This window comes from Perca fluviatilis, chromosome 12 (assembly GCF_010015445.1).
Source record: "Perca fluviatilis chromosome 12, GENO_Pfluv_1.0, whole genome shotgun sequence".
NCBI classification, from domain to species: domain Eukaryota; kingdom Metazoa; phylum Chordata; class Actinopteri; order Perciformes; family Percidae; genus Perca; species Perca fluviatilis.
In genome coordinates this window covers 10133863-10278041 of record NC_053123.1, presented here as the reverse complement: position 1 = coordinate 10278041, position 144179 = coordinate 10133863, and the positions used below count along the sequence as shown (strand labels likewise).

General features: G+C 41.5%; 2 protein-coding genes and 2 long non-coding RNA genes across 9 annotated transcripts in view; 1 reads left to right on the top strand and 3 right to left on the bottom strand.

Moving 5' to 3' along the window:
* Nucleotides 1-27866, bottom strand: part of LOC120570334 — a 71621-nt gene extending 43755 nt beyond the window's left edge. The window contains exon 1 of the long non-coding RNA XR_005641044.1: nucleotides 27696-27866. This is a non-coding gene — a long non-coding RNA (uncharacterized LOC120570334). The remainder of the gene's footprint in view (nucleotides 1-27695) is intronic.
* A 32525-nt stretch (nucleotides 27867-60391) lies between these two features.
* On the bottom strand, nucleotides 60392-66932 carry LOC120569327 (basic leucine zipper and W2 domain-containing protein 1-A-like). The gene is made up of 8 exons (XM_039817192.1): nucleotides 66852-66932; nucleotides 65342-65477; nucleotides 64263-64372; nucleotides 63829-63999; nucleotides 63356-63502; nucleotides 62628-62766; nucleotides 62212-62334; nucleotides 60392-61070 (listed from the first exon to the last, which is right to left on the bottom strand). Exons 2-8 carry the CDS (start codon nucleotides 65424-65426, stop codon nucleotides 61039-61041), a joined length of 807 nt encoding a protein of 268 aa, XP_039673126.1. The 5' UTR covers nucleotides 65427-65477; nucleotides 66852-66932; the 3' UTR covers nucleotides 60392-61038.
* A 612-nt stretch (nucleotides 66933-67544) lies between these two features.
* Nucleotides 67545-68731, bottom strand: LOC120569328. Its single transcript, XR_005640863.1, has 2 exons — nucleotides 68588-68731; nucleotides 67545-67622 (listed from the first exon to the last, which is right to left on the bottom strand). It is a non-coding gene; the product is annotated as an uncharacterized LOC120569328 (long non-coding RNA).
* Nucleotides 68732-69879: 1148 nt separating this feature from the next.
* Nucleotides 69880-134759, top strand: myo1b (myosin IB). Of its 6 annotated transcripts, XM_039817186.1 has the most exons (32): nucleotides 69880-70165; nucleotides 78803-78949; nucleotides 81687-81802; nucleotides 99970-100064; nucleotides 103000-103104; nucleotides 104599-104645; nucleotides 106943-107006; nucleotides 108873-108971; nucleotides 110187-110290; nucleotides 111924-112071; nucleotides 113061-113179; nucleotides 113648-113734; nucleotides 114013-114078; nucleotides 116509-116613; nucleotides 118692-118754; nucleotides 119207-119407; nucleotides 119697-119923; nucleotides 120504-120704; nucleotides 122800-122893; nucleotides 124288-124437; nucleotides 124584-124652; nucleotides 125271-125357; nucleotides 125804-125890; nucleotides 126989-127075; nucleotides 127767-127853; nucleotides 130972-131046; nucleotides 131150-131284; nucleotides 132037-132143; nucleotides 132808-132940; nucleotides 133377-133529; nucleotides 134055-134185; nucleotides 134312-134759. In XM_039817186.1, exons 2-32 carry the CDS (start codon nucleotides 78824-78826, stop codon nucleotides 134442-134444), a joined length of 3501 nt encoding a protein of 1166 aa, XP_039673120.1. In that variant the 5' UTR covers nucleotides 69880-70165; nucleotides 78803-78823; the 3' UTR covers nucleotides 134445-134759. The 6 variants fall into 6 exon arrangements, with proteins under 6 accessions (XP_039673120.1, XP_039673123.1, XP_039673124.1 ...); XM_039817189.1 differs by lacking the exons at nucleotides 69880-70165; nucleotides 126989-127075 and having other exon boundaries at nucleotides 78807-78949; XM_039817187.1 differs by lacking the exons at nucleotides 69880-70165; nucleotides 127767-127853 and having other exon boundaries at nucleotides 78824-78949.
* Nucleotides 134760-144179: the final 9420 nt, after the last annotated feature.

The following is a 144179-nucleotide window of genomic DNA, read 5'->3' as shown; positions in this document are numbered from 1 at the left end:
TGTGCCTGAATCAACTATCGTCAGGGAGTAGTGATGTGCGATACCACTTAATTCCTATTCGATCCAATACCAAGTAATACCCAGGCTGGTATTGCCGATACCAATACAAATACTTTTTATCTAGAGGAAATTCAAGTATCCAGTAGCATATGAAACATACATAGATTAAACCTATATTAAAAATCAAATTAACTTATAACACAGTAGTCACAGTAAGCAGTGCAAATGGAGTGTAGATGGAAGTAAAGAGTACAGATGGAGGTAGAAATTGTTCTTTGGTCTATTGTCCTCCTTGCCATGACTAGGAGTTGTTGTACAGTATGATGTCCAGGGGGACAAAAAAGATCCCTCTAAATTCTATTAGTTTTAACTATGGGCTATATGCAGCCTCTCTCAATACACTCTTAGCACTGATCTCGGGAAAGCTACTCATCGTTGCATATATTTCATTAGGATAGCTTACTTCATGTTTCACTAGTATTTTCTATTTGAACAAACTGCTTTCTGTTAGCTTGTTGTAAGACTGCTGGGATTCCGGGGAACTCTTGAACAGTCACAGAGCCGCAGTGCACACACAACTGACCGGCGGAAGGAGAAGTTCCTTCCCCTAACCGGATATAATTAGACTTTTCTGGTGACAACAAGTTACTTATGATAATGTAGCGACCAGCTGCCAATCACCTACGTATGACTCCCTGCAAGCTGAGGTTGGCAGCCTGGTGAGAGGGGGGCGGTTCCCGTGGGGTATATAGCCAACGGGTAGAGGAAGTTCGGCCTCTTTGGAGTTCCGGCCAAGTCTCGGCCCTCTCTGTGTGTTCCAATGCCTGTAGCTTTTGTTGGTAGCTAATAAATGAGTAAACTAGACTCTGACCCGTGTATGAATCATTACATTGGTGTCAGAAGTAAAGCAACGGAAAGGTTAGGGATGCCTGAGGAGTGCGCCCTGCACTGTTAGCTAGTTAGTGACCAGTTTAGTTAGCTTAGGTTAGCCTTAGCTGGACCGCGCAGCCACGAGCGTGGGGAGAAATGTTCTCATCTGTTAAGAAAGCGGGGGAGACTAGCAACGGGGACGTAGCCACCGGATGGACATTTGGTGGCCTGAGTGAGGAGCTACGTTGGCTGGAGGACAGCAGAGCCCACCTTCGGGGCACTGTGGGAGCGATGGCTTCCGAGGCTGGCTTTGCTGCTTGCAAGCTAAAGTCGGAGGGGGACACGGAAGCCTACGTCACCCCCAGCGCGGGAAGCTCGGACCCCGACCGCCCCGACCGCACTACCAGACTGTGCTGGGGCTGCGGGAAACCCGGACACCTGGTACGCTCATGCCCGAAAACACCCAGACACCAGGGAAACGACTCGGGGTTCGCGTAGAGGGGACTACGCGGACCACGACCCAAAGTTTTCCACGTCGCACCCTCAAAACGCGGCCCGGCCAGAGTAGTGTTGCGGTGGTGGGCCGGACTTCGATTGGGGACCTCTGCCACATCCCAGTCATTGTTGAGGGAGTGGAGTGTGTGGCACTGGTTGACACCGGCTCTACAGTGACATTAGTAAGGCCAGATGTCCTCCCTGTTCAAACCGTCTTGGAACCAACAGCAGTCCACCTGTGGACGGTGACTGGGGAATTGTCACCCATGAAAGGCAAAGGGACTCTGACATTTGTGGTTGGCGGTAAAACGGTGCACCACCCGGTCTGGGTGTCATCTGTCCAGGACCCCTGCATTCTAGGACTGGACTTTTTGAAGAACACGGGCTGTCGGCTGGACCTGGTGGAGGCCACCCTGTGCTTTCCAGGGGAGCGGCCTGTCAACATGACCCCACCCTCCCTGGGCTTCAACTGTACGGCACCCCAGATAACCACTTCATTGGCAGACGCCGCCGAGGGTTCCAGCAACCCCGTTGGGAGGACCAAGAGACCCACCTACCGAGACCCCCATAGCCCCCTGCCCCCCTCACCCCACCTAGTGGCCCCACCTGCTCCACAGCCAACACACGATGTACAGACCTCTGAGAGCCGGGCCTCGGACCCGTTGGCAGCCCAGCTTCCCCCAGATGGAGAGGAGGGAGGCGTCGTGTCGGCAGTGCGGAGCATATGGCGACGGAACTGTTCTCATCTGGACCCCCAGCAGGGTGAGAAGCTGTGGCAACTGTTGCTACACTTCAAGGACATTTTTGCATTCGAAGATGGTGACATGGGGTGCACACACCTAATACAGCATGACATAGATACAGGGGACAGCCCGCCTATCAAATCACGCCCACGTCGCCTCCCGCTGGCACGCCATGAAGCAACAGATAAGGTGTTGTGGGAGATGCAGCAGGCGGGTATTGTGGAGCCGTCTGACAGCCCGTGGGCCGCACCCGTTGTCATGGTCCCAAAGAAGAACGGCCAGTGGAGATTCTGTGTTGACTACAGGCGTCTCAATGGGGTGACAAGGAAGGACTCCTACCCCCTACCACGGGTTGACGAAACCCTGGACCAGGTGGCAGGGTCAGCCTGGTTCACGTCGCTGGACCTGAGGTCTGGATACTGGCAGGTGCCTCTCTCTCCCTCTGCCAAACCAAAGACTGCATTCTGCACAAGCCGTGGCCACTGGCAGTTCAAAGTCCTTCCATTTGGCCTTTGCAATGCACCAGCCTCATTTGAAAGACTTATGGACAAAGTGCTGTCAGGAGTCCCTCAGAGTGAGTGCGTGGTGTACTTGGACGACATTCTCACCCACGGCCCCTCCTTTCAGGCAGCTCTCCAGTCTCTGCGGCATGTTTTGGAGCGCATAGAAGCTGCGGGTCTCAAGCTACATCCGGAAAAGTGCCACTTCATGCAGAGAGAGGTGTCATTCCTGAGGCACAGGCTGGGCAGAGATGGCAATGGCACAGTGGACGACAAGATACAAGCGGTCAGAGACTGGCCCACTCCAACTGACCAGCAACAGCTGAAAAGTTTTCTGGGCTTAGCCTCTTATTACAGGAGGTTTGTGAGGGGGTTCTCATGCGTGGCTGCACCACTGTTCAAGCTACTGCACAAAGGCCAAGACTATGTGTGGACTGACGAGTGCCAAATAGCATTCACCTCGCTACAGAAGGCGCTGGGGGAGGCCCCCATGTTGGCTCCGGCTAACCCCTCCCTCCCGTTCATCTTGGACTGTGATGCGAGTGGCCAGGGAGTGGGCGGGGTACTGGCACAGCTAAGCCCGGAAGGGGAGAAAGTGGTGGCCTATTACAGAAGGGCTTTTAATAAGCATGAACGCCGCTACTGTGTCACACGCAGAGAACTCCTAGCTGTGTTATCATCTATTCGCCACTTCAAATACTACCTTTGCGGGCTGCCGTTCACCATCAGGACTGACCACTCTGCCCTCCAGTGGCTCATGTCCTTTAAAGAGCCAGAGGGTCAGGTGGCACGCTGGATGGAGGAACTACAGTCCTACGACTTTAAGGTGGTGCATAGGGCAGGAGCCCGCCACTCCAACACTGACGCCCTGTCCCGCCGACCCTGCGTGGAGGACGGATGCCGCCACTGTGATCACAAGGAGACACGAGACAGGGAGCTACAGGAACAGGAGGCAGCCCCGGTCAGCCGGGCCGCGGTGGCGGTGGGCTGCGAGCTGACTGAAATGTCACCGGCGGAGTGGATACGGCAGCAGGAGGCCGATATGGACATACAGCCACTGCTCCAGTGGGTGGAAAGGCAGACACGGCCACCTTGGGAAGAGGTGGCGCCGTGCTCCACGACAACAAAAGGGCTGTGGGCAAAGTTCCAGGCCCTTCGGCTGACTGAAGGGGTGCTACAGCGGGCCTGGAAAGATCCAGCGACGGGAGAGCTGAGGTGGCAGTTGGTGGTCCCCAGGGCAGAGAGGCTGGCCGTGCTGAAGGCAGTGCACTTCGGAGTCACCAAAACTCTCCGTTGCCTACGTCAGAGCTTCTACTGGGGGCAGTTCAGGAGGGACGTAGAAGATTTCTGCAGGCAGTGTGACAGCTGCACAGCAAAGAAAGGCCCACCTGAACAGTCCCATGCCCAACTCCAACAGTTTCCAGTCGGCACACCCATGGAAAGAATTGGGGTGGACATAGTCGGCCCACTCCCGGTCACGGACAGCGGAAACAAGTACGTGATGTCAGTCATGGACTACTTTACCAAATGGCCAGAGGCTTACGCCCTCCCTGACCAGGAGGCAGAAACAGTAGCCGAAGCCCTACTGGAGGGCATGGTCTGCCGATTTGGGACGCCCCAGACCATTCACAGCGACCAGGGGCGGCACTTTGAGTCGCGGGTGTTCGCTGACCTGTGTCACAGACTGGGCATAAACAAAACTCGTGCCACCCCTCTACACCCACAGAGTGATGGTTTGGTGGAGCGCTTCAACAGGACCCTGGTCCAACAACTGGCCATCATCACCTCTAAACACCAGCGGGACTGGGACAAGCGCCTCCCACTCGTGCTGATGGCCTGTCGGTCCGCCGTCCCAGAGTCGACCGCCTGCACACCAGCTCTGCTAATGCTGGGTAGAGAGCTCCACACCCCACCAGCATTAGCCTTTGGCCTCCCCCCTGACACCCCAGTTGCGCCACCAGGACGTGAGTATGCCCGGAGACTGCAGGACCGCCTGGAGACAGCCCGCGACTTTGCCCGTGTGCAGCTGCAGAACGCAGGGGCAAGACAACGCAGAAACTACGACCTGCATCACAAGGGCCACCACCTGGACTCAGGAGAGCTGGTTTGGGTCTACAGCCCGCAGAGGAAAAAGGGTTGTTGCCCTAAGCTGGACAGTGACTGCGTAGGCCCCTGTAGGGTGTTGGAACAGCTAGGGGAGGTAGTATACAGAGTACAGCTACCCCCCCGCGGCAGATGGGTGGCCGTACACAGATATAGATTGGTCCCCTATCATGGAGACGCTACCCCCCAACTTCCACACGGTTCCACGGTTTCACACGTTTTTGACTGTTTAGCTGTTTAACTGTGGGCCCGTAGTTGTTGTTCCCTCAGGGTCGAGGGACTTTGACGGGGGGTAATGTAGCGACCAGCTGCCAATCACCTACGTATGACCCCCTGCAAGCTGAGGTTGGCAGCCTGGTGAGAGTGGGGCGGTTCCCGTGGGGTATATAGCCAACGGGTAGAGGAAGTTCGGCCTCTTTGGAGTTCCGGCCAAGTCTCGGCCCTCTCTGTGTGTTCTAATGCCTGTAGCTTTTGTTGGTAGCTAATAAATGAGTTAACTAGACTCTGACCCGTGTATGAATCATTACATAAACACTCACTCCAAATTACTGAGTTTAAATATTGATCTTTTTATATGAGAATCGATACTAGAGCAGGAAACGTTGGGATCGTAAATATTGATACTTTAGTATTGATCCGCATATCACTATCAGGGAGTTATATGCAGCAAAATGGTGAGTCACTCCTTAACACTAGAGTTTGCTAGCATCCATGCTAATAGCGCTAAGCTAACGGTTTAGCTAAGGTGCTGTATTCATATGCTAATAGGGTAATTAGCCACAAAAGGCTAGCAGACTAGCTAGCTACTGCATATTGCCTGTGAAAAGGCTAATGATTCTATCTATTGGTTATGGAAAGTAATGTTGCTTTTCAACACTATTGCTAGCTGTGGTTTTTTTTTGTTGAATTAGTTAGTACAAATTGTTGAATTAGTTAGTACAAATTGTGAGTTTAATTGTTTAACTGGAGATAATGGTGAAGTAGTTAATTTAAAGAGGATAATTTATAGTGCATAATTTCTACGGTTACCGGTGCAGGGAGGGATAAATAAGCACGCATGTCTTAATGCCTCTAAATTACAACACTGTAGCTTAAGTTATGGGAAAATAATACAGTTTGAGAGATGTTTACATGCAATTTATGCAATTATATTTAGGATAGTATTAATGGTACTAAGGTTCCATAAAACTTGAATTAGAAATGTGTTGTTTGTATAAAGGTTGCCTATTAATATAAATGTGCTTTTGGTACCTGAAAGGGATTTATATACTTTTGAAGATATTTAAGACCGTTTGTACAAACTGAATAGAGGTTTAGACATTTCAATAGGGGTTAACTGAAATATGACCTCATTTTATTTTCATTGTAGCCTAAGCAATTGATTTTATTACTGAATAGTAATTGAGAGAAAATATTTGGCCTTATGGTGGAGGAGATAAAAAGGCTACGCAGGGGAGGTCCAGTCCACAGAGGGATATTGAATCACATCGACTCTTCAGATCCCAGAGTCTTCCAGGGTTTAGAGATTCCCAGATCAGTTGGCTGGGTGGCGGGCTACAGGATTGAGACTCTGAACTTAGACAGATTTCCCTGGATTCCTTCTTCATGGTGGAAGGACAAATGGAAACCAAACTCATATGGGCCCCAATGTTGAACATCTCTGAACTCTTGTCATCAAAGAACAATTGAGCTCATAGAACTGAAAAGGGTTTCTTTTATGTGCGCACTTTATTTTTTCAGTTAGTTTATCTGTATGTATGGCATATTTCTGTGTATATTAATACCACTTTACTTGAGGTCAAAGAATGTATTTGTTACACTGTCATAATGTTGTTATGACATCTAGTCTTATCCTTCCTAATATCTAAATGACAAATCAAAATGGTACCACTTTACTTGAGGTCAAAGAATGTATTTGTTACACTGTCATAATGTTGTCATGACAGCAAGTCTTATCCATGATATCTTAATGACAAATACAATTGGTACCACTTTACTTGATGTCAAAATATGTATTAGTTACACTGTCATAATAGTATCATGACAGCCAGTTTTGTGAAATAATCACACATCTATCTGACCATGTTAGAATTGGTCTCTAACCTTGCACATCTAATTATAATAATCATTAGGTCAACATGTCATGAATACAAAGAGGTGTATTTTCTGTTTATGTCAAGTTGTCATGACAAAGACATCCTCTGGTATGTCATCCTGGTTAATGTCAAGTTGTCATTACAAAGACATCCCAAACAAATTTAATGTCAACTTGTCATGACCAAGACAACTTCTGGTAATGTCCCTTTGATTAATGTCAACTTGTCATAATCAAGACAACCCAAACAATGTCAACTTGTCATGACAAAAACTGAATGACACTTAATGACAGAAGTCATAAACGTTTATGACTTGTTTATAAGGTTTATGACACATCCATGACAGTGTCATGTCATAGTTATGACAGTGTCATGTTACGATTATGTCGGTACTGTCAAGTAAAGTGTTACCGAAACGTGACCAATCAGAGTAGACTGATTAGGCTTTTCCGGGAGGGGGACTTAAAGAGACAGCTGCTAAAACAAAGCGTTTCAATCAGAGGGAGACTACTGGTGTATTCACAAATGTGGCACAGAAGAAAGGGCAGACACCACCTACCTCTATACCTGAGGCTACTATTCTACTTCTTTGTGTGCTTTGGTACTTCTGAGGCGGTACTTTGCATCACATTGACATGTATAGTGGAGCATGAAGACATCGAATAGAGTAGGTCAGACAGGCAGTGACTATGGCTGTAACAGACAAATATAAAGACAGGAAAAAAACAATTTTATTATTAATAAGAAATAGCCCATCAAACCAAGGACTTTTGTTTGGTCAGGTTCTAACCACCAACACCTAATCATCTGCTGTGATTGTTTATGCTGCCTGAACAACTTCCGGCACTCTCAGCTCTCAGCAACTCTTATTCTTTTTATCCATTGAGGTTTATGGTGTGTGCAATTAGAGGGTCTGCAACTCAAGGCTAGTTCAGTTAAGTTTGGATTTTTCATTTGATCTACCTCTGACAAGGGCTACAAAAATAAATTTGAAAAAATTAAACCTGGTGTAGCATTGCTTATACGGTTTTAAAGGAGCACTAAATGCTGAAATGCCTTGGAATACCGTTTCCTTGCTTATTTTACACATGTGGGCTAGGAGCATTCACTACATGAAAAATAAGCATAGTGGGTCAAAGCAAAAACTATGTGAAACCTGAAATGCAATGGCAAATGGAGGCCAAGTTTCTCAGCAGTGCAATTCTTCTGAATGTGCTAATACCCTGCTGCCCTGTAGGAGCTGCCAATATCGTTACACTGTGTAAAAGGGATTTCAAACTATTCCCACTGCTAATTATGTTACTGGATGTTTATCCACCAAAATTTAATTATTTTAGAAGTGTGTTGCCTAACATCAAATTATTAATTCTCACCTAGAATTGTTTCTATGTTTTGATCCAGGTTCCCACCTAATTAGGGGAGAATAATTACTTTGAAAAATTATTTACTAAGTGTTGACGCTGAATCTATCTCCTCTGCTCAGGCTTCATTAAGAGCTTTGTCTGTTTGAGCGAAGAGACAATGATAGCATGCTGTCATCAAAACAAAGCAGGTCTGTCAACATTTTAACTTTATAACACTTTCAAAACTTATGTCTTGGTTGAGTTGTAAGTCAAGACAGCCTTTTCTGTAATGTGCAATTGTAATTGCCAGGTCAATGCTATCAGTCATGCGGTTTGCCACTGACATACCAGTCTGGTCTGGAAATACTGTGCAGAATACTGCATTTTATTTTAACTTTCCATCTTCATTACATAGTAAGGGCCCTATTTTAACGATCTAAGCACACGGTGTGAAGCGCATGGCGCAGGTGCGTTTAGGGCGTGTCCAAATCCACTTTTGCTAGTTTGACGGCAGGAAAAAAAAGGGTCCCTGCACCAGGCGCATGGTTCAAAAGGGTTGTACTTAGTGTCTTCATTAATTCATAGGTGTGTTTTGGGCATAACCTGCAATAAACCAATCAGAGTGTCATCTCCAATTTCCTTTAAAAGCCAGGCGCGTTTGCTATTATGATGGAGGATTTGCAAATGCTGCGCTATTGACTTTACAACAGGTTTTTGTTGGTCAATGGCGCGATAACTTACCGCCACCTCAAGATAGCAATACACCAAGAATTCAACTGAACACACCTTCCTGTAAGACCAGCACGCCCATGGGCGCAAAGATGGGCGCAGGTGCATTTGCCATTTAAACGACGCGGGCGCTGGACGGGAAATTGACAACTGCGTCTGGTCTTAAACTAGCAAAGACACTTCGTCCGGGCTTTAGCCTGCTCGCCAGCGGTGCAAGATTTTTGTCGATTGTCACCACCAGCCTCATGGCCTAATTAAAGCTGCATTTATCAATGTTTTTGTATTAACAGTGAATTTAAATGACTACTGTGTGTAATGTGAAAGGTGTCGCATGTAGCGATGAACCCACAGATAAGACTCCATTCTACAGAGTGGTTTAGCACTTTTCTGTTCATTATTTTGGATTTTTGTTTCTGCTGTTGTTATGAAACTATCCGATCATGATGCTCTGTTCAGAGTTTTTCACAGAATGGAATGTAACATATTCACAGTGATACAATGAATAGTTAGTCCATTACCACTTTTTCAATGTGTGTTGTGGGGAAAATGAGTCCCTTCGATTCCTCCATGATTCAAATTCATAAAGTTATCAGGCCCGTTAATCCAAAAATAATTAAATTCATAATAATTTACAATAAGTTTTATAATTAAAAACAAATTCACAATTGTTCTGAAAAGAAAGCAAACCAATGTTAACTGTGCATTTTCCTTGGGGAAGATTCAATCCATTTAAGCAACAAGGCTAGTGTATTGTCTACAATATATTCAGTTTTAAATGTTTTGAACTTTTCCTTTCAAGTGAAATATCTTTCCATTCTGTCTTTAATTGTCTCTGAAGGACAGGATGAGCAGTGTGGATGACGTGCAGCTGAAGATGGAGAGATAGGGCAAAGGCTACCGTTCCATAAATCATTTTTTGCAATTAAGTTTACCAGAAATGTAATAGCATCAATGTGCGACCTTGCAACTTTGAAGTTCAAGATTTTATTTAGAAGTGAAATCTGATTGTATTTACTTCATGTATGCCGTGCGGTCGCTTTAATCCAAACCCAAATGTAATTTCTTATCATGTAAGCATATGAGATTTGTGTCTCACAAGAAAGACGTTGAGTTCGCCAACAGTTTCATGTCGACACAGTTGCTTGCCATTGGGAAATAAGGTTAGTACGTGTTTAGATCGAAAATGGAAAAGCATTAAAAGAAAATGCAAGGCGCATCAACACAGTGGTCTTATTGAAATGAATGAGGGTGCAGCTTTTTTTCCCATGCGGCGCTAATGAAGGTTTGAACACAGCCACAGAAAAATACTTACTACTGCCAACATATCTTTTGCACACATTCTTTTGTTCAGCGCAGTTCAGAGAGAAACACACTGCACTATATTTGAATGCAGCAAGAACCACCGTCTCCAAGCACACCTGCTGTTTTTGTTGCCATAGGTGCAACAAAAACAGCAGGGCTGATTGAATAGAAATATAATGCATGTCAAGAATAAAAACATGAAACTCCAATTTTACTAGAAAAACTGAATAGAAGGCCATGACACACCGGATTAATGAGCCCCGGTAATCTATCATATCCCTCATAAATAACAGACAAGGATCACATGTGCAGTGTGTAGAATTATTTTGACCTTGTGTTATTTCCTATCGATTTAATTAAGGTCTACACACAGTGGACAGCCTTGTGTAACAGCAGTACAGCAATTCTCAACCTGGAGGCTGGATGTCTAACCGTCCTTCTGCTTTTAAATACAACAGGAATTGAATTACTGAGTGTTAAACGTTCAACATTAGTGTTTCAAAGCATTTTCTCTAAGTGTTTGTTTGCCCTTGTTGACAGAATTACCAGTGAAGGGATTTGCAGCACAGACAGACAGCTTTGCACTGCTCCATTTGAACGGCTAGTGCATAAAGAGATGCAACATGGACTACTATAATTCAAAACATCAACTATATCATTTTATGAATCAAGCAATTTCATTCAAGGTAATTTCAAAAAGTTTTCAAAACAGAGGCCAGATTAATGATGGGTCCTATTCCATTTCAATTTCTCAGTAAGCCATGAATGCACTTATTGTAAGGCGCTTTGGATAAAAGTGTCAGCTAAATAAATGTAATTTATATATATATTTTTTAAATCACAGACAGCAACTGGTTCGGCTCTGCCCTGAAATTAGTCAGACCATCCAAGACACTACCTCAAAGACAACTTGTTGCATATCTAGTAAGAACATGTCCAAGACAGAGAAAGTTATAGTAAATAGTGCATTGATGTGCTGTCATATACAGTAGTAGGTACAGTAAATGGAATGACATCCCTAATTGAAAATTAGTTGAATGTATTGTCATTGCATATTCAATGCAATTAGCTGAAATTTAAAGCATCATAATAAGTTCGCCTTTCAGGTTTTGCAAATTGAAGGTTGATTGTTGACTTATTTGTGGAAGTGAAAGGGAATTAAACCCTGCAGCAATGACTTGCTAGTTTATATTCACCAAACTCCATGATTCCTTTTTAATCCATTTAATAACAAATAATAATAATAATAAAAAAAAGAGTCTTAGTTTATTGTTAGAGCAGCAAGAGCACAGCTGTCTGTTAAGACTAGAATAAACTTTGCTGAAAAGTTTAAGTTTTGTAGATTATAACTTATTTATATATGGCATATAATGATAAACTAACATTTGAACTCAGTGCCTCCCTTTTACACTATTGCACATACATTCCTCACTATGGCAACTGCATTGTCTTCCTAAAGTCTGCAAGAAATGGAGACAAAGTCAGAAAGGTTGGCTTTTTTACTCAGGAAATACAGTTTTTCTACTCTCCACTGTTTTCATTAAAAGAATGTATATATTCTTAGTTTGTGTGAGAAATTTTCTGCTCGCCTTATATATATAAAAAAAAAAATCCATTCACATTCAGGTGTGACTGCTGATTGCACTAATATCCATTACTAATGACAACTTCTAAGGCTGTCCCCTGTATACCGCAGTGCACAGTCAGCTCAAAACATGATTGATGGCACAATCATGCAAGAACAATCCACAATAATTACAGCTTTTACTATGTATTGATTGTAATCTGTTTGAAATATGTATACTGCATGCCCTATATTATGTCATATGTGTTGAACAAATGCAGTAGATAACTGTAGTTCAACAGCTTTAACAAGGAGCATCAATTGATGAATGCACTGCCTCTACACACAAACATTCACAAGAAGTGATCATCCCTTCAATATTTATCAGGTCCTATACACCGATGGTGAGAGTAATGCAATAAAATGACCCTGCAGCCAGTGTGTTTTTTTTTTTTTTTTTTTTTTGTTCTATATTAAAACTGTGAAAATTGCTCTGGTACCCTCAGAGGCCCCTCTGTGGTGTAATAAGAAATGAAATGCAAACTTCAATGTTCATGTATAATTTAATACGTAACGGTACATAAACGGGAGATGAAATTCAGGTCTTTTAAGATGGCCGGATATGCTTTTTGGAGATCCCACTTCATTTAAAATTGTATTCTACTGAATCATCTACAGGCTGACCAATGAAAAACTTCAATTTGAGGCACAATGATGCAGTGTCTTTAACCCCTAAACTGATTAAGCATCATAGCATCACTGCCTGCCAGCTCTTCACAGGTCTCTAAACCCAGCTGCATCGCATTGTGGTAAATCTGTGTTAACATGAACAAGATCTCTTTTCCCCTGGGGATCGTCAGCACATTGGGATCTCCAGGTCTACTTTAAATGTAAAGCTCCAATGAACTCTTTTATACCCCCTCTATGTGTAGAAATGTCATCCTGTGGTAGTTGTTATACTTGGGATTCAGGACACTTCTGTTTTCTCGTAAAAAATAAATGCCATATCTAGTCCCTGAAGACGAGGGCCGTGCCTTTAATGTGGAAGTATAACTCTTAATCCTGCTGCTAATCCAACTTAATTCCACATTATAAGCAATACTTTGCAACCAGTTGTTTCCAAATTCATTCCCATCCTATGATAATCTTTTAATACGGTTTAGAATCCCACCAGTGTACCTCCTTTGTTCCCTCCCATGTTGGTGAAGTGAGTCATAAACTTTTGAATTTGCACGTTAAAAATTGTAGCCGACACTGCATTTCATTTACGGATAGTCGAAAGCTTATTCTAATCACACCCTTTAAAAATGAAAACAGGACGCCTTAATCTTTCTGTATTGTTGTCAATTTTAAAACCTCAGGTACTTTGACTAAAATACACTTTACTGATGGTGGTAAATCCAGAGTAGCACTGCGATCAGTATGCTAAAACTGAAAGTCAGATCTAAAATGTAGGATTTATTTTTTTTAAACATTGTGATGGCATGATTTTGATATTATTGCAGATGTGTTGTTAGTGTTAGCCTTTTGCTGATTACTATAATTTCGGAGTTATGCATCACAATGACGGCTAGCTGACTTCAATAACTTTTTAAACCAAGTGCTGCATGTCATGTCACACACATTTTCCATTGTGTTGTGAGCTTTTCGCAGTGAATTTTCTGAATGTTGTGCATGTGGCGTCAAATTGATGTTTTCGTGTGTCGTCAGGTTGGTGAAGATGTTTTGTAGATGCTGTGCATGTGTCGTCAAATTGAGGTTTTCTTAGTTTGCAGTGCGGTGAGCTCTCAGGGCATATCCAAACCATACAGTAAACTGAAATTCAATCTAATTGCATGTCAATTATATGTAAGCATGTTCATCCTGCAAAAGAAATGACAGCAGCTGTCACATAAAATGACCTATGTTTATGTTTTTCTGCAAGCAACCTTTGTAAAGAAAATGTAACTGGCATTTAAGTGTAAGTGGCATGACATTAGTATTCTAACACAAAATGCCATACGGTAGGTTTACATTCAGGAGCACAATAGGAAGTGGGGTGAGATTATTATTGTTAACACAAAACGTCCTACAGCATGTCTCTACAGATTGTGATTCAACCATGTCGTCCATATGATAAAACAGATATGCTTCTATTTTAATCAATCCAGCGGTTTGCACAGCTTTCTTTTGTGATTGTGTGATGGACTCATGGGTGACCTACACTCCCTGTACTGTAGTAGGTCCTATATAGATGCAGATGGAGCACTGAAGCTGCTGCTCCGCTAATGTGTTGCTCACACCTATGTCACCTGTGTAGTCACGGTGTTACACACCGTCTTCACAGGTTACAAAGCCAAAGCAGCACCTCAGCAGCAGATTCAGTCCTCTGTCAGTGTCTATGCTTGATGCATTTAGTAGCAGAGCATTCAATTCACTATCACTGGACATGGTTGGGGTGTACAAAGTGTATGACTGAAGGCTATTTCTGTGGTCCATCTCGTACCATTAGTCAACATCGGTTTATTTTAACCATGACCACAATATTCCAATTATTTGGTTGCCCTTTTAACTATACCTTAAAGCTGCTAAAATCAATATGTATAGATTAACAAGATTAAATGACAATGGCATCTTACAGCTCGTTGTTTGGGTTTTTAATTTATTGTTTTGGTTCAGTCATACCACTCCCATCAGTGTAACTGTGTGTGCTACCAAACAGCAGATAGACAAGGTTAGCAACTAACCCCAAAAAAGGGCTAAAAGGAGCATGGATATACATTTGTCAGGTGGCCAGACAGACAATGTTATGTGCTGGATGTGTAAATAGGCAACTGTTTGCTAACAAGTTGGCCATATTAACTTAAAATGTAAGTCTTGAGTTTACAGCCTGTTTTAACTGCTCACAATTGGCTTGTTTAAGTTATGCAGATTTTGTTTTATTTATTTTTTTGACCATTATTTTTTATAATTGTCCATGTGCCAGTTATTGTTACAGTTATATTGCTGTATGAAGACTGCTGTTCATATTGTTGTGAGAAGTTTGGTGTATTACGGCAGTTTTTGAGATAATTAGAAAAGGCTGATAAAGTTTCCAAATGTGTTTTAAATGAAGTCAGTTACTAAGGGCAATATATAAAGTGCTGTACATGTGTTTCTATAGTGGACCAATGTACCTTACATTATTTTAGTTGTTTATTATTTTTTGTATTCTTTAACAATAAAGGATTCAATATATTGGCATTCTTAGCACACAATTTGTGTGCTAAACCTATCCTAATTGTACAATCCTCCTTAATTATAGTTTTAGTTCACTGAACCATAGTGTAGGCTACTGTACATTCATGTAACAACAGGGAGAGGACACCTCAATGTTTTTTGACCTTATATTTTGCTGGGGGTAAATAACTACTGTTCCTTTCATGTTTACAGTGTGCAATATATTTATCACTTAATTATCATTACAGTTTCTAGATTTTAGAGTCCAATTTCTTCAGTGTCTTTATTTTCTATGTCCATTTATACGAGAAAGCAAATCATATAATATGTAAAGAAGGAAACTCGTCCTAATAGCAGACCGACTGAATGATGTAAAATATAGCTACATTACGAACTATTGCTCTTAACTGAAACCATTCAATGAGTTTGCAAAAACAAAACAGCTGTACACTTTGCATTAAAAGTGATCAGTGGAAGTTAATATGACTTAGGAAATTTATATTTTAGCCCATGAGAGAGAAATATTTACGCATCATACTCTAGTGTTGTAGAATATTGATCTTCATGGTAAATCTCCTGAGTAACTATCTTCTGCTTACTTTTAAGGCAAATAGTACAACGGTTAAGTTGTGCAAATGATTAGTAGCCTAATCCTTGGATGGTATGATTATGACGGTTTCAATGCAGATCAGTGGTCTGTTAATGTACATATTAAGGCTGCTTACGCATTCAGTTGGTCCGCGATCGTCTGCCACGCTTTCTCTCGCTGTTTCATTACAGCGACCGTGTTTCTTTTTTACAAATGTGTTTCATGTTATCATACTTCCACAAGAAGCTGCCGCTCACTCTGTATATAAAGTATGAACAATGCGTATTCTCCATTTTAGCATCAGTAAATCTGTTATTGACCTCGCGGTCTGTTAAGGAAAGTCGTGAACGCGCATCTATCTGAATTACTTCCGCCTGGCTCAACCTAGTCGCTCATCCTAGCTTGGCCTTTGTGAAACCCACGAAGCCAGGCTATACGGATTAGACTAGGTCAAGCCTCGCTTCATCGGTTATCCTGGATTTATAAATTCTGCATTTGTGAAACAGCACCCTGGTCTCAGCTTGACAGAACATGAAAGATACAACAACTTTGCAATTTTTTGAGGGGGGTTAGAAGCCATTGTTTTTAGTACTGCCTTCACTGATAAATACTTAAATAGGAGTAGCCTAGGTGTATGCCATGCTATTGCTTACAAATGTTGTGTATGAGAACAAGTTTCACATCTGTCAATCATACATTGTCAGGCAGGTTCATGTTGGGATGAAGAATGGGCTTTTAAACTGAAGAGCTCGGACAACAAAACACATTTTGGCATTATGCAAATCCATTCAGACAGTAAGAGTTAAGTCAAGCATTATTCAATATGTGTTATATTGAAGACCTCGCATCAACACAGGGGCATGGAGTGTGGCTGTTGACACATGGTTTACGTGCATGAGTAGTGGGGACACTGGCAAAATTTAGCTGAGGGCCCCAGTGCATCTACAGTGGTCTCAACAGATATAAAAAAATAAAATAAAATAAAAAAACATTTTTATGCCCAAATGATGCACTTGTTCACACATCCTTTTATGCACTGTAATCCTTTAATCAAAAAACAAGGGTAACATTACAGCACAGCTCAGGAGTGAGCAGCATGCTAAAAGGAGCAACTACAGAGTGTAGTGACTCAGGTACCAGATAGCTTGTTCTATTCTGCGCTCTTCATTTGCATTCACAGTGGAGCACATTCCCTTGCCAAGCAGCTCACACAGCGAGGCCAAGGTCAGGTTTTGTCTTGCTCATACACATCAGACTTTCCAGGTCCAAACCCCCTCACACCTGACTGCCTCCACAGCTAAATGTCTTTGAACACCGCTGATGCATTGGCCATGACAGATCAACAAGTCTCGGGTGGGACGCACAAACGTTATCAGTGCAGGAGAAATGCCAGTCAAGTCACTGTGCGTAGGATGAGTGGAAATATGATTTCCAGTCTCATTTTCCGCAGCCACAACTTCTACATACAATGCCAGCAAATTTCAGAAGTGAATGTCTGCAAAATGGAAAGATAACTTGTCCACATAAATGACTATACATCCAGACTATTGTTCTGGCAGCTTAAAATAAGATGCTTCACAAATGAAGCCGTCAGCTGGCAGCGTATAGCGATCAGACTCCATCATGTCTTTGCGAGTAGCTGCTTAAATATTTAAATGTTTGTTGCCAGAAATGACACTGCAGTAGGCTGAGGACTGTTTTTTTTTTCTTTTTTCTGATGCCTTCTGTCAACACTTTAACAAAGTAATATCCCTAAAAGTTTCTAACGGTGCCGGAGAAACTTCCGAATGACCTTTGCACAAAGCTTTACAAGGCATATATTGTCAGGTAAGCTTTCCATGGCATATAAATGGCACATTTAGAGTGAATTAACGTCTTGAGCTGTTTTTAATGTCACACTTGCTTCGCTGTGACCTTGCATGAAACATTTCCTTCTCATCTCACTTTGATGATAGACTGCTGCATTTTGGTTTATGAGGATTTCATGGTCATCTCCTCTCTCGTATGTTATACCAGGAGGCAATCTGACAACTCGACGATTTTATCTCCATTCTTCAGACACGCCGTTGCGACAGCTTTTAGCGAACACTTGGCAAACTTTTCCCTACCTCCATAAAATGGCAATTGTTTTACTTTCCATTTCTCAGTCCTTCAACAATAACTTTGACCGGTGTGTGAAGTCAGACATTATGATGCAGTCGAATGCACAAATGTGTCAATGTATGAATATGTTGCAGTGGTATTTTGCATATATTACAACAGCTTTTGTGCTAGCATATGCCACCTCTTTTAAATGAAATGAGCAAGTGATCCAGATGACTTACAAAGTAAAACGGGAACAGAGGGATTGTCAGAGGCTGGGATGCATATAATTCTGAATGTAATATGCTTCTCACTCGCCTGTTATGCCATCTGGAATTGTTTGGGGAGAAGCTGCAAGGCATGTATTTTCTAAGCAGTAAGTGAAAATGAAAATGTAGTGTACCCTGATCTTTTGCACTTGTACTGTGACTAGCTCATGGAGCTAAGTACTGTTGGTGTTCTCTCGCTGTTAGCGGTTTCTGCAGAGGTGCAATGTTAAAGAAATTAATCTGATATGTACTAAACATCACATGCTTTATTTAAAATATACTTGCCATTAGAATCCCTACACATAGGATACATTTGAATGTTTTTTTAGGGTGGCACAGACAAACAAAACAATGTGCATACACTTTAAATCTGCACCTGACACACACTCGTCAGTAAAATACAACTTAAAAATTTATTTTTGATGAGATTATTCCATCATTATTTATCAGTTACAAAGCACAACAGCATGGGTGAGGCTTACTGATTACTAATTACATTGTAGTAACTTGCAATACAACGGTCATTGGCTGAAAAAAAAAAAAAGACACTCAATGATAGTTTCATATCAAGCATACACTTACACATATTGAAAAAAAAAGTACGTGGACAGTCCTGTCCATATATTTGTGAATTGGTCTGGGCCTATTTTAATTGTTTTGGTTAGACCCCATAGTTTTAATGAAGGACAATTTCACAGCTATATACAATGATATTTTAGACAAGATATTTACAACATGACAATGCAGAAAGAAACTCCCATAAAGAAATGTTTTTTCCAGTTTGGTGTGGAATAACTTGACTGACGTGCACATAGCCCTGATCTCAACCCCACCAACACCTTTGGGATGAACTGAAATGCTGACTGGGAGCCAGGCCTTATCACCCAACATCACTGTTGGGCCTCACTAATGCTCTCTGAATGGGATCAAATCCCTGCAGCCAGGTTCCACACAATGTTGTGGGAAACTATCTTGGAGAAGTGAAGGCTGTTAAAGCAGCATGGCCTTTGTTTTGGAATAAGATGTTCAGCAATCACACATAGGTGCAATATGTTCAGGTGTCCACATATTTGTGGGCCACATCGTGTAAAATCCAGTTGATATAGGTTGTGTGATTTAATTATGTATTACATTAATATTTTTTCCTGATTGGCTGGATGGGGCCAAAAAACAACATTGGAAACCCTCAAACATAGTTCTGTTAAACAATTGAACCAACAAATCAATGCATCAACACAAATGCTAAGCATGCATATTGATTGTTAACCTTGGGAACACATATCTGTAGTAAAATATTCTAAATCAAAGTTTCACTCACTAGCTGTTTCTACACATTATGACCCTGTTTCACAGCTTTAAACAGTAACACTAACTGTCAACATGTGATGGCACAGGAACAAGTTCCATTTGCTGAAGAAGATCGTGGGATACAGTTAAAGGGTCTGCAAAAGTGAACCTTGAGGTAAGAATATTTTACCACGAACAATACTTCTGCTTCAGGCAACGACAATCATGGGAGGCAACAAATGTTACCATGAATCTTTGGTCTTGTATTGACAAAAGATGGTGATTTTGGCATGATATACACGAATTAATACACGGCAAGCTTCAGGTTCACATTGTGGTACGCTTTGCCTCCATCTTCTTTGTCATTTATAATATCAGGGCACTTAGTGCTTACTTAACTTTGTACAGATACTGATATGCAATGCATGGACTACCGGTGCCATTCATGAACACCTCATTATACTGTATGAAATTCAAATCATCTGCAAGACCTTTAAAACACTCTATAACATCCACTTTATGTGATGACTGACCCACATCTTAATAACTTGAATAAAATTAAACTCCATTCTTCAACCTCAGGCTTAAAATATACTGTACTTTTGATATACCGATCCCATATTTGCAAGCTTGAATTGCCTTAAATTTATGACCGTCATAACACTGTTTGAATCCTACATGGTTGCACAGTTGGAAACGACTTTTGTGTTTTATAATGACGTGGCTTGCGGATTTTTCACTACACGCAATAATGCATTCACAATCACATTTGTAACTGTAACTCAGTAATCTTGCTTGGCTACATGTTGCTACATTATTCAGTTATGACCTTGGTCTGCAGTCTTTTAGAGCAGCAGAGAGCCACATTGTGGAGAGAATGGTGTTATCACTGTCACCATTGAAACGCAGACTACACATTCTGTATGGACATTACATGCCTATGTTGACAGTAAAAGGTTCAAAATTAACTTTTTTTGTCCACCAAATGGCTAGTGAATGTTACATTTTTTACCAGTCACTTAATAGATTACCATTGTTTTTTGGGCTGATGGGAAAGCAACTCTATCAGCCACTTGCATGGTGGTGCTAATTTTGAATCCTGTACACAAACATATGTCCTTGGAGTTGGGCTTGAGAATATGTGTCTTTGCCTTGGTGAGGGATAATTCAGATGTTTTGAAGTGTTTTCTTTCTTTTATTTTTTATTTATTTTTTTTAAATGGGGGTACTTATCCATAGTCAGTGTATTGTAGATGGTGATTTGGAGAAGCAGACAGGAGACCTGATACGGAAGCTAAACAATGTACTGCTGTGGACTGGGGAAGCAGCTAAACATAGTATCTATTTAGCAACTTAAGTGTTTTAAAGGGTTAGTTCAGTGAAAATATTCTAAATATAGCGTATACTTAAACTGATATTTTAGGTGTTTTTTTATTTTTTTTTATTTTATTTTTTTTATTAAATGGATGAAATACATTTAGCTTCTACCCCAGTCCACAGCAGTACATTGCTTAGCTTCCATGCCAGTACTCCTTTCTGCTTCTCCAAACTGGGGGCTAACGTCCGCCATCGTCTGTAGGCAATACACTGACTGTGGATAAGTGACTCATACAACCCCACTTCAAAAGATCCAATCTATCCCTTTAACAACTTAATTACATAGGCAAGTTCCTTAATACTGAGCACTGACATTAAGTTGGAACGGTTGACACGCTGGAACATGAATGACAGATTTGCACTCACAAGCCAAAAAGCAGATCTATCAGAAAGTGACTGAAAATCATGTCTCATGTGCAGAGGCTACTGGCACAACGAAGCCATGATAAAGGGGATGCAACTGACAATCAGTGGAACGTTATTACTTTTTAAAATCTAATGTCAGAAATATTGCTCAGCTGACCTTTTATTCAGCCTGTGTGGGACAATAAACCCTGTTTTGAATGAAGACATCAGCAAACCAAGGAATATCCTTGATTTGAGGGTAACAACAAGAACTGTTACGGTACACATTTGCTACCTCTGCAACTAACATTTACTGCCACAGGGACTGGACATGTGATGTGCAGCTTGCTTTAATTAAGAGCTAATTCCTGTTGGTCCCAAGGGTTTTTACATGTTCCCCTTTAAGAGCACCAGAAGAAAAAAAAAATGACTGCATGATAAAAGGTCAGCATGTCTGGAGCTTCTAAGTTTTGTTCGTGCGTGGCTTGAGGCCTTTATTAAAATGAGCACTCTCTGAGGAGCTCACTGCGATCAGCGGCTTGCACAAGGCAGTCTTGGTAATGGAGCGCTCAATGAGAAATCATCCATTTCCAGAGCTAAAAAATTCATGTTTGGATTAACAGACTGAGAAAATATGACATTGGACAGGATAAGGGGCCTGAACATGGCAGCTCATTCATTAGGATGAAGGCTGCTGCTCACCCAGGGCATTCACCAAGAGAGTCCCTACCACTTTAAATTTTTGTGCTCATGATAATTTTTTTTTATTTTTAATTCAGAGCTGAATTTAAATGTTTGTAATGCTCAGGAAATTTTCTTTACAGTATTCCCACCATTTATTTCGACATCAAGCACCACCATGGTACATCGATAAGAATGAACAGTATTAAAAAGGTGCACTATGAGTTTCTGCATGGCGTCACTTCTGTTGACGTTAATACCAAACAGAACAGAGCAAGCTCGCCCCTACCCCATGTTTCCGTAACTGTCATGACTAACTGACTAAATGTCACTAACCCCCATCCCCCAACCATCTTCTCAGTGATTGGCTGGAGTGGTTTGTTGTATTTTGGTGCACAGCCTGTGCCCCTAGTGTTTGTTTGACGTTTGTTGTCTCCCGAGACCGGGCTTTTTCCACAGTGTATTCAGGGGGCAGGCAGCTAGCGGATCAAGGAGAGATGCCTACGATTTGAGACAAAAATGAAATTGCGCTGAAACCATGCAGGAACTCATAGTTCACTGTTTAAGCCATTTATTGTAGCCTGACGTGGTCATACTCAGATTCTAGTCAGAATATGAACTTCCCGACCTCGAATTTTGTGGGCGGGGCTAAGTTCGGCTGGCATCCAGGCTACATTTATTGTCACTATGCACACAAATAGAACAATGGGAGATGATGAGGCTTGACTTTTTTTTTTTTTTTTTAAATCACGCACAGCCGTAGGTTTGTCCCTAAATCGAAGGGACAGAGGGCCCTCACATGCAGCTTCATGTTGCTGCCAGAACAAAGGAAATGGTCGGGGCTTATAAAGTAGACCACTGATTAGGAGTGAGTGGAGTCAGGTGAGAATAGACTTTTGATTAGGAGTAGGTGAAGTCAGGTGGATCAATGCCATGGAAGTAGGTGAGGGGTTAATGACTAGTATGGTTCTCTTCTACAAAAGTTGTATTCAGTCAAATAAAAAGGGAATGTGAAAATAATTATCCCTGATGTCATTTGTGTTTCTTAGCTTTGGACTCCACATTGCTCTTATTCAGGTTGTTGTAGCTATATCTTTTAAGCTACAGCATACTGTCTACTGTATATTCAAACATCAACATGAAATGAAAGAAAAGACATGCCAAAATGAAATGAGTATCTAGTCAAACTCTCACAGCAGAACTGTGCCTTTTTAACATGCTGTCAGCACTGCAGATGTCAGAGGAGCTCCAGTTTCATCTCCATAAATGAAACTGAACAACAATAACAACGATGCCAGCAGATCAAAACCTGAGATGAGCTCTAGGAAGTTTGCAGCATATTTCCCTGCAGTATCTCACCTTTGCTGTAGCTGTCTGACATCGCAGCCAGAAGGGAAAGTCATCACTAATTAACATGTCAGAGCTGGCTGCTGCCATATGAGCTCCACAACACTGATTGGCTCGTGGCCTCAGGCCTCTGGCACAGTAGGATGTTAGATTTTTAAGTGGCATTTGGCAGCCGGAAGTGGCATGACCTGGCATGTGCCACCCGAAATGGCATGTTATTCACCGTAAGATGTAAAATATAACTTAAAATGTTAAAATATGACTTAGAACGTAACATTTTGTTAAAAAAAATAAATACGTGGCGCTTTCTAAAGCCACGTGGTGTCTTATCGCGAGGCAATGGGCGTTTCTCAATATGTGTTCTTCTATTGACTTGTGTTCTTGTGTCCCTGCGAAACGTCATCTCGTGTTGCCAAAGTACTGTCCCAATACACAAGTTCGCATTTCACCAAGAACGGTTAAGATTCCCGGAAATGTTGTTGACACGCCCATTTTACCGAGGATGCATTGGTTGGTAACTTGTATGAACTTCGCAGCACTCGTATCCCAACATTCATTTCTGCATTCAATGATAGTCGGGTTGCCGGTACATAGACAGCCCAAAAACGGGACAATTTTAGCCATCTTATTCATCACTAAATTCACTTCTGAGAACATTTTAGGTGAGAAATGAACAGTTTAGATTTCGAATATGGGCAGTCTTGCGAAAATCTTTGCCGAATTGACAATTTGCTGCAAAGTTTTTGAAGCTCCATAAAGTGACGCGGCCGCAAGCTCGTCGCTCGGACAGTCACACTCAGAGACCCCGCTGTAAGCCGGAGGTCTTTTAGACCGGTCCCGTAAATAAGAGGCTTTTATTTCGCCATTGACAGATCGTTTGTTTAAATATCACTACAAATGTCCATCATAAGATTAACGGGAATCTGTCTTTTCGGAGTTAAACTCCGAACACACACACACAAGTTTCTTTTCGGGAGACTTGTTTAAATTATGCCATAGGCTATACGTGATATTTAGTTCATATTTTTGGTGTATTTGTTTTCTGATTTATTAGAAGTTGAGTTTCAGTCTGTCTGATAAATGAACAGTTGTACATAAAGTGGTAACATGCTATGCCATGTTATGGAGACTAAAGGGGAGACACACACCTTTATAATTTGAATTGCTAATTTCCATCTGTTGTCCCTGGGCATATACAGTGCACTACAATAATATAGAAATTATAATTTCCCATAACACTAACAGGAACACATAGGACACACCAGTGCATATTTATTTTTTAATTTAAACTGACTTAAACACTAATAATAGGGATCGCGTTCCACTCTTTCCAATAAGTTAGGGGTGTTTGAGCTAAACCATAAACAATGAAATTAAAGTTCAATTAGTTATATTTTTCAATATTATTGCAATAATTGTAGCATTATGAGGTTCTCTTGTCCGGAGATTGTTTTAATACAAAGTGGTTATATTGTTGTGGTTTTGATTTCTAGCTGGTATTTTTGGAGCCTTGTAGGTAGCCTCTGTGCTGGGGGTGTTGAGCAATAACAGGAAGAACACATCAAGTAGCAAGGTGATCCCAATGGAAATATGGCTCATGTGCATCCAATCCTTCACCTGCAGATTTGCTTGTACTGCTCATCCCCAGGTCATTTTCATTATAATGAGCAGAGTTTTTAGTGTGAACTTGACAGAAGACATGAGTGGATTAGCTCCACACATGGTTTCCTTGCTCTCACTGAAGTATGCTAATATGAAGGACACGTGTGATGACTCTCATCAATCTGCAACCCCCACATCACAGCACAATATAAGCAGACATTTAACACAGCCCTGATTAAACCCCCCTCTCCCCCCATGTAACAATTTACAGTTTTTTTTTTTTAGATTGCTTAAGCACTATTTTGAAAGCAGGGACCGGTTTTTCAAAACAATATACACAATTAGCACAACCAATTTTTTAAAAATAATAAAAAATACATACTTTGTTTCATATGACTTCATTCTGTTTGAACCAGTTACACACTGCTGTTGCTAACCTAAAACACTTAGCAATTCTACTTCTCAGTGATAAGAGTACTGCAAATTAAGTACACAGAGAAAGTGCAAATATACAATAAGTTCAAACACTACACAAGACCAATGCTGCAGACCGAGGAAAATATCTTTTATTTCTCTCCATATACCCAAATCAGTCAACATGGAAAAATCACAACAAAGCATGTCCCAGTTTTCATACAGCTACTACAGTAATGTGCATAACAGGGACAAATATAAAGTACTGTATCCAATACAGGTTACAATTACAGAAAACAAAACAAAAAAAAGATCTGAAAAAGTACAGAAAATGGACATTATCTCTTCACCTAGCTGGATCTGGCCAGAGAATTTCATCAACATCACCGGCGATATAGCCTCATTGGCAAGACAACGTGGGAAGAACCGTCTTGAATATCGAATCCATCCTTGCACAGCTGCACAGTCAACCTGTTCACAGGTGTCCTCCATGGCCTCAATGAGGGGTACCTCTTCTACCTCCTTCCCCTCCTCCTCTGTGGATTCCCCCCCTTTCACTTTCCCTCTTCTTCTGACTCCTTCCATTTCGGTTGAAGGCAGGTGAACTTACCTGCTGCATTTTTATAGTGAATGGTGGGTGTACAATTAAGCAACCATGTGTTTACGCACCTGATGGTTGCGTTTCACAGATTGGCTCATAGGTGTGGTCATTTGACAGTCAGTGCTTTGGAATTGCAAGGAAGTGACATCATGATATACTTCTGCGTCCAATATATACAAGTGTGTTTAGTGGTTTGCAAATCACTGTGTGTGTGGTTTTGCCAAAAGTGTGAGGCTGACAGTTTGCTTATAGTGGTGCACATCTGGGCCAATGTTTTGCTCCTTGAGTGTAAGGTTTTGATAATTGTGTAATACTTTTGATTCGGCAAAAACCGTAACACCATCACTGCTTGTGTATGCACGACACCACGGCTGTGTGAGCAAGCAAAGTCCTCGCACCGCCCTGAGCGCTAGCAAAGGGCAACTGCAAGATTCGATTAGGATATGAAGAACAGTAAAGCCATCACATAAACCCAATGAAAAGTATTGTAATGCTTGGCTGAGTATGGAGAAACGTGCTGCAAAAGGAGGTAAAGATGTGCAGCAATGTGAGGGAAAAGTGTTTGAGAAGATTTCTGAGCACACTGGCAACGTTCTCTGGCCATTCATGGTCTGTTTTTTCTTTTGTTGGGGGAAATTGTTGGGTCTTTGTAAATTGTAGAGTGTGGTCTAGACTTACCCTATCTAAAGTGTCCTGAGATAACTCCTGTTGTGATTTGACACTAAATAAAATGTAATTGAATTGTATTACATTTATAAATATGCACACATTTTTTCCCCCTCCTAGTCCTGTTATTCATGCACTTAAACCCTGCATGTACATTGTATGCAGGCTTCTGGTTTCAAGTACTGGCACCTTGTTATTCTAATTCAAGCACCGACTTCCTGAAGTTATCACAGTGGGTTTCCAATGGACCCAATATAAAAAAGGAAAAATATGAGAGCAAAAATTATCCATAATGCACAAATTACCCTCTGCAAGAGACCTTTTTTGCTGTGAGCTGGAAAGAAAAGCCTCTTACCAGCTCCAACAACAATGGTGGAAAATATGCCCATGACCATTTTATATTTCATTACTTTCGACATCTTGAAACATATTTTATACACAACCAACACATTTAGCTCATCAAAGTAATTTGCAATCAAGCATATGAATGCACATAAATCCAACACCATTACGTAGCAAATTTAGAAACCAGCAACAGTAGACGTTGCAGTATCCAGGACAGCGATAAAACCCCAACAATTCATGCTATAATAAATCAAACCTCAAGCGACAAGGAGAGCATAAAAATACTTAAATTGAGCAAACCAGCCAGCTGCAACTGCCTGAACGTGCTAAAGCAAAGACATCACTGACAATCCATTAAAGCACACCACATTGCCAATTTAAAAGATCATTTTACAAGTCACTGTTTGTCATAGGTTTGTCATAGGACGATTTCATTTTGTGTGAAAACGCTCAGTGAGCTTCACTCGTCTCGCACATTGCACGTAACCTTGCTTCCTAGCTAGGTAGACACAACACGGTCTCACCACAGTTCGTGAAATGGTCACGTTATTTTTAATCTATTGATTCGTGTTCACGTGGACGTTTTTGTCGTTTTTTTTCGTGGTGGCCAGCACAAAATGGTCTATAGGGAGATTAACGGGGAAAGCAAACGCCACACAAGAATGGGATGGCGGAGATTGGGTTTAGGAAAAAAACAAACGGGGAAAGGACGCCTCACACGCCGGGAGACGGCTGCAGGGAACGCGCGACAATAACGGGACGGTTATCGGGGGAAACAAAACGCCACACGCGGGACGCGATCCCCAGCCTCTGGGGTGAAAGTCCGGAATTGTTTGACCCATCCACCACCACAACCAACCTCCTTACGTGGATTTTCGGCATTTCATACTACTCGCTACCGTAGTCGTGCTATGATCACGACATATGCTTCCCATTCAAATACATGAGTTTACATTTTCGTGCTGGCCACCACGAAAAGAAAAACGTCCCCGTGAACACAAATCAATAGATTAAATAACATGACCATTTCACGTACTTCCACGGGACTGGGTTGCTAGGTAACTTAGCTACGTGACATTATCTTACCTGATTGCAAGGCTTGGACCCAAATTGCAGAGCTGAGGTATTTATTGAACAAAATACTTACAACAAAAGGTGTCCAGAGGTAGGCAGGCACAAACGAAGATAACCAGAAGACATGACAGGGGGAAAAAAAAACAACCAGGAAGGAACGACGCAGGGAAAACCAGGAAGGGAAGACAAAGAAGCAAGACAAGATGAGGAACTGATACAAGACAAAGACAATACAGAGACTAAATACACAAGCTAACAAGGTTGAAACAAGGGACAGTTGACACGAGGGCTCAGGAACAGGTGAAACACATCAGGGCGGGGCAGACAATCAGGACGGCAGGAAAACACAAGGCAGGACGTAAAACAAGACATAATAGACCTTTTTCAGGGCAGACAAGTTGACATGTCATGGTAGGAAAAGCACAGGTGTATTCAAAAGCATTAATTCCACTTAGGAGAGGCCCTGGTATTGTACATGCTGACTCACTGAAATAGCTTACTGGGACACTTGATGGAATTGAGTCATCGTTAAGGTTAACAATTTCAGCTGGGCTTTTCCTACTATGACAAGTCAAAAAATGTCTGCCGTGAAAAAGGTCCACAGGGGAGGGAGAGAGAGAGAGAGAGAGAGAGAGCACTACAAAATAAAACAGGAAAAAACCACAACAGAAACCCACAATCGTGACACATGTTTTATCCAGCGACTCCTGGTCATTTTATTGGCCTGGAAGCGTGGCACAATTCAAACGGGTTTAAAAAAGATTGATGTTAAGTTTATGCTTTTGTGGATTTTTCCATGATCTGCTATCACACTCATTGAGAGATTAGAAAATGCTTGTTTACTCCAAAGTGCTCACAGATGTTGATACTGCACATTTTAATGTTTTGTTATGATTTTACACAACACACAGTCCAGGTGAGATGTGTGATCTGCAGAATTCACAGCCTTGTTGTATGTATAGAATATAAATATCAAAGTGGCCCATACATATACACATACAGTACAGGCCAAAAGTTTGGACACACCTTCTCATTCAATGCATTTCCTTTATTTTCATGACTATTTACATTGTAGATTCTCACTGAAGGTATCAAAACTATGAATGAACACATATGGAATTATGTACAGTACAGGCCAAAAGTTTGGACACACCTTCTCATTCAATGTGTTTCTTTATTTTCATGACTATTTACATTGTAGATTCTCACTGAAGGCATCAAAACTATGAATGAACACATGTGGAATTATGTACTTAACAAAAAAGTGTGAAATAACTGAAAACATGTCTTATATTTTAGATTCTTCAAAGTAGCCACCCTTTGCTTTTTTTGATAACTCTGCAAACCCTTGGTGTTCTCTCAATGAGCTTCATGAGGTAGTCACCTGAAATGGTTTTCACTTCACAGGTGTTCTTTGTCAGGGTTAATTAGTGGAATTTTTTCCCTTATTAATAAAAAAGCAAAGGGTGGCTACTTTAAAGAATCTAAAATATAAGACATGTTTTCAGTTATTTCACACTTTTTTGTTAAGTACATAATTCCATATGTGTTCATTCATAGTTTTGATGCCTTCAGTGAGAATCTACAATGTAAATAGTCATGAAAATAAAAAGGAAACGCATTGAATGAGAAGGTGTGTCCAAACTTTTGGCCTGTACTGTACTTAACAAAAAAGTGTGAAATAACTGAAAACATGTCTTATATTTTAGATTCCTCAAAGTAGCCACCCTTTGCTTTTTAACCCTTGGTGTTGTCTCAATGAGCTTCATGACCTACTCACCTGAAATGGTTTTCACTTCACAGGTGTGCTTTGTTTTGGTTAATTATTGGAATTAATAATAAAAAAGCAAAGGGTGGCTACTTTGAAGAATCTAAAATATAATGTTACATAATGTTATACATGTTTTCAGTTATTTCACACTTTTTTGTTAAGTACATAATTCCATATGTGTTCATTCATAGTTTTGATGCCTTTAGTGAGAATCTACAATTTAAATAGTCATGAAAATAAATAAAAAAAATGCATTGAGTGAGAAGGTGTGTCCAAACTTTTGGCCTGTACTGTATGAACAGCTGAGACTATGCCACAGCCATATTTTGACACACGTCACCTAGTCCAGAGAGAACACAGGGTCAAGGACCCCTAGGGGGTCCTCAGAGTTGCTGCAGGGGGGCCACCAAATTATTTTAAATAGTTAGAAAAAAAAAAAAAAAAAAATATATATATATATATATATATATATATATATATATATATATATATATATATAAGTCTGAAAATATACATTAGCATTAATCACATTTACACAACATTGATGATAGGCTTACTGGCCTAAAGATACAGCAGGTAGCATTAAGGTAGCCATCCACAAAGCTTAAGGATTCACTATGCCTTATTTTAACATTAGAACATAATGCTTTAATATATGAATATGTCAACAATTATTATTTTAATAGCTTAGTATTGTATGCACCATAAAAATGTATGTAAAGGCTTGAGGCTGCCTTACACAGTATTGTAAGCCCAGTTTACAGTAACATACAACTGTTTTATACAATAAATATATAGTAAAGGGTCCCTGATCAGTCTCTTTTTCAGCTGAGGGTTCCTTGGCCTAAAAACATTGAAGACCCCTGACCTAGTCATTGGTAAAAAATTGTCTAGAGCTTAACCAACAAATGAGACCCAAGAGCTTAATTGAATCAGCTAAACAAAATAGAGAAAGAGTTGGGTCGCATGTTAAAGTTTGTTTATTAATTCTGATATTAGAAATTTAAATGTAAAGGTTATTTCACAGTCGTTTCAAGCCAATGGCATGTTTCGTTGTTAAATATTGTGCATCTCCAGGGTTTATTGTTCTGCCAATCTGTAACTACCTTCATTGACTAAAAAATCAGCAAGGGGCATTTAAAAAAAAAGCAAAGCTGAGTCATCCAATACTGTGATCTAACTCTATACATTTTAGACATGTCTTTTTTCTCAGTTACAATGTTACAGTTTAATGTCAGGACCTCATTAGGTGCGAATGGACTAATTGCATGTGCCCGTTGGCAAAGAAAGATCTTTCTCCTAGTTTTTTCTCCTAGTCCTGTTCAATTTGATGGAAGTGGCACAGCAGCACTGATTGTGAAGGTCATCCAGAGCCGCCGTATACATATTAATGAGCCACAGTTGTTGCTAATGGAGCTACCGTAAAAAATATTGACACTGTCGAATCATTACGATGAATCCCGGGTCTCACAGCGGCTGTGTACTTGGTCAAGTTCATTTTTCCTCATCTGTTACTTTTCATCTTCTCCACTTTCACACTCCATTACTGCATGTCTGTGTCTGGCACACAGGCGATTGCAGATCAATGTGGATACTGTGTCTGCACCTCCCCACTGTTGTACCTCATCCTTCACACCCCTGCAATTGATCAACCATGGATACTAATGATGTCATCCATCAATAAATATACCACAACTTTAAAGTTTAGAAGGCACTTACAGGGGAAACAACATGGAGAACAATACTTTCTCTTGCAGAACATTTAATTAGCATATGCACAGCAGCCAATCTTAGCATCATTTGACCATTTCAATAACGATTTCCCAATGAAATGTGTTGTGCTACAAACCCAATGCTTACCCAGTGTGGCTTTTTTCATCTAGGTAAATCTATACAACCTAATTACTTACAGCTTACTTACATTTAGATAATAAGCTTTCTAAAAAATCAAATAGTGTGTCTGCAATTAATTGATCAAATGCTTTATTTCAACAGCAGTCTCCATGTGGCTGACCCATATACTGCCGTAACATTTATAGCTCATAACATCAGTGGAGGAACTTCTTTGATTAAGCCTGGGTAATGGACAAGACAGAAATGCATTGTAAAGCACTATCGTGCTGGCTCCTAATTGCCTGATGGCTTTAATTAAACTTCAGGCTCCTTTTCTTGACTAATCACACAGCCTCACAGTTCCCAACCCTCCTTTAAACAGTACCCGCGTGACTTTTTGCTGAGGTCAGCGTTCCGTTAAAAGGGAGTTGCTTCAAAAAGTGGCACTTAACGGGACTCATGCACTGTACACAGATAAAGCCTGAGTGTAGTCAAGCGAGACAATCTGTCAGTGATGCCGTTGCAATTTGTCACCAAGCAGTTATCACGAAGCATGAATCAATATGCTCTCAAACAGCCACCGATTGCATTTAATATATCAAATTAAGTATCAATTTATTGCACATTATCGTCACTCCATAATTTCTCCGTAACATGTGCGGAAGCAATAAATGCCTGTTCTGTTCTGTGCGACTCCAACAATGTGCCAGCTACTAGGCTACCGTACACATTTTACCACATCTACCTACAAGACAATGTGTGCATGTTCTATATATATATTTTGCTTTTATGATTCAGATACAAACTGCTCCCTGCAGTAGCAGAGAAGGCACTCTGAGGAGAAGCTTTTATTTCTAAGGGTCCAGGAGTTAATGCCTTACTAATATATTTTCTAACCTTTAAAATGATGCCAGCTGTGTCACAATGCAGCACACAAATGCATTTGCTCTGCCTGTAACCTTTATAAAATTGCAGACTATGGGCTGAAATAATTCAAATTACTCATCAAGTACAGTGTGGATGTTATAATAAGTTTAGTACTGGACAAAAACACACAAGGTGCATTAGGGTTACTATTATTATTATTATTATATCGTTAGAGCATGTGGACAATGGACATGTGGGTTAATCAATGTTTTGCCACATGTAGGTGCTGTAAGTGTTGTACCATCTGGATTTAGTTACATACAGTAAATGGGAACAAACTGAAGAAATTGTACTTAAATGTTATTTTGACTTCCAGTTATAATGACACTAATGAGAATGTATGAATTTAAAAGTGAAATCTATTCAAATACACCAACAGTCACAAGCTTTTGTAAACTGAGAAGTGTACTGAATTGAAATCTGTAGGGTAGATGGTCTGCTCACTGCTGAACATCCATTTACAAGTCTTTAAAAAAAAAAAAAAAAAAAAAAAAAAGAGAGAGAGAGAAAAAAAAAAAAAAAAAAAAAAAAAAAAAAAAAAAAAAAAAAAAAAAGAGAGAGAGAGAGCTGGTGGATTTACATGTATACGGTATAAATAAGTGAATTAACCAACAAGGTTTGTAGGATGATCATGAGTTATGATATGTATGGTAATAACATAGATACTTCCCAAAAGAGGGAATACAGGATGCAATCCAACATTATCAGTGAATTGTAATTTGTTAGAAAGCAGTAAACATTGCTTTTCATTTGTAATTTCATTAGCAATCCAAGCAAATCAGCCTCGAAAAAGCTCCAGCGTGCATTTATGCGATCCCAAGTGCTTTGGCACCAATATGTGGTGGTAAGCTTGGACACCACTGCATCTGATTCAGAGAGAGATCAAGCTGAGATGAATAGCAACGCGTATTGTGAATCTAAACTACAAAGAAACAGACGCTTCTTCACAGGCACAGGCTTTAACAGTAAGGACAGGATCCACCTTTGGGAGTCTAGATGCTGGCCTGGGTGAAGAGAGATTTGGAAGAATAAGGATCTCCCAGCTGGACATATCCAGTAAAGATCAGTATGGTGAAAGGAAAAAATAGTGGTTTAGGCAATTCTTTGAAAGGCAAAATGACATACAGGTATGACATTTAAAGATCAATATATATACCAACTGTTCATTGAACACAGGAGGCTAACTGAATGTTACAGAATATGGATGAGGTTTTGTTCTTTGACGGCATGGGAAATTGGAAATTACGGAGATTCCAAATTTGTGAATGAAAACTGACAGTGGGGAGAGCTGGAGAGAAATAGTAGAAACTCGCCAACAGATAAGGTGTGGAACGTGAGAGAAATAATCTTTATTGATTTTTTTTTCTTCTTTTTTGCAAAAGCTACATGACAAACTCAAATTGTCCCAGTCTCCACAGAAATACCCTGGAATATCAAAAGAAAAGATCCGTGGTCTGTGAGTCTGCAACAGAGATATTTGAGATATTGAGCACAGGGCATCGCAGTGCCTAATCTTAACAGTAAGAGGTGGACTCCAACACTGAAAACGAATTGAAAGATTTATTTTGGTGCTGCTGCTTCGTCTCCATGTTTACAGGTCATGCAAAAGATTGTGTGCACCATAACAGAAGCCAGCACATCATAGCAGATACAGTACAGGCCAAAAGTTTGGACATACCTTCTCATTCAATGTGTTTATTTTCATGACTATTTACATTGTAGATTCTCACTGAAGGCATCAAAACTATGAATGAACACATATGGAATTATGTACTTAACAAAAAAGTGTGAAATAACTGAAAACATGTCTTATATTTTAGATTCCTCAAAGTAGCCACCCTTTGCTTTTTTTGATAACTCTGCAAACCCTTGGTGTTCTCTCAATGAGCTTCATGAGGTAGTCACCTGAAATGGTTTACACTTCACAGGTGTGCTTTGTCAGGGTTAATTATTGGAATTTTTCCCCTTATTAATAAAAAAAGCAAAGGGATCTACTTTGAAGAATCTAAATATAAGACCTGTTTTCAGTTATTTCACACTTTTTTGTTAAGTACATAATTCCATATGTGTTCATTCATAGTTTTGATGCCTTCAGTGAGAATCTACAATGTAAATAGTCATGAAAATAAATAAAGAAACGCATTGAGTGAGAAGGTGTGTCCAAACTTTTGGCCTGTACTGTATCTTCCTTTAACTGCAAGATTCACATGTAGGCTACTTATGACTTATGACTGTCCACCCCCTGTACAAGCAGCAATTATGACCCATATTTATTTTTTTACTTTTTATTTTTTTACTGTAAGGTGGGGCCTTTGGAGACCAGCGCTCAGGTCATATTTGAAATTCTTTACTTAACAAACATAACTACGGTGTAATGTCTGTAGATATCCTTTACAGGCATATAGTAATACTTAGAAGACAACCACACGCGAGTTCTCTCTGTGTTCAGTTTATTAGCTTACCAGCGTGAACAACATCATTCGGTCCCTCTCTAGAACAAAGGCACCTATAGGTCACTACCTGTCATTACATACGGTACGTCACGTGCGTAATTACGTCATGTATGTATACGATCTGTAATGTTAATGAAAGCCTAAAGCTCATAAGCTGACATTTAAATAGTTACTTTGTCAAGTCGTACTTATTATTTAAAAAATAGATCAAAATGGACAACTTCACTGCTTCAAGAGATGCCATATTTGCGAGTGCTGACCCTGTTGCGGCAGCGCGGGTAAAGTCTGGGTAAATTAGTTAATTTTATCCTACTTTATGAAAAGAAAATCGCCCTCTCGCAATTTTTACCTGCTCCCTTAGTCATTTTACCCTGGCTCTGGGCCTGGTATGTATGCACGTAAGTAAAGTAAGGTTACAAATGTACTGATTTGAAACCAAACCACGACATTTTTTTATTTTTTTTTTAACTTAACTAAGTAGCATTGTTGCCTACACATAACAAATTAGTTTATGTGACTAAAATTGAACTGCGACCATTTTACGTTAACGTTTTTTAAATCTTGACCGTTATGTTTAGATATAGAGTATATACTGTAATTCATGAAACGCTTCTATGGGTTGTATAAGAGGGTAGGACTAATCAACCTATATGGGCGTATAGTTTGGAGGACTTGTTGAGATTATACTGTACTACTGCTGTAGTCTGAGGAATAAATGAATGTGTTCTGCATGCATACACGGTGTCTGCGTATACTGTATGCGTTTGTAAATGTTTCATTTTAATTTCGGAACATTCTGTAACGACCTGGTAAAAATAAATAATGCTATGCTTTTTAATACAGGGGTATTTTTGATAAAAGCATTTTGAGAATAACATCATAACACTTTGAAACTGTTCTCCTTTACTATGTAGACAATGATTCAGGTGGCATTGAGTTTCTCTTTAAAAACCTGAACCTAATTTCTGGGAGACAGGTTAAAGGTTCAGTACTTGGAGGATTATTTTATGCCGTTCATGATATCGCTCCTTGATATAAGTTACCATGTGCTGTACTGTTAATGCACATTCTCCTGTGAACATCAGGTAATGTGTGTTATATAGGTGCAGGATGCCAATTCGTTCTCCAACACTGCTGTAGCACTTTTTTTTTTTTTTCTATTCTACTGTGGGCTCAGAAAAACAGACCATTTATATCAGAACTTTCTGGATTGCTTATAAGCTACTGCAGTTGAGGCACATGATTAATGAACTGCTGCTGTGTCTCACTCCTTATACGGCCATCAGTGGGAAGGTTGAAAGTCAGGTTGGAAATGATGTGAAGTAAAAACCTTTCAACTCGGCTCAGCAGAAGAGTGTGATTCCCTCAAGCTGTCGTCTCCCGGTTGCACACAGCAGCAAATCAGTATGGAAGGTAAAAATGAGCATCTTCCAAAGCCGGGGGATTATTCTTAGCTAGCCAGTCATTACTAAAAAAGCCTAAAGAAGAACAAAGCACATTCATTATTCGTGCCATTGCACAGCTCCAAACATCTTGGAGTGACATATCACACATAGGATATAGTATAGCCTACAGCTTGCATTGAACACTGCCAGACTGGGCTCACATTCAGTGTGAGAAGTCGTCAAGCATTCTGAATTTGACAGAAGCTTCAGGATATTGATGTTAGAAAGTAGGCTTGGTGGGAGATATCTACGGGTGCCATCAGAGACCAACGAAGCTCCCACTGCTTAACATTTATAGGTTCACTAACTCTCTGAAACTTCCTGTGGTTTTCCCCCTGTTCGGACTGTAGTGTACTGTATGAATAATCAGTGAAAGACTACGTGGAGGATTGTAAAACCTCTATCACGACTCAACGGTTTTGAACTCATGAACTTAATAAGCAATTTGACAAAGAATTGAGTTCTCGTTCATGGTGCTCATTGCGTAATTGGGACTACGCAGGGCTGCAGGCCAGAATGGAACCCGCAACTGCTGCGTCAAGGACTAGGCATCTGTCTATGGGCACACGCTCTACCAGGTGAGCTATCCAGGTGCCCTAATTGGGACTAATTTATTAGAAAATATCCAATATTGTTGCGCACCTCAGTAGACTAAGGTTATCATAATCATTCAAAGTTCCCGACATAGTTTAATTATATAATTCCTACCACGATTAAAAGCTTTACTTTCCAGTATTTAATAAATGTATTCTCAAAAAGGGCGATACCAGTATCACTGTCTCTGGTAGTTGCAGAGTTAACATGGCATTATTTGTAATGTATGTGTGGAAGAATCTTGCCTCAGGCTGCTTCAGTTCATCTAAATTAAGACCATAAATAAGTGCTCTCACGCTCCATAACGTTGATGCACGTCTATTTTCCTTTCAACTTCCAGGGGGAATTTGCAGGTGAAAAACTCATTCAAGAGTGCCTTTGAGCTGTATATGCATGCACACTGGACCCAGTATATCAGCTATATCGTCATATATTTCCACTCCCATATCTTTAAATCCTGTTCTCCATACAGTGTTGTACACTTGTATAATATGGCACTATACATTTTCAAAGCCCCTAAAATAATTCTGTTTAACATTAAAATGTATATCACATAATTTTGTTCTTCCTTTGGCAAACCAGTAATTCAGCCAACTGAATATATATATATATATATATATATATATATTCTATTATTTATTATATATAAAAAGCATCTCTAATAAACGTGATATATATATATATGAATATATATATATATATATATATATATATATATATATATATCACGTTTATTAGAGATGCTAGAAATATTAATAATTTAAGCATTTCAGAGTGCTAATAAAATGATGACAACTGAAGCTGACAACCAAACGGCTACCTCAAAATGTTTAATGAGCCTGCACTGCCAGTGATAGCTATTGTTGACATGGATATGTATAAATACACGCACGCACGCACGCACAAGACTGTTACAGGTAATTATTTGACAAGGCAGACATTTCTCATCTGTTGTCTTATTAACAATGAGCTGTAGCATAGTAGGTCTCACAAGCCTGCTATCAATCAAGGCAGAGGGATTACAGTGGACTTAGGTTAAGCTCTGATTTCCATACACCCATGGTGGATATACTCTGTGCTTCAATCTCTCTATGTCTTTACTACATACTAAAAAGAGATGGACTCCCAGAGGTTGGATTTAGATAAAAGTAGTGGTTTGGATTAGCCAGCTATGAAGTATTATTATTAGTAGTAGTGTTTTTGCTGTTTAACCATCTTGACCCCTACCAAATACTAAGAATGAGATGGTAATAAAACCAAAATGAAAGCAGTCAGTGCATTATAGTATAAAGTATAAGTTGCATAGTGCAGATTGAACACTAGAATTATAAAACTGAAAAATTCCAGATGAATGTTGATGCGTTTCATCTAAAGTCATCTATCACATCTATTTTTATACTTTCATTTTTTACTTTTTTACTGCCACCCTCATAGAAAAACATTGGCTAACTTGATGGCGGTCAGTTTGTGGGTTCAATGTCACTGGCTGCTGTTATAAACAATAAAATGTTTGGCTGCACACCATGGCTTCTTGGTTGAAATGCCAGAATGTGTCCTGAAATATAGTGAAAGAGTGGTAGTTGGAAAATATAAACAGGACTAAACAGACAGTCCGTGGAATTTATAAGCCAGAGTTTTTAGCATCATGGTGCTGGGAGATGCCACGCTGCATCTCCCAGCACTAAGAGGTTTAATATAGTATACAAATATAATATAATAAAATTAAACTATAATGCTGTCAGATAAAGGGGTGTGGACAAAATAATATAAACACTTAATGAAAAATGAATTTAAGTGTCCAATTAGTAGTATACATTAATCCTACTCATATTGTACTTTCAACATGTGGCCACTGCTTTTCCTGAAATGCTCTGTCAGTTGTCTCTAATATGTTGCACATATGCTAATAATCCAAGTTAAACCCAATTACTCACTGCTACTTTTAAAGCAGTTTTTGTAATTGGTATTTATTTACTTCACAGTTAAAGCTGCGCTGTAATTTATACTAAAGGAGAGCTTAAACACTGTAGTAGTGCCTGCCTGGAGCAGATGACCATATATAGAAACCCGGCTCAGTATGACATGATATAGTGTTAATTTTGTCACCTATTTTTAATTTAGTCTTAGTCTTGTGCCAAAAAATTTTGTTGGTCAAGTTTTAGTCGACTAAAAGTCTCATCATTTTAGTCTAGTTTTAGTCAAAAGAGAACTCAAGGTATCTTAGTCAAGTTTTAGTCGACTAAAAGTCTCGCCATTTTAGTCAAGTTTTAGTCAAAACATTTTAGTCTTTTTTTAAATAAATTATTTCTGATAACCATTTCAGACAAATAGTTATAAAAATAAATAAATGCTATATATATATATATATAAGTTATATAAATATTGAGCCTCTTCCCTAACGACAAAAACAACCATTGCATGAGGAAAGGATATTTTACAATAAAATAAATGCCGCACGAAACTGGCGAGGCGTATTTCAAGTGAACGCAACATGTGTTGTTTTTCAGACAACGGCAGCTGCAGACTGTCGTACGTCTCGTGTTGGAAATAGAGACAAACCTTTACACCGTTTAGCTGTCAGCATTTTAACTGTGTTAAATCCAACTGCTAGCTAACGGTATGCTAACATTACCTGCTGCCAAGTGTAGTGTTAACTAGCGCCCCGTGCAGCGATGTTTCGGTTGACTCTAACGTCCGATTAGGAGCATCAGAGAGAAGCGCAGGCTATTCGGTCCGGTAGATAACGGTCGTTAGGGCACCTGTCGGTGCCGTAGCACCGGGTCTCAGTAACAGCTGAATATTCTATCTCATGATGAAAAAGTAGAGACGATTGTAGACGAAAATGAAGAGAGATTTTATCTTAACATTTTATCTTAACATTTTAGTCTCGTCTTTTTTCGTCAACAATAATGCATGTTAATTTAGTCTTAGTCAGCGTTTTTGGACATTGGCGCAGTCTCGTCATCGTCTCGTCTTAGTCATGGAAAAAAAGGTCGTTGACGAACATATTTAGTCTCGTCTCGTCTGACGAAATTAACACTAACATGATACAGAGCCGAACGGAGAGTAGAAAAAATCTGTTGAAACCAGAGCGTTTAGAACAGTGTGAAATCTGAGGGGGTTTTTTCCACAAAAACGTTTACCTCATTATTTGAATCTTTGGCCACGTTTTACATGACAGCCGACATTGTAACATTATACATGACAGAAAATACAAAAAAGGACAATAGGTCTACTTTAACTGTCTGTCAAATGACTAAGAGTAATAGGCCTTTTTTTACAGCAGGTAATTGGTAGGATTGCTGGGCAACAGCATGCATTCTCGGTTTATTCTTAGTCTTCCTCGCTTTTTCTGCACATAACTACTCCACTCCAACACTTCAATTAAAAGTTTTTCAGGGTTCTTTTCAAATGAATGGACAGAATGTTCAATTTTCAGAGTCAGAGTGGGTTACATCACAGATTGGGGTTAAGCTGTTAAAGAGCAGCTTTCCGGCATGGGAGAAAAACGCGTCTGGTTTATTGGCATTTCTTTTAACCAATCACGATCGTCATGGGCGGTGCCAAGCACCGGACAGAGCCACGGTGCCGCTGCAAAATAGCCTCGGGGAGGAACTTGTTAAAAGTTGTTTTAGTCGTGCAACAGAAAACTCAGATTGGGCTGACAGTCTAGCTAGCTGTCTGGATTTACCCTGCAGAGATCTGAGGAGCAGTTAACCATAGTCCTCAGAAATCCACCGGAGTTTAAAATTACAACACAAAGAAAACAGAAGGTTTCTATTTTGCAGCGGCACCTTGGCTCCGCTGGACGCTTAGCGGCCCCCAAGACGATTGTGATTGGATTGGATTTAAAGAAATGCCAATAAACCAGAGCATGTTTTTCTCCCATCCCAGATTGCTATGTGGACTATAGCCATACCCTCCTTCGCAGCGCTGTGGAGGAAGGTCTGGTTACATGATGTACTTATTTCTTGGCAGAACAACAGCTGGATGAAGTAACTGCCCACAGCTTCCCAGAGAATTGTTGTCACAATACGTTTGCCATGTTTGGTCGCATGCTGCCTGTACCTATTGTGACCTGCACCAGAGACATAACCTGTGCTCACTGACCAAATCTGGCAACCCGAGCTATTATGCTGGAGACACTGCACAGAAGTTCTGCAGGACGGATGGATAAACTGGATAAACCATAACAGTTACAGCACGCTCCTAAAAACAGAAACTGTTGTTTTCACATTTCTGTTTTTGTATGGATTAAAAAAATGACACATAACATGTCACTTAGTATGGACCCAGACGAGCTGCTTCTAGTCTTTATGCTAAGCTAAGCTAACCGCAACCTGACTCCAGCATACTAATGCACAGAATTGATATGGATATTGATCTTTTCGTCTCACTCTCAGCAAGAAAGCGAAGAAACAAATTTCCAAAACTCTTGAGCTATTCTCCTTAGCCTTAAAAAACTAAATGGCTAAGCAGTATTATTCATTTATACACAGGCTCTCTACTACAGCATTTTGCAGTGTCCATGAAAACCTGTCTCGTTGGAATTACTCAATTTAAAATCAAGGCAAATTTCTTTCAGCTGAAGGTCTGCTGAAGCAACTTCAACTGCTGAAACATACAGCAGCTAAAGGTCAAGTGTCCAAGATTTTTATTTGAATTTGATATAGACTCTTATTCAACATAAAGGAATTTACACCAAGCACAAGGTCAGTATGTGTATTCACTCAATCCTGCCCCTTCTCTTGGTCCCATCATAAATTAATTGTTTCACCGAAAATATTTTTCCTTTCCTCCCACAGCAGAGTGCAGAGTGTATACATTGTAAAACCCTTGGGTCTGATACATTCATTGAAGCTGGTCCAAGCACACACTTTGGAAAGAGAATGTTTTATTCAAAGAGAAGAGAGTCTCACCTTTATAGTCTTGGAGGCTGGCTGACGAGGGCGTGCACTACATCTTTTATATCTCCATTTCATTCTTCATCTTAGGCATGATATTTTCTCTTCTATTCATATCATCCAGCTGCCAGGCTCCCGAGATGACATCATTACCCAGACCTTCGCGCTTTCATAACGGTCTCACAATTTTCTTGCCCTGGTTTCCCTGTACACAATCTTTGACATAATACAGAGTTTACTTCTTAATTTATTACATCTTCAAACTTGGTAATGTCAATGTGGTGAAACATACAGATATTTGAAAAGGTATTTCCATCTTAGCAGACAACACTATATTCCAAAAAAAAAAAAAATCTTGGATATGTATTCTTCAGAATTTAAAAGCAAATAAAAAACCTTACATTTCTGAAAGCATTTGAATGGAATGTTCATGTTTTTGGTGCAGCATAAATCTGAAAAATGTTTGCTTTATATTTCATGTTAAAATGACCACTGTTATGTTGATTATGCGAACAAATGACTTTGCTGTTGAGTGTGTGTGTGTGTGTGTGTGTGTGTGTGTGTGTGTGTGTGTGTGTGTGTGTGTGTGTGTGTGTGTGTTTGTGTGTGTGTTACAGTTCTACTGAGGCTTTTTGTGTGTTTTTTTTAAGTTAATACACACCGCCTGCATGACTTAGTCCCACTGTCTCCCATCATCCAGTGGAGATAAATCAGGGTTTGTTTGGCGCCTGCTGAGGCACTAACCGTGCCGGTTATTCTGATTCTCAAGACATTTACCCAGCTTACAAGCTGCAAGAGTTATTCTTATTCAAATCCATCATCCTATGGATGAAGAGACCATTTTTTTTGACATCTTTATTTGACTTGTCAGATTCTCAGTGGTGCAGCTGATATGGAAAAAAGGGCTGTGTACAGTATTTAGGTAGCGGAGTGAATGTCCCATGTTAATTAAAAAAAATAAAAATAAAAATAGTGACAACGAAAAGCAAATAATGCTGTCAGAAAGCAGAAATTCACAGCTTTACTGCTATTTTCTAATTTTAAATCCTCCTTTCCCATTTCATTATTTTCATGCTATCAGTGCACCTTATGTGCTTTTAAACACAATATACAACCAGTAATATTGTATTGTCTAATAATACATCAGCATGGGTTTGCAGTGGTGTTTTTAACCATGCCAGTCACCTTAGTGGCTGTTGAGATTTCAAACTTAAATAAGCAGTCTGATCGCCACTCCTTTGTTGGTCACAACCCTGAACCTAGGGCTGCACGATTATGGCCAAAATGATAATCACGATTATTTTGATCAATATTGAGATCACGATTAATTATCACGATTATTTGTTGATTTTAGCCAAAACAAATTTTATTGTCACATAATTATTTAATTATAACTGCTTTTACATCCATATTGTGCTACATTCCTACTAATACATCCATATTGTGCTACATTCCTCCTTTATTGAAGGATACTGTGAAGGAGTATGCCATTTCAGCTGTTGTCGCGACCGCTTTCACACATGCATGTTTGCCGTGAAGATAGAGGCAACGGCCGGTATCTGTTCCGCGTTAACGGCGCATGTGGTGCCTGGTGTCTACCTGACGAAATAGCTACGCAGATTTCTGTGGCTCATTACACTGCCACTTACATGTCTGCGTTACGCTCTGATGCTCCGAAACCCACGTTAGAGGCAACATAAACATCGCTGAATGTCACGCTAGTAAACACTAATAACACGTTACACAGCAGGTAACGTTAGCCTACCGTTAGCCACAGTAGTAACTGGATTAAACACGGCTAAAATGCTGACTGCTAAACAGTGTAGTGCGTCTGTATTTCACTGTAGGATTCCAACAGCGGGACGTCCAACAGTCTGCTGCTAAAGCTATGAGCTAAAGACACAAACTGCCTTGGTCACTGCTGTTGTCTGAAAAACAAAACGCCGGGACAAAACGTTGCGTTACCGGTAAACTGGTAAACATTGTGACCCGGCTTATGATGACCGACTGCTACCTGTTGTGGAAATTTTCCTCACGCGATACTCTGTCCTCTGTGACTGTCTACATCTAGAAACTAAGCTGCGCGGTGCAGGCAGGGAACAGCTCTGATTGGCTCATGGAGACATGTGATCAGACAGTGGTTTATGGAGCGCTAGATTGGCTTTGCAAAAACTGTTCTATGAAGGGAATGACGCATTTTAAATATCGCTCGATCACGCAAATTTGATCGTGGGAAGCCAAAATCGTGATCGTGATTAAAATTTGATTAATTGTGCAGCCCTACCTGAACCCAACGCATTTCAGAGCATGCCCAACTCATTTTGTAAATGTCAAAGCTTTTAAAAAAGCCTTTTGATCAGCAAACAGTGAATAGAGCAGATGAAGCATAGCTATTCATTTTTCATCCCACTGAGTGTTATGACATTGTGATTGTGTAACCTCAATCAACAAGCAATAATTCATTCTGTAAAAACATCAGTTAATAACTTGTTGTACTGTATGGTGTATTTCCACTACAATCATTTCACAACAGTATTAGTATAAAGTGGCTTTACTGGTGTGAGTGAGTAGGCAGTGCAGAGTGTAGAGTCAGCTCGGCCTCGCCTCTGCTGTGATTGTCTCAGGAACACACCTGCCTCCACGCTGAGACACTCTTAACTTCTGAGGTAACGGCATATTGGGGTCACAAAGTAGTTGATACTTGTTACCGTAAACTGCGGGGGAAAGACATTTTTTTTTATGGGATTAAAAGGTTAGTGATATAGATTTTCACACCAGCGAGATCAAACATGCTGTTGTCATGCATGACATGTTCCAAGTCCAATCCTCTTAACCAGCTATGCTAACTGATTTTGATGATCATTTTGCCCTTCACCCTGCAATCACAATGAAAAGAAATGTGCTACAGAGAGGTGGCCTGCCTTTAGTCAGTGATTTATCAGATATTTGCTGTTACTGTATACCTAGTCTGTTTCCACGAAGTGCCACTTCTGGGACTGCTCTCGTTTATGCCGGAAATTCCGCCGGATGTCACTCTTTTCGGACGTCCGTTTTCGGATGTCCCGTTCCTTTCCGCTTTCTTTGCGTTGTAATTCTAAACTCCGGTGGATTTCTGAGGACTATGGTTAACTGCTCTTCAGATTTCTGCAGGGTAAATCCAGACAGCTAGCTAGACTATCTGTCCAATCTGAGTTTTCTGTTGCACGACTAAAACAACTTTCGAACGTAGACGTTCCACCAAAACAAGTTCCTTCCCGATGGCTATTTTGCAGCGGCACCGTGGCTCCGTGCGGGGCTTAGCACCGCCCAAAATGATTGTGACTGGTTTAAAGAAATGCCAATAAACCAGAGCATGTTTTTCTCCCATTCAGGAATGCTGTGTGGACTAGCCAGACCCTCCTGCGCGGCGCTGTGGAGGAAGGTCTGACAATGCACGACTACTGTACACCAACTAGATCACCAGAATGGTAAATTCACTACTAACCAAATACATGTCTCTCAAGCAGTATGATATAACGAATATGATAGTATGCAAATTTGTTTATTTTTAACTTAACTCCAGATGCTGGGTCAGCTGGCAAATCAGGTCTCTATTGTAAAAATGCACATTTGTGGTCTAGTTATGAACCAGTGGGATGGTAGGGGCTGGAGACAGAGGTTAAGGTGGAGCAGTTTCACATTCAATATGGAAAAGATTGTGTTGCTTCTATTGATTTCCATACTGGTCAATCTTATACATTTGTATATCAAATTTGAAATCTGGTAACTACTATTCTGTGTTAATGCTGCTGAATTTTATACACCACGAAGAATCTCTGGAGCTGCATCAAACAACAACTAAGCATCTTCCCTTAGACTTTTGTAGTACAAAAAGATGATTGATGTCTGTTGGGGTAAGTTGATGACTGCATGTTCAAATGTGTGGCTTGTTTTAATAATAAACAGCCACTCGTGCTCTCAGAAGAGCTCTTCGCTATCTGTTACATTTTCAAGATGGCAGAGGAGGAGACACACCTGGGGCCACCGCTGCTCAGACATGATTCAACTTTGAGGGAAGGAGCAGGGGCGTAGCTCCAAATTCTGGGCCCTGTAGAAAGGCATTTTCTATGGGCCCTTCCCTACATCCACAGCTATTAATTCTAGCATCTTTTTGGGCCCTCCTCACATGAGGGTCCTGGATACACAGGGGCCGTCCACACGGAAAAGTTTTTTTGTGCAAACGCACATGTTTTGCATCGTTTGGGCCGACCGTCCAGACGAATCCTGCAAACGCACTGCCTAAAAACGCACTTTTTTGAAACCAGGTCTCAGGGTGAAAAAATCCGAAAACGGCTCTCGTTTGGCTTCGTATGGATGGTGAATACGGATCCGTATCGATGATGTCATCGCCACACCCCTCTTTTACACCCTCTCCCACGGCCGCTGACGCACACAACTGCGGTGAAGCTAAGCGAGCGTGTCCCATCTCCATGGTCAAACCAGCTCACTTCATCTAAATACTGAGTCTCTGCTCCCTGACCCTTCCCTCTGGATTCTACACAAGATATATTGCTAACGTTATGTAGCCAACGTTAAACATCGCTAAAGTAGCTGACCACTCCAGCAGCGAAGTAACGTTAACGTTAGCTGCTATGGCTATCTGTTTATAAAGTGGAAGTAGATAACTTATCAACTAGCTAGCTAATCTGTCTGCTTATCAACTCCCTGAACGGATTATAGTAACTTTTACTACGGCTTATTGTAGAAAGGATACTGCAAGAAAAACGTATAGATTATTAAAAAGACATCATTCATGGATCATTGATGTTTGTTTGACTGCCAATGTTAGAGCTAGCGAACGTTAGCGCGCTGCAATCATGCAAAAAAAAAGCAATCCAACAGCACATTATACAACGTAAACAAAGACACATTTTCTTGAGGCAGCCTTTATAAAATGAGCAGTGGTGAAAGTTATTATAGTCCACGGATGTATTAAGAGAAAATGATAATCTATTTTTTGGTAAATTTCTGTAGCATATGGCATGGCCTGGCATATGAAGTAGCGTATTGAGTCATTTACAAGTGGATTCGTTTGGACGCAACTATTCTTGAAACGAATCCAGGGAAGACAGGTAAAAAAAAGATTGCTTTGGTACATGTGGACGGGGCCTCAGTCCCCTTTTTCCCCCCAGTCCGACGCCCCTGGGAAGGAGCACACTGCATGACAGCCAATGAGAGCCCTTGCTGCATCCAACAGTGGATTAGCAATGTTTCACCCGTAGAAATAGACTTGAGAGTAGAACGGACAAATTCTAATCAACATAGCAGGATGGTCGTCGGCGGCTATTTGTATGTTACCGTTGCCATTGCAAAGAACTGTGAGCGTTGTAGCGGGCTACCTTCCGCATAAACTTGTTAGGTGGGAATGACTATTAGAACCCAAATGCAGACAGCAGACAGTACTGTAGAGCCAGGAGAGTAAATTATAACAAGGTTTATATAGAATGTACTCAAGTGTGCAAAGTCCAGATTTCCAGGGGGCAGATCCGAAGTAATCCGAGAAGGAGCGAGGCGGAGCAGAATCCAGGGAATGGGATTTCTGGCCTTGAGGGAGTCCAATACAGGTCCTTGGCAGGGGTGGAGTGGGGGCAGGAGTCAGGTCCAAACGGCAAGCTGATGACAAAAGAAACAGGATTCGGGCTATAGAACTAACTAATAAAAGTTGGCTGGAACGAGACTAACTGCGAAAGTTTTGTCTACGATCTGACGCTGATACCCCGTTTACACGTGCATGGTTACTTTGAAAAACGGAGACATTTCCCTTCGTTTGTGCTCTTCGTTTACACGCAAACGGAGATTTTGGAAAACTTCGTCTGCACGTTTGCATGTAAACTGAGACAAACGGAGGTTTAGGCAGCCGAGGAAGAGAAGAGAGAGGAAGTGATTCGTTGCTGTTTTTGCTATTTTCGGTATTCTGATTGGCTAACGTGGGCTTGAGCTTCTCGTTACACTGCCACCTACAGGTTTGGCATGCTCTTGGCGGCATTGACGGCATGTATACACAGGTACGTGTAAACGAACACTTTTCTGAAACCTGACAGCTGTGCACAATGTTATTTTTGAAAAACGGAGAGGTCGAAATGTTTGTTTATGAAAGTAGCCGGCCACGTGTAAATGTAGCATGAGTGGAAGAAGAACCGGGTATAAGAAGCAGAGGTTGATTGATCACTGAGGGGAAGCAGCTGGACTGGACACCTGATCACCACCGCACACCTGGCTCCACCCCTGCAATAAAGACAAACAGAGAGAGAGAGAGAGAGAGAGAGAGAGAGAGAGAGAGAGAGAACAGAGCACTGCTACACAGAGGCAGCGGGCCTGACAAAACTTACACCAGATGATTTGTTCCAGAGTAATTTTAAATCATACAATGTCACAGATTTATACTCAGTGTGACTTGTGTATCTTAAAGTGCTCATATTATGCTTCTTGGCTTTTTCCCTTTTTTTGTGCACGTTATAGGTTTACAAAGTGAAAAAGCCCAAGGTCCACCCCAAAGGGACTTACCTTCTCCAACAGAAAACACTGTTCACAAACTGCTCCAAACAGCTCTGTTGTAGTCCAGCCTTTACTTCCGTGATGTCTCTTTGTAACACACGTTATAATACTCGCCTAGCTGCTAGCGTGGCACGCCCTCATACTCTCCTTCTGACTGGCTAGTAGTCCTTACCTAGCTACTGCACATGTGCGACTCCCAACAAGGATGGAACAGAAGTGTGATGTCTCACTCTGTAGCTAAAACAGAGAGCTCAACAAAGAGGAGCTGCAGCAATGTGCAGTACAACGAAAATATGGTGTTATTTTGAAAATGAGCATAATATGAGCACTTTAAATGAATATGGGATTAAACGTAAACATGGAAACTTTGGCAAATCAAAATAAATAAAAATCCTTACCTTGAAACTCAAGAGATGCACTCTTCTTATTTAGTCATATTCATCTTAAGTAGGCTGATAGATGGCAGTGGTTCAGTTCAAGAACAAATTTATAATGTTGCGTACGATGGTGAGGAGCTTTTGTGAAAAATCCATGGGACAATAATTCAGGCTGTCTATGTACTCGGCAGTGAGAGCCTTACTAAACAGATACCCGAGGGCCACTAACAGTTGAGACCCTGTGCTGAACCACCTTCTCAATAAAGCCTGCAAGATTCTTAAACTAAAGGTCAGATCAGTGCAAATTAAAAGTGCTGGCTGTGACTACGAGCGCATTACATTTCCTGTGCAAATCTAGAAAGCTAACTCTGTTCCATGTTACAGTGCATTTTACTGCATGATTAATTACTTATTGGTCATAAAAAAAAAAATGTCTATTCAGACATACTAGACTTCAGCATGAAGCTGGTTTAATTGGGATGCTTGTCCAGTGTTGTGCAGTGATGCATGGAGAAGAGAGATCCTGTATATTTCATGTGTTTTGCACGGAACAGCTTGTGCAAACATGCTACAATCACATTCTTTTTTTAATTGAGTAATTAACGCCTCACGCAATTCAGTTTGAAGCGGCCAAGCAGTAGCGCAGGTTACTCGACCATGACTTTATTGTAAAATCAATGTTGTAAAAAGTGTGCATTTTTATTCACTGAGCATACTGACTCTTTGGATCTGGCTCAAAATGTGCACACTGAATTTTATGAGCTGCAAAAAAAAAAAACGTGTGCGCTAAAATACACCAAATGTACAATAACGGACATGCTCCTACTATTGAGCTGCAGTCCCACAATCTCGCTTGTCTCCTTAAAATCCTTCTTAGCCTGGTGTATTCCTATTCATGTCCTGCTTTGAAAGGAAAAAATCAATAAGGCATGATGTCTTTTCAACTCTCTTTCATCTCATCAGTGACAAAGACAAAATGTTCTTATTGTGTACGGTATATTCTGTGCAACATGTAACAAGAACACAATCCTGGAGCATCATTGTAGCAGGATGGAAATTGACAAGAGCTGTTTCATCATGCAGTTTCATATACTGCTCTGCCTCCAAGCAAATGATTTTTGGTGTGATTTGAACATGTGTTTTCTTCCATTCTCCATTTATTTTTTGCTTTAAAAAAAACAAACAGATCACAACAACTGTGTTCCAAGAGAAATGGTGATATTAGTAATACACATGAGAATCAACTATGCTGACATGTTTTTTTCAGGGAGGGAGTAGAGATGGTGGGTAAGACATCACACAAAATAATCTCTCCTCTGTCGAAACACATCTGTGCAGGAGCAAGAAGTTCCTGTGATTTCAGTGAAATCACCTCTTTCTCTCACAATGTTGCTTAGCTTCCTGATTTATTTTATTATTTAGCAACCTCAGCTTGAATAAGCAAGGCAGATTAGATGTGCAATTATCGTCTCAGAAAAAGGTGTTGTTACACCTTTATATCGTTGTTCTTTACTCTCTGGTGTCACTAAAATATCTCTCTCCACAACACAACAGAAAAAAAGATTACTCCAATCCTTACTTTACTGGTTTTATTTTAGATATGATTTCAGGATCTTAGTCTTTGTTTTAAAACTCAGATGAGCCTGGTTACATTTCAGATGTCCACATACAACTCTGTCTCCTAGACATTATGTTTACGTCCGAACGTAATACAGGAAGCGATTACGTTTGTCACCACTAACATAATTGGGAACAATTATCTATTACTGTACGACCGTAGCCAAATTGCTGATTCATGCCAAAGTCTTTTTCTGATGTTTGTCTGACATGACATGAGAGCATATACACTGTCCAAGTAATACATGTGATCAGGCCAGTCTATTTTTGGTTCAGTGTGGGAAAAACATTTCTATACCGCATGTTAGGAAATAAAACTATATATTAATGTTAATAAGAAAATAATAATAATAATGGTGGCTTATCCACAAGGAGGTCAGAGATCAGCGTCAAGTAACAGCACCAGAGAGGGAAATCTGGGTTTTACCCAAAGGTAAAAAAAAAAAAAATGGGCTTCAAAAACCGGAAATCTTTTTTTTCTAACTTCCCTTCACGATGTCTTTGTGGGTTTTTAATAATGGAAATGGTTATGCATTTTGTCTTATTTGCTCTTTGCATCTTACTCTCTGCAAGAATGCGAATAAGTGTGTTTTCCAAACTGTCGAACTATTTGTTTAAAAGAGGTTTTAACTGGTTATAAAACTGTCTCAATTCAATACTGATGCCTCTATATGACCTATGAAAGCAAAGAAGACCATCAGAGAGAAGATTGGCTATTGCAATACAGTTATTCGCTAATGCCTGTCCCTGCTGGGTCCGATTCCCAGCTAAATCAGATGAAAAGATTTAAGACACGCAGACCGGAAGAGAGACCTTTTCCTAGGCAAAGTTTGGCAGTGAATAGTACGTTAGCCAGTTAAAAGGAAGCAGGAGGAGATTTTTCTTTAGATAGTTAAATTGCTGACGTTATGGCTGATACTGGGGCTGGATCAGCAAAGACAAAAAGAAAACAATTGACCAAATAACGAAACAAAGCCAAAAGGGACAGTATAGAGCACGGGCGATTACTATTACCGAGGCTTACGTGTAATCTAGGTGTATGAACGGTACATCCGTTTACTTTGTTTGTTAATCTTATATAGCCACAAATAGATGCACTACCTCATGCAACAGCTGTGTTTAAAAAGAAAATCTTTCTTTCACTCACTTTTCAAAAGCAACACAAAATGAAATTTCAGTGTACATAGTAGGGCTATTTAATTACAAATTCCTTCAATTGGGCCAGATTTTACCAACCACAAAATGAAGATGGACAAGACATTTTCCGCAACCTATTTAAAAACATGTTTATCTGTAACAGGAAGTACTAGCCGCTTCCTTTCAGATATAGTTATTTGGGTGTCTGGATTTTCTCCGCAAGCAAATCTGGCAAGAACACACACTATAATCTAATGCTATAAAGGACATATAAGGGATATATTATATATAACACAAATGATCTGATTCTGCAGTGCCACTAAAAGGTTGCTTCTGGGCCAGATGTGGCCCGCGGCCTGCCAATTGCATGTGCTTTAAGGTAAAAGAAAAAGAAAATGCATGTAGCCTTGAAGACTTTTCATCACCTATCCAGCAGGGTTTGTACTATGAAATGTTTACCCAGATTTCCGGATAAAAAATTAATGAAAACATTCTGCAAACTTTCACTTTGTTTGGCAGCATAAAGTTATTGCAATGATGTTCAAATTACAGCAAAGACCGTGGAGTTTGTGTAGAAGCCTGCTGTTTATTTCAATCAGGTATTGCAAAGCATGAAAGGTACCAAACTAGTGAAGTGTGATATTTACAGTTGGATTCATTCAGTTAAATTTCATGCATGAAAAAAATAAAATAAAATAAAAAGTAAAATATTAATTTCCAGCATGCGTTTGAACAGGAAGAAGACTGCTATGGCCTTCACTGTGGTCTGCCTTAGAAGATCGTGGGATGGCTGCAGCTTCCAGGACTCACTTGAATCAACAGTTAGGTTCTCTTGCTTGCCAATTAAGCACTGAAGGGCCTTGATCCATAATATTTGTGTGGAAAATGCTTAAAAGATGATGAGCACTGTAGAATTCTCAAGACATGGTATTGGTATTCTTACTGTGCCAGTCAGTTCTAAAGTCTGGTGGAGCTGCCATTAGTTTTTATGCTCCTCTTTGCAGAATAGCCTTCCTGAGGGCTTAATATGTGATATGTGTGTGTGTGTGTGTGTGTGTGTGTGTGTGTGTGTGTGTGTGTGTGCGTGTCATTATGGCAAAATGTGGTCCTGGAGACACCTACTCTGGCGGAGACTACCAGAGAGGCAGTTTTGAGTACTTTGCCAGGTGTTTATATGTCTGCGGAGAGCTACAGTAGCAGATAGACCACAATAGCGTTGCAACCATGCAAGATACAGTGACGAAACTCTACAGGTGTCTAGCTGACATCAAAATGAAGGCAGAGTTCGAAAACGGGTGTGGTCCGAGCAAGGGCGCCGGAAAACTAGGGCGGTAGGAATACGAAGGGGGGGTCCCCACTTAACGCTCCTAGCCTGATTTGGGGCCGCGGCTTGTGTGATCCCGTCGCAACATGGTCTCTAGTTTACCGTCTGCTTTGGTTGTGAAAGGGTCACTTTTCCTGATTTCCCTCCTTTTACTTTTTCACTTTTTCCCTCTGTATAAAATGTGCTACATAAAAATGCTTTCCCTTGTCCATTGTCAACCAGGCCAAATGCAACGTGAAAATTATTTTTCAGTAGCAGAGTATGACGTGAGTTTTTGACCTACATGTAAATCCAACTTGAAAACCTTAAAACTGCAACTGCAGGTGTGCTGTGTATACTTCGCCATACACATATAGTATTTCCAAATGTATTGATTAAAAACATTACAGATGCTATCTTTATACTTGTACAGTAGAGGTACACTAAAGAATCACTCGCCATCACATGCACCACACACAGATGAAGGCCAAGTGCTACATTATGGGTGCAGCTGGTTTAAAAGAGTGTGAAGGAATCTATTACTGTCAGGCTGTGACAACCATTCCTCAGCAGACGTGGAGGACTGTGACTTCACCTCTCCGTTTTTTTTTTTTAAAGCTTTGTAAAAACATCTTTGCCCTAGAATTTCACCGCAATTCATACACTTACATAACTCAAGCAACACTTGCACAACGGTGTGACCACAGAGGTTTAAATGCCATATAATCCCTCCTTGCAGTGGAACTGATCAAGCTTCTCAGATGAAGTCAAAGTTTTTACAAAAAACATCCTTGGCGATATGACAGCATGCGAGTCGGCAGAACCTGCAGTTGGTTTAGATTCTCCTGGGGAGTCTATCTAACTTAGACTAGAATACACATAAAGAGACTGAGCTGGCTCCATTATCCCATACAGTTACAGGAATGTTGATGTCGACAAGCTAAATGAATTACCACCTCCTCTCTGTGGTTGCCTGTCATGCCTAAAATACATATTTGGTTATTTCTGTGAAAAAATGTCCTGTAACTACAAAAAGGTGCTAAAAACCAAAATGAACTGCAGTGACTGGTCATAGTTGCACTTACTCTCAGTAAATGTATTAAATAGTTAAATATTTTCTTATATTGACTTAAATATATATAGTGTAGTGCATAATATAATAGTCAGACAGCAAACCAGAGATATCTTTAATTCCTAGAGACTATGGACTGCAGATTATCATATTTTTCTGAAGATTAGGTGAAGTATATGCATTTGTTAGCTGTTATCTACTGTAGGTTCTATGACAATAGTCTTTCTGGGGTTAAATTATCAGCCTTGAAAAGCATGAAATGAATGCATTACAACCATTCTATGTGTGTAGGTGGGTCTGTCATGAATACACACACAGATGAGGGATCTGAGTGTGGTACATGTGCCCTTATCAACATGTCCTTATACAGTGCCTTGCAAAAGTATTCGGCCCCCTTGAACTTTTCGACCTTTTGCCACATTTCAGGCCTCAAACATAAAGATATAAAACTGTAATTTTTTGTGAAGAATCAACAACAAGTGGGACACAATCATGAAGTGGAACGAAATTTATTGGGTATTTCAAACCTTTTAAAACAAATAAAAACTGAAATATTGGGGTGCAAAATTATTCAGCCCCTTAAGTTAATACTTTGTAGCGCCACCTTTGCCCGCGATTACAGCGTAAGTCGCTTGGGTATGTCTCTATCAGTTTTGCACATCGAGAGACTGACATTTTTGCCCATTCCTCCTTGCAAAACAGCTCGAGCTCAGTGAGGTTGGATGGAGAGCGTTTGTGAACAGCAGTTTTCAGTTCTTTCCACAGATTCTTGATTGGATTCAGGTCTGGACTTTGACTTGGCCATTCTAACACCTGGATATGTTTATTTGTGAACCATTCCATTGTAGATTTTGCTTTATGTATTGGATCATTGTCTTGTTGGAAGACAAATCTCCGTCCCAGTTTCAGTCTTTTGCAGACTCCATCAGGTTTTCTTCCAGAATGGTCCTGTATTTGGCTCCATCCATCTTCCCATCAATTTTAACCATCTTCCCTGTCCCTGCTGAAGAAAAGCAGGCCCAAACCATGATGCTGCCACCACCATGTTTGACAGTGGGGATGGTGTGTTCAGGGTGATGAGCTGTGTTGCTTTTACGCCAAACATAACGTTTTGCATTGTTGCCAAAACGTTTGATTTTGGTTTCATCTGACCACAGCACCTTCTTCCACATGTTTGGTGTGTCTCCCAGGTGGCTTTTGGCAAACTTTAAACGACACTTTTTATGGATATCTTTAAGAAATGGCTTTCTTCTTGCCACTCTTCCATAAAGGCCAGATTTGTGCAGTATACGACTGATTGTTGTCCTATGGACAGAGTCTCCCAGCTCAGCTGTAGATCTCTGCAGTTCATCCAGAGTGATCATGGGCCTCTTGGCTGCATCTCTGATCAGTCTTCTCATTGTATGAGCTGAAAGTTTAGAGGGACGGCCGGGTCTTCATAGATTTGCAGTGGTCTGATACTCCTTCCATTTCAATATTATCGCTTGCACAGTGCTCCTTGGGATGTTTAAAGCTTGGGAAATCTTTTTGTATCCAAATCCGGCTTTAAACTTCTCCACAACAGTATCTCGGACCTGCCTGGTGTGTTCCTTGTTCTTCATGATGCTCTCTGCGCTTTACACGGACCTCTGAGACTATCACAGAGCAGGTGCATTTATACGGAGACTTGATTACACACAGCTGGATTCTATTTATCATCATTAGTCATTTAGGTCAACATTGGATCATTCAGAGATCCTCACTGAACTTCTGGAGAGAGTTTGCTGCACTGAAAGTAAAGGGGCTGAATAATTTTGCACGCCCACTTTTTCAGTTTTTTATTTGTTAAAAAAGTTTGAAATAGCCAATGAATTTCGTTCCACTTCATGATTGTGTCCCACTTGTTGTTGATTCTTCGCAAAAAATTACAGTTTTATATCTTTATATTTAAAGCCTGAAATGTGGCAAAAGGTCGTAAAGTTCAAGGGGGCCGAATACTTTCGCAAGGCACTGTACGTGCATGTGTGTGGATCCTGATGATTGGTCTTCGAAACACAACCAAATTCTTAATTTGTTTGCCGTTCACTGAAACAGATCTGTTTCCTGTCCAATGTAATCTGATCGAAACAGCCAAATTGACCAAATAACTATATTTTTACTTTTGCGTCCACAATAGCTGTGGAGGCACATGTTCCACACAAAATTAAAATACGTATTGCCACAAAATTGAATTCATATATTTGTTAGACAATGAGCGGTTTTCACATATTCACAAGTGCAAAAGACTCAGAACTTTGAAAAGAAAGTCAGTCAAAAGTTGAAAATCTGTCCTTTATTACATTTTTTTGAAAATGTCAATATTCTTCTTGTTAAATGTCAACATTCTTCATGATATAGTTTTTTTTCTTCCTATATTTGCTATATTTCTGTAAAAGAAAGAAAAATACTTATTTAATATTAAGCAGATTCCTCCTCCCTACTCTGCCATTCCTTACAAAAACAAACAGTTTTGTAGAGGCGTTTGGGGGGCGGGGGGGGGGGGGGGGGGGGGGGGGGGGGGGGGAGCACTCTCTCTCTCTCTCTCTCTCTCTCTCTCTCTATTACAGAGTTCCACAGTCATTATGCCACACTCCAGGGAGACTCGTTAAAAACATTCTGGAGATGCAAACTTTCATTCCATTTGCAAGTTATCAGAGCAGTTTGTCACAGCCAAAGTGTTGTGATGTAGCTTTGGTGTTCCCGTGAGGGCTTTGTCAAAGTGCCCACTCCTTCCCTTCCGCTTCTTGCACAGCTCCAACCGAATGCACTTACTGAACCTCCAGCAGTAGCCTTTTAAGCCCTGATGACAATGATTAGATGTATGAATAATCAGTGGAAACCCTTGAATGAGCAACGTGAGCTGGAGCAGGTGAGATGGTAATAATGTACGCTCTCCAAGACGGCTTAAGAGGTTTCTCCTGTGGATACGAAGCCAGAGATGAGCATACACCCAGTAAATAGCAGCCCTCAAGTCAATCATTCTTTATCAAAGTAGGCCATCCATCCCTTTGCTCCCAGTCGTTTGTACACAGCTGTCAGACCCGGGCCACTGAAGAGGGAAAAGGACAAGCCAAGAGAAAGTAATGTTGTTTGTAATGAGCCTCAGTGTTGACTCAAGTCTAGCTACTAAATCCCTGGACTCTCACAGCCAGGCCATTACACACACTGTGTGGTCCCCATAAGCCGGCAGAGGGGCTTTTAGGGGGGGAAAGATGCTCTTATTTGAGGCTGTGGTGAACCCTGTCTGCACAGCTTCTCCACATTTCCCCCTTTCAATTAGAACTCCTTTCATCCAATTTTGTAGAGCTCACCTTTATGATTCGGCTGCTTGTTTAGCCGTCTTGTTTGATTTTAGGATAAAAAGGATAGCAAAGCCAATTCTTTTTGCTGCCTCTCTGCTCTCGACGCCTAGGTTTTGAATAGCATATGGATGACCTGTTGGAGGAGCACAGTAGCCACAGATGGGTCCTTTAAAATGATCCTTCACTCACTGATCAGATTCCTGTTGAATCCCTGTTTAAAGAAACATTACTCTGACTAGTAGACAGGCTTTTGAGACAGAGAAGTGAAATGCAAATAGGAAAGCAGTGATAAAGTCAGGACTATCTCCGCTGAGGTGGTTGAGGTGGTTGACACCAGTAGTAGTAGTAGCTTTTGCAGTGTGCTAGAACACACCCTCCCTTGCAGCTGCATCTATATGCCTCTGACCCTATGTCTTATTTAATCTTTACCCACAATAAATGTGTTGTTAACACGTTTTCTTGCCTAGCTCCATCCAGTTGGACATAAAGGATATGATTCTAACTAACACTGTGTGGATAGGTTTGATTAAAATTCATCCTGGCGGCATTGTCTGCCAAATCAACAGATGTGAAAACTACATGGGTCTAGATCAACTAAAAAACACACACTTGTGCACCATCCACTATACTGGCTGTACATTGGTTATTTGGGCATTATATCACAGTTATTATCTTGATTTCACAAGTTTCCTTTAACAACCATAACAATACAAGTCCAAGAACACTCTTATTGGTCTTGGACATAATTCGTTACGGCTGAAGGTACACAGAGACCAAGCCCCAAGACTGTACGGTGCTTTCAGTCAGGCATGGTCTAAAAAGGTTAAAATCTGTAGTTGTCATCGTTAATTAAGCTGCCTCTGAAACAGGAGTATTATAAATGATGAATAACCTTGAGAATAATGGTTCCGTGCCTCAACATTAAAAAAAAAGGTAGCTGTGAGTGAGACAAAGGAGACAAAGCTGGTGAGGATGGCAGTGTTACCTCCATGGACAGAGACCAACACTGGGAGACAACAGTGCCTGCCTTTAACCCCCCCCCCCCAAAAAACAACAACAACTCTTCAGCCCTCTTGGTTTTAGGGGCTTAGCAGCTATTACCTGTCACAGAGGTGCTCAGTCCATAATATGACCGCATTGAGGTTGGGAGGCTGCACTGCTTTAGGATGTTTGGCAGAAGTTGATCCAAGGACAAATTGGCAGCATTTAGTGAGTCAACAAGTTGATCCTCATTTCCATATTTCACCTGGGTGCTAAGCCCAGCATTAGAGTGGTCTTCCATAAATACGAAAGCAGCAGAGCAGAATAAAAAACTGTCTTGTGACAAAATGCTGCTTGAAATGCAAAGCAAAACAGATATCACTTAACAATTTGCCGAAAAACAAAAAAACAGTGCACCTTTTGTGCTCAGCACATTGTGGCACACGGTTGGAGGCGAGTGGTGTTCTTTTGTCGGAAATTATCTCAAGTCTCTCTCTCTTCTCGTACAAACAAACCGTTGCCCTGTCTCCCTCTGTTTTCTGACAGCATTATTCAGATGAGTTGTGCATTGCAGTCAGAGTCATGTTTACTGACCAAAGCCGCAGTGTGAAATCCAGAATAATTGCTCTCCACAACTCCCATGGCATTCCCTGGCACATTGCGCTGGTCTGTTCAGATTAAGCAGGAAATCCAACTGAGACCGAATTTTCCCAAAATAAATCAAGCCATGTCTTCTCAGAGACATTTTATGTCATAAAAAAAAGTGAAAATGATATAAAAATAGTATTTGTTATGAATGCTGCAGGATAATGAGATGGAAACATGCATAAATAGTCACTAAGGGACTGCAGACACCTATGGCCTCCCTGTCATTGAGACACAAGGTATAAGTCTTACTCAGTAGGTTTAGGGCCACCAATTTTCACACGTTGACATGCCTTGAGATACAACTGTGACAAAGGGAAGTCTTGAGATACCTTCTGTGTATCAAGCATCATATGTAATGTAAAAAACAAACAGATGTGTTATGGTGCACAGCTCATTATACCAGAGCAATATGCAGCTAGGCTCAGTGCCTGTACAAAATGACATGCAGTGAGGAGCTCTATGTGTGGTGTAAAGCGAGGCAGCGTTGGTAACAAGCAGATAACAGTCCCACCGAGATGATGTTGCCAATGCTTTGCACAGCAAGGGGATGGGGGAGGCATCATTGCAATTCAGCGCTGCAACCACGCAAATGTGCGCACGTTCCGACTCCCAAATCTCCAAAGCAGACTGTGTTTCTCCCCCCCCCCCCATCCCGCATGTCACTCTCCCAAATTGTTTCATGTTCTTTAGAGTGACTAAATAAAACCAAAAGCCAAACAAAACCTCCTGGGACAGAGAGAGGCAGAGAAAACACTGGTGTTGGATACTTTGTAGTACTGCCTGTGTCTAATACTTTCTAGTCTGGTTTCTTCAAAATGGCTTTTTTTCTATGTGAGATTGACTCTTAAAACTGTGGAAGGTTTTAATGGAAGGAGGAAGCATCTCTTAAGACTTACTGCCATCTGTTGGTAATGGATGAAACTCATAATCAACAATGTCCTTTGTGCTCTGCTTGTGCTGTACAAAATATTCCTTTGTAACATAAACGCTCACTTGGACTCGAGTTTATGACGCATTCTCCGCAGCAAGACCACCGTCAAAAGATACTTGAGACAACGTGACCAAGGTCTAAACTATTCTTTATCGGTCATTCGGCCTCCCCTTATACCTCTGACCATAACCTCTCCAGTGCATTCAAGGCCTGTGTAACTGTCTGTTTGACTGCCGGTGCTGAAGTGAATCATTTTCCTCTCGGAGACGAACAAAAATGCTCAAGAATACATGAATGGATCCTTTCCAGAGGAAGACATAATGGTCTCCAAGTATCAAACGCAGAAGTTTTTGGTTGGGGGAAATCAAAACTTTGATAACTTTCCTGGCACTTTAATATCGCCTGCCACGCATGAGGTTAAATGTGCACTCAAAATTCGGAATTTGTTTTGCGGCATGGCATTAAAATCAGCGGCCCTGTTTTTTCAGACTTTGTAAAATGACTTGTCATAATGACCGTGCATGGACCTCCGTTTTTCATAACATCTTGAATCACCATCTCACTCTCATTTTTGCATGCTTGACTGAGCCATAATTACCATTTAAAGTGGGATAGAAGTGAGGTGAATAAGAGGGTTGTTTGCACCTCAGGTCACGCCTGCTAGGCTGCCTTTCTTGATTACTTGATTAGGTGAGGCTAGACGAGATCAACCAATGGAAAGATTTCGAGGGAATACACGATGATCTCTGACACAAAATATGGATTTCCGTGAATTTCTACAAGAACCTTTCCATACCATTGGCGGTGTAAATATGACTGAATATTCTACTCATTTCTTCTAATTGCTTATAAATACTTATATTATGTATGGTCACACTACAATGGTTATTTGATATGTAATAGTAAATCCAGCAGTAATAAAAACCATTAATTTCCCTTTATTTTAAACTGTATGGTAAAGGGGGAAAAAAAAATACAATGCTTGCATGGTTCTGTTACACACGATATAGAGAACAATTAAAGTTCATTTTATGGGGCATTGCTGTTTGAAATGGCACCTCTCCATCACCAATAACGGAGACAGAATCTAAAAACTGGCAAACAATTCCAAGTTGTCACATAATTGGCAGAACTGTATAATGAGGTTACAAAAAACTGTTTGCCTTTGAGAGGACCAAGATATCATGGCTAAACAGATGGACCTCTGGCAAATAAGAGTGCCATGACTAAATGCAATAGCTGTAAAATATGCCTACAAACTGGCACATTTTAAAGGAAACAATCTGTCCAAAAAAGCCCCCTTTTTACATGAAAGGGGTTTCAATCTATTTAGCACTGTGACCGGCTCCTGAGGGAGTAAAGAGCACAAGTATTGAAACAACGGAAAACATGTTGATAATTAAAAGAATATTAAAGCCCTTACTTTACAGTTGAACTATATATTAGGAAGGAGGGAATAGAGAAGGAAACATCTAAATACAGACAGACTTCTGTACGTCCTTCTACTGCACCTGGTGCTATGTTGTATGTAAAAATACAAATCAAGATGGTAGGTTTAGCTAGAGGTCCTCAGTCTGCTTCTTCTTCCTCAGACTCGGACTCTGTATAAAAAGAAAAAAAGAAAACATCAGTCAGCACTACGCTCAAACACCGATGCACACTAAACATTACTACCGATGCCATTTAAAAGGGACAGTTCACCCCAAAATCACAAATACACACTTTTTCCTCTATTTATCGATCTAGATTGTTTTGGTGGGAGTTGCCCAGTGTGGCGATATGGGTCTTAGAGATGTCTGCCTTCTCTCTAATATATTGGAACTGGGTGGCACTCGGCTTGTAGTGCTCAAAGCGCCAAACAGCAATGTCTCTTTCCAGAAACCATGACTCGCTTACTCTCCTTAGACCTGGCTCTGAGCGGTTTCATGTAGGAACTATTTCTCGTGCTTGTCACAGTGCGAGATGTAAACATTACTGGTGACCTCCTCGGCTGAGCTGTAACGTTAGCTAGCTCAGGTAGCAGTGTCGCTTAGCTATAAACTAACGTCCATTAGCTAGCAATGTCATAAGCGAGCTTTCTTCTGCGCAGTGACATGGTTGGCCGGTGTAGTTTGGTGGAAAGAAAGAAGTTCCTATATGAGTGCTATAGTGCATTATATCAGAGAGAAGGCCATTTCTGTGTCTGTAACTTTAAATGCTATTGAGGAGGAGAGAGGGGGTGCAAGGTGGAGAGTGGGGGTGTGGCCTTGACCAACTGCCACTTTTCTCATTTGAAAGCCATGATGTCTCTCTCTCATGGGTGGGCCAAATTCTCTGGGCGGGCAAAGCAGAGGAAGGGGAGGTAACCTTGCTCCTTATGACCTCATAAGGAGGAGATTCCAGATGGCCCATCCCATCTGAGCTTTCATTTTCTCATAGGCAGAGCAGGATACCCAGGGCTCGGTTTACACCTATCGCCATTTCTAGCCACTGGGGGACCATAGGCAGGCTGGGGGAACTCATATTAATGTTAAAAAAACCTCATAAAGCAACATTTTCATGGCATGGGACCTTTAAACTTGGGACAGAAAAAAACATGCAAAATACAGGGGATTAATCAGGTACAGTCATCTGTTTGTTATGCAGCAGAAATGAGATAAAGCGTAAATCCATGGAATGTTTTGGCAACCTATGGCTGTGGGAGGTAGAACCGAAAACACCAAACTGACCAAGGCTGAAAAAGGGAGACAGTGAGGTGCTTACCTTCCTCTGCATTTTTGAGCCATTCTACAAACTTCTTCATCTGTTCAAGGAAAACGCTCTTTCCTTTGGCAACGTGGGTTTCGTTGTACCACTTCAGAATTGCCTCCTCACTCAAGACATTCGCTTCAAAAAGAAAAAAAAAAAAAAAAAAAAAAAAAAAAAAAGAAAAAATTATATTTAACATGATGCCAACAACAAAAATGTTTCCCGCAGGTGCTTGAAAAAACAAGGCACCGGGCAGGCAGGCAGGTTGACGACAATCAATCAAAACAAACGGTTGGCTATAATCTCTGGCCATCTGGCATTGTTCGCACATCATGGCTTCAAAGCTTACCACTATAAAACTATCTTCTTTTCCCACAAAAAAAAAAAAGAGCAGATGGGAAAATGGAGTTTTATGGACACAAATATCTTACCTTTGTAGAGCAGCACAACAATTTTCTGGAAGGCCTTCATGAAGTGGATGTTGTCGTAACAGTACTCTTGGATCCTCAGCAGGAGAGTGAGTTCAGAGAGGCCCTGGGTGGTGAAAGCCTTCAACAGTGGGCTGTATTGCTGAGAATGTAAAACAGGGAGTTGAGTTAAGAGTTGTACAGAAATCTGATAGGATATTATTCATGATGAATTCTTACATTACTTCCACTTTGCTGGTGAAATGTCTTTGGGGATAGTGAATCAATTATCTAACTCTGCCAAGTTCAAATCAAAAGGCAGCCTGAATTTTTTTTTTTTTTTTTTTAAACATCACCGTTTCTTTAGATGTCTCACTTGTGAGTGCTGTAGAGGCTAAGCCCAAGCTTTAAGCCCCTGAGGTGCTGTTCGGCGGGTAGAGTAACTGACACACTTTTTATCTTTTTGATCAATGAAAGTCCAAGTCATATTTGCAGTTAAAACCATTGGCTCCATTTATTTCCATGAGATCTTAGTTGGGTTTCCAGACAAATCACAGCTTGTATGTATGCCTGTGTCGTGTAGCGTTGCGGTGTGCGTGTGGTCAAAAACTGTATGTGCTTCCGGGTTGCACCCGAGGAACCAAAGATTGGTTCCAAATCATACCAAGGGCACTAATTGGCTCTTACAAGCGCGTTGTCGTGACTGCCACAGAGGCAAGGAAGAGCAGAGCTACATATAACAGAGGTGTCACCTTTAAAAGTTTGATGGCTTGTTCTGTGACCAGCTCCTCCTTCTTGTTCCACTCCACGGAGCTCATTACACTGGCCCAAATTAGTGCGATCATCGTCTGCTCCGAGATGTTGTTCTTCTTGATTTCCTCTCCGACGTAGGCGATGATCTGTAAGACCCGAGCCAAGAGATGGAACACGTATTACTGGCAAAGCTGGCAAACCATGGCCATCACATTGCTGAGGCTTATTGCTTATCAAATCCTGCAGAAGCCTGAGGTATGAGAGCCCTGGCAGGATACAGAGGCTTGCAGGAGCAGATAATATGTTGAGGTTGAGTGGATTTCAGCAACTTGTCATTGATTCACTGCATCCCCTTTCTCCAGCCCTCCTCAAAACAAACGGGGGCAGAGGTTAGGAAGAAAGCAATCTTAAGTCATACACAAAATGGGACTCGGCTAATATGAAATCAGCAGAAAAAATAAAGGGGACTTACGTCTTTGAGGGGGTCCCCACGTGACATCTGCTCCTCAAGCTCTTTCTGCAGCTCCTTGCGGGCACCTATGGACTGCTGGTTTCTGGCAAAGTCCGAAAGCTCCTTCAGTCCGGCGTCTGAGAAGTACTTTGAGAAGTGCTCACAACTGCGCTTGTTGGCAGGGAACAGCTCCTGAAAAAGCACACGGTTAAATATTGATGCAGACCCTGTTCAGCCAGACAAGGCTTCTTCAGCAATTAAGAAGCCTTTGGTCATTAATCGCCTGAGAACTGGACGCCACAATAGCTTGGAAGTCATGCGGGTTATTCATCTTATTTTCATCCAACAACCTTATTCAGAGTGCACAGGCAGACTAGTGACCCTCACTGCACTGGGAAGCAAAATGCTTCATCTTAATCTTATAAAAGGTTTTGTATTAGAGATGGCATTCTCACCATGAGCCTGCTGTCCATGCCAACCTTTCGGAGACTGGCAGAAACAGAGCTGATGTCCTTTTCAGAAAGCCAGGATTTGAAGAGTTTTACAGCAAAGCTCGCTGAAACACCTGAACAAATGCATAACAATGTGAGTCAGCTGTTGCTAACAGACCTGCCAGGATAAAGTTAGGCCTGAGTAATACATCGGTAAACAACACCACATGATGCGATTATACAGGTTTTAGCTGGAATGGTGCCTGAAACAACAAGGCTTAGTAAAAGTGCAAGTGACGCCATTACTCACCTCCCAAATCTATCCTCTCATTTAGAAGAATAAGATTTTAATATTTCTGCAGTGCAGAAAACAATTCAGTTTCCTTAATTGAAGGACTCAGAAATCCTGAGCGTTAAACAGCATTTTATATGCTTGATGCATCTTTCTCAGATGCCGCTGATATCAGACACGACTGTAGGGATCTACTGCTTTTCTATTATACACAACTCTGAAACATAAATTGGTTGTTTCATTGCATGTCTGCACTAGAATTGGAATGGGTAATTGTGGGCTGTCCAGTTTGCAGCTTTTTAATTAGGCTAAATGAACAAGGACTTCACTCCTTACATCACATATCTGAAAGGTGCTGATTTGTGAACCGTTCCTGGGGTAGTGTCAGGTTAGTGTCTCAGCACTTGCGGACACCATTGCTTATCCCTCTGCTACTTACTCTAGACTAATGACTGTAAATCATTTAGGCGCGCGTGAGGATGTGATGTGAGTTTTCACTTTTTTAATCCTTAAATTGTGTCATAACTGTTAGGAAATAATCAAGAAGACAATAAGCTTAAAAGGAGTGTAAGAGAAAACGCATGAGTAACAGTGGATACTGTTTTTAATGAAAACATAATAATAATAACAGGCACTAACACTAGTTTATATTGTGTTTAAATATTAATTTGAAGGTATGAGATGATTCTCGCCCCTCTTCACATTTAATTATTCCATCTCAGTCCAACTACAGTACTTCTACCTGCAGGCCTTGTCCGCGAAACAATGAACAACACAACTAGGCATGCCTACGATGCAGGTAAGCAGGTACCTTCTTTGACTAGGTTCTCATTGAAGAGGCTGCTAAGAATGGCCGCAGAGAGATTGCCGTTGGCCAGCAGAATTCCTGTTAGCATGGCTAGCTTGTTGCGCTCAGACTCTGTGAAGCCCTTGAGAAACAGCAGCAGCTGCCAAAGAGCAAAGATATAAACACAATTGTGTGGGCTGAATTGACTCAAACACACATTTATATTAGTGCTGTCAGTTAAACGCGTTATAACAGCGTTAACGCAAACCAATGTTAACGGGGTAAATTTTTTTATCACGAGCGGTGTTGTTCATCTTACTTTATAAATGTCATTAGTTACAGTTACAAATTACTTCTCCCAAAAAGTAATTGAGTTAGTAACTCAGTTACCACATTGTAAAAGTAATTAGTTACACACACGTTATTTTTTATGTTCTATAACGCTATTACGTTCTATAACATCTTTAATGTCAAAGATGTTTATATTAACTGATTGAAGAATAAAAACACTATATACAGTATCACCTGTTGCTGACCTGAAAAATCGAGCGTTGCTTGTTTTAACCATAGACAAGACAGTATATAAGAACATAGTGGCTCTGTCTCCTTCGCTGGAGCTCACGCTAGCTGCATTTGGGCTTGGGGTTAGCAGCAGCAACAAGTGTCGACACCTCGCGCTTCATTCAACCAAGTAACGCGCCACTTTACATTCTCAGTAACGATAACGGCGTTGCAACGATGGGAAAAGTAATTAATTAGATTACTCCGTTACTGAAAAAATAACTCCGTTAGTAACGCCGTTATACTTAAACGCTGTTACTCCCAACACTGATCGCGAGATTAACCTTCTTTTTGGCCTAGCAAAACATGCTGTTGCAACAAGTAGTAACGTTAAAAAAGTACAACACCACACCGGATCTAGCTAGACCGGAAACAAAACAACAGGCACGCCGCACACACTTGTTTGGGCTTGCGAGCTGGCCAAAGACTAGTAGGCTAACGTTACGTTTTGAGTGGATGGCGAGCGTGAGACGCTGAAATGGATGCCAATAAGATTCTGAATGGAAAGTTTACTTTTAAAAAGTTGCCAAATGGTTCCATTGACAAGACCAAAGTGATCTGTGTGTTTTGTCTTTGTGAGCTGAGCTATCATCACAGCACGTCCAGTCTGAAATACCACTTGATGGCCAAGGACACAGCTGATGCCAATTCTCTGCGCCCTCGTCAAAGCCAAGCGACAAAAGCACAAAGCAAGCCAATCTACTTTTCCATGCTGATAAGAGCATTAAAATGAGAAAAAAATAAATGGGACAAAAAGAAATCAAGGGACATTTAGAATAGATAAAAATTAATGCGATTAATCGCGATAAAATATTTTAATTGTTTGACAGCACTAATTTATTTATATATATATATATATATATATTTTTTTTTTTTTTACATTTGAGTTGGATTAACATGGTCATGAATTCAGAAACTTGACCTGCACAGGTGCAATGTGTTTCTGTAAAGATGCCTTAAGCAAAAGACAAACCTTTTTAATCTCCTCCTCAAACCCTTTCTCCAAGTATTTGTAACGCCTGATGAGCTTGTTAAAAACCTAAAAGGAAGCACAAAACAACACCTTTTAATTTTTGTAGACATAATTGAATTTTTTTTTTAAAGCAGATGCGCCACCGTGGTACCCCTGGTTCTGAAAAGAAACACATTTTCTTAATGGTGTGCATGTTATGGATCATCGAATGTTTTTCTTGTATGATACGGATGTAGACAGAGCGCATCATCGGTACGGTTATTCGACGTATGATGCAATGCGGACGGTGCACGGAATTGCATATGCACCTGAACGATGGTCGTTTTTAGTTATACTCCTACAGTATAGGCAAATTTATTAACATTTATGTTAGGTTACTGTGTGCGTGCCTACTCTTCAGTTGCAATGAAAAAAAATGTTTTAAATTAAATGTATTTGAAAAATGTATTTAAAAAATTGAATATCTAGTGACTGAACAAATGGTGATTTCAGTGATCAAAGCTAACAATTAGATCCCTGTGTCTGTGATTATAAGCAGGCAAGCAGCTGGATGGAAAAGTCAGCACTATGAAAAGCTAGAAGAAAATCAAGCAGGTGCTCTTTGTGAAACCTGATGGAGACCTATGTTAAAGACTATCCAAACAAGATAATGTTAATCCTACTGTGCAGAACAGTGCGATTGCTTAAAGTTTCTCACCTCTTTTTCGGGTTTTGAAACGCTGGCCTGTTAGCGTAGGCTTCTGCTGCCTTTGATTACTCATAAAAGACACTCTGAAAGACAACGGGGTAAAGGAAATAAGGTCAGGATTAGCCACAAACAAATTAAAACTATTTTCCAATTCTATTTATCTATTGGAAAAGAAAGGCTATGAACATGGCGGAAAAACAACTAGTCCATCCATCACCTAGCTAAGGTTAGTTGACAACTGGAGACGTGTAACAACATTCAAAGGTGGTGGCCGTTTTTAAATTGGCATTAACTAAAAATATGTTGATGTAGATTTACGGTATGATCACACATATATTACAGTGTACAAGGTAAAACAAGCCAGCCATTAGACACCTTCTTTACTCCTTTGACATAACGTTAGATCATTCTTACAATTTAATTTGATAGGAGACATTATGAAAAAGATATATGCAACTGTCTGTAACAAGCTAAAGTCGTCAGTATCACAACTTCTAAAATGAATAGTATTAAAAGTACACACACGTGCATGTACCTTCTGTAGCTCTAGCTATAGGGCACTAGCTCTAGCTAGCGTTCGTTCGTGTGTGTGTGTGTGTGTGTGTGTTGTTAAGAGGTACGTTTCTTTTGAGGTTTCTTGTGTTTATTTCTATGATTTGAATACAACGTTGTTATAATCAGGGGGAAAATTGGGTTGTAATGCGTCACAGACGCAGGACGCATAGTTACGTTACCTAGCAACATTAATGGATGTATGATACGGACTGAAACATATAGCTATATAACAGTAACGTTAGTTAACGCTTCTAGCTAATTATCTGAATATTGGTTAAGCAAGATCTGGAAAAATGGCATAAACTGTGACACTAACGAAATGTATGTCTGATTTCAGCCAACACCAACGTTAGTGCTAGCTAGCTAGCTAGCTAGCTTAAGGTTAGCTAGCTAGCTAGCTAGCTGCATTGAGCCTGACGCAGTACCATAATAAGGTAAACTATATGACCGTGGCTCAAATACATTAAACAAGAAAAGAAAAACAGCAACTCACCGAAATCCTCTTTATGAGCAACAACAGACCGTGAAATAAAAACTAATATCACTGTACTCCAGTAACGTTACAATCCGTTCCAGGGAAGAGGAAATTATAGATGCAAAAGCGCATGCGCATAAACACTGAATCTAATCTAAGTAGGACACACTTGTGAGGGGAGAGTACAGTTTACAAACTGTTAAAAACTGAGAAAATATAGTCGAAATTAAATAACAGAGTTAAATTAACTAGCGATTTTAGCACCTGATGCAACATGGTTGCATTTACTCTCCTATTATGCATAATGGAGTACTATAACGTAGCCTACAATCCTGTAATTAACCCCCCTGTACAGTAGGTGACATGTTGAAAAAAATATCTATCTTTCATTCATGGCAACATTGGGTTGATAAAGATCTTATATACTGTCTATGATAAAGACATTATTTATGTGGGCTAAGTGATCTCTCGTAGCCTACGCCAACGGTTCTTCTTTAATCCTTTACAGATAATGTATTTATGTAATGATAGCAAAAAAATAAAGCAACGACTTGTTTTGTTTATTTATCCCAATTGTAATATTTGTAATTGTTATTATTATTTATATGTTTTTTTTTTCAAAAAAGCAAAACAAAAACGTAAATAAAAAGTAGTTAATGGGTCAATGAATACAAGACGTCTCACCCCCAAGAAACTGTAATGGGTCCGTTTTCTGGCCGTCAGAAGTGCGTTTAACCCTATGGTTTAACCCTCTTTATTGACACAGCAAAATGACCAAGAGTTAGTAGCCTATCACTAATAAAAACGAGTCAACAAGTCGTTGCTATCTAGCATTAAGACACAGGAGGGGGGTGTTGTGCTGTCGGGCGGATGGTTTATCTGTCTACGGGATGAAGGGAAAACTTTAATGGTGCGTTAACATTCACCTCGTAAATCTTGGTTCTGATTCTAGGAATTTATGTTTGTTCAATAAAATCCCCTCACCCCTTTTTTTTGGCAAATATTGATTTTTTTTTGTTTAGCTATACGATTGCTATTACTTACATATGCTAAACAAAATAGTTTAAAATCCTAGCAAGTCTAGCCTACCCTCTGGCCCAAGGAAGGTTTGGGCATATGATTTAATGCTGTTTGGATGGGAGGTGCAGTATTATAAATGGCTGGTGCTTGGCGAGGTTACAGTTATGGAAAGCTTTTGTGTGGAAACACAATCACGGTGGGAGTCCTGAAGCGCTTCATGTGGCCAAACAAATATTTCCGACAACATTTGAAAGCATCACAGCCCCACCTCCCCCGCGCTGGAGGTGATTAGGGGACGCTGGACTAGCCCAGAGACGCCGCTCCAGCCACTCCCTACGCCCGGCGGACCCTGCGCTCTCAAGTCCATCCAGAGCTCCTTTCAAAGTGCTGAGAGATCCAGATGAGAGCCGCGTTCCGCCTCGTCCAGCACAGCAGACACGAGTTCAACTGAAGGCAGCGGCGAAGGGCTGAATTCAGGAGCCACTCCACACTTGGAGAAACACCTCTGGGATCCTACTTTTTTCCGCAGAGTGGATTTAGGACGAGGGGGGGGATCAACTCTTGCAGAGATAAGAGGCAAGTTTGACATCTTCTGTTTGCTACTTGGCTAGTTGCTGAAAATGTAACAACCGCGAGTCCATTCTCAGCCTATATGGTTTTGGGGTCATATTTGTGAACACCGTTGCACTCGCTTGCAACTTTTCTCCAAAGTTAACTTTGCATTGTGTTTAGACCGTCCGCTTCCCCAACTCATTCATTCCTCCTCACTTCGTGCAGGAGGGGGTTGGGATTTATTTATTTTCTTCTTCTGTTTATCTTTCTTTTCTTTGTGTAGGCTGAGGATTGAAATGGTTGGAGGATAAAACAGGTTGGACTAGTAAGCCTGTATGTCCGAGTTTAGTTTCGATGTTTGTCTTCTTTCTTAACCCAAACCGAGGCTGATTTAGCATTTCCGATTGCTGTCGCTAATTGCATACATCTGCTGGTTTAAGCACCATCTTTGTCATTCAAGAGTCCGTCCAACCACTGCAGTCCCCTGCAGGACAGCAGCACATGTGTGTGCCAACTCTCAGAAACTCATTCAGAGTTCAGTCTTTTTCCGATGGCGCTGTGATAGAGTAGGCCTACAACGGCAAATGCTCGCCTATCATCACACAACTGAATGAACAACGTGTGAATGGCAAGCTCTCTGTGGAATGGGCGTTTTCAGTCAGTTGTGTAGAGTAGGGCTGAATGAAAACAGTAGCCTACGTTCTTGATCGCCACGTTGGGATCATTCAAAGTAAAGTTGAACCGATTTCATGAAAATGCTATCCTTACGTTATGCGTAGGCCTGCCCTATGATCTAGGGATCACACGCGGATGTACGACAGGCTGTACAAAAATAAGATCAATATGGCCAGATTTAAACTAACTGAAGGTGGGTTTAGCCTCCAGTACGCCCGTCGCTGACTGGAATAACTTATAACTGCTCAGCATGGACTGCATGAATAAAAACTATTCACCTCTCTGAGAAACATCCTCGAGTTCCTTCTTGTCAGAGTTGGCCTGCTTTCTTTCTGCTGGGATCCCCCTGTGGGATCCAGCCTGGAACTTATAAAATCAAACGAGGAGAGGAATGCCTTTTATTGGAAGACAACTGTAGGCCTAGTAGATTTTTTTTTTTTGGGGGAAGCTACACTACAGTATTAAATACACTGATGGCATTAGATACAAAAATAGACTAAATAATTATAATATAGAAGACATGTTGCTGTAAAATCGCCATCAGTGGTGTAGGCTACGTGATACGCAGGCATATGCAGTTGGCCTATACACACTAAGAAAGCCCCTGGATTTCCATATACCCACTTAAAAATGCTCAATGACACACAACATACTTTCTATTATATATATTTTTTTACATATTTAGAATTGTCATCTGTGTTTAGGCTAAATAAAGGTATTTCCACAGTAAATTGGTTCATAAAAGTGTATCCGAATGCAGGAAATGAAGTCTTTGATGCTCAAAATTGTCCCATTCTGGCCCATATATACATATACGGTACAGTATACCCACTGCAATACATTATACTGCACCACTACATGTAATGTCTTTGTTTCTGTAGAATAAATCAAATGTGTCTGCATTTTCTAATTGCAAACAGCAACTGTGATAGATGTTTTCAAATGTGAGTCAAGGCCTGCAGAAACTGCTGATTGCACTCAGTCTAAACAGAGGCTTTACCTTGGCTTTTTCTCTTTTAGCATGAAGCAGTTGAAGTCAAACTATGAACACTGACACATATTTAGGCTACAGTATACACACATTAATGCTGCTGATGTATTGGGCCACAACTGATGATTCAAAACATGTTACAAACTTGCAGTCTTGTTCCGCTTTAAATGTTCTGGGTTGTCTTTTGATGCCAGATTGATTCTATGCTTGGCTCTGCTTTGAATCCTTAACCCCCAATTCCATTTGTGAACTTAAAATCCCAAGAGGATCAGATAAGACCTTCTTTTTTTTTTTTTTTTTTTGTTAAGGATTGTATCTTTCTCTTTGTGGTTTTCCACAAATATGTCCCGCCTCTCTTGGCCAGAGTCTCTCTTGGGAAGCCAGATGGGAACTTTATTACCCGCGCTGATCAAACAAACAGTGATGTAAGATGACTGTGAAAGGTAGTGTGTGGCAAGCCTTCAGAGTTGCACAGACTCCTGGAAAAAGTAACAACTGTTTTAGCTCAGACTTGGAAACAGTCAGTGTGTGTGGGACTGTTGGCTTCTCTAGGAGCTCTCCTCAGTGTAAGCTTGTTGGCCGGCCTGCTTTGAGTTGCATCAGTGTTTTCTCAATGTGCCAAAAAAGCCTCTTCATGAACACTTTTGGGTGAGATGCAGTGATCTAATTGGGTGTGTGTAGAGGACCAAAGCCCCCCGGCCAGTGCCATGGTGATGGATATTGTTTGCACTTGTCTGCCCGTGCAGCTTAGCGTAGCGAGGCGTGCGCCTTGTGTTCACCCTGCATCAACCGAGGTGGACAGGGGCACACGTACAGCCCCACTGACTACACCACGAAAAGCCTTCAGCAGCCTCTGTTACAGGATTTTTCTAAAGCCAGGAAGCATCCAAAGTCCTGTGAGTGATATGTAGTTGCATCTCCAATTCAGTGAGTTTGTTCACTGAATTTTTTTCACCAGATTTTTTTTTGGGGGGTTCTGTTGCTTTATGCGACTTTTGAGTTGAAAGGGTAAATCACACATTGCCTTCCAGTCCAATATCCTAGCAAAGAACATTCCCCTGTGCAGTTTGACTCGTAACATTTTCCACCAATTCAACTTAAGTGCTTAAACTCTACGTGTCTAAGTCTCCCCGTGGAGCTAGAGTAATAACGCTGTACATTTTTCATTCAGCTCACTGTTGCTTTGTTAAGTCCACTGCATCTGCTTTCTCCATTCATTTATGGCAAACCAAGCCAGACCAAGCGTTTGACTGCCCGCCATAGCTGCTAATGCAGTGAAAATTGTAACCTTGCAGGGTTCTCCTGCGTGAATATATTCGTTTGATAAGCGGTTAGGCCACTTGAGAGCTGTTGTACTCCTAAAGCGCAACCGCTTGGACACTGAGGATCCAGAAGAGGACCGGTGACCATATAACTGTGCAAACTAGAAAGTCAAAAGGCAGGGTATTTATAAAAATAAAAAAAAAACTCCACCATATATCTTTTTTTTTTCTTCTTCTTCTTTTTTTTTTTTCTTCAAAGCTTTTCAAGTGGACTGTGTGCATAGATATGAGCATGCTTTATGTTCTGTAGGAAATGGCATTTCACAGTTTTCAAACAGTTGCCTGTCACAAGCCATTTGGAGCTGCGAGTGTGAAAAGGTACCTCAAGTACAAAGTTAACTGTGACTGGTTTCATGATGCAAGTTGATATCAGTGGTAATAGGCCCATAGCTTTTCACCTGGTCACCTGTTTTTTTTTTGCAGTGTGTGTTCATACTACAAAGGAAAATAAAAAGTGCATAATATGTCTTAGCACACTTATGCTCCATTGCTTATGAAGAGAAAGAGGATATGACAAACATTCATCTGCTCCATTTGTTAAAATATAAAAATGCACAAAGATTTAAGATTAAAACTCAGTTCTATCTATCTATCTATCTATCTATCTATCTATCTATCTATCTATCTATCTATCTATCTATCATGTCAGATCACATTGCTCATAATAAGAAGCTAATAAAGAAAATATGTCTTCAGGGCCTTTTTTAAAAGCGAACCCATCATACAGTTGTTCCTGTCAGTCATCTGGTCTCTTTTCGATCAAGGTTTTGTATGCTTGGAGGATTGATTATGGTATGGTTGTTTTGATCCTTCTGTCATTTTGATTGCCAGCTGTACGCTCACGTTTTGCAAATTGACCGTGCTCTCCGCTGTCGGAGCTGTCTTGTAAATAAAGCGCAGTGTTTGTTTGGATTACAGGTTTATGTTTAACCAGGCTGGGAGGTTGTGTTAGGCATGAAAGCTCCATTTGACTCGCAAATGCGTGCACCTTTTTTGACAGAAGATGGAAATCGTAAAATCAGCAGCCGGTAAGCGCAAGTTGTGTCAGAGGGGTTTGTTCAGTCTTTTAGTGTGCCTGCGAGCGGCCTGCCAGCTTGTCCGTGTGCCAGCCTTTGCTCACTCGCTCTCGCGCAGATCTGCACGTGGAGCCGTGTTGAGGTCTCTGGCTTCCAGGTCACTTTCTCAGGCAGCATCTCGCTCTCCGTCCTCTCTGTTCTGTTCTGGCCTGCTCTTTGGCACAGCCCCATGCCCTGCTGCTGCTCCAGTAGAGAGGGCTTTAATCTCCTTCATTGCCTGCACCCTGTGATGTTGTGACTCGCCTACCTCCTGACAAGGCCAGCCCAATCTGCGGTGGCGGTGGGGGGGGGAGGGGGTTTACAGGCCATTACGCTGCATAATGCCTTTTTTATTATCATTTGTTTGCAGAGAGACGCCTCTTATGTTCTTTCAAACAACCGTTCCCAAGGTAGAATGACGCCAATCATCTCTCCGTGTAGCTCACACAATGACCACTTGCTTTCTCACACACCACATGACATTGTAGACTGTAAGCTTGCCTTGTTGATCATGATGAAAATATTGTATTGATGGCCACTGATTATTGGCTCCACTTTCTGTGTATTTTCACTACTTGTGTGTTTTGCGTGCATGTGAGTGCCAGCATGGCCTTTTTGACCTTTTTGGTTGAGTGACTTTTCTCCTTGCTAAAGGACAGAAAAGAGAACGTGGCGTCACGTCTAGGGCCTGTAAATAATATATGTACATTTAATGGTGTTTTTATTTTATTTTTTTTCACGTTTTCCCTCGTAGCTTGATCTGGCCGGGAAATCTAGGTCAATGTCAGCATCAGGAAGCATGGGGTGTCTCAAAAAAATGGTGGTGACATATATTGAAATCCCCAGGGTCCAGTCCACCCATCACACACAATCTCTCACTCGTGTTTTTTTTTTTTTTTTTCCTTCTGTTGAGCAACATGGCTCTTCTAAATAAAACACTTTAATCTGTAGGAATTATAGTTCACACTCTAATTTAAAATTTAACTTCTGTAATTTGTACTGTACGTAGGAACAAAACCTCCCCGTACTGACATTTAAGTTGTGATCTAGTGGATTTTTTTTTTTTCAGCAATGCTGCACGTTGCATGACATCAAGGAGAGGGGGGGAGTTGTTTAGTGCCAGCCCAGCAGCAAGTATTATGTTGAATTTATATTGCTGATAGTAGATGCTGGCTAATAGTAGAGAACCAGGAAGTCCTAGCAAAAAGTAATTATAATGGAATCCTATTGTAACACAGATCCAACCATTTGAAATGTTTTTTTTTTTTTTTTTTAAACAGAAATCTAATGGATGCATAAGGCCAGCACTTAATGTCCCAAACTTAAATGTGTATACTCCCATCTGACATACATTCAGAGGAGGGTATTTGACCATAAGTTTCACTACATCACTGATTCACGAGATTATGATTTAAGATTAATAGCAGCTAAACCATGTGGGCACATGCGATGCTTACCTCCTAAACGTGCATCAGAGAGATTTAATCAATCTCTCTGATGCAAAATGCATCAGAGAGATTGATGAAGCAGCAGACTTCTAATCCACTTCTGAGAGTCAAAGGTTCATACTAGAGTCACTTTAATTTAGACCGATAACATGAGTGTAGGCTAATTTAAAAAAAAAAAGTGTCTACAACCCTCTAAAAAAAAAAACAGTTTTAGCAACATAGACTGGTTGGTTATATTCTTCATCTCTCCACCACTCAGTACTGAGATAATCCCCCCCCCCCCCCGAGTTTAATCAAGACTGTCAGGTTTTTCTCTCATTCTCCCGCTTCGGATCCAGCACAACGGTTAACAGCAGGCAGCAACTATTATTAATGGGATTGTGTCACTGGCTGCCTAGAAGCCAGTTCCAAATCTGGGGTAGTGGGTTATCAGCTGAGGTCACGCAGCATCCAGGCTGCAGACGGATGCAATATGTTGTTGGTCAGAATAGCACGGGCACTTAGGCGACATGGACACATACTGTTCTCCCCCAAGTCATTAAAGGCTTCAGCATCTGGTTTCACTAAGCAGTGGGCTGTGTCCTTTTCGACTGCTGTTTGTTCACACCAAAGAGTAAACTCAGCACTTTCACTGTAGCATGGCTATGCACTTCCTGCCAGGCGGTATTAAGTCTGCAGAAGCTGGTTAGTTAACTACTTTTTTTTAGTAATTTGATTTTACCAATATTGATTGTGGCTGTCCCTGGCTAATACATTCATCATCTGCCGCTCTCAGGATGACCAATATTACATAATGGCCATGACTTGTTTCAAAATGTGAGTGTATTTACATGCAAGTGAAGGTACATGTAAAATTCTTACTCTAGGAATCTATCTATAAAGTAATGTAATGCTCTGTTGTGCATACAGTAACAAAAATCTGGACTGTTGTAGCAGAGCCGCAGCATTTTGATGCACCACCGATAACATGGCCTATGTTGTGAGATCACAGAGCAGGTGATTGGTGTTCCATCCCTCTGCAGCTATGTAAAAAGGAAATAACTTGATTTAAAGTAGCGTTGCAGACAAACAAAGCAGCTGCTAGACATGAGCCGTCGCTGGGAATGTCTTGGCACAGTGCCACCAGAGCGCCATAGTGCATTAGTCGGCATGCACAAAGTAACAGACCTCACTGGACTGGGTTGAAAAGTAAGCACATATTTCTCCCCCCTACGTTGTACATGCCTGAGTTGTACAACGAGTTGAGATGGAGCTGTTGCAGCCCATTTTTAAAAAGGTCTTAATTGCAAAAGAACATCAATCATGTTTCAGCAGTCTGCCCCCTCTGTCTCAGCCCACCTTTTCAAAGATTTTGTTTTCATGCTGAGTGTGAGAGTGAGTGGTTTTGGAACTCGAGTCTTGCCTCCCACTAGGAGCTGGGCAACTTATTTATGGGCCAATAACATTGTGCCCTGCAGGGGAACAGGAGCCAGGGGAAAAGTGAAGTGGAAGTCTACACAGGGAATCCATTTTTATTTTTTCAGGAACGTCATGCTGCTCCGAAGTTGCTGCTAAAAGTAGATTTTGACAGCTGATAGAGGGTTATGTCTTGGCGACAAAGTGTGTTGTTCTTTTGTGCTAAATTGTTTGTGCTTTGAGTCGTCCTTTTTTGGCTGTCGGACAATTGTTTCAGGTCACATACTGTATTATCCTCTGATCCAGTCGGTTTAATGCCCCCCAAACACGAACTTCCCACTTCACATCTGTGGCTGCATTATCAGATATCTGTGTTATATCAATCTATGCAACATTGGTTACACTTTACATAAGAGTGACATGACACTGTCATGAACGTGTCATAAACGTTATAAACAGTCATAAACGTTAATGACGTAACGCTTCTGTCATTCGGTTTTTGTCATGACAAGTTAGGGTTCATGTGTTCATGACGGTGTCATGTCACTCTTATGTAGATACCTTCAAGTAAAGTGTTACCGCAACATTTTATTTTCGCCCAGCGACACCCTCATTGTCATCATGCGTTTGCTAATTTCAGGGCTTCTTCTAATTCCAATTCCCAGCACTGCTTTATTTATTTTAAAGGCTATCTAAAACCGAGTGCGTGATAGATATGTAGCGAGCTTTGCCATATTTTGTTTATTCTGTACCAGCCAGTGTCTGTTTCTGGTTATGCAAAAAAAAAAAAATCTGTGCTAAGAGAGCAGTGAACAATAGATGACTACATGTCCTGATCTATTAGCCTGTTGTGGAGATCCTGTCACAACAGCAGACATTGGGTTTTTAGTGCAGCAAAGCCCTGTGTCAAGGCCCTGAATGTATCGTAGGCCCCTCTTTTATCTCTGGCCCCATAGCGTTGGGATTACTGTCCCAAAGGAGATGGAAGGCAACACAGGACAGAAAACTGCCACCCCCAGCAGTGTCTTTGTCATGGTGCACTCTGGGCCGGATCCTTTACCAGCCCCAAATATTATATTGCTGCAACAAGCAAGACTGGTGCAGAAAAAGCCATGACGCCGTTTACTGTTTTCGTGGCTATTTCTTTGAATTATAAGAAGTCCTGAAACGGGAGCAGATTCCAGCTGAGCAGACACCCAGAGGTCAAGGACAAAGTTCCTTAGTTATGTAATAGCCTATGGGACGTTCTCACATGCCACGGGACTGGATAGCCAATCAAAAGACCCCGCTCCTCCCCGGGAGTCAAACCACTGCTGTCCAAACATGTCCACCCCGGAGTTTATTTGCATTGGCTAAGTTTAGGGCTGCTTATTTTCCGATCAGAGAATGGCTCTTAAAAAACTTTGTCGGGCCTGACAAATAATGGACAACCAACACAACTGTGTGTGTGTGTGTGTGTGTGTGTGTGTGTGTGTGTGTGTGTGTGTGTGTGTGTGTGTGTGTGTGTGTGTGTGTGTGTGTGTGTGTGTGTGTGTGTGTGTGTGTGTGTGTGTGTGTGTGTGTGTGTGTGTGTGTGTGTGTGTGTGTGTGTGTGTGTGTGTGTGTGTGTGTGTGTGTGTGTGTGTGTGTGTGTGTGTTTTCGTTCGTGTGTTCGGTGTTCTATTGCACCACTAGTGGTCCAAAACCTCAGCAGGGTACTTTTTTTTTTTTTTTTTTTTTTTTTCTTTATTTACAGTACGTGTGATGTAACTCTTCCTTCTCAATGTTTCTTGCAGGGGGGGACACCTGCAGCCAAAATGGAGGTGAAGACGTCACTTCTAGACAACATGATTGGGGTCGGCGACATGGTCCTCCTAGAACCCCTGTCTGAAGACTCCTTCATCGAGAACCTGAGGAAGCGCTTTGACCACAATGAGATCTACGTAAGTCTACCGCTGACCGTGTCAACGTAGCTGCACCTCATTTGAGTAGTAGTGCAACAGTACTGCTTGTCCCGGCTTCCAAAGACGGATCCAGACGGCTTCCCCAAGGAAACGTGCGGCGACTTTTCATAACTCTATTGTTCTTTCATTCCCTCGCTCATTTTAGTCTTGGCCCCAGTGGCACAGATACAGAGACCACAGTAACCAACCAATCAATAAATCACATCACCAAGGAATGTAGATGATGCCTTTTTAAATGAGGCATGAAATCCAGAGCTCAGGGACAAGAAGGGGCTGGAAGGCTGGCTGGCTAATCTCTAGAAGAAAGGGGGGTTGTTGAACCATCATCCCTTCATCAGGCAATTGGTTCTGGGCTTTGCGCTGTGGCACTCCGTGGTACTTCTTCCCTGCAGGTCAGCTGCTCCCGACGTCAGCCAAGATGATTACAGCTCTGCTCTGGTTCCTGTTGGCTCACAGGGACCAGGGCCCGAGGGATGATGTCACCTCATATAGCGATGATTGCCGTAGCGACCCGCTAGATATTTTGCCCGAGATGCAGCCCACATCCTGCTGTGGAATAGGAATGATGCTTTTACATTTCAGATGCCCTCAATTTTCTGTCCTAAACTGTAAGCTCCGAGATTTTTATTTCCTGTGTCGTGCTGACCTAAATGTTGTGGAACTAGTTAAACATGCCCTGTTGTGCCTTTTTTTTTATTTGTTTATGGAATATACGCTCCTTCAAGAGGTGCAAAATCATATTTCCCGCTATTACCTAGTTTAGTCCTGGTTGCCATGAAGTGAAAGTAAAAGTGGCGCGTTCACGGAAAGGTAAATCGCATGGCTCAAAGTCTATAATGGAAGCTTTTTGGTGGCACAAGCTGCCCCTCAAGAGTGATGACCAGGGAAAGCACTAAAGCCTGTACTTATCCAATAAATCTGTGGTGTACAGTCCTTGCCTGTGAATGTATTTTTCCCTCATGTGGCTTCATTCTTTACAAATGGCCCCAACCCCAAACTATCATATGACAGCTCACAGCCGAAGAAACATGGCTTTGTTTTCCAGAGGGACAGCGCGTCATGTATCCAATAGCTCTGTGGAAAATCAAAGGGAATGAAAATGTCCCTGTTAACTGATGCCCTGCTTCTTATGTCAGACTCTTGATCTTTTTCTGAGCAAGATAAAAAATCAATGAGCGTTTCTTGCATGTTTATTTAATTCCTGAAGCCCTCTTTGTTTTTAACCATTAGCTCTGTGTTACTCGCATGTTTGAGTCCCTCTTTTCCTTCAAACCAGAACTGTGGCAGGATGATCAGTGCCATTCTTTATCCCAAATGGATTCTCTAAAATTGTAACTATCATCTACGCCCTTTATTTTTTAATGACAAAGGAAAATATCAAGATACCTACATGTTTTGTACATAATTGCTGAGGTTTCAGCCCCACGCATTTTTTTTTTTTAATTACTCATAACCCTAGATCCTAAAGGTCTTTTTCACACCAAGTCCCAATCTTTCACATAAGCACCTGCCAATTTTGTAATAAACAAGTCCTATCTATGCTGTCTTGTACACAGATTTCCAAACTGTCATGCTAAAGTGTTTTTAGGATTTTTAACATTGCTGCTGAAAAAAATGATTAATTAATGTCGCTGTTGGGCAAGTGATGTATCATCCACGCAGCTATAATTTTAGTGACTGAACAGATGGCATATTATAACGAGCAGGACAGCAGGTGTAGAAATGCAAAAAAAAAAAGGAAACCATAAATGTTTTGTAGTTTGTTTGTTTTTTTGTCATTTTTAATGTGCTTTGTGGTTTTGGTCAAGAGAACACCCACATTATCACGTGGTACTTTGTTTACATTGCACACACTCCCTTTGTTATCCGTCCTCTGCACTTGAAAAAGCCTTGTTTTGCCTCCGCTGGGCTATTGAACAGGCAACTGTGGGAGGCTGTGGCGTTGCCACAGGGAAGGCCATGCTCCACTCTTGTCAGAGTGGGTTATGCAACAGCCATTACCATGGAAAGCAAAGAAAATGTTTCAGGTTGAGGTTTGAAAGTGCTCTCTGGGTTTTGAGCGTAGGAGGATGTGGAAGATGATTGCTGGTTACATTCACTTTCAGATATGTGTTAATACCTGTGCGAATGTTACATAAAGGTGTTTTTTTTTTATTTTTATTTTTTTATATGAAATGTGAAACCGAAAGCGGTGCTTTTTTTATGTTTATTGATGTTTGATTAAAACCCCACTGCTGATATGTTAGATGTCTTGCATTGTAATTACATTTTATGTAATTGACAAGTGCTACAATGTTTTTAATAGGAAGCAAATCATTTTTTTTTTTAAATTATTCAGTTTATTTTGAGTTGTAGGTGTTACATAATGGGCATGTCAAGCATTGGTATGGCAGCATGAATACTTGCACACATTACTAAAACCCTCCTTCAGCATCTTGACCACTTCACAGTCTGTGTATACTGCCCAGCCCACAGATTCCATAAAATCTTCCTTGTTTTTACATGTCTTTAGTTTCACTTCAGGCATTGCGTGCCTCGACAGTGCATTAAGAATACCCAGCTGGGAAAAGCTGACGGCGGCAGAATTCCTCCCACCTAGACTTAGCAATTAACACCCAAAGGGATAGAGGGGAGAACAAGTTGTTGGAGCCAGTCTGTGTTAATCAAAAGAAGGTGGACCCCTGCTAACGGTTTAGTTTTTTTCTTCTCCTTTCAGACATACATTGGCAGTGTGGTGATCTCCATGAACCCCTACAGGTCCCTGCCCATCTTCACGCCAGAAAAAGTGGAGGAGTATCGCAACAGGAACTTCTATGAACTTAGTCCACACATGTGAGTCCGCCTCCCAAGTCTCCTCCAAAACCACCTAGTATCCATGTAAATGTCATGTCCTGCCTAAGGCTCAAGCACTTAGCGTTTGACAGTGAGGTTTTCAATTTGGTTTCTTTTTTCTTTTCTTTGTTGCCGTAATTAAGAACTGCTGAGGATGGCACTTCACAAGGCTTTGTTAGTTTGAATGTTTTGAGCAGGAACTGTCATCTGTCCGTTTGAAGATAGACAGTGTATTGCAAACCACTGTAAGGATTATCAATTTGGTCCCAGTGATTAATGAAGGGGAGTAGGGAGAGGGGGGCTGAGATCAGAGGGACACTAGCTCTTGCATGGAGAGTCAGTCTGGTGCTCTTGCCGGCCATTCAGCACTGTGGCATGCCATCTGTCCATTGGCAACATTAAGTCAGCGTTGCTGTGTGGCTGCCAAGAGAAAACAAAGCCCGCCACTCGTCAATTAGCCTGCTGTGTCTCCAGGCTGCAGCAAAACCCCTCCGAGAGACGGACTCAAAGAGCGAGAGTGCCCTTGTCCCAGAACAGACATACTCCCTGCAGACAAAAGCAAGATCCTTGCTTTACTTTACAGCCAGCTTTACAGAACTGGCATGAAACAGTTTCAGGCCGTTTTGCCCCCCCTTTTCTCCCGTTAGTTGTACAGTGCCTGTCTCTCCCCTCTTTCATTTTGTATTGTGGTAGAGACTGCTGGTGTGTATAAGGAGGTTTTCCCATGGTCAGCTACTCGGTGTACTGTTTTAAAGGAAGTCATCAAGTTTTTTTTAGGAGGTGTTGTGATTTACCTGTTGAGCGATGATAACTAATTTACAAGAAATTCCCCTTTTTTTTTTTTTTTTATAAATAAAAATTCTGTTTTTGCTATGTGCTTTTGTTGGCTTAAAGCTGGGACATGTGCTGACTGTGCTCTGGTAAACACAGCTCATCGGACAGACCAGCTTGGTAATTAATGCCTATAAAGAGAGATATTGCACTGGAAGTGGATAAAGAAGGTCTCTTGTCATTTAGTTCTGTAAAGCCTGCCATTTAACCAATGTTGTGCAAAACGCATATGCCCACATGTTCCCAATCTGTGAACTCTGATCATAACCAAACATGTACGTTGCTAGATGGATAACCCAAGGATTGTTAATATTGGAGCATTTTAAACAACGTTGCTGTTTGGCAGTGGACAAGCATTTTCAAAAATGGTCACTGCGCTTAGCATTACCACGAGATAATTTAGATAGTTACCGAAGGCTAAAGGGTAAATAGCCAACAATTTGTCCATGTCTTTGCAAGATCGTTTTCATACCGGACGTGAACTGAAACCAGTGACTGCCTTAGAAGAGCAGTGATGAGGATTTATATGAGCTGGACGTGCAAAAAAACACATTGGCATGGTTCGTAAAGCTGCTAACTTAAAGCTCTTGACTAAAACTTGACCGATGTAATGCTTGTTGCATAATCCATCACCTTCTAAAGTGGAACCAGCTGCAATAGAATACACAACCTGTACAGACTAGAGGCATATAGAAAGAAGCCTGCAACGTCCTTCTCTGTTCTCAACTTCTGCATCTCTAGTGTCCGATGACATGGTTACATTTGCAAAAAGAAATTATTTTCTATTGACTGAAATGAACATCCTCTAAACATGTTGAAAATCATCTTACCATTACTCTGTAAGTAAAGAAGATTAAGCCCTGTTTAATAGGACCGGCTCTTGTAAAAGAGGTAAAATGCCAGTCAAAGGCAGATTGTTTCAACATGCTACATAAATTGATCTTAATCCTCCGGTCAGGCCATCTGGACCGAGCTTTGTGGCTTTGCATTGATCATCCACAAGTAATATTAAACCCTCAGTCCTGTCATAGATGTCAGCACAGTTATTTTCAACTCCATGTCATTTTTGGCAAACAAAATGACTCTACTTTAATTCATTATTTTATGTATTCTGTCTAGAGATTTGAGCAGTCTAATTAAACGATGAGAAGCGAGACAGCAATTTTGATCTGGGTGTTAAATGCACATAACCCTGTGACCTGTTTAGCATCAGTTAGCACAACAACTAGCAAGGAGAAACAGCTAGCATGTCAAAGGAAAAACGCATTCTTCACCTCCAAACTATTCTGTTTGTCTTGTATCTTGAGAGCTAGCAATATACGTTACAAATGCATCCAACATTGAGCTTGATCAACGTTAAGCGAACGTTAGCAACTTCACTATGTAGCCTACTGCTTGTGTAAGCTAACTCCTCCTAAAATTACAATGTCTATTTTAGTTCCACACAGAGACAACATTTGGAGTATGCCTTTTTATTTTTTTAATTTTATTTTTTAAATACATTAAAATGTATAAGCATTGAAGCAGCTGGATAGTTGCGGTTTGGTAACATATTTGGATGTTTGGTTCTGGTATTCAAAGCAGAGTAGCGAGCAACTAAGCATCACAGGTGAATTAAATGCATGATGTCATGTCTCAAATACAAGCCAAATTTTTTTTTTTACTTTACCCTATACGTTACAGCTCACTTATCTTCACATTGATTTGGGTACGTTATTTCAATGCCACAGTAAATGCAAAGCAAGAACAGTAAATGCATCTATGAGACACATCAGAGTTCTGTAAATCAGTCTAAAAAAGTGTTCATGAGAATCAGCCTTAGCTGTATGCTTTAGCTATAGCTGTAGTCCTACAGCTTTGCTGCTATACACTGCAATATTTGAATTTTGAGCAAAGCAGAGGAAAAAAAGCATACTGAGATAACATACATTTAACATATACAAACTTTCTTTTCTTTTTTTTTTTATGAGCGCAACAAAATTTGATTTGAGCTTAATGCTTACTTTTAGAAGATGAGGTGATGATGAAATGTTTTAAAATAAAACCGACATCCTGTGTCCACTCAATATTTTTTGATTAAAAAAAAAACAAATGACTTCCAATTTCTGGTGATGTTTCCAAAGCAGGAAGTTTCTGTTTTTCATGACCCTGTTATTTTTGCATGGCTGAGCTTTAACTGACTGAGGGGCATTATTAGCGCATTGACTGAAGGGGATCAGTGTTGGGCTTTAATTAAGGTAACAACAGGGGGTCCGAGGAATCTTCCTCTTCCTGTCTTTGATCCTCATCAGACACTTGAACAGTATAAAGTTAGCAGCTCAGAACAGGTTGCATCGGTCAAGGTCTAGTAGGTCACCGGGATGTTTGGATTTGCCATAGCCCACATCATAAGTTGTATGTTGTCGCAGGAAAGATAGTGTTGGGACACGTCACATGATTGTTTGGTCAACACCATGTCAGAATGTCACAAATCTTTGTTTTCTGTAATTTCTGGCAGAACAATGTGCCTATGTAGTCAGCCCCACTGTAAAACACTGTCCACGATGGCAACATGTCAGCTGATGAGTCAAACACATGCTGTCCCCAAAACAATCGCTGGTCCTCTCTGTCCCAGAACACATAGCACAGTCTGTGCATGAAAGTTTATTCATTGTCTAACTTGGGGTTGTCTTAAGCATCCTGGATAGCATGTTTGGATGAAATGAAAGATGGATGTATCTTAAGGTTATTGACCAAAGCCTGAGCAGAATTAGTTTTGCAAAACGTGTTGCTTTTTAACACTTGAGGTATCGACGTTTCATCATAATGTTGTGTTTTTGTATGAGCACAAGCTAAAGGTGTGTGTGTGTGTGTGTGTGTGTGTGTGTGTGTGTGTGTGTGTGTGTGTGTGTGTGTGTGTGTGTGTCCATTTCACACCTGCTCTTGTAAATCCCCAGACACATAGCGTGTGTGTGTGCGCATCAGCTGGAAGGAGAACTGCAGCTGGTCCTCTATCTCTAAGTTGTAGGCAGACTAATTGCCTGTTAAGTTACATCTTAATTAAAGTTATTGCAGATCAACACTGGTCTCTTGCCCAGGCCAGAGACCAGTACAGTACATATTGATCAATAAAGGAAAAGTCGGACAAACGATGTTTCCATGCAGTTATCAAGTGAAGTTTACCAAGACTGTGACAATATAGTGTACAGGATGTGATTCAGGTACATTTTCATCAACTGAATTGAAGCAAATGAGTCATCTTGCAGCAAAAACAAAACAAAGACACGCATCAGTGAGAATGCATGTGCCAACTACAGGAAGCATGTTATCAATGTAGATGGCAATATATTCAAATGATGTCAGGAAATTGTACCATTGATTGTACCAACATTTTTTCGCTACAGAACGTTTGTAAGAAATGTGATTTTGTTTTTCATTTGAAATATCCTAATCATCAAAAAAAAAAAGATGACCTGAATGTAAGAAGAAATGGCCCCTGGCTGGGCAGGTCTCTGGAAATGTGAATGAAAACTCTCCAGCTGGGTTACAGAGAGGACCACACGTGTCCATCATTTCCTGGACCAATTTAGCAAAATGCTGTCTGCCCAGATGAGGCGCCTCATAATTAACTGGCAGGTGTTTTCCTCTCCTCTACACAAAGTCCAAGCATTAGAGATGAACTAATTACTGGCCTTTCTCCATGCACAGCAGCATTACAGATGGCCTGAAGTCATCTTTTGTATGTCCCCTGCCACCCAAGCCTGTGTGTGTGTGTGTGTGTGTGTGTGTGTGTGTGTGTGTGTGTGTGTGTGTGTGTGTGTGTGTGTGTGTGTGTGTGTGTGTGTGTGTGTGTGTGTGTGTGTGTGTGTGTGTGTGTGTGGTCTCTAGCGTAGGATCATATTTCCCCACTAGAGCATTGGCTACAGGAGGGCATCACGACTGGCTAATGGAGCAAAGAGGCCCTGTGCAAGGCATATTTGTCAGGGTTTTCAGCTGTTAGCACATGGTTATGACAGCTTGACGTGTGTGTGGCAAGTAGGTTCACGCTAAAAAAAATAAGAACACTAACAATGTACCAATTAGTAGTAATGACGTGACTTATTTTGCTCTTATATATGTTCAGTAAAATAAAATCTCAGGCTGGGAGACTATTATCTCTGCAAACAATCATGTGACGTGCCACACCACTATCTTTCCTGCGACAACGTATGATGTGGGCTATGGCAAATCCAAACACCCCGGTGACCTACTAGACCTTGACCGATCCAACCTGTTCTGAGCTGCTGACTTTATACTGTTCAAGTGTCTGATGAGGATCAAAGACAGGAAGAGGAAGGAGTAGTTTCTTCACAAGAAGAAACGGCAATGTATACACATAATTGGCTAACACGAAGCACTGATTTCATTGAATCATTCCTTCCAGTGAAAGACCTGTGCCCTCCATGTCAAAAGCACTGAAGAAGACCAGCGATCATATGTGGGGGAGTAAGCTACTTGTACTGAACATCTGCCTGACCAGCATCAGACTAGAAGCATTCCCTCTATACAATCTCGTCCCAACTTCATTTATATAGCACCTTTTTTATAAAAACTGAGTTTACAAAGTGATTTTAGTAGGCAAAGCAGAGCACAAGCAGGATACCCAGAAGCCAATATAAAAATCTTGCCATCAAACCGCTGCCAAGTTTGTGAGCGAGAGTTGATGAATGTATTGTGCAACACAAAACTCCCAGTGACCCTTTTACATTAGAATTCACTTCAAATATGATCAATAGGCATACGACTAAGTGTTAGGGGTGCACGATTCAGAGAATGTCACAATTCAATATTGTTTTTCAGGCTCAAAATTCAATTCAGAATTGATTTTCGATTCAAAAACGATTCTCTATTTTGTAAAATAAAAACTATTCAGTGTCAATTTTTTTACTTTTCCCATGTGATTGCATACATACAGTACAGGCCAAAAGTTTGGACACACCTTCTCATTCAATGTGTTTCCTTTTTATTTCCATGACTATTTACATTGTAGATTCTCACTGAAGGCATCAAAACTATGAATGCACACCTATGGAATTATGTACTTAACAAAAAAGTGTGAAATAACTGAAAACATGTCTTATATTTTAGATTCTTCAAAGTAGCCACCCTTTGCTTTTTTATTAATAAGGGACAAAATGCCACTAATTAATCCTGACAAAGCACACCTGTGAAGTGAAAACCATTTCAGGTGACTACCTCATGAAGCTCATTGAGAGAACACCAAGGGTTTGCAGAGTTATCAAAAAAAGCAAAGGGCGGCTACTTTGAAGAATCTAAAATATAAGACATGTTTTCAGTTATTTCACACTTTTTTTGTTAAGTACATAATTCCATATGTGTTCATTCATAGTTTTGATGCCTTCAGTGAGAATCTACAATGTAAATAGTCATGAAAATAAAGAAACTCATTGAATGAGAAGGTGTGTCCAAACTTTTGGCCTGTACTGTACAATAAAAAAATTCTATAAATCGATTTTGAATCGGTAGAGCTTGAATCGCGATTTGAATGTGATTTTATAATTTTTTTTTTTTTGCACACCCCTATTAAGTGTTGTTTTACAGCTCAATGGTGTTTTAAGCCCCCAACGTCGACTTCAAGGCAGCGCTGCGACCGGCTACTTCAAGGCACCTAACCCTAACCATCCTAGTGCCTACCGGGCAGCGCTGCCTGGAAGGCGACGTTGGGGGGGCTTAAACCACCAAACACCTGTTTTACATGCAGGATGTTGGATTAAGATAAAGGACCCATGGTAATTTACCGTGCTCTCCGTGGGTAGGGTGGACTTTGGAGCCATTTACAGCATCATGGCATCATACCTGTGTTTATCTTTCCAGTGTCGTCAGTTAGAACACTGATCAAGCAATAAGTAAAAGTCGGAAATTCCCTATATGATATATAGAATTTATTCGGGCAGCGCACCCAAATACATTTGGCCCTTACCTTGTATTGGTCTAACCTTTTTTTTTTTTTTATTCTTTAAACTGCAAGAATACTACAGTCACCTACAGTGTTTGTGGATAAATGAGTTCCCCAAGTTGAGAAGTGTGAATGCAGTGTTTTGCAGCAGACTCAAGTGTCAGTTTGTTGTAAAATCTCCAACTGTAGGGAAAAACGACTGCAATGTAGGCCCTTAATAAGAAACCTGGATGTTAGTTATAGGAAAGTCTTGTTTGGGGTACTTGTCTTTTTAAAAGCTACGAACCATGGACAGCCACATCTCTGTTAACTAGTGCTTTATTGTATTCTTCCTGTTATTTTATCTATTACAGCGGCAGTTATTCAGTAACAAGCTTATGCCTCGTGTACACTGTTTTGGTGTTTATATAAGAGCTTTCTTTCCAAGGAGGCCTACATAAGTTGCAGCCCAGAACCTGTACGTAGGCAGATATAAGTGGGCACTTGTTGAAATGGCATTTTGACTCAGGTGGGCAGACCGAGTTCTCTCCAGCGTGTGTGTTGGCGTAATGGTGAGCTTGGTGAACCTAGAGAGACGTGTGTGTGTGTGTGTGTGTGTGTGTTCCTTTGTCCACCCACTTGTTCAATTGAAGAATAAAATCCAAATGTATTACATTGGATAATGCAACCATTTATAATTATAAATAATTGCTACATGCGTGCATACAGGCAGCATGTCTATAAGTTACACACAACACTTGTATACACACTTGCGCACACACAGCCCTGGTCTCTTTCTCCCCATAAAGCGTACAGATCCCTAGCAGAGCAGGGTGTTAATTTAAAAATGTACTCATGTTTGCCATTTGAAGTCAATGGCCAACCTAATACTGTTTCTTCTTCCAGTACAGTACAGGCCAAAAGTTTGGACACACCTTCTCATTCAATGTGTTTCCTTTCTATTTTCATGACTATTTACATTGTAGAATCTCACTGAAGGCATCAAAACTATGAATGAACACATATGGAATTATGTACTTAACAAAAAAGTGTGAAATAACTGAAACCATGTCTTATATTTTAGATTCTTCAAAGTAGCCATCCTTTGCTTTTTTATTAATAAGGGAAAAAATGCCACTAATTAACCCTGACAAAGCACACCTGAAGTGAAAACCATTTCAGGTGACTACCTCATGAAGCTCATTGAGAGAACACCAAGGGTTTGCAGAGTTATCAAAAAAGCAAAGGGTGGCTACTTTGAGGAATCTAAAATATAAGACATGTTTTCAGTTATTTCACACTTTTTTTGTTAAGTACATAATTCCATATGTGTTCATTCATAGTTTTGATGCCTTCAGTGAGAATCTACAATGTAAATAGTCATGAAAATAAAGAAACGCATTGAATGAGAAGGTGTGTCCAAACTTTTGGCCTGTACTGTATGTTGGCAGTAGCTTTCCCTTGGCACTTAGGAGAGCTGTCCCATACCACATACAGTAACCTCACTGTCCCTGGTTCATGTTTGGCATGGGACTTTTGTTACATGCCATCCCCCGTCTCTCCCCATGGAGTCTGTCACTACACCATCAAGCTGGGAAATGTAAAATGCCAGAAACGGTGCATGTATTATAATCCTGTATAATATAGGCTTCTAGTTCCCATAGGAGGGACCTGATGCTAGTTAAAAATATATATATATATTTTTGCATTTTATTTATTTATGGTAATTTTATTTCTACCTTCGTGGTTTTACCATTTTGTATATGAATTTGGTATAGTGTGTGTGAACCAGGCTCGGTTTGGTAGCACATAGTATCTGAGATTACTAAGCCTATAGGGGCAATCCTCAGCCAAAGGTTATGAATTCCTCTTGTTTTCAAAGATAACGGACCTACCTGCTGATAGGTTAACCCAATACTGATTAAACATGGCATGCACATTTTAATTTATTGCTTCTGTGAGCATGAGATTTTTCTTCATAGATCTCTTTTATCCGTGAGTGTCCCAAAAACCATTGTAAACTCTCATAACCAGAACAATGGTTATTGAGCTTTTTATCTGTGTACATGTCTTGCATAACAACACGTGATGGGCATACCAAAATGGAGGCAAATGGATAAAGACTCCTATCAGCTGTGTAGAATATTCCACCAATGAACCTTATCTCTATGAAAATAGTAAGATATTTTTAGTTCTTTTTTTTTATTTCATCATCAAGAGGCACACATATTTCAAATAATTCAGTGAAGGTGCTATGTACAAAAAAAGTTGTATTGTTGTAAGAACGCATATTTTGGATCTGAATCCTCTTCTCTTTTTTATTTCTTTTTTTTTGTGCATATCTGGCCATGCACAGCAGTACTGTACTAAAGTGATGTAGACAATGTAGAAACAACCATTTTTTGATGGAGGACTGCAGCTCCTGCTGTTGTACAGCTGAAGTGCTGCTTTCACTGTGCAGTTGGTGCAGTCATGGTGGGGCAGCATGTGATTGGTCACATGAAATCAAACAAGCTGTCGAAGTGATTTGTGCGGATTGAGGATTCAGTTGGCTTTGGAAATTTGGCCAACACCTCCCAAAGGGCCTGACCATGGGCCCTAAACAGAGAAACTGTAAATGCTAATGGAAATGTAATCTACCAGACATCGTAGCGGGGTTAAGCTTGTGTCAGATAATGTCCGCTGCCGTACTAGTTTTTTGCATGGGAATTTGGGCTTATACCATTATTATATTATAAAACGTTGATAAACCGGGGCATAATTATCAATGTCTTATTTAAAAACTGAATCCAGCGCATGTATTCTGTACCCATATACAGCAGACATGGATATGAACTGTTTGACTGCAGTCAAAATACATTGTAAAGGGTTATACTAGGTTGCCTTTTAATGCAAAGTGAACATAAAGTGTGATTGATCGCTGCATGCTCTTTTTCACTAAAGGCTGCTGCTTTATTATGATAAAGGTGTATTCCTTTTTGGTTGGAGCTGGTCTTTATTTCAGCCAAGGCAGCCCACCTCTGCTATTAAATGCAGCAAGAATCCCCGTCTGATGTCAGGGTTTTGATTCGCTTTTGCAGGAACCCAGTTTCAAAAAGTTAAAGCGGTCGTTGAGCGCAACAAGCGGATTGGCATGCGAGTCAGTCCCGATATATGGTGAGCGCAAAGGAAACGCTGGAGCTGGAAGACCCGGTATTGGAATGAAAACGCATCAAAGATCACCTGATGTGTCAATCACCAGGACGAGGAAAAAGCAAACGGAGCCCAACTCCTTATCCCCGCAGCTTTGAAAGCAGTTTCACTTTAAATATCCTAGCATAGGAGATGCTTTTCAGTTTTAAAGTTTATTGGGACCTGTTGCCTTTTTGTACAGTGTAATACAGGAGGGTTTGAAATGTTCCTCATGTTTTTATAATGAAAATGGTTAACTGAAGTTGCCAGAGGGCAAAATGCTACCCAGCAAGAGGATTCCGTCTGTCTTTGATACTTACACAGCCTGCTCAAAATAAATCAAAAGAAACTTATCCTTATGCATTTTTTTATGCCGTTGTACTGAACTCTCACCAAACGGTGACTCTCAAACCAGGGTATGAACTGAACCGTGACTTCTGTGTACCATTGCACCCCGACTTTCAACTGCAATATTTCATTGTAAACTGTTTATTTTGGCGCTGGTAAAAAGAACCCCATGACGCTTTATTCATTTCCACCATAACCTCTCAGTCTGTGGCCTCCTCATTTCCTGGTGTGGAGCAGGAGAAGTTGTCACCCAACACTGTGGTGCCGATGTGGGACCAACATTACACTGCGGGTCAGGCCCACAATGACTCTGCCTGTTGTCTGAATGGGCTCAGCGGGTCACACGGTCACCCTGAGGCCTTTCTCTTCTTTTGAAGACATGCCAAGTGATCTTGTGCTAAATTGGGTATAACCGTTTATTTCTATGCAGCCTTTGCGCGCATGCGAGTGTGCGCAGGGGGAGTTGCAATGCCTGTAGGGCTCAAAGATTAAACATTACCTATTTTAATTTTGAAAAACTAACAATAAAGTGTAGTAGATAAGACATCATCAACTTTTTAGATAGGTCAGAGGTCATTCAGATAGATGAGATTTTGAGATGCCAGCTGCAGTATGGTTAAAAATGGTCATCCTAGTCTGGTTCAGTTAGTTTAACAGAAGGTCAGTTGGTCCATATATGTCAGCATGCTTCAGTGTCGAGGTGTGTTTTATGTTGCAAGGCCGCAGTGGAAGGCTGAGACATGGAGAGCAGGATGAAGAGAGGAAGTCCTCAAACCTGACAGAGCTGGTGCTTTCTGGGCTATAAAAAGACCTCTTGCTCCTCTGTTTCCATCATCCTGTCTGTGGCTTTGCACATGTGGCTATGTGTTTATTCTTTCCTTAAGTGTGTTTTTTTTTTTTTTTTTTTTTTTCTTCTTCTTTTTTTCTGTATCTTCTAGCCAAAAGCGCAAGGCCTTCATTTATCGTTCTATGAAATCTCATGACCCAGTCAATCCGGTCAACTCTTTTAGCCCTTTTTAACACCCGATAATTTGGAGTCATTTGAATACTCAGTTTTTTTTTTTTTAATATGCCGCATGCTGATTCCTGCAAACAGGCTGAAAGTGGCTCAGAGGAGTCTTTGTTTGAGCATTACTTTGAGGATGTTTTGCTAACTTACTCAGCATGCTTTTTTTCCCCCTTCTCTTCCATGGATCAGACAGACAATTTGAATCTGTGTTTTCCCCCTGCTGTGGAACACTAAATTGCTGTGCAGTGAAGTCATTTAAAGCCCTGTACCCCCTCGAAGTTTGACGTATGGGTGGGGGAGTATCAATGAGTAATTTAGCGGAGGTCTCAGGCAACCCCGAGCGAGCGTTGAATAAATTAGAGATCTGTGGCAGCAGTACTTCACTCTGAGCTTTTAATTTGGAGAGTTGGAGGTATTCGTTATTGCACCTTGTTAGTTGTGGGTGCTCTTTTGAATATAGGGCTGTCATTATGATTTTGTGTCAGAGGTTTGCTAGATTATTACATTGGCTGGAGTATTCCATTGCACTGGAATTGTACCTCCATAACGAATCCATGTGACAAAAAAAATAAGATTGATTGATTGATTCTTGCCCTGCGTGCTGATCTTTTCCTTACCACCTTTTGTGCAGCAACACATTGCCATTACACAGATGGGCCACATCTGTCCGAACCAAGATCTTTTGTCAGTATGTGTGTATCTGCGCCCTGCTCACCCACTCCAGCAGCTTCCCTAACGATCTTTTGAGTGCATGCCACTGCACTGACTCTGGGTCTTCTCGCACCAGCCAAGCCCTCATCCACCTGGTCATAGAGCATCAGGAAAGTGTTGCTTCCTTGGCTGCTCTGTCAGAGCCAGGCGGATTTCCTGTGGCCTTTTTAGAGGAGCCAGATCACACTGAGATCACAGCCCCCCTCCCCCCCCCCCACCTCCATGTATACAAAGGCATAATAGAAAAATAGCTGGATTTAGCATCAAAGTACTGAACCTTTTTTCCATTTTAGGGCTGGAAAATTAACATAATGTAAATGTGCTGCATGTCATTATGAATACATGGATAACAGCCTCTGAATGAGATTATTATGGTTTGCAAAAGTCCTGTCATCTCCCAGTAGCTGGGTGTGCTGCGCTCCTGCCCATATTACAGCTTAATTCGCTTCTTTAAATCATGACTTTAAAGTGTGCTGAATCTGCCCTCAGAGTACTCCACCCTTTTTAAAGATTTACATCATACACTGCAGGCCCAATAGCTTCTCCTGTTCCCCAGTTACCAGAGGTCTGTAGCAAAAAGAACTGACTAGACTATTTTCTACTGCTTACCTCATGCCAGTGTGGCTTTGTGTTCACCGCTGCCACGTGCAAGTCCAAATTACAGCCTGCAGGCAGATGTGAAGGGGAGGTGCCAAGCGGCGCTTATGGTCCAGGGCCTTATCCCAGCCTAACCCCCACACACCCGGCTCCACACACTGATCAGGGAGGCCTCTGGGATTTCAGTACCTCACTCACTGCTTCCTCTGCCTTTGATGGTGACCTCGGTGCTTCATCATCATTTTGACTTTCCGCGTTTTGTGAAGTGGTACAGCCAATCGCTGCTCATACTGCTCTCATGCTCCTAATGATAGCACAATGTTGTAGCCACAGGGGTGATCATTAATTCTAATGCCTGCCTGCTCTTTCTTGCTTTTGTATGTGGGAATAAAAATACAGATTAGTTTCTTGTAAGAGGCCGTTGTGACTTGCATTTTTATTTTTTTTATTTTTATTTAAGATTTAAACCTTTCTATAATCTGGACTTGCAGAATTTGAGGTGTAGCCCCTCACTTCTGCCAACTTCGATTCATATTGTGATCGTGCGATGGCCATTCATATTCATATGACTAGCTGCGTGTGTCTGGCAAAAGGACCTCCCACTCCTATTTTACACCCCTAAGCTTTTCCTGGTGCACTCCCCTCCCGCTGGCCTCCGCTGGGGGCTAGATAATTGTGTGATGGTTTGCTCATTGTCAGGATCAAGTCAGGCAACAGGAGTGTTTTCACAAAGCAGACATCTGCTGCGCTGTGCTGCCGTTTTTCAACAGTGATGTAACGTCCAGTCCAAGTCTCATCCATGCAAACGTGGTGTACAGGAGAGGGTAGGGGCTGGGCTGTGGTCAGAGATTGTGGGGGTGGGGATTTCTGAGTGAGAGGCTTTTTTTTTTTCTCCAACTGTTTGACATTCTCTGCTTCTCACCAGAACAAGTTGTTTGTACCTTTTTTGAGGCACCATAAGCATGTTTAATGCAGTTGTTCCTATGTTAGCATTCGTTAGATGTCTTCGTCCCTGCTTTTTGCTTTGGTATTGCTTAGTTTCTTGGCTAATGTTGATGAGTGGAGTAGTGTGAGGACATGATTTGCATACAATATATATTTGAAAAATGTAATGCCCTCTACAGTCAGCAGGGATATGTTTTGCTTCACCTGGGTGCTCATCTGTGTACACCACGGATGTATTAAAGGGTATCTTCGTTTTTTTTTTTTTAACCTGGACCCTATATTCCTATGTTTTTGTGTGTGTGACTGATTTGAACAACAATATTTCAGCTTTTCATAGTTTTTTATTTTGTTTCTGTCTATTTTAAGTGGAGTTTATTTTACAATAATTACTGTTTACATGGAGTCTTGAGTTCTCGGGGATGGTTTTATGTTTTAGAAAAATGATCTTACCCTTTAACAGAAAGGTCTATCTCCTATAGGGATCTTTTCCATAGTGTTGTCAGACACTTGGAACAATAATCTGAGCCGGTCAGTGGCAAAACAAGCACTTTTGTGGGCGTAAATTGAAGGTTTTCGTCGCTGCAGACTGCAGCAATCTGGCTTAATACTGGACCAATTTCAAAGATTGTTGTTCCCATCAGTCACACAGACACACAACATGGGGAAATCTGGTCCAGGTGGAAAAAAGCAAACAAAGTTAACCTGAGTGCTGAATACCCAACCCGAGCCCGACAGAGCAGTAACCGAACCCAACCCGAGCCCGACAGGCATTAAGATATTTATGTCCGAGCCCGACAGTTAAAATCTAGTTTTTTTTTCTCATACTAATGACACATACGTATCGGTTTGTGTGGAAAGCCCACTTTTATTAAGCAACTGTAGGAAGGCATTCGGAAATGTCAACCGATGAGCACATCAGCGCACACGGGGCAACCTATGCACGTGTTTCGTTGTCACAGCTACATAAACAAATTTCCGCACACAAGAAGACGGATGTTAGGGTAATATTTTAAATTTATTTTAATCACAAAAACGAACCTTTGCATCAAGTGAAACGGGCCCATTGGCTACCTACATAATAAGCAGTCTTAAATTTAAAATGTTCAATGCCTTATCGCGCTGATGTGACCGAGCCTGACACCGAACCCGAACATAATTTCTAAATATCTGTCCGGTATCCATCCTCTACTGCATACGGCACAACCAATCAGCTCTGTCAGTGGCCAACTGCGCTACTGCAACTAAGAAAATTCACTGGTTCCCAAAAAGCATTTCCCTCATGGACCTCCGTTATAAAATAAAACTGACAGGACCCTTCCAGCTGCAAACAACCTCAATCAGCACTCTTCGTCCTATGTCGTTTTAAACCACAAAGGTTTTCTGCTTGCAAAACTGTGTGTGACATGATTCCAATGTAAAGCCTGTAACAAAATAGTGCACCATAGCACCTTTTTTAGTGTTTTAAAAAAAACGCACCTTCTTGAGTAATTTGGCAAGCCTATGAACTCCCTACACCAGCTTGACTCAAAGGAACCCCTTCTGTATTTGCGGACCCCTTTTCCCAAGGGTTTGTTGGTGCAGGGCCCACACTGGGGTCTGACAAGGGAGAGGACCAGTTGCCGGGTTGCATGGGCTCTGGTCCAAAACCAAGTGTGATGGTGCAGAACCCTAAGCTCCATTAGCCAGCCTGAGCTTTAACTTTGTATTGTGGCCTGGAATGCATTCATCTGGCTGTCCATCTCTGCCCCCCCCCCCTCTCTGTCATGGCTTCTTACTAGCAATCAGCTACTTTTCAAATTGGAGGTCAGCAATAGTTCAGCAGCGTGTGATTATATGCTAAGTTCTGCTCCTCACCACACTGACTCCACTAATACATTCGTTGCTGTACACAAAATTAGATTTGTTTTAGACATTAGCTTCTTTTTCCACAGCTTGATCATGTATTTATGGATTTTGAACTCGCTAATAAACCAATTGCACAGTGATGCTGCATAACCGTTCAGCATACAGACTCAAATCCAGTCTGAACATCTTGGAAATCACTTTGAACCCTGTCGATCTACATTTTTTTTTTGCCTGCTGTCTGGTGACACGCTACATTTTGCTACGCAGTGCGCTTGAATGTGACAACCGCTCTGCCTCGACAACCATGCGCAAGAGTACAATATCCCATTACAGACTCAGGTACGACCCGTTGTTGGTGCTGTATGAAAACCCCTGTTAGCATCTGTGAATGTCAGACATTCCTGCGTTCATGTCCAGCACTCTTAGTGCATACAAATACTTGATTAATGAGATTACTCAGACCTGGGAGTGCCCCCACCCTTCAGACAAGGCATTAGACCAAATTAGACACTGGGGAGAGACTATTTTTAAGCATTCCTATAAAATTACGTTATGCTATATTTACCCTGTAAAATATAAGACTTGGATATTGATCTTAGCTTGATATTTAAAAATCTGAGAGGTCATGCCATTGATGGTTTTGAAGCCAGCAGCGTTCACCCATAGACATTGGGTTTCATTGTGATGTCTGGTCTTGATGCAGCAATTTGCCTATCTCCAAGACCATTTTCTCTAATGGGATACAATAAAGTAACCTTGATCTTAGCACAACACTGCTGTAGAGATGGTAGGGATTTATCATCTTGCTCAAGGGTACTTCAGCAGGGCAGATGCTCGCATTGTCAGCCTGAAACAAAATTGACTCCTCAGTTACCTTACCGGTTTCCCTCCTGTGATGGTCCACCAGTACAGACAGACCTTAAAGAGACCATCCATAAAACCTAGCATAGCTGATACATTCTTCCAACTCCACTTTACCTGTTCTCAAACTAACTCCCCTAACTTCTCAAGGCACAATCACCGCCATTACAAGACGTGGCTTTGGAAAGAATTCCTGAGTAATGAATGTCAAAGTACGGGGGGAGGGGGTGATAAAGAAAGCAAAGTTGCAGTCTTGTGTCCTGCAGGAGGAGAAAGTTGGAACCCACTCCTCGCAGCACTGTACACGACTGTTTGCTTGCCAAAATGGATGCTGTAAAAAGCTATTGCCGCAGCCTCTCCCTTTAGTGTTCCTTCTTTGTGGGTGTATCACATTGACATTACAAACCACTGTGCCACACAAGTTAAAAACGTTGTCATTGTGATATCACCAGCCACTCCCTTCTCTCAAACCATTATACTGTAAGGGATTGTCTGCATAAAGAGAACAAATAATGTATTGTTCTGGAATTCAGTGGGGGGGTGCGGTGAAACTGCAATAATCAGTCCCATTTTCCCAGTGTATCACTGTCCTGGAATGTATAACAATAGCATTCACTTTATAATAGGCGCTCCACTTTTCTCATTCACTAATCCACCAAGGGTTGTTTTACATTCTTGGTGACTAATTGCATTATTCAAACACTATATATCTATATATAGACTAGAATATATATATATATAGATAGTGTTTGAAAATATATATATATATATATATATATATATATATATATATATATATATATATATTTATTCACACACAATGAGGCATATTTTGTTTTGATTGAACTGTATTTTTGAGGAACTGTAGGTCTACAAAATTAATTTTACAAGAACTTCTTCATAGGGAAACCAAAACCCAAAGTAGGCTATATATAGTATGAAACCATTCATAATGAAACCAATTGCATATTTGCCTCAGCGGCAAAGTTGGCAGCCTTGCTGTGTGCATTTGATTTTTCTTGGCTTTTGGAAAAATAACTCCAAGGCTGGGTTACACTAGAACGGCCAGGACGGTCATTTTGAACCGTTTATTTATGTGTAATAACTTTGCTTAATAAAAAAATACAATCCTGCTGGTACCTGACTTTTCCTAAAAGAGTCTGTATTTTCATTTAAAATAGTTTTTATATAGCCTACTGTACATTACACAAAAGGCAAAGAAAATACAATCACTTTGACCTATTTTGGCCACACTGTCATATTGACCGCTCAGATTTTCGCGGTTTTGTTTTTAATCTTTTGCGTGGTTGAAGATGCATCTTGGTTGCTTAGTAATAATCATAGTCTCTGTCAGAGAAACGTAACTAGCGGTGTCTGCACTATTCTCTGTCGACGCGCTCTTTACAATCACTGCTGATAGACGGCTTTTTGTATATATATTTCTGATACCGTGGCGGGAGAAATCTAACCGTGGCGGACCGCCACTTGCCAATCAACCTAGAGGAATCACTGCAATTAGTTTACATAAGTGGGGAAAAAAGGCATGTAACTGTTCTTGTTTTGCATTTGGGTGCAGTATCTTTCACAGCATTAGTGTAGTAGTTAGGAAAAAGAGCAGGAAATGGTCAATATTCCAATTATCAAAGCCAAATCCCAAATGTGAACCAGCCGGAGTAGCTAAATTAAGCTGCAAGTCACTCCAGTTCTGTGGCTGTTCTACAGATGCGACCTAATTTCCAATAAAGCCACGTGCTATCGATTAGGATGGACGCCATGCGGCCTGGTACAGTAGTGAGTCATTCCTCTGAACTTCTTTTACCCCACTATCTCCACACCGGCCTACTTGGGATCCTTGGGATATAAGGATGTTATGCAAGCTGAGGGCATGTAACTGCAATGTGGAAGCTTATGACTTTGTGCCTTATTGTCTTCCAGCTATGCTTTGGCAGATGAGGCCTACCGTTCACTGAGGGACCAGGACAAGGACCAGTGCATCCTCATCACAGGGGAGAGCGGTGCTGGGAAAACCGGTATGTAGCCAAATGCTATTTCCCTTTTTTTAATCCTAACATCCGTTCATTCCAGGAGAAATGTAACTGTCGATATCAGGCAATCTACACTCCGGTCCAGCATCACCCTGCTTTAATATTCTGTTACACACATTCATACCTGGGATCTGCTCAACACAAATGCATACCTTAAGGCTACTGATATCAGTAATGCATATGACCCCAGTATGAAAAGTTATCCATTTATTATAAGTTAAGGGGGTGGGGGAAACACTTTTAAAATTATACAAGAACAGAGTATCCTAGCTAGGAGGGTTAAAAATGCACCACGAGACCCTGTTGTCTGCTCAGCTCTTCTTGTTTGTAGTGCTGAACACAAGTTGGTTCAAAGTGTAGTCAAAACCTATTTGTAAAGGCGGCTGTAAGATAAGGGTTGTTATGTATAAAGCCACAGTGCAGATTGAGATCAGATGTACCTTTTGATGCCACATTTTTGAGAACATCATGTTTGTACATGAAACGTGACTGTAACTCTGTGATGATCTGTATGTAGAGTGGGTGTGAAATGATAGATGGAGACAAATCAAAGTAGACCAGCAGCCGTTGGATCCCTGGTTTACAGGCAGCATCCACTCTTCCCCGTTAAGGAACTATAAAGCTCATGTCGGACTGTGCGTTGGACGAGAATTATTAAATGGAACCTGCCGATGCTGATGGCGGCTGTGTTTATGTCACTGGTCCTTTTTTATATTTCGGTTTATTTGTTTTTACAGTCGTTAGGCCATGTTCGTGAGCAGTTTCACATACTTTACAGAAATCCAAGAGGAATGGAATTTCCTGGTCTCTGTTGGCCGTGCTGTGTCGCAGCAGGTAAAAGCCATGTTGAGTTAGCAGAGCAAAAACTGGAGGAAGCAGTCACAATCTAATCATAAAATACCTCCCTGTACAGTAAAGACACAGATATGCATTCATACTTTTTAGTATGTTAAATGTTGACCCTTGCACTTTGGTTGCGTGACTGATTCCAGTATATGGCTTGGGGCATTTCAGCTTTGAGAACTGTTTAATGATTGTTCCTTTTTTTTTCATGAGTTCTCTCCAAAAGCATTTAAAGCACCGTACCAGTGCCTAGACTTGAGGTTGGTTGGAATCCCACGCTCAGCTTCAAACTCACACACTGGATTTGCACGTGTGCGACAGACTTTTAAGTGTGGGAGTGATTCGTAATCACAGTGTCCATTTGGTTCCAATTAAGACTGGCTTTAATCAAGGGGTGAGCAATATAAATAAAAATAAAAAGTTATATCAACGCTATCTACCACAGCGTTATCTCTATGTTGGAATATTAAGTCCTGAATATCATACAGCGAAAAAGTACATACTTGTGCTTGTTCCATTTATCCCATCACTAAATTAGACACAAAGGCACCGAAGGCAAGACGAATGAACAAATGTGGATTTATAAAAAAAAAACCATTGCATCATGCAGAGTTATGGCTCTGTATGTATGCATGGCTGTCCCCTTTTTTACTATACGTTGAATCTATTACCCAGCCCTATCTATGTCTCTTCAGTGTAGTACCACACTGATGCCATATCCGTTGGCTGTATTGATAACGTGACCTACTGTTTTCATGCTGCTGATGGCTTTAAACCATTGGCCCATTGATTTCTGGCTGGAGCTGGAGTTAACAGCATCCCTTTCCCTGTAGCACTTCGGCAGAAAACATCAGGAGCCATGAAGCCACACGACACACACTTTGAAGAAAAGCCACTGTATGAGATTGTCAGTCATCCACAATAAGCATAATCATTTTAGTAGGGCATTGCCGAGAAACGACAATAAAACAGACCCAGGACAAGGCAATGGACGGTTCAGATTGATGCGCTTGCCTTTATTTGGGTTATCTCAGCCTCTCATGAATATTAAGAAAAATCTCCAGTCCAAGAAGCTGCTCAGCCAAGTTGAGAAGATAACGTTGGATTTAAGTAATCCCATCGGCCCCGGAGCTTTGTAGTGGGGGAAAAAGGCCATCCAAAATGTGCCTACCCCATCGATATGGGTCATTGGCTTTCATGTCTGTTTCTTGTGCTCTGTCTTGCTGTGGCTTTTATAGAAGCGAGGAGCCCAGACGAACATTATTATCAGATGCCAGCAACAGCGTACAGGAGACATAACAGTTCTACTGTCTGCGAGAGATGACAGTTTATTTTGCTACCCTGAGACTTGAGAAAAAAAAAAGTGAGATTAAGCCGTGCGTACCTCGTTACTCAGCAAAGCAGTGGCTCTTGATTTCTGCATTATTCAATTTTTTTTGCACACCCTCCTCTACCTTGGCAACATGTATCGGTGTGTCTGGAGCTGTTTGTGTCCCAGGCTCATCAGCAGTCTGTACCAGCAACTACTGCCAAGCTCTTCTCTATCCCTGCTTGGCACATCCCACACATCATCAGTACTGGGTCACTGTCCTCTCACCGGACAGGAGAGATGATCCTGATGCCAGCAGTCACCCTACAAGGCCTGTTACTTGTTTCTGACGGCGCACGATGCCTTGTAACATGCCTTTTTGAGCCGGTCATGTTTCTCGTCCCGAAAACTTCGGGAACACGCTTCAGTCGCAACACATTCTCTGAGTCTTTCAGATCAGACCATCGCATGAGAAGTGCAACCACCTCCTCGGTTCTCAATGAAATCAGCCATTCGAATGATGACAACACGATGCAATAATGGTCACCGTCTAACTAAACAAAGTGGGTCTCAGCCATGAGGGCCTCGTCCCTTGCTCTGTACCCCAGACTTATGAATGTCCCACACCCAGCCCTGATGGGTGTCAGGGGAGGTGAGGGGGATTTTATGGGGAATGGTGAGTTGGGTGGGCACGTCGCGCTTGTTCCTGAGTCATGTCTAGCAAAAGGCTTTAACCTAATATTTACAGTGTTTGTGTGTCTGTTCCAGAGGCCAGCAAGCTGGTGATGTCATACGTGGCAGCGGTGTGTGGGAAGGGCCAGGAGGTGAATAAGGTCAAAGAACAGCTGCTGCAGTCCAATCCCGTGCTGGAGGGTGAGTGAGCGTCGTTCACACTCGAGCTAATCCAGGGCCTGGCGCGTCTGAAGTTCACATGTGGAGGCGGAATCTGTGCTAACATGTTGACAACGCTGTCCCATTTTTTTTCTTTTTTTTTTTTCTTCTTTTTTTTTCTTTTCAAAGGCTCTTCAAAAGGCAGCCAAATCTCTTGCCAAAATTTGGAAAACAGATGTATATTTATATTGTGTATTTGCAGCCCTCAGCCACCCGACAACCACCCTGCATTAGTTTGTCGTTTAGCGGAGTTTTATGATAATGTTTAATATTTTATGCTTGATTCTGGAATACGTAATGAACCGAAAAATATATTCCATCACCGCAGAGCTGCTAATCGCCGGCTAACCGACACAATAAGTCGCACAGCAACTGCAAAGCATGACTTTTAGATGTATAGCACGTAGACACCGACAAACCCATTAACATGGAGATTGTACAGTCACAGACGAGTAAGGTGATCAGCGAAATAAACACTATGTAACTCCCCTTTTTTATTTTTTATTTATTTTTAACACACACACACACACACACACACACACACACACACACACACACAGTCTCAATCCCACAGCTCAGTACTGGCATGGGAACAGCTGTCTTTTAATTGGGGGCAGTGGACAGGAAATGCCCATGAATGATGAAGCTGTATGCCCGGGTTGAGTCGCTGCAGAAAACCTGCACATCTGCAAGAGTTTAGCTCCCGCCAATCTAATTGCCCTAACGCTGCAGTAGAGGGAGAGGGGGGGGGGGGCAGCTATCGTGCTACAGACAATGCGTCTGTGTCATGCTTGCTCCCTGTGACTCTCTTGCTTCGCCTTCTTTCAGGACCTTTTATCGGTTTCACTCTTTGTCAACCAACGGCAGACTCAAACGCACATTAATCAGCCACTCTCGGCAATTAAGCAGTTGTGCTCATAGCGCTGTGGCGCGTGACCCGTTAATAGCATTTTAACGTAGAAATGTGGGTTGGAAGCTAATTGAGAGGGATTGGGGAAAATACTGCTCTCAAAGGCTTTCATCTATGCACACAACATGATGCGCACATATGCACGCGTGTTTGTGCTGCATTCTTATGTTCACACTCAAAAATCCATACTCGGCAACACTGCGTTTTCGTTATTGTTTGTCTATAAGCACCGGCACACATTGAAGCACTTTGACTTGGATGTGGCGCGACAGCAAGGTTCAGCGCTAAGCCTGGAGAGCCCTGGTGCTTTGCTTAATCCATACAGAATTATGGGGCTTCATCAGTGCAAATAGCTTTGCCATTCAGCTGAAATATGATTGACAGCTAGCTGGAGTGAGGCACAATATTCAAGGTCATTCATATTATTTGGAATATTTGTAAACAAGCTGTTTATTAGCTTTTGATGTTATCGGCTATAACTTCATACTAGAGGGATTAGCACAAACAAACTCTGCATTGGTTACAGTGTTTCCAACATGTCCCATTCTGATTTCCCTCCCTTTCAGCGTTTGGAAATGCCAAAACAGTGAGGAATGACAACTCTTCCAGATTTGTAAGTATCGTCCTCAAACGCTACTTGTTTGTCACAACTAGTGTGGTTTAAATAAGATGTTTGCTCCTCTGATGATGCCACATTTGTTACATATTATGCACAGCTTGGATGTTTTCATTCCGCCTTCATTCAAGCCCGTGCATCATCCGCCACTTCGATATGCGTTTCTCTTTCCCTCAAAATAAGCCCCACAGTGTTTCTACATTCCCTACGTTTTGTGTCCCTCTTTGTATTTCTTCACACAGTGAATATCTCAGTCACGGGCTAGCGTCAGTCAGCCTCTCACTAAATTGCCCTTTTGAGTAGGTTTTCCTCACTTCCGCAATTGGTTGAGCTGGATCACTTCTAATCACAGTTCTTCTGTCTAGACACTACTTGGCGTTAAGTCACCACAGCCTTTTGTAATGGCTTGTTGGTTTAAGAACAGGTCTGTACATCTACTGTAAGATGTCGAGGCTGATGTTGCCTGTAGACACACGTCCTTGTTAAGTGATGCCTGTTTAGGACGTGTTTCACAGCAATATGAAATACGGGGCATACCATCCTTTTTGAGGCGCTTTTGTCACTTTTGTGTGTGTGTCTTTCCCACCTAATGTTAAGACCAATATTGGCTCGGTACTTTACACCAGCCCACACACTGCCTCAATCCCAGCCGACGTTGCTCGCTCAATATATTACACACGCGCATGTTGAATAGCCTCTGTTAATGCTCTTTACATACAGCATACAGGACAAGGCCTTTGACCTACACTGCCGTTCAGCTGCAGAGTGTGGTCAAATGCCACTGCAGACCAAGCACACCGCCTGATCAGTTTGCCCAAACTTTCAGACGTTTACACAGATTTATTGTCTCCGCATCTCATAATGTAGCAACATTGCACTTGTTTTTGTCAGTTGACAGGTTGCTCTCACGGTCCACTGTAGTTTGAGAATGAGGAAGCAATCAAAGAAATTGAATGCTAATCTCTATGGCAGATATAGCATCATAAAAATGATTTGGGAGATAGATAGATAGATAGATAGATAGATAGATAGATAGATAGATAGATCTATGTACTCTTGAGTTGCTAACTCCTGCTGGAAGTGAGATGTTTTTTTAGGGCCACAAGTCCGTTATATTCAGAGAAAAAAGTCACAATACTTTAACCTTCTTTGTCGATCGATGGATCCAGGAAATTTGTTATTTCCAGGCACTGGTGGTTTTTTTTTTTTTGTGGGTTGTTTTTTTTTTTTTGTGGGGATTTTTTTTTTTTTTTTTTATATTTTTTTTTTTTTCCTTTATTATTTTTTTAATTAAAATTATTGTGTGAAAGGGGGGTGTTGTTTTTTTTTTTTTTTTTTCCTGGAGGTCTTTTTTTTTTTTTTTTTTTTTTTTTTAGGGGGGGGGCGGGGCGGGGAAGGGAAGGCAGCCGCCTTCCTTCTCTTTTTTTTTCTTAAAACATTATAAAAAACCCCCTCCCCCTCCCTTTTTTTTAATTTTTTTATTTTTTTTATTTTTAAAAGGGTTTTTATTTAAGAGGTAAAAAATAAATCAGTGGTTCAACTGTCATTCTTGTTTTTTTTTTTTTTTTTTGCTTGGATGTTTGTTTTAATGGGGACTGGTTATACCAGCCAGTAGCAGCTAGAAGGCTAACTGCCAGTGTACTTTTCCAACCCTGATTTTTAGATTTCATTTTCACACTATATTCAATGGCCTACCTACATTGTAACATACAAACACACGCCGCTGCTTGGATTTGGGAGTTGTAACAGGGATTATTATCAAGGATTATTCCCCTGATCTGTTTTATATTTAGGTAACCTTGGTATAAACCTCCAGACAAGGACCGCAGGCCTCCCCACTAGATAGTTCGTCAGAGCTCCATCAGTTTGATCAGATCAAACTGTCCCTTCATTCCGCTGAGTGCAGCAGGCTTATTGAGTTTGTCAGGAGCCCGCTCACCACTAGAGCTTGGCCTTCTCTGAGGACCTGTCTGCTATTAATACATCAGAGAATCAAAAGACACAGGACTCTCCAAGTTCGAGAATGAGAGAGGAGGCCTGACATGCTTTGTGTAGTCCTCCTGTAGGAAGAACTTGGGATGGGGGTTCCCCACCACAGAGGCCACTTATTTCATAGCAGTTTAAGATTTGGCCTCTGGTGATGTTCTGTATTCTAACTTGAATGTAGGATGGGATGCAGAGATCATCACTGTGACCTGACCTGAACTCACCAGCTGAGTTTTGGACCCAGCTCACCGCGTGCGGTCGATTTGTACGCTAAATTCCAGTTCTAACTGTTGCACTGTGATCCACAGGGAAAGTACATGGACATTGAGTTTGACTTCAAAGGAGATCCTCTGGGTGGAGTCATCAGCAACTGTGAGTAGTATTGAAATGAAGAATGTCCTTAACAAAGAGAAAAAATTAAGAACATCTGCAAATGTTTATGCGGAATTGCACACGTCATATTTCCGTCATCTTTATCCTATTCGTCAAATTGTTGTCTTCTTCTTGTCATGATTTTTGCCCCAGCAACAGTTTCTTTAAAAGACGTCTAAGAGGGCGTTGAAGTTTTCAAATAGTTTAGGTACAGATGCATATTTTACCAAAGCCTTAAAAATGTATTAATGCTTTCTCAAAAGCAATCTCTCACTCCCAGACCGAACAGAAGGCACCCCTCCGCGCTCAGCTCTTTTCTCTGTTATCTTGCCTCTGTTCACATTGTTGTGTCTGCGCTGACTTCTCCGCCAGAGGTCACAGAAACAAACAGAGGAGCCAGTGGCTGAGACACAGATGAACCTCTGTCTGTTGGCTCGAGTCAGTCCAACACAAGGGACTGTCTGTGCCACCGACATGTGACTGCTTCAGACAGGGCTGGCTGGCTGGCTGGCTGGCTGGCTGGCTGGCTGGCTGGCTGGCTAGACCGATGGATGAGGATGCTCTCGCAGGGCAGGCCCGGATGGATTTTTTTTCCTCAGCTCTCAGCTTATTATATTCACATCCATCTAGCCCTCAGTGCTGCCTACAACTGAGATTAGATAGCTATATTGTTTTTGAGAAGCCAATTCTCCGTAGCTTCGGTAATGATAGAGTGGTAAGCGTTTTTGGCAGCCGAACGGCCCAAGTCACAACATAACAGGATATTGTTACCACTTTGCTACTTAAATGTGTGTTTGCTTATCTAAGGCAGAGGGAACATGCTGTGAACAGAGCATGCAATGGATGCTGTCCAGGATGGTTTATTGCAGCAAATGGGAAGCTGTGCTTTTAAAAAGGGACTGAAGGGTTTGGCTGGACACAACGTGAAAGGTCACTTCAGTCCCCTTAGGATGAGAATAATCGCAGACTCTTCACAAAAGTCAAACAAACGGGGCCAGATATATTAAAACCATTCAGTAAGATGCTAGAATGTAAAAGGTGGCTCTTCCCTGGTATTGTTCTTACCCTCTCCGTGTCTTTGTCCACCTTGTTTGTATTGCTGCTGCCAGCCACCGCAGTCATGGATGTTGTATTATTGATGTGCTGGCTCTTATAGAGTCACCTGTTATGTGATTCATGGCCAGTGGGTGCCACCGATTCACATTCAGCCTGACCCACTGCTAACTCTTGACAGGCCCAGGTCCCTGTGGAGGGCTCTCTAGGTAGGTGCTCGCAGTGTGTCCACAGATACTGTGCAAAGTGGCACTTCTGTCCTCTCAGCACCCACAGACTGGTGAGTCAGAGTTTATGAAGTTCAGGAGCAGTTTCTTTCTTTCTTTTTATTTTTTTGGACTGTGGTTAAAAATGGCAGTTCATGTTTTTTTTTTGTTTTTGTTTTTTTGCTTCAGTCAGTGTAATGTAAACCCCGTAAGTCTCCTAAAATAAGATGTTTTCTAACCAGACAAATTGAAAGCGACTATCCAGCCAGACTGGCAGTGAAGATGCCTCCCAGCTCTGCTGTTGGTCTTTAATTAAATCATACTCAGCCTAATGCGGGGAGCGATAGGTCGATAGCCCAGGAGAAAGGGCTGACGTTTGATATTCTTGCGCGGTTCCTTTCTTGTACACTTCCTGTTTGTGTGTCCGTGTGTGTCCGTGTGTGTGTGTGTGTCCGTGTCCGTAATGCTTACTATAGCAGGTTGGCCCCTATTTACTACTCAAGGACACCTCAGTGAATCACCGTAGAAACTGTTCCTGTGAAGACTGTTGTTAGGAAATGACTTTTTTTGTCATTGTTTCCTTTTGTCGTCCTTTAACTCTTTTTAGATCTGCTGGAGAAGTCGCGTGTGGTGAAACAGCCGAGAGGGGAGAGGAATTTCCACGTCTTTTATCAGCTCCTGTCTGGAGCCTCAGATGACACACTCAGTAAGTCATTAAAAAAGCTGCAACACTTTACATGAAAGCATCATTGTAGGTTTTTTTTTTTTTTCAATTAATATTGTGGATCGTGGAGGGTGGGACTTGAAGATTAAAGAGCTTCTGGATCTGAGAGAAGTGGCAGCTTCAAATACTGAAAACTTGAAATCCACCCTTCTTTTCAACCACAAACTGGGGTTGTCATATATTCAGCGGGATTGCCTGGAATAACTTTTTGGTCTCAGATTATACACATCTGCTCACAGGAAGTAATGAATCAAACTTTACAGTAGCAAGCTGAGCAGGCCTGTCCAGAGGAAAAGACCGTCGCCATTGTTGGAGATCTCCTGAGCCATTTTTTTGATTCAGGTGTCCTACACCAGACTGGGATGGTTAGCGCGAGCATGGAGTTTGTGTTTCCTTATTTGAACTTCCTATTTTCGTTTTCCTCTTCGTAGCGGTCATCTGGAAACGCCAGCATGCCATTCCTTAGGTAAAAGTCTTCCGTGAATATTTCCCAGCAGAATATGCAGCTGCACCGAACACATGGCTGATGCATTAATGACCCACTCTTCCTGCCTGACTGTACAGTACAGAGAACAAAGACTAGCCGTGAAACCTGTTCCCTCTATTTGCTTTCGCTGTGGACAGAGGGCATTGTTTAATGTCCGGAACACAGGAGAACAACATCACGGCCATTGACTCTACAGCTCTCACACACACACGCACACACACACACACACACACACACCCCATCAGACGGGCCTGATTCAGCTGTAGTTAATGCAGCCGCTAATGAAATCTGACACATGCACCCACCAGAGGAATAGGTTTCTTCGCTACTAGATAGGGGGGCTTTTAAGGGGGCCATTTGATCTTCCAGAATAATGTTCACAGCAGTAACTCTAAGAGCATACATTGTATAGAAATTGTGTTGGGAGTGACAATGGCCTGAGGATTGGATACAATTGTATTAAGGGCATGGGTGTCACATTTGAACCTTTGCACCTTCAAGTGATTTTTTTTTTTCTTTCTTCTATAAGGTCCTTGCAAAATGCAGCTTATAACATCATTATAAAATGTAATATCGTAATTTACATTTAATGTAAATAAGACTTCAGTTACCTTTAGCCATCCAGCTTTACACAAAAGTAGTTTGAATAGCGTGTGTGTGTGTGTGTGTGTGTGTGTGTGTGCGTGTGCGTGTGCGTGTGTGTCTCGCAGAGAAGCTGAAGCTGGATCGGGACTTCAGCAAGTACAACTACCTGAGCCTGGACTCTGCCGTGGTTAATGGGCTGGATGATGCGGCCAACTTCAGGACAGTCAGAGTGAGTATACCCATTATTTGTCTGAAGAGTATTACACTGTGTAATAATGTAGTTTTTTATTTATTTATTTTAATAACCTCAAATAGCTTCCGGGGCGACTGGTAGAAAGTCTCACTTTTCTAAAATAGAACGAAAGAAATCCTTATATTTAACTTTAATTTTTTATTTTTTTTACATAAAAAACGGGTACACACTCATCGCAGCACTGTGCGTTCAGCACCGACTTTCCTTTTGCAGCATGCCGAGAAAATCTAAACCCTGTACAGAGGTTAGAGGCGGTCTGATTTCTCCTTATCTCCTGGACTGAACTAACTAACTAACTAACTATCAGAGCGTAGGTTATAAAAGTGTGCGGTAGATTATAAAAGTGAAAAATTTTCCGGATTGTGAAAACACTCCACACCCGACTCCCTCCCACGTGTTGCAAAACCAGGTGAACTTTGAACTGGACCTAAAACTTGAAAGTGAACAAAAAAAAAAAAAAAAACCTAACTCCTAGTTTTTCGTTGATTTTTGAACTGGGAATTCCATGTGCAGCATGTAACAAAATGTCAACAATGGTTCAACTTGTAACAAACGCGGTGGCAGCAGGAGAAAACCCCGCAGGAGACCAGGCAGCTGCTTCCTTTTTATTTATTTTTTTTCCTCTCAACACGCAAAACGCACGCACGATCTTGTCCACATGTACGACGCCACTACTCCTTATCCTTGCTGACGGTGGCACAGAGGATGTTGTGTCTATAAGACACTTTTTCCACTACACTCTGTTATCAGTCCCGCTCCAGCATGCTCCACTCGGCTACTGTGTGAGCCCCTGCAGTCTGCCCTGACACTACTTTACTTGTTTCCTTGTTGCATTTCACATCCTGCTTCTCATCACCCCTCACATGGAGCGTTCACAGTATTCCCCCGTACAGCTGTGTTTCACCGCCGGAAACGCGTGAGGACATTCCCACTAAACAATGAGTCCCCTCCACATGGCCTTGTCTGTTATGAAGCCAAAAATGGCCACATCTCCCCCCTCCCTCCCTCCCTCCCTCCTTAACATTTAAGCTTAACATTTAGAAATTAGACTTCACTATGGGGTTTAGTTTCAACAAATATGAAAACCCTTCAGTGCCTCTTAAAACAAGAAACGTAAAGCCGCGGGTTTTTGTTACACAATAAAGCACTTCATTAACTGGCCGTTTTGTTCGCTTGGTAAAGGAAATGGTTTCATATTTAGCACTTGTATGATGGACTTGGATTCAGTTCAGACATTTGAATAGTCAATTGGGGAATTTGCAGATTTTCATGGGTAGATTGAGCTGATGATGTGTGTGTTTTTTTTTTGGGGTTTTTTTGGTTTTTTTTTCTGGATTTATGAGTGTCTCCTCTTTTCTTGGCACGCATGGAATTTGTAAATCAGTGTAAATGCATGCTCTCTGGAGCCCTTCAAAATAGAGAATAGAGAGTCTGAATTCGAGGTTAGAAAGACACGGGGACCTGGTCTTTGCACAGTCGTAGTCACTGTGACGTTACAGTACATTTATAGCTTAGTTCCCTTTTTTGCAACCCTTTTGTCCATGTTTCTTATTAAAGTTCAGCAACCTCAGCTGATCTGTGACTCATTCCTTTTTGCCCCCCCCCCCAGAATGCCATGCAGATCGTGGGCTTCATGGAGGACGAGGTGCAGTCGGTGCTGGAGCTGGTGGCAGCCGTGCTAAAGCTCGGCGACATTGAGTTCAAGCCAGAGTCGCGCTGTAACGGCACGGACGAGAGCCGCATCAAAGACAAAAACGGTGAGTTTGGCGGACGACGAAACGGCAAGCAACGAGTCTCTCCTTCATAAGAACATCACATCCGGCCTCATTTTGATACACTGACAGCACGATGTAGTCGTGAGCAACCGAGCTGGGTGTTTATTCATGGTCCGATAAATATCAGACAAGCTGAGGAATTTTATTTGTATTTATTGGGAACATTCTTTACATTTTTAAACCTTTTTTGACCCACATGCCCTACTGGCCTGATGTTGAGCCACTGCCCCCTATTGGCTGCTTTGATCTCTCCTGCAGCCATCTTCACCTAACACATGCTGTATTTGAGTTTTATGATTTGCGTGACAAGCTGTTTGTGTCCTTACTCCCACAGCGTTCTCTTTAGGCAAACATTACATTTACATATTTCCCTCCATGACAGTGGCATGATTCATCTTAGTGCCACTTTTGCTGAGGAAAAGCATCTCTTTTTTTCCTCTCTATATGAATCACTGGCTTGTTGCTATCATCATATTGCATGCATCTGTACGCTCCCATTTTCAGTTCATTTATAGCGGTCTTCAATCTCCACCAGTGTAATCACTGTATCGTCAGAACCATATTTATGTAGTCCATAGATAGCACATGAGGTGCTTAATGTTTTGCTTAAACTAACTAAACTAAAAAAAGATCCTGTTCCTAATTACATTAATTCAAATGTATTGAGATAAAAAAAAAAGGTGAGGAAAAAAATGATAGTTTGATGTTAATAATTATTTAGCATATAATCCCCAGAAGTTTCCAATTGCAATAAAGTGATCACCCCCAACAAATGTTTCACTAGAAAGAGGGAGCGTGGGAACACACTCGTGGCGATCTCAATTTTCAAAAAACTACACAAACATCCATTTGATCTACCAGCTTTATGTTCAGCTGCAACATAAAATATAGAATGAGAATAATGGTCACAAGGCCATACTTATTATTTCCTTTTTTATTATTTTTTTCTTTTTTTTTTATTTCTTTTGCAGATTTGAAGGAGATGTGTGAGCTGCTGGGGATCGAACAGTCAGTGCTGGAAAGAGCGTTCAGCTATCGCACAGTGGAGGCGAGGCTGGAGAAAGTGTCCACCACCCTGAACGTGGCCCAGGTCAGAGGGATGGTTACAAATCTGTCTTGCACCAGTTATGCCAATGCGTATCTGCCCTACTTGTATTGACATTAACACTAACACACACACACACACACACACACACACACACACAGACTTACAGGGCTTAAACAGGCCATGACTTCCCCTTGACTTGCTCCTCTGGCTGCCTACTCTCATCCATGTCAGTGCTACATGAAAACCTCTCCATTATAGATGAGCCTTATTCCTTCAGGAAATGTTAAATGTAGGTCATATTTGGGAGGTGAGTGAGTTCACTCAGACTGTTCTTATGGCGTGGGAGGCTGTGTCCAAAAAGCAGAAGAGGAAGAGTTCCGAGACTTTTCAGAGACCCTTACCTCAGAATAATGTTGCCACTCATTGTTACCTTTCATGGTTCTGTGTTTGCTTATGAGATGAAGTGAAATTGAAATGGTACTTTTTTTAGTAATGTGAGTCTATTTACAGGCCTACTATGCCCGAGACGCCCTTGCCAAAAATCTCTACAGTCGTCTGTTTAGCTGGCTAGTTACCAGGATCAACGAAAGCATTAAAGTAAGTTTTTGTGTGTGTGTGTGTGTGTGTGTGTGTGTGTGTGTGTGTGTGTGTGTGTGTGTGTGTGTGTGTGTGTGTGTGTGTGTGTGTGTGTGTGTGTGTGTGTGTGTGTGTGTGTGTGTGTGTGTGCGTTTATATTTATTTATATATATGAATGTATTTTGCTTTTCTTTCGGTTGATGTAATCAATTATAACATTTTAATTTTGCAATATTTTTCATACTAAGTTAAACTCTTCATAGCGTATTTGTAATAATGTAAATATTGTCTCCCTGCAGGCACAAACTAAAGCTCGCCACAAGGTCATGGGTGTGCTTGACATCTATGGCTTTGAGATCTTCGAGGTAAGACAAAAGGCAGAATAAAGCCACAGGCACAGGATCTGACCACCCAAACACTTTTATTCCATTTTAAATGATTCAGCCCCAGGCTGCTTGCATGCGTGGTTTGGTACCTGTGAGAGGCTTATCAACAGGAAGTGAGGGCTGATAAAACCACGTTCAGATCCGATTAGTTCAGCTTTACTGCTGCCAGGGGTGAAATAGTTTTTTTTTTTTTGATTTTTGGGGCAGGGGAATTCAACATTTTAAAGTCAGCATTTCACCGTAGACAAATGGCAACGTAAAGAACTGCTCAAAACACCAAAGGAAACGCACAACACATCATATACATGTTACGCTGACTGGCAAAGAAAACGGTATGTCTTTGATACCTCAGCTACGTTGCACAGTACAGCAATAGGTATGGGCTGTATGTTCCATTATGTTAATTACATAGGGACCAGCCATTTGGGCGACAAGGTGCATGCAAGTATGTGTATGCAAACACATGCACGGCAGAGTTTTGAGTGCACAGCATAGCCCAAATGAGAGGTTTAAAAAAACCTGTCCTTGTCCTGTTGCTTGATGCCTTCAGTCCCCTTTTTCCCCACAATATGTTCATGTCTTTATTTGATATCCCTGCTTGTTCACCGCATTCACTCTCAAGTCCTTCCTCTCCTCTCACTGTTGTGTTGTGTCTGGGTCACCAGGATGGAGTAAGTAACACCTGCACCGGCCTGTGTGCTGTGCCAGTGTGCATGCTGCGATCTAAACTCTACACCACTTAATTCAGCTCCTCCCATAAAAGACGATTTCAGGGCTCCTGGTGTGCAGCATACAGCCACGCAGCTGAAACGATTTAGCAAAAAAATGATAGCAATGCCATTATGGGCCAGTCCTCCCTGTAAGTATGGCAAGCCACTGTACTTCCCCCTACCCCACCGGATATGTTGTTGATTAAAACATGTAACCCATAATATTAAATTCAAGGACTTTCCCCTACCTTGGGGCTACGCCTCCGAGGAATGGGACCATTAACTTCAAACATAGTTTTAAAGATGGTGGCTTCCTCAATCTAAACGACTCAGCTGCAGCTGAAATATTTTAGGGTTACCACACAAGTCTGTCATATTTCAGGCTGCTGTCTGCTGCCACTCGGGTATAGACAAGCTATGACGTGCGTGTGTGTGTGCGTGTGCGCGTGTGTGTGTGTGTGTGTTTACTAGGAGTGAAGACAACCTTTTGGTTTCTCGGTAAAAGGAAATGAAGTCTTAACATTAATAACCGATCTCCTTGAGGCTATGTGTTCCGTTTCCTGGTCACTGAGAAACCTTGCTGTGTCCTTCACTCCGAGCTCTCAGACTAAACCTGCTGCTCTCTAACCACTGTTGTGTCCTTTTCTTAGCAAATGAATGTTAACCTAACCCGGCACACAATAGGGCCATCCGCCAACAAGAATGACTCACCACTCAATGGTCATAATTGACAACCGTAATAATTGGGAAATGCGGGGAGTAAAAATGTTTGTGGCTCTTAAATCGTTAACAGTCGGTCAATGTTTAACGAAGTTTGTGACAACTTACAGAAACTTATTCTGATAAGGGATTATTATCATAGCTTGCATCGGCAAAATGTACTGGTATCAGTAGTTCACTGTCCAGATTGATTATGCGTTTGTCCAGGGATGGTTGTTAACGTGACGAGGTAGGAGTAGGCTGCAGGTCATAGTTTGTTCAGGCTGATTATTGCCGGTATTTTTATCAGATGTACTGCTTTTTAAAATGTAGAGTCTGCCTCCACAGTAAAAAAAAAAAATAAATAAATGGATGTTGCAGTCAGATGAGATGAAGGGAGGTTTTTCTCTTAAACTGGATGTAACTTCAGACACTTTGCTAGACTAATGCATGGCCAAGTGAGTTTGACCGTTTTGGAAATGCGATTGCATCATTGTGGATGTAGCCCTCAGATCAAATTCACAAAATCTTATCTTCATACTAAATCTAAATTCCAGGAACCTTCTCTGAAGAAAAAAATGTGTCTAAACATACTGTAAGCCCTCCTCATCAGTTTGCGTTGGTACGGCCATCCTCTTTAATGAAAACACTGCAGGAAATTGATGGAAACGGCAAAAGTGGGCAAAGATGTGGCCGTGCTTATGAATGTTGGCAGGGAAGAAAGAATGCAGTCAGAGCTTTGGGAAATGGAAAAAATAAAGCAGGAGCGGTGGTTTGTGAAGAACAGCCGGAACGAGAACTGAGCTCTGAAAGTTTCTAGAAGTTCTGAAAATTGAACAGATTTAACGGATATGGAAAAGTTCAGCTTTCTCTTTTTTTTTTTTTTTGTAGTAAAAAAACAAAGCCTTGAGTTAACAGGCACCATCATAATTCCACATGTTGACAATGGCTGGAACTAACAGTTTTTTTTTTCCTCCCGCTGCTGCTGCCGCTGCCACAGGACAACAGCTTTGAGCAGTTCATCATCAACTACTGCAACGAGAAGCTGCAGCAGATCTTCATCGAGCTGACCCTGCGTGAGGAGCAGGAGGAGTACGTCCGAGAGGTAAGCTTGTATAGTCAGCGTTCACACGTGCAACGCACACAAATTCCATGTACTCCTGAGTGGACTGGTAGTGGACAGTTGGATAAATTACCCATGGAGCCTATCCTGTAGCCCTGGAAACGCTCGCTAACCTGCAACTGTACGTCTACAGCATTCAAGCCGTCGGCACTCAATCGGTTGTGTTGACCGTCCCTCCCGTCACTCATCTGTTTGAACCTCGAAAGCATTCTTGCCCTTCTATCCCGTTCTCCGTCGTCCATCACACTCTTGGGTTTATTCTCTCCCCGTCTCCCCTCGGTGGAGTCCCGGCGACGGAAGTGATCCCTCACTCCAGCGAGAGTAAACACTCCCCGTCGTGGGCCTTTTACGCTCTGTTTGTTTTCAGAGCCCTATGTATGCTAAGTGCTGCAGTGGTGACCCCCACACCCCTTCCCCACTAACACACCACCACCAATGATATTCCACTCCTGGCCTCAATCCAGTATACTGCATGGGAAAATACCACAGCGCTGGAGGAAGGAGGGAGGACCACCAATCAGATTTGACCGGTCACCCGTCAGTTTAAGCCACACCTATTCCCCCCCCCCACTGTCCCTCGAAATATCTGTCACATTGCTTACATCAACCTTAGCTATGCTCCCAACCCCATTAGCAGCTGTGAATGAGATGTGGGTTTTTCAAGGGAAAGTGGCTGCTTTTTCTTTTTTCTTTTTCTTTTTTTCTTTTTTTTTTTTAAAGATGGTAAGATGGAGAATGTTTTCCCTTAACACTCCAGAAAGCCTCTTCGCTCTGTCCTAACTCAGATGATGGGAAGAGCCAGATCAGGAGAGAAGGCCTAGTGAAAATAACAACCCAGCAAGGACAAATATGGCTATGAAGATGGATGTAGCAACATTTGGACTGATTTAATAATAAAAACAGCACTGAAGTTTGTGATGAAAGAATGCTTAAATAAGGAATGATAACTGGAACTCTAATGGGGCCTCGCCAATTTAGTATTGCCAGGACATTTGTTCTCATTAGGCCCAGCTTCCCCATGTAAATGCTAAGTGCTAGTGATATAAATGTGTCTAGGCTGAGTATAACCTCAGTTTATAACGATGTAAAACATATGAGGTTTGAGGTTAGAGCTAGAGACCCATTAAAGAATCATATATTATAATGTTCTCCAGTCATTCAGCCCAGAATTAACAGACTGTGGACAAAACAGTGTTGTTGTTGTTGTTGTTGTTGTTGTTTTTTTCTCCTACCCATCACTAGTGGAGTAACTGTCCAGCACTGATTCTTCTTTAGAATCCGACATGTCAGTAGAATCTAAAGAAGTTTTTTTTTTTTTTTTTTTCTGTGTCCAGCATTGTTGAATTAAAATGACCCATTTCCCGAACAATATGAACAGAAATGGAAACACAAGAGATGCTTTGTCTCTGTTTTCAATCACAAGAGTTACTATTGCCTGGAGGAGATTATGTCGGTGTGCAACAAAGAAAGGATGTCCCAAAACGGAGAGGAGACAGAGCATACGCATGAAAATGAGCTGCTACTGAACAACTCTGGTTTGGGACTGCCATCCACTGTGGCTACTAGGCATCGGCTATGTTTGGCATCACACTTTCACAAACGGTTGAGGTTTGATCAAATTGAAAGGCAGGCACGCTGTGTCTTTGTGTGCTCGGTTGTTGCTGCATCTCAGAATCCGAGTCAGAAGGGGTCTTATTGCCAAGTGAGTAGCGCTTATGAGGAATTTGCTTTGGCTGTTGGTGCATACATAAACATATTAAACATTTAATATGAAATCAACAAACAACAAATAACACCCCCCCCCCCCTCCACAAAAAAAAAAAAATAATTTTTTAGGTGGTGTTTTTTTTTAAAAAAAAAAAAAAATAAAAAAACCCCCCCCTTTCTCCTTTTAAAAAAGCCCCGAGTGTTGTGTCGAAATAACACGTAAGCAGTTTCATGAACCTCTAAATTCTTGAGTCTTGCTGGTGTGGAAAATATGTCTTGTTAGCTCAAGATAGGAAAAAAAAAAAAAAAAAAAAAAACATTGTCCCCTTTGACCGTAATTTCTTTTGTTACAGGGCATCGAGTGGACCAACATTGAATATTTCAACAACGCTATTATCTGCGACCTCATTGAGAATGTAAGTCCCCCAGTTATCAGAGACCACGCACACCAGTGAAGCATGAAGCCACATTCGCATCCAGCTGCTCTCGTAGCACTTTTCGCCAGTGCTTTTGCACACGGCGAAAAACAATGGCTAGAGACCAGTAACAAGGAATAATGGCTAACACTTGACTTGAAGGTATCTACATACGAGTGACATGACACTGTCATGAACACATGACCCATGAACCCTAACGCTAACTCTAACGTTAACCATAACTTGTCATGACAACAACTGAATGACACTTACTAAAAGAGGCGTTGGGTCATAAATGTTCCGGTTTATAATGTTTATGACTCGTTCATGACCGTGTCATGGCACGGTCTTATGTAGATGCCTTCAAGTAAAATGTAACCGAATAATATTCAATGTGACGCACAAGTACTGAACACAACCTGTTTGATGTCTACCCACCTTGCTACGTGCAGCACCAAAATGGCATCCTGGCCATGCTGGACGAGGAGTGCCTGAGGCCGGGCACCGTCACCGACGAGACCTTCCTGGACAAACTGAACACCATCTGCGCTGAACACCAGCACTTTGAGAGCCGCCTCAGCAAGAGCTCAAAGTTCCTCACCGACCACAGCCTGCCACACAATTGCTTCCGCATCCAGCACTACGCCGGCAAGGTACCCGGGCATTGGTCTATGTACACAACCACAAGGAATAAGTCATAGCGGAGCGCTGTAAAGGGAATGCAAAAAAACACTGACCAGATATAGACGGCACTGTAAAATTGTGAATTTATGCATCTGGTCAGACAATAAAATTCTTGACCTGCACTCGGTAGTATTAAAAACTGAAATAAAATAGCAAGAGGAGTTTTTGTTCAGGTGTGCTTCTTTACATTATGAGAAGAAAACATTGTAACAAGTGTAATTTATAGTATTTTTTTTTTTTTTTTTTTCCCACATCAAGGTGCTGTACCGTGCCGAGGGCTTTGTAGACAAGAACAACGACCTGTTATACCGGGACCTGTCGCAGGCCATGTACAAGGCCAACCACAGCCTCATGAAACAGCTGTTCCCTGAGGGCAACCCCACCAAAGTCAACCTGAAGAGACCCCCGACAGCTGGGTTCCAGTTCAGAGCGTCAGTGGGGACGCTGATGAAGAACCTGCAGACCAAGAACCCAAACTACATCCGGTAAAGTCCTGTCATTCATACGGAGACTTTATCTGTTTTTACTGTGTGTGTGTGTGTGTGTGTGTGTGTGTGTGTGTGTGTGTTCTTGTTTAACTATATTCGTGGGGCCCAAAAACCGGGAGTCCAGTATACTTGTGGGGTCCCGACAGCTTTGTGGGGCCAAAATGCTGGACCCCACAAGTTTAAAGGGCTGTTTGAGGGTTAAGACTTGGTTTTAGGATTAGGGTTAGAATTAGGTTATGGTTAGGGTGAGGGTAAGGGTTAAGGTTAGGTATTTAGTTGTGATGGTTAAGGTTAGGGTAAGGGGCTAGGGAATGCATTATGTCAATGACGGGTCCCCACAAAGATAGTGCCGCAAACCTGTGTGTGTGGGTCTGGGTCTGTGGGTCTGGTTACTTAAATGAAATATCTACCCAACCCTTAGTCATTCTAAAAATAGTTATCGCTGTCAGTATGGTATCATTACAATACTGTGACCTAATAATAAAATGTCAACTATGTATCTCTAGAATCCATTCAGGTAAATGTTCTTCCATGGACGAGCAGCGTATCAGACTCTCTCTCTCTCTTTGCTTCCCAGGTGCATCAAGCCCAATGACAAGAAGGCCTCCCACATCTTCACCGACTCTCTGGTCTGCCATCAGGTGCGCTACCTGGGCCTGATGGAGAACGTCCGCGTGAGGAGAGCGGGCTACGCCTTCCGCCAGGCCTACGAGCCGTGCCTGGAACGCTACAAAATGCTCTGCAAGCGGACCTGGCCCCATTGGAGAGGGCCCGCCAGGTAATGGTGGTGTTTATGCTGACGCAGTGACTAATTGTGGGGTAGAGGGGGAGGGGGGAGCAGAGAAAAGGGGGGCTTGTCACTGGAAAGTTGCCAAAAAAGAAAATGTGGAAAAATGCTCGTAGGTGTCTTTAACTAAGGCACTGAACCTGGGACTACTCCCAGGGGGGGTCACTGTGACCAGCACTAATGGACTGCAGTTGGACTGGTCAGCTCCCAGGTGAGACCGTCAGGAGCTGTGTGAATGTGGAAACAGGTTATTGCTGGGAAAGGGCTCAGATGGCTTTCCCTGGATAAATAAAGGTTCAAAAGGGAGGGGGGGGAAATAATCAGCTGAACTTAACGGTTTACCCAACACATACTGATAGGGTTGGGCATCGTTTGGATTTTAACGATTCCGATTCCAATTCCGATCCCGATCCTACCCTTCGATTCCGGTTCTTATTGATTCTCGATTCCGATTCTTTCAGGGGTGGAGTTGAAACGGGTCACATGCCTATTTTCACAAATAAGAGGAAAGTTTCATTTTGATTCAGTGGTGGCTTTTTCAATGTAAAATAAAGCCACACTAGAGCGCTGCTTACTGTGCTCCAAGGCTGCAACACAGCAAGCGCCTGGCCGCTACGGAAACCAGAACTTGCGCATATTAAATTGGGAAGCGATGATCGGATTTGGAATCAAATCCTCTAAACGATTCCAATAAAGAAACGATTCTACTGGAATCGTGATTTTTGAAATGATTCCAAGTAGGAATCGGTTCTCGATGCCCAACCCTACGTACTGACATGTATCCCTAAAGACATAAATCTTTTTAAAGTGCTCATATTATGCTTTTTGGCTTTTTTTTTCCCCCCTTTCCTTTGTGTTATATATCTTTTTTGTGCACATTATAGCTTTAAAAAGTGAAAAAGCCCAAAGTCTACCCCAAAGGGACTTACCATCTCCAACAGAAAACACTGTTCACAAACTGCTCCAAACCGCTCTATTTTAGTCCAGCCTTTACTTCAGAGATGAACGTGCGTCACTTTGTAACACACGTTATAATGCTCGCCTAGCTGCTAGCGTGGCACGCCCTCATACTCATACGCTTCTGACTGGCTAGCAGTGCTTACCTGGCTACTGCGCATGTGTGACTCCCAACAACGATGGGATGGGAATAGAAGTGAGATGCCTCCCTCTGTAGCTAAAACAGAGAGCTCAACGCACAGGGTGAAAAGAGGAGCTGCAGCAATGTGCAGTACAACAAAAAAAAACACAAACCTATTCTGGTACAACCTCTAAATACAATTAGGAACATGACAATGAGCATAATCTGAGCCCTTTAAATGATGATGCGTTTGCTAGTGTCCAACTTAATTATTACATACAGTACACCCAAACACCGTTTCAGGTATTTGCTCACTCCACGTGAAACTCCTCTCAGAAACTATCCGCAGTCTTGTCACATACTGGACCAGTTGTTTAGCAGAAATGAACCGTTCCCTCCCTGAACCTTAGCATGTTGAGACATTTCAGCCTTATCTGTCTCCGTTCCGTATCGGCCAGGCTTGCGTCTTTCATCCTCTGTGCTGGTAAAAGCACAGATTCCTATCTGCTCTACCACACGTCGGTATCTCGTTGTTCAGCCATCCCTCAGTGCTTTGTGTGGTTTCCTTTATTTCCTCCCTCCACATGTTTCTCTGGATTTGTTTCGTTCTCCTTTTTTTTTTAATCATTGGTTCTGTCTGTTTCTCAAACTCTACATCCTCAGTGCTGCTCTCTTCTGTTCTCTCTTGTGTCCAAAATCTCCTCACTACCTCCACGTGTTGGATGATCTTATAGGATGTTGTGTTGTCTATGCTGTCGTGTGTCTGTGTCCTTTTTGTGTCTTAGGACGCTTTGTTGATCGCATGTTTATATTGATTTTTATATTTGGATTTTAGAATCTGTTTTTTTTTTTGTTGTTACATGTTTATGTTGTGAAGCAACAGACTGTAGCACTATGTCCAAGACAAATGTCCCCTCTGGGACAAGTGTATTCTCTTCTATTCTATGGCCACTTGAAAAGTCAAGTGTGCTTTGGATGGCCCATCTGACCCTTTCTGGCTTCCCACAGGGAAGGAGTGGAGGTGCTGATGGCCGACCTCCCGGTCCCAGCAGAAGAGTTCTCCTACGGACGCTCCAAGATCTTCATCAGGAACCCAAGAACGGTAGAAAACGGATAAAAGCAGCCCTGCTTCCCTTTTTTTTTTTTTTTTTTAAATAGGTTTTGTACACTGCTGTGTACTCTGGTAGATCAAGCTGTGTTTGAATGTCTATATCCAGTGTGCTCAGCTGCCCCTGTTTTCTCACAGTAAGATGTTTGTGAAGCAGGGTGGGCTGCTCTCGGAGCCCCCCACTTCAGCAATTAGCATGCAACCACCAGAAGAAAAAACCCACATGGTTTCACTTAGCCACCCCATCTAACATGGGAAATGAGCTTCTTTACTCAGGCTCTTCAACTGCTCAAGCCTGCAGCGTTAGAATGGACTTTCTCCCCACCCAGTAAAAAGACCAACAAAGCTTGGAATAACATGATCTCATAGTGGGAGAATTTTTCTTCTTCTATAATTGCTTTTTTTTTTTTTTCTCCATCTGATCAACTTATCTGCCTTGTATATCTGCAGCTGCGAAATCACTACATAAGAGTCTAGTTGAGTGGATTTGAATCCACGTTTGCAGACATTATTGCTTTTGGCTGATAATCCAATGCAGCCACGCCTCCTTTTTTTAAATTTTATTTATTTTATTGTTTAATTATCGTGGGGGCAATCCCTGTAACATTGTCACAGCAAGGTGCTTAGGACGTCTGTTTGGGATTTAAGTTGAGCGGATAAAGAAGTGTACACCTTTTTACTGACCGGGAGGATTGACCAAAATTAGTTCTGCACATTGTGGACTGGTGAGCTGCTCCTCTTGTCGTGGTCCGGCCATTATTTCTCTGTGTAATGTGTTTAGACAAAATCAAACCAAATAAGTAAAAAAAGAAAAAAAAAGAAAAGCAAAATATATAAAATTGTCAAAATTCAGTAGATTGTATTCTGTATAATTTTACAGTGATGCCATTTTATTGGTTTTTGATCTAAAATGTTTAGAGCCCGTTTATGAAGTAATGACAGAGGTGTGACGCTGATTGCGGTCACCGTTTTGGAGAGATCTGGAGCAAGACACGTGGCTGACCACGTTACTACAGACCCAAGACGGGCTGCCTGCAGATGAACACATTGCATTGGGTGGCAGCAGGAAAATAAAATGTCCTCACCACCTGCAGATAGATTGGACTTTGTACTTGATATCGCTGAATCAGTATTTGGTGAGATTAAAAGACAAACATTTCCATTGATCTCATAGAGGGAGATGTTTAAATTTTCACCTCCTTTTTTTTTTTTTTTTTTTTCCTTTCTTTTTTATGACTTTATTTATGACCTTATTGCAGGGATTAAAAAGACACTGTGCTTGCCAAACTATGTGATACCTGCCAACTTTAACAACAGACAGGACTCTGTAAGTTAGGGTGTTTTTCCTGCTGCCTCATGCAGTCTCCTTCCTACTCTTCCCCCCGCAGCTCTTCTTCCTGGAGGAGAGGAGGAGGCAATGCCTGCAAGACCTGGCCACACTCATTCAGAAGATCTACCGTGGCTGGAAGTGCCGCAGCCACTTCCTGCTGCTGAAAAAGAGTCAGATAGTGGTGGCGGCATGGTACCGGCGATATGCGGTGAGGCTCTTGATGGAGGAAAATGCCATGCTCACGATCAACACACAAAAGCAGAACTGAACACATGCATTGATGCCTGAAGTGTAGTTTATTCCCTATCGTTGATTTTTTTTTCTTTCTTTCTTTTTTTCTTTTCCATCTCACAGCAAGAAAAGAAATACCAGAAGATCAAGAGTGCCACCACTGTGGTGCAGTCCTACACCAGAGGATGGCAGGTGTGTGCACCTTCCTGGGAATTCCCTCTGTTCAGAACAAACATGTACCTGAACTTGCGTATCGGCCAATACCGAGTACCGATCCGATACCAGTGTGTCCTATATTTTATTATGTTTTAACAACTGTATACTACTATCCCTGTATGGATGTGATAGGATTTCTATCTTTGTGTCAGGTTAAACTCTTTGTAAAACATGAACAAACACAAACGATGAACGCCACAGAACGTTCTTTTATTCTCCAGTTTGACAGTCAGTTTAACAGAAAAAGAACGTAAATAAACTGCTTTAACGTAGATTTTCTTTAGGGCTTTATTACGTGGGATCGGATCGGTGCATAAACTCCAGTACTTCCCCCGATACCGATACCAGCGTTTTAGATACTGGCATCGGTATCGGACCATCACTACCTAAAAGGAAGATGTTCCTCGCCACTGTTGCACCAAATGCTTGCTCTTGGCGGGGGGAGGGGGGAGATTATTGGAAATGATGGGTCTTTTGTAAATTATAGAATGTGATCTAGACCTACTCTATCTGTGAAGTGTGTTGAGTTAACTGTTATGTTTTGATACTATAAATAAAATGGAATTGAAATTTGAATTGTTATTTTCCCACCAGGCCCGCAAACTGCTGAGAGAGCTGAAGTATCAGAAGAGGTGTGAAGAGGCGGTGACCACCATCTCGGCCTTCTGGCACGGCACCCAGGTACTGACAGTCAGCTTTTTACCTCAGTGCAGCATCAGCCTGACTTTGATACAGGCTTTTACATTCATGTTTGGAGAGGTGGGGAACGACTGCTCTTGAAATCTTAACCGTTTAATAATTGATTTTATTTATCTTTTTAAATCTTATGCAGTGTTGCTGTCAAATTGCCCAACAGTTTTCCAAAAATGTTCTGTTCTTTAACAAAGCTATCCTTGATGTTTCCCTTTTAATCCTGCTTCTTTTTTTTTTTTATTATTTTTGCTGATCACACAACTGCCACTTCTCTTCTTCTCGCCCCTGCCCCCCACCCCCCACCCCCCCCCCCCACCTTCTCCTCTTTCACTTTACTTTTCTTTATTTATTTTTTTTTTTTGATTTATGTATTTTTTTCCTTCTCACTCTTCTCGAAACCTGCCTTTACCGAACGCCCCACCACGTCCCACCAGGCTCGGATGGAGCTGAGGCGTCTAAAACAAGAAGCGCGGAATAAACGCGCTGTGACAGTAATTTGGGCATACTGGCAGGGAACCAAGGTATTTCCACCCAAGCCGGAGTGTGTCTCTGTCCCAGCTGTCTCGTCACCCCTGTCCACCATGTCCCGTCCCGTCCCATTCCCAGTATGAAAGCCTCCTCGTAGAGTAGCAGCCCCTCTGAATGCACCTCGATCCCAGCCCTTCCGTTACCCACTGGCCTGATTGATGTGCCTCACCACCCCTCGTGTTGTTCGTCCTGTTTTCTGTTTTGTAGCTCTTCCACGTAGGATTGTCTTCATATGTTTTTAATTGTTGAAAAAAAAATAGATTTCTACACATGAAACCCGCTTTGCTGTATCTCAAACATGGCTCATGTGTTTTAGATTTGTGTGTCTTCGATTTGGTTTCTATCCAATGTGGTGTTTTTTTTTTTTTTTTTAAATGTGTCCGTCCTCTTCTGTAATCTAATTAGTTCAACCATGCAGTGCCCACCACACATGATTTTTTTTGTTTATTTCTTTATTTTTTTCACTGTGTTATTTACTCTGGCTCATGCTGAGGTGGCTCTTTTTAATGTACTGCTATGCTGACAGCGAAATACATAAGCATGGAATTATCTCATTATGGCACATATGTTGCCACTTTATAAACTCTCTGTGGCTGTGTTTATTCAAAGCCACTGTGCAGACTTTGTAGTCAGCAAGTATAACATCTTATCAGCATTTACTCACCAGCGTTATCATTTGACATACCCCTGGCTGTTGATAATCAAAATTTTATTTCAAGGTCTCGTAGCCTGCTGATGACTCATAGATGCTGTTAAAGGTTATTGTGTGTTGTATGCAAACTTTGTTCTTAGTTCTTCTTTTTGCTCCACCTCTTTTTATGAAGCTCTCGATAATGTAATGATAATTCCGACTTTTTATTTCCTCTTAAGCATGGGGTTAACGGAGTCCCAAAATGCGAGCGCCACTGAAAGTCGCTGGCACGTTGATGTTAACCACCCCGTTGTCCCATCTCTGGACAATCCTTATGTTGTCTTTCGTCAATGCTTTTTCACACCTACTCAGTACCTCTCTTGGGACCATTATGTTTTGAATGTCACTGAAATTAACCACCCCCCTCCCCCTCCCCGCAACTGCCACCGCTTTTCATCAGGCCCGGAGAGAGCTGCGTCAGCTGAAGGAGGAGGCGAGGAATAGACATGCCGTATCGGTCATTTGGGCCGGCTGGCAGGGCACCAAGGTATTTGGGAAGCCTATTGACTTGACTTGCCGTGACTTGCCGCCTCCATCGAAGCCCTCCACCCATCCCCCTCAAAAAAACAAAAAAACACTCAACATACCCATCATTCTGCTAAACCCAATCTAAACATGTCATGTGTGATGTAAGGTAGTTTAGCCTCCACCCTCTCAAACATGATCAGGTCATGTTTTGGGTGCGTTTTCAGCTTCTTCCTCCAAGGCCCATGCCTCACCAGTGCATGATGCCTGCCCTCTGCATGACTTCTTCCTTTGTCGTGTAGTTAATGCATGTTTACTCTTTGCATCGCAGCACCGTTTGTCCTTTTTTATTTTTTATTTTTTTAGATGGAACCGTTTGGATCCTTTTGGGGTGACGTCTGCTGCCTGAGTTGTGACTTTTTCTCTCCGCCTGTTGCTCTCAAAGTTCCACTAAAAGTCTGTTTCCGTTCCAGAAGTTCCCCTGATAAATGTGTGCCATATTTGTTTCTGGAGTCTGGAGCAGTCGAGCTGTACTTTTTACAGTCTCTCCATGGTCACAGAGGGCTGCTGTGTGTGGCTGTGTGTGTGTGTGTGGGTGTATATATATTTGATGATTGCTGACTTCAGGCAAAACAGTGTCTCCCTCTTCTTCCTCTCATCTTCTCTCGCTTCATTTGTTCCCGCTCTCCGTCTCTTCCCGTCCCCCTGAACAGGCTCGCAGGGAGCTGAGGACACTGAAGGAAGAGGCCAGGCGTAAGCATGCTGTCGCTGTGATTTGGGCCTACTGGCAGGGACTTAAGGTACCTCCCAGCCCCACAGCGCAGCCATCACCAAAGTCTGCCACCTACCCATCACCCCTGCCCCTCTTCATCCTCCTCAACCGTCTGCTATACGCACACTTGTACAGGAAGCCAGTGTCTGCCTAGTGCTGTGCTCACACTTTAACCATGATGGCATTGCTTTAGACTGTGCTTTTGATGCTTTTGACCAAGGTTAAGCACATTGGAACATGCAAGGTTACACATGACTATTGGCTGATAAAGACCATCAAATCATCTTTTGTTGCAGTTCCCACAATCAAAACCGTGAAACATTTGGTTTTATGCGTAGTCAACTAAAATGACAAAAAAATCTAATGTATGCTAAACCACCACAACACATAACAGTTCTACAGGAATTACTTGAGCAAAGACGACTTGTCCTAGTTTTTCTTTCTTTTTCTTGATGCAATGTTTTTCCTCCAATATGGAAATCCCATTTCCCGTTGCAGTGCAGTCTTGTGGGACTTGCAGTCCCTCTGCATCACTTGTGTGGCCCAGAGAAATGTATTGAACACAATGATGTCACCTCATCTTAAAGGTGTAGACCCTTTGCAAACAGGTGATCACGACCACGTGACGACGCCATGACGGACGGCAGAATCACCGGAAGCACAAGCTAAATAGTGTATTAGACGAGCGGAAAGTTTCATTAGTTTCAAATAAATAACACTAAATATAATAATAATAATAATAAGTCAGCCAGGCTTCTGTGATAATCATCCCAATAACAATCCATGGAGCGGTGGTGGTGTGGCTATGTCTTCCAGTTACTGAAGGCTAGCTTTAGCTTGCGCTTGGAGCAGCAAGTTCATCTGCCTGTTGCCCCTCTGTCTGTCTCGTTCTTTCCAACTCTTGTGAGGCTAGTTCTTCGACTGTAGGCCTATACTCGGATTCGAATGAATAAGGACGACCATATAACTCAAAAGGCTCTTCCCTGTGTTGTATATCTGCTATATTCTCCATAGTTACGTTACTCCAAGCTTCTTCCCTTGTAAACAAATCTGCTCTTCACACACTACGCTCCGATCAGCACACTACTGTTTACCTTTTCTTGCTACAACTAGCAGCTACTACCGCACTACTGTTTTTTATTTTTTTTTAGGGGGGAATACGCTTCAATACGTGACATGACCTGTCCTCTGGAGGACATAGCCACACCACCGTGGATTGTTATTGGGATGATTATTACAGAAGCCTGTCTGAATAAACTCACAGGACGGCAGCTAGCAGCTAACGGCTATCAGCTAGCAGGGCAAGCTAGCTACAGGCACGTAGGCTACCGTTGTTCACTGGCTGAGCCGGTGCAACTCTCTAATGGATGCCTGAACGCATCCCAGCTCTGCGAAATAATTAATTACACGTTAATCCATGCAGTAAATCACGGAGTGTAGTATTAACCACACATAATGCAACATCTAGCCATCATCTTTATCTGTGATTATATTCGCTGTTGACCGGTGGATATTTCGACAGCTAGCTAACCGGGGTAGGAGCTCCGCAGACCCGCATTTAATTCAGTTGTTTGGCCTTTTTGAAGCTAGTTTCCGTGCCATGTCATCTTTAATTTAACCAATATTTTTTGTATGCGTGTTAAGTTAAATGATCAAGGGAACGGCTTACTTTTTGGGATATGTAGGTCAGTGAATAACCGATGATAGTTATGTGGGACCTGTTAGCAGGAACAGCTGGTTAGCACGGCAGCTAGCTGGGTGAGGAAGTTTTATTATTATTTATCAGTCATTTAAAACAGAAAGGCAATACATACACATGCTTGTGTTGGTGAGGATTACTCTGCAGATTGTGTATGTGACTCGTGAGAACAAGAACAGCGAACCATACACAGCAGCGAACACGTTCTTGTTTGACTTGCCGTCCATCTACAGAATAGCTCTTCCGCCGTCCGTCATGGCGTTCATAATTCGCGGGAGTAGAGTGTGACGTCACGTGCAAAGGGTCTGTAGTCCACAAAAGAGACACAAACCTTTCCAGTTTACCCCAGCGGTTTCTAGCCATGCAGATTTTTCGTGATTATTTGCAGAGGTTTTGAGATCTCTGCCACCACTCCATTGCAATGGAGGTGGATGGAGTTTTATTTGAGGCGCTCAAAGCTTTGAAAAGTTACATTTGAAACCATGAAACCGAGCGCTGGTTACTCAACATAATCAACACCCCCTCACATCAACAGTTTTCATTCAAAAAATTTTTTGGATCGGAAATAGTACGCAAAGATGTAACAAAGGTACTTTAAGGTTAACCTCCTCCCCATAAATCCAGAATTTTAGCTACAGTCGAGATCATTATTAATATTTTCATCATTTTGTTTTTTAATGCTGAAGATTTAAACCAACAGAGCCGGACTGACATGGCCAGAATCTGTCTCTGTCTCTCTTTCTGATCTTTTCTTTTCTATACGTCCCCCTCTGTATCTGTGCAACTAACAGTATTTGTTTTACTTGTTATCTCTTTGTCTTTGTGTGTCCGTGTGTGTGTCCGTGTGTGTGTCCGTGTGTGTGTGTGTGTCCGTGTGTGTGTGTGTGTGTGTGTGTGTGTGTGTGTGTGTGTGTGTGTGTGTGTGTGTGTGTCCGTGTGTGTGTGTGTGTGTGTGTGTGTGTGTGTGTGTGTGTGTGTGTGTGTGTGTGTGTCCGTGTGTCCTAGTTTCTGGTGCTTATCTGTTACGTGTCTCTCTGGTTTTACCAGAACAACTGTCGTCACACTGGTCATTTGTTGCAGTGTTAATCTTTTCTTTGTGTTAATTGACCACCCTGCACCGAACAATGCACCTGTCAACAACTCAATTTGTGCAATTAAGGTCAGCGTGAAGGCCATTTGTCATAACCATCATTCACTTCTCAGAAATGAGTCATTGTCGTAATTTCAATGAATTCCAGCAGCTTGGAGTTGACTTTGTTCCAGGTGTTCATTGTTTGTTTGTGACTAACCCTTTGCTGTTGTTCTAGTGTGCCATTTGTCTGTACTGCCATCCTGCTATCAGTGTACTCCTTATTTTTAATTTTTTTTTCCCCTGCTTCACATCTGACTAATGGCTGGCAAACAGTGATTGACAGTTTGTTTATGCTTTCCTTTATTGCTGTAAAAGGTCCGCAGAGAGTACCGAAAGTTCTTCAGGGCAAATGCAGGGAAGAAGATCTATGACTTCACCATCCAGAGAATTGTAAGTAAATACATGAGTTTAAAAACTGTTAGAATTGTGTTCCTGAGTTTTTCTTATTATTTGCTAGAATGTCATTAACTTGCATTTATGTCCGTCTCTCCAGATGCAAAAATACTTCCTGGGCCTGAAGAGCACCATGCCCTCCGTGTCACCCATAGACAAGAGCTGGCCTGCCAATCCTTACCGCTTCCTGGATGGAGTCCACACAGAGCTGCGGAGAATCTTCCATCTCTGGAGGGTCGGTCACAAATAACCATAGCCCCTCTCCTCTGTCTGTCCCATTCACCCACATCCAATGATTTGAATATTGTCTAACACACACCTGGTAGACTGGCCTTATGGATAGGATTAGGATATGAAGCATTTAACTCACAATATAAAATAAAATCCTTTTATATTGCAGCCACAGGCTGTAACAGCCAATCCAAAACGGGTCAAATCACAAACGCCTGAGGCAACAATCCTGTCAGTTATTGACCGAAATGTATACATAGTAGAGCTGCAAAGGTTAATCGATTAGTTGTCAACTTTTAAATTAATCGCCAACTATTTTGATAATCGATTAGTCTGTTTGAGTAATGTTTTTTAAGACAAAAGTAAAAATTCTTTGATTCCAGTTTCTTAAATGTGAATACGTTGTAGTTTCTTCTCTCCGCTGTGACAGTAAGCTGAATATCTTTTGAGTTGTGGACAAAACAAGACATTTGAGGACGTCATCTTGGGCTTTTGGGGAAACACGGGTCCGCATTTTTCACCATTTTCTGACATTTTATAGACCAAACAACTAATCGATTAATCGAGGAAATAATGAACAGAAAACAATCGTTAGTTGCAGCCCTAATACATGGAATGAACATAAGCAACACATCACAAGATCCATAGAACACGCTCCCGGAAAATGGAAACCATTGGCAATGGAAAATATTGTAATAGATAATACAAGATCCCATATTTGAACTGCGGTTGCTATGTGTGCGCTTGTGTGTTCAGTGCAAGAAATACAGGAGCCAATTCACAGAGGAGAAGAAGGCGGTGTATGAGGAGAAGCTGGAGGCCAGCAAGCTCTTCAAGGATAAGAAGGCTCTCTACCCGAGCAGGTACCGGAGATTCACTGGGACAGAGTGCTCTTTGTGTCACGGTATAGTAGGGGTGTGAATCTTCACTGGTCTCACGATTCGATTACGATTACCTGTCTACAATTTGATATTCCGATGTGTCGCCTCCTCAATATTATTATATATTGCTACACGTGGTTTTCATCAACAAATTCAAGCGGTTAAATGAAGACGAACTCCCCTTTTTGTTGCACCTGCTCTTAAACAAAAGACACTTCCTGAACACAGCAGGCAACCCTGTCAACGATTCGCTATCACGATGCGTCACATCCTCAACACATGGGTTTTCATCAACAAATCTGACGAACTCCCCTTTTTGTTGCACCTGCTCTTTAAAAAAAGACACTTCCTGAACACAGCAGGCAACAGACAAAAGGCAAAATCAAAAAGGCAGCGACCGGAAAATCGACAAGCAACATCAGTAGGCAATAATCGATTATGGTCCGTCGCTGCATCGATGCAGAATGATCCACGTCCGCATCGCGGTGCATGGATGCGGTGATTCATTTCAACACCCCTACTGTATAGGTATATAAAAAGAAATATCTAGATAAATGAGAAGATTAGCGAATCTCTCAATTTCACGGTCAACGAAAAGCATCTGCCCTCTCATGTGGCATAAAAAATGTGAATGTCTTTGTCGCAGCGTGAGCCAGCCCTTCAAAGGAGACTACCTGGAGATCAGCAAGAACCCCAAATATCAGAAACTCAACAGCGCCGTGGACGAGAAGGTTCTGCTGGCTGATGTGGTCAACAAGATCAACAGGGCCAATGGCAAGGTAAGAAAGATAAAAAAAAAGTGACATTTCCAGCTCCTATACAAAGCCAAATGGATTGTAAAAGTCAAAAAATACAAGCTGCGATTACATCGGGACCCTGCTGTTTAGCTCCCACACAGGCCTTGTGGAGCACAAAACTATTAAGTTGTTTTGATGGGTGTTTCACCCACTCTGCACTCTCTGCAGCAATCTGATTTTTAGACATGTTAACAATTGGCTTTTCTTTTCTTTTTTTCTTTTTTTTCATTCGCTCCAGCAGATAGCAGACATGTCGGGACACATGCATTATGTTTTTACTCCTAACCCTGCCCCAGTTTCAAGATCAGATAGGCACTTTAAAAGAGATGCACCTAAAAAAGACATTTTGGTCCGTGCAATTGCTTTTGCCCCAGCACAATGTCAAGTGTGACAAGACCATTTCTGCTCCGGTTCGCAGGGTACCGCTCGAATCTTCCTGCTGACTAAGAAGAGCGTGGTCCTGGCCGACCAGAAGACAGGCCAGGTGAAGGCCAGCGTTCCCCTGCCAGACCTCGCCAGCGTGTCGGTCAGCACGCAGAGCGACGGCTTCTTTGCTCTCCGACTCAAAGAGGTGACCTGTTGTGAGAAGAGCGTTGTTGTTGTTGTTGTTATGTGTGATTTTAGCTCGGGTATGATTTCAGTATCGATCTCGCTCAGCAAGAATGCAAGTAAGAGGATTTCCCAAAATGTCCACCTATCCTGTTAAGACCTGCTGAGACACTAAAGTGGTTAAACGGCAGTCAGTTGTGCACTTGTGTTGTTCGGTTTAAATGCTGGTGGGAGACCTCTGGCTACAGGAAGTACTGATTTTAAAGTAATTGATTTCTTTCAAAGTTGTGTTTTTTCATTTTAACCAACTGACAAAAACGCAGGCATACAGCTTTATACCCATGCATGCAAACACAACATAAGAAACCAATATGGCTGTACATAAAAATTTAAGCAGTTGCGAAACATAACAACAAAAGCTATGAGAAGAAAGTAACGGAAGGATTACGACTACAAAGAATAATTGTTCAAATCAACCGTATACGATTACAGGGGGGCTGAACTTTTTTTTTTCTGACGCAAATGTCATCGTGTCATTTTGCTTCAGGGCTCGGCCTCAGCCGTCAAAGGAGACTTCTTACTCAGCAGCGAACACCTGATCGAGATCATCACCAAACTGCACCGCACCGGGGCCACGGCTGCAGACAGCGAGCAGCTCAACGTCGACATCTCAGACGAGTAAGCGAGCGTGCAGGGTTAAATCTGGTCATTCTGGTCAAAGGATGCGATCCGCCTTCCACCATGATGATGATGGTGATGATGATGATGTTGTTTAATGACATGGCTAATGTTTCTGTGTGGCAGGTTTCTTCTGCAGTTCAAGCACGACAAAGTATGCGTGAAATTCATCCAGGGAGCCCCCAAGAACGGCAACAGCGCGTCGTGCAAGCGCAAGAACAACCGCCTGCTGGAGGTGTCGGTGCCCACAACAGCATAGTGCAGCTCCCCGGCCAGATTGGGGGAACGATTAAACACCGTAACCACCACCCACTCCGAATCCTCTGTTCTGAAGAACCATCACCGGTGCCCACCCTGAGCCCAGAAACAGTGCAGTTATTCAGCTTGTTGTGTTGTTGTTGTTTTTTTTTTCCTTCATTCTCTTCCTATCAGATTTACTATTGCACCACTATAGCTGTAACCATGTGCCACCTTTTTTTTTGGCAAAGAAATCCCTTATTTGGGTTGCAAGCCACAGAAGTTTGGTGTATAAAAAAAAAAAAAGAAAAGTTTCACCGGTGTTTTTTGTAAAACTGGGGTAAAGAGTTGAAGATGGAAGAAAAAAAATGAATAAGATCTTGGTGGAGCACAAGAGACTTATGTATACCAGTGGCTATGTTGATGATGATTGTTCTGCCTGTATGTTGATATCAGAGAAAATGTCATAAGAACTTTGTGACAGGCTCCAGCCTCAACAGGCCTGGGCTCATCCATTTTTTTAAGCTCTTCTGGCTTTCGGCAGACGGCTTCAAATTTGAGATGAACTGGGAACCTTTGGGCTCGGCCTGTATGATTTAGTTTCTCTGAAGAACTTAAATACTGCACTTGTTTTCACCTCGGTGTAACCAAAAGAGGATGAGCTGAAAAAGAATTTGATTGTATGTCGTTTTATTATATATATATATATATATATAATATATATAAATATATATATATATATATATATATATATATATATATATATATATATATATATATATATATATATATATATATTCTCTGAAACAAAGAACCGTGGGCAGTTGAGTCAAATGTAATTTGCTAGATAATTGTAAAAACCACTTTTGTATCTTCCTGTATGTGCCATTGAACAGGTCCTGTGACTTGTCGCGTGTCCGTGTACAAATACAAACCGAAAATCCATGTAGGTGATGGACCCTGTTCTTGACCCCATCATTGCCAAAAAAAAAATGTTTGAATAGGGGATCTTATCAACCTGTGGTGGCAGTTTTCTTGTACGTTTTGACAGCACTACACAACGTGATCAACTTCCATTTCTTCTACAAGAATATTACAATGTATGATCATTTCCCGGCTTTATTTAATCTACAAAGAGTCATTGTAGACTTAATTCATATCCTTAACTCATAGAACGTCATGTGGCACCCAAAGAAAGACCTTCTCGCTTTTTGAGGGACACGATTTAAAGATACTGACAAAGGCAGAACAGACATCCCAGTGGAAGGAGAAGTACCTGACCACGAGAAGCGAAAGTTACCTCCAACTTCCACGATGTCTTCACCAGATTCAAAGCGTTCTCTGGTGCAAAGCGAAACCCTTTTATCGATCTTTTTCTTTTGTGTGCAATAAATAAAATGCTTTTTCTCGATTATTCTCTTTCCAACAAAACCATAGTGAGAACCTATAGCAGTCGCCCTCACTGTACCATATAAGCTGTACATAGGCTCTGTAGCCCTGGCGTGGTCCAAGGGTTTCTTTTAGTATCCTAATTTTAATTGCAGTGCTTGTGAAATAGCCATTCTTGCCAATGCAGCTTGAGTAATTGTGGTGCTTGACCCACTCTGATCTAATGTGTATCTTGGGGGGGAAAGGCCAAATATTAAGCACACGTGACAATAGATTCTTGATGTATCTGAAGAAATCGACGCATTACACCTTCTAGTACGCTCATGTACACATTTTGGTACACCTATTTACACGCAAGCCAAATTTGATTGTCAAAGAAGCAATAGAGTGCTATATTTTCAGGTATGTTGACTATAATCTTTATTTGGATGTACTGGTAGTGGCTTTTGTACTGTTGATTTCTGAGTCAACCAGATGTTTCTCTGGTGACGTGTGAGGGAATAACACAGCCAAACTTGGTCTAGTCATGTTTTGCGATCCAGGGTACCTGGGTTTGTAAGTTGTTTGGTATTTTTTAATGTCACACACACACACACACGACACAGGGTCTTGAGAAATCAGTTGTTGTTGTTGTCCCTTGCGTGAGAACGATCGGGCTGAATGTCCATTTCTGATGTATTCTCTTCATTGGCACTGCACGGGTTGAATGCAGTTCTGCTAAGGTGACACCTTCCTCCCCCCTCCCCCTCTCCCTCTTCTCTGTTTCGTATTTGAACAATGGCTAGAGCTGCAAAAATGATGTCTGCATTCTTGTGTGCCTAATGTTAACCTGTGCTGAGAGACGCAACATGGAAATGTTTCAATAGAACTCAGTGTAACATTTACAAGTAATTATTTTTTTTTTTAAATTAAACAAAAATCTGTAATAAATGTTATTGTGGGATTCTGTGCCACTTTTTTATTGTTTTGCTGTTTATTCCGGCATTGCTATTCATCATCCAAACCTACGAATGACACTTCTGACCCTAAATCAATACTGAATGAAGGATCTTTTCACGGAGCGCTCGGCGTGCGGCCGACAGTCGAAATCAGCCATCAGAGTATTGAATCTCCCATTCCTGTGTGGGCCTTGATTGCTATTTATCAGCGGTATCAACAAGGGGTTGGGCCGGGACTAAAAAGTCTTACGGGGGTTGCTAGCATTGATGTCGGACGGGCCAGGCCTTGTACTCAAGCAGCTGGCCAGATGTTTTCCATCACATCTGGGGGGAGAGCTGTCCTAGGGTTAAATTCCGCGGCTTGGGGAGAGCTGCCGGCAACAGGTCTCCAGGGAGCAGCCCTCAGATTGAGCACAGAGTGGTAAAAATAGCATACCATTTTGGGCTGCCCAGTACCCGGTTCCCACCACTCTGCAGGCTGGGAAAGGAAGGAGGAGTCCCAGCCTCCCTGTAGATATTCAACCCTCAGTGGGAGTTGGAATTGTACAAAGCACAATCCCATATACTGCTTAACCTGTAGTATTCAGTCAGCACAACGGGGCAAGAGGTCCTCGTTGCACCAGACGATCCACAGCAAAATAAGGAGTTGCGTCGTAAAGTACAAATATTTATCAAATTTGCTTAATTCATCATAGATTTGATGGATACCGGATCTGCCGCTTTGAACGTTCAGTTGAGTTTTATTTGTGAAAGCTCATAATTATATTAACATATTCTACTGAAAGGTGAACGTATAGTATATCACAGAGCAGGGGCAAATGGAAGGTAGAACCATGCTGCTTTTGAGATTATGTAGTCTTTGGTGACATCCCATGGATTTAAGATGACATTACAATAAGAAAGACGGAGGGAGGAGGATATAAAACGGAGAAGTTGTCCTTGGTGATGGCTTTTTACTGGTATATAAAACCTTAATAAATGGATGATCACACACTAGAAAAACATTGCCTGCAACTTCTAAATTACTATACTTGTGGCTTTATAAACTACAGATGTGTTGCAAGTGTTCCTGTTTGCAATTCCTGTGGAGCAAATTCTTGCATTACAGAAATTACATGATACTGACTTTGAACTAAATTTACTCTGATTCATAAACAAATATATTCTCTCTAATAATGCAACAACGAAGCCTATGTAAAGTTGAACTTAAAGATCTGCAAAGAACTAGTTTTTCAGAGAAGTGGTTCTGCGAGGCTTGTTTTAAATAAGTGTTTTGTAAAGCAAACCTATTTTCTTCCCTTTAGCAAAGTTCACTGTATTTTACATGTAACGCCTAATGTAAGACTATAAAGGAAGCATCTGTAAACTGTAATAAGTTGATATACTGTATAATTTTGGAATGTTACATTATCATTTTGTTATATATCTAGTCAAAAACTGTGTCAAAATGTTTTCCTGAATAAAGCAACATTGATTCAACTCAAAACCATTTTCAAAATAAATGCCTCAGTTGCCATGCAGAACCCCTCACACAGTATGTTTGATAGTGAGCAGGCAGATGGAGAGCCTAGCATGTAGAACGCTCCTTAGGGGATTTCACATCCTGTCCAAAATCCTATCAGCTGCAGTGAACTGTAGTGCTGCAGGAAATAAAGGCAATGCAGAAAAGCATGTACAGTAAGTGTACTGCAGGTATGGAACTCCCATGACAAAAAGATGCTGGTTCCTGCATGTCAAATAAGCTTTATTCAAACTACATGATTGCCAAAGATAAATTACATATTTACAGCACATTACATTTCACACAATGCAACTATATATTGATAATCACAAGATACCAAACACACACACACACACACACACACACTTACTTTTACAGGTGTTCAGTAATCAATCAGAAACATTTACTGCAGAGCTTGTTTTTCTTAGTGTATGGCAACAGTCAACATATTTTGCAGCTAATATTGCACAATGATTTTTCTCCCCGTAAATAGAGCAGTTTCTGAGGACTGGGGAGATGTATAATCTCAGAATATATATACATCACACACACATATATATATATATATATATATATATATATATATATATATATATATATATATATATATTTGCATAAGGGTTCTCCAATGTTTTCTGAGTTAGCCTTTTAAAATGATATCAGATTAGTAAACAGAATGTGCCTTTGGAACATTGGATGAATGGTTGCTGATAACGGGCAATGTAGATATTGCATTGAAGATCTGCCACTTCTTTCTACAACAGTTGAGAACCCTTTTGCAAGTATGTAAGCACCTAATGTAATCTGAAAACTGCTGCCCTGATTAAAACAAAAACAAAAAAACAATGCAACTGATCTCAGCTGGTATTCTGTCTGTAATGGAGTGGAATGGAAATTTCTAAGAGACCCCAAACTTTTTACCGGTAGTGTATATATAAACCTAAATATAAACCTCAAGAGTTTCTGTCTCAGCATCTCTTTCATAGTCTCGCATTGCCAGACGTTACCTTTATGTCAAAGTGAACACATGGTGTCCACTCAGTCTGCACATTGTCAACGTTTTGGTTTTTTCCCTTACTTTTCTATCAGTCACGGTGGACAGGTACTCTTTCGCCATGCACTCTTTGTTTCGATTTTGTTGATTTGAGATGATTTGATTGGGCCGGACTGTTTGGTGTCCCTCCTGAAGCCCTGGTGTGAGTTTGGGCAGAGCTTCAGGACCAGCTGGCAGAGAGGACTCTCATCTCTGTTCAACTCTGGCACTGAAGAGCCTTGTACTGGCAGGAGTGGGGGGGTCTGGTCACTAGGTGGTGTTTGTAAAATCTGATGACTCGCTTTTGAATTTTAATTAATTAAGGGTAGTGGCCAAGTTCTGCAGTATGCTATGTGTTTATGCACAATTTTGCATGTAGGGCTTCCAGGGGATGTTTTTTTTTCTTTTTTTTCCCATGTTGGGAAGTCTTGGCTGGTTAGTGGACCCCAGACTTTATTTCTATTTATACCATAAAATAGTAATTGGGTTCACATCGGACGGTTCATGCCTCGCCGTCGTCCGTTAATACCTGACAATGGACACCTCGTCGGGCATTAACCCTTACATAATATTAGTGGGTCTATTACTGTATTTAGAATTTAGAGCTTTAATTAATTAGGTCCAGAATTATTTTATTTTGATGGCATAAAAAGCCCTTCTTGCCTTCTCCTTCAGTTCAAGCTCATGTTCAAAATGTCCAGTGGAATTGAGGATCAAGCCTAAATATGTATTTCTCTCTCTCTCTCTCTCTCTCTCTCTCTCTCAAATGAACAGACAAGCAAACAGTTAAGTTTCACAGCATGAGTAAAATAAATGAAAGCAGTCATGATGGCTGCTTGTCCATGACTGTTAAAAAGTAATTCCATTGCGATAAAAGCTGTCTTTGAAAAGTGGTGTGTGTGTGTGCTGTGCTAGAGCTTACCTGTAAGTGTTGTTTTATGTTTTCTTGCAACGTTGTAGCATAGGTCTCTTCCAGGTATGGCTGATTGGGCCGATTGCTATGATATGATATTTTTAATGCCAGCTTAACAGTTTCATAAAGTCGCCTCAGTTCAAGCACACAGAGGTTAACAAACCTCCACCAGGAACACTGTCAACAGTGCACCAATAACTGGCCACCATAAGTTAAGTCATACATGCGGTTTGGGTGGTCCAACTAGAGCTCAAATCAATAATCATCTGTTTGGTTTTGCATAGATCAAAACTAAAAATGATTTGACTGAAAGTCAAACTTTTATTAAAAAGCTGTCTGCTAGGCCTGACATGGCTGGCACTGCCACTAGACTTTGATGTAATTGTGTTGTTATGTACTGTTGCACAGACACTAGGGGCCAGTCAAATTCAGCTTGTGGAGCCAACAATAGCTTCCCTTTTTTTCAGAGGTGATTTGAAAGGAAAGAATTTCAGCTGGCCCAGGGGTCCTTTTACAGTTGGTAAAAAAGCTGTGAAGTAAAAAACAGTTAAGATCTTGCTTTTGTCCATTTTATATAGGTGTATTTGATGTTGCATGAGATCTCCTCAAAAGGTCCACGTGGATAAGCGATCAATTAGTTTCTCATCAGGCATTAATGCATTTACATTTTACATTACCACAGGAGGCTTTTAAGTTTGTATGTTACTGCCTCTCCAACAATGCAGTTGGAGAGGCAGTGTGAACGCACAACTATGTTAATCGTGACCGCAGTTGCACTGTAGGGTCACCAAGGAGACCCAACTAAACCAAATAACATTAAACCAAGGGAGCTGTCATTTTTATGCCCTTGGCTGATTACCAAGGGTTTTTCCAAGTCCTGAATTTACTGCCGTCCAGTGTCAATATGATCAAAGTTCAGTGAGAACATAATGAATCTCTAAATTCAACATCCAGCCCTCCATCCCTCCCACCTTTCTCCTTCCCCCAACCTTTCTTCCTTTCTGCCATTAATTTAATGTTGCATATTATTAGAGATGAAATCTTCACGAGTAACCTCCTTTCTACATGAAATATTGGCTCATGAGATATTGCCTTATTGTGACTTTATTGTTTTGATTTAATAAGCATATTGTCTGTCTCTTAAAGAATAATTCACCAGGGACATCAGAAGCATTTCTCTGACTGTGCTCTGTTCTGTGCTCTGTTCCATCTGTTTTTTAAGCACTTTGGTTGGCAATGACTGCAAACACCAGCTCCAAAATATAAAGAGCTATTCGTTTTCAGAAATTGAGAAAAGTTCAATTACTTTCTGACTGTCCTCACACTGTGAACATTTGAGTTTTTGCAAGGCAGATACGTTACAATCACATCCTACGTGTGCTGGAGGTTAGTTAACCGTATTGACTGCATTGAGCTGTCAAAGCATCAAGGCTGATTTCATTATTGAGTGAGTTTAGGATGTAGATGTCAACACATTGGCCACCAGGCTGCTGATTTACTTTGACATTAAATCTATGCTGTGATTTAAAATGAAACCAAACATCAACACTGGAAACAGACTATCTGTCATTAGGAGGAAATTCATTTTGTGTCTTCATTTGGGATTAATTAGGTGAATGTCTAGTTTTGGAGGTCATTTATTAGTGTTCTCATCTTCTTTATTTTTGCCTTAAACCATGTAGTTTTCAAAACAAAGTTAAGATGAGCAGGTTGGTGTGCCTGGTTAGCTCACCTGGTAGAGTGGGTACCTGAGGTTCAGTCCTCAACCCAGTGGCCACGGGTTCGACTCTGACCTGCGGCCCTTTGCTGCATGTCATTCCCCCTCTCTCTCCCCTTTCATGTCTAAGCTGTCCTATACAAATAAAGGCATACAATGCCCAAAAAAATCATCTTTAGAACAACTTGCTGGTCAAAGGTTGATTAGCATATCATTTTTGTTTTTTCATCTTACATTTCTAAGCGCAAGTGCGGAGGCATACGTTTTCAATTGCACTCTCTTTATCATGAATCTGCACTGTGGAGACTGATATTTACATAAAGACACAGTCCCAGAGAAGAAGAATGCAGACATGAGGCAGAAATAAAGGCAGGGACACCCAGAGACGGGGGACAGACACACAGAGTATTCCATTACTGCCCCCTGGCAGTGTGTCAGGCAGTCTAGAGGGAGGGACAGGGGCTGGAAGAGGTCTGATTAATGAGTGTCACTGGGTGGTGGAGAGTTTGTGTCCCCACTCACCCTCGTGTCACCAGGACACTCAATGGCTTCATCAGTTTGTAGCCATTATCACGTCAATAGGCAAGAATGGAGGGAGGATTGAGAGGAAACAAGGGGGCTTCTGCTTCACCATCTGTGGATAGATGAACATGGGTTAGCAAGGAGCGATCACTTCAGTAATCTCCTATTTACTCCTATGTACAAAATGTGAAGTTATAACCGTCAGTTTAATATGGCTAAATGTTACTAACTAACAAACACATATGCTACAGCGTGGAGTGCCAACGTAAATTATATTGCAAACATATTACATTGTCGCTTACCAAAATTGAAATAAAACCTTACTTTAGCTGTTATATAACATCTTCAGAGCAGCTTACTTCTAAATTAATAAAGTTGAGGAGTTTGTAAAATGTAAAATATTTGTTGGCTGGACACAGTGGATTTTTCCTGATGCACTGTGAAAATACCAGCTTTAGTTTGCGTGACTTTTTGTGCCCAAAACTAAAAGGTTTAAGAGATTTGAACTGAGCTTTGATGGTCACATCCACCAACAAAAATCCCTTTGTCTGGTAAAGTAGACGGCTTTTCGACTTAAAAAAAAGAAGAAGAAACAAGGGTAGGTAAACAATTCTTTTTCTGCTGAAGGGACACTTGCAACACTAAGTTTGAACGAGTAAAATAAATGATCTTTTTACGTAATTATCTTTGCACCTTCAAAAGTAATTGGATCTGTCTGTGTGTTCAAGTTAGTATGTGCATGTAGGTGTGAACACAAGCAGCTGCGGAACTGATATGGATAAGCAAATAGCTGCACACACATCATTAGGTGCTCATTTACAGACATTAGGCAGGAACACACAGGCATCTAAACAAGCATGTGTGTGTCTGCCCACCGCCCCCACACCTGTGAATGTAGGAAATTTCAGGCATCTCATGCAGGCCATAATGTTGCCTAAATGAAAGCTAGTGTTTTCTTCACAATTTACTCAATCTTTATCCTTTCTCCGATAGTACCGAAGCTACCTATTCTATTTTCATGTCCAAGTCCAAAACATGTAATTTAACACAACAAAACAAAGGCTGACCATTCCCTGGAACAGGTAGGCTATAATAATCCAAACTGAACTAAAAAGCAATGCTCTTCAGAGTTTAGACCATTACTTTTACCTTTAGGACTGAATAATGTTTTGGCTAGTCTCGCTTTGCCAGACCTTCCTACACAGCGCTGCGGAGGAAGGTCTGGCTAGTCCACACAGCATTCTGGGATGGGAGAAAAACGTGCTCTGGTTTATTGGCATTTCTTTAAACCAATCACAATCATTTTGGGTGGCGCTAAGCGCCGAGCTGTGCCACGGTGCCGCTGCAAAATAGCCTCGGGAAGGAACTTGTTTTGGTGGAACGTGTACGTTAAAAAGTTGTCTTAGTCGTGCAACAGAAAACTCAGATTGGACAGATAGTCTAGCTAGCTGTCTGGATTTACTCTGCAGAGATCTGAGGAGCAGTTAACCATAGTCCTCAGAAATCCACTGGAGTTTAAAATTACAACACATAGAAAGCGGAAGGTAACGGGACATCCGAAAATGGTCATCCGAAAAGAATCACATCGGGCGGAATTTCTAGCAGAATGAGAGCAATCCCGGAAGTGGAACATCGTTCACATAGACAATGTTTTGGCTGACAGAGGCGTAAAACAGACTTTTCAGCGAGAATAATAATTCCTCATCAAGCAGTTTATATGGCCTGTAATGGCGCTTATCAGTTC

Coding starts and splice junctions, on each gene's coding strand:
- LOC120569327 (XM_039817192.1), bottom strand. CDS start 65,426: ATGCTAACAGGAATTCTGCTGGCCAACGGCAATCTCTCTGCGGCCATT. Junction 64,000..64,262: donor GCATGGACAGCAGGCTCATG/GTGAGAATGCCA, acceptor GTGCTTTTTCAG/GAGCTGTTCCCTGCCAACAA. Junction 63,503..63,828: donor GTGGGGACCCCCTCAAAGAC/GTAAGTCCCCTT, acceptor CGGGTCTTACAG/ATCATCGCCTACGTCGGAGA.
- myo1b (XM_039817186.1), top strand. CDS start 78,824: ATGGAGGTGAAGACGTCACTTCTAGACAACATGATTGGGGTCGGCGAC. Junction 113,180..113,647: donor CCACCCTGAACGTGGCCCAG/GTCAGAGGGATG, acceptor GTCTATTTACAG/GCCTACTATGCCCGAGACGC. Junction 120,705..122,799: donor CATTGGAGAGGGCCCGCCAG/GTAATGGTGGTG, acceptor GGCTTCCCACAG/GGAAGGAGTGGAGGTGCTGA.